Here is a 135,949-nt window from a genome sequence, read left to right as displayed (position 1 = left end):
CTAAAACACATAGTTTTTTTAATCTTTGAGGAACTGTCTTGCACAACAGTTTGTTTTTTTTATACCCATAGCACCTTTCTTACTCGATTGTCTCAGAGGAAGTCACTACAGCCCCACCCTGAATCTGAGACTGTCAATTTGTCACATGGTGCATGGGGCGATGAAGGGACGGGTCGTGTCCTGCCCTGCTGCTGACTCATGGAAATGAGGTAAAGTTGCGGCTCTGTGCTAAATTGCTGAGAGCGTTTCATACAGAACCAGCCTGACAAGTGAAGCTGCAAACAATGTGTCCACGGAAGTCCTGTCCTTGTGCAATCAAATACTTGAGCAATGCTGTTTGCCTTGTCTGATCATGTGTACAAAACTACTCAGGAGTAAAAAACTGCAGCCCGGAGACAACGGTGCTACAGCTGAGATGCTTATGAAAATAGAAGATATAGAGAACATTTTGTGTTACTTAATTAAAACGTGGTGCTGACCTTGTTGAATCTCTTGATCATCCACTTGTCCCAGTGGCTGAGCATGTCCAGCCACTTAACCTCCCTTTGTCTGAGCACCTGTGGAGGCACATCCTGAGCGCTGGAGACACACCAGAGAAAATATAGGAAAAATCATTTTAATTATTTTGCACATTAAATCAATATTAAACCAAATGAGACTGAATGAACTCTACATCTACTCTTATATTTGGGAAGGGAGATTGGTCCAGGTGAAAAAAGCTTGAATATTTTCCATGAAGTCGGTCTGAAATAAAACTCTTAATTGGATAGAAAGGCTCTTGTGTGTTGAGTGGGTGTGACAATAACAAGAAAACCTCCTAAGAGAGGCTGTTAATCTTCCCGCATGTGCCATCAGATCTGCCTGTGTGGCCATCGTTCATATGCAGTCAGTAAACTGTGCAGTGAGTCAAAAATAACAACTACTACCTTGTTTCGAGGAGACTATAAAAAGACACTAACTCAGATTGAGCCCATTTAATAGCACAGCCTGTTTAACCTCAAACATCTGCAGTGGGGATTTGACTGTCCTGTGATGTAATTTAACTTCAAAACATTTACAGGCTAGAAAAATTAGGGACTGCACATAATATTCTCCAGCAGAAACAGAAAACGTAGGCAAGTCTAACCTACGTTACGAATGAGGTCTGATGCTTTACTGAGCTATGTTATTATCTCATCAGCACAAGTCTGTAATTGTAGGGCTCCATCGTCTTCAAAGAACTTTTTCTAAACTTGGGACAGCCCTGTTACAGCTAAAAAAGAAGTTGTAGGTCACATGTTGGGGATCACTACAATATGTTATACTCCAGCTTCTACAGCCCTTAAGGCAATGATGAGTTTCTTTCCATCACTGCCAACAAGTGTAAGTTAGACCCTGCGTTTGTGACCACCTATAAACCAGTGAGCCAAAAGAGGCCCTCTGGTAACAGGGCACCAGAGCTGTGGCTCCAAGTCTGCCAAATCCTCCAGAAAACAGGAAGCTGCCAGCCAGCCAGTGCTTGGCACAACTTTCACTCACTCCTTCCACTATTTCAGTGCTGTAATGTTGGCTTTAGACCTCCAGTAAAAAGGGGAAGAAAGAAAGGCCTTCTTAGAAAAAACACTGAAAATTGCCTCAAAGGCTATGAATAACTTAATTCAAATGACAACCTAACAAACAAGACAGTGTGAACTGCTTTTTTCAGCCTTTCCCACAAAGATCTGGGTAATAAGAAACATTTACAATAGTGCTGCACAGTTTGTCGATGAATAGATTGGTCAAATAGACGGAAGTTATTCATTTAAAACTATTTTTCATAATCAATTCATAGTTTCAGTCATTTTATCAGGCTAAAATGTCAAACAGTTGCTATTTAAATGTAAATATTTGCTGCTTTTCTTTGTTAGTTATAATATATATATAGTCTCTGGGCTTTGGACTGTTAATCAGGACAAAAGAAGCAATTTGAAAGTGATACTGTGGGATCTGGGAGATTATGATGAGCATCCTTCACATTTATTTATTTATTTTCATTTTCTAGACAAAAGAATGAATCGATTACTGTTGGAAGTAATTGCCAGTTGCAGCCTTATCTATCACATTTTCTCTCTCATATATGGTTTATTTTGCTCATTTCAGTGTATAATAATACACTTTCACCAAAAGTGGACCAACAGTCATCTTCACATAAATATTACTCAATCAGTTCATAATGTCCCATACTTTCTTCTATGTACTCTTATGGTTTACAGGGTTGAATTAACTACTATTTTGCTGCATATTATCTGAACCTACTTGTTTTAATATTTGCCATACAGTGTGAGGCAAACATTGGGCATAAATAAGACATTGTGCCACGCAGCTGGTTGGGAGCTCTGTTGTGCAGAGACACCGAGACAACAACACTAACACAAGCTGTGATATGTCATCACAACTTGGATTAACTCCAACCCTGCTATCAACTTTGGCTTTACTGGATTATAAATGTACTGCCCATACTTTATGCACTGGGGGAAAAAACACAGATGAAGTCGATGGCAATGAATCACTGTAGAGTTGAAACAAACTTACGACTGCTCCGTGTACTGCTGTGCCCCTCCAATAAATCCATATTTATCGGTTTGTCTGTCGCTGGTGAAGCCGTTGATCTCAGAGTCCGATCCCAAAGAGCTTTCATCGTCAATGTGACTGCTGCTAATAGTCCGGATACTCCTTGTATCCACTGATTGACGGCCGTTCTCAATTTTGGCCATGGTAGCAAGGAGGCTAACGCGGCTGGCTAGCCAGGATAGCTAACGTCAGCGAGCTTGTTGACAGCCGAAAGTCAAAACTGCTCCTCTGCATATGTTGTCGAGTCAAACAGCATCGACGCCATGATTTCTCGACTCGAGTTAAACTTTCCAACTACTGCTACCTCTGTAAATGTTATCAAATGTTACGCGACGACTGTCTGACCACATCAAATAGGTTGTGCGTTAGCTAGCTAGGTTAACTTGAATGCTTATTCAGATTTAACATTAGCTAGCTAGGACTGGGTTGCTAGCGTAAAGTTAGCCTCGACTGCTCGTGCCAACACAACTATTTCTACAGTGACCCTACCGTCAACAAACTAACGCTATTTTATCCGCTTGCTTTTCATAGTAAACCATTAACTATGTTAGCTGGTTAACAGGCTAGTTTGTCATGTCTTCAGCTAACGCCGCCTTGGTTCGCTGCCCTGACATCCCGAGTGCGCTGGACAGATTTTGCCTCGACCAGAGACCAGTCAGCCGTCCTGGGGTGGTTTTACCGTCTTGATGTTAGTTACCCCTAGTGGCTGCCTTGGAAAGTAAATCTCATGTCTGGAAAAAATGCACCACTTGCACTTTTGTCACTCCTGCACTGCAATTCATCTTTCATCATCATATACATCAGAGCATATCTCTAAGTAAACCACCAATTTAGTCTAGACTAACTAGTCACTGTTGCATTTAGTCAGCATCACTACCCCTGATGTCATGTAGTCTCTACATCACAACATGTGGCCTGCTTTAATAAACATTAACACGTTTCTAACCTTGCAAATCACCATGAAGCAACATATGGAATAATGTGGATTTTTAATTCCTTTATTTTAAATGAATGAACATTATGGGACTTTGCATTTTTTTTTACATGTTACCAATTATTTGCATCATTATAAACGCATCACAAGCTGAAACAATAGTGTGAAGCCTGCCTGCCAGACTGTGTACAGTACAGTTCATTTACTCACATTTAAAGGTGTCTTTTGTAAGAAAAATGGATCATTGACTCTCAATCCCAACTCGTCAAAAACTGATGCTTTGGGATGGCAGCGGACCGTCCTAACCCTGAGCATCATTATTTGAAGAGTTGGGAATGAGACCCAAAAAATCACTTTTCTTAAAAATAGCACCTTTAATAAATCATGCTCTTCACACAAAACTCTCAGAAAAGCACAATATAATTATGAAAAATTGTCATTAAACTAAAACAACATGACAGGAGGGATTGACAAAACATCCACGAGTAAAATCTTTTCCTTCTTGCTGCGTGGCTCACTTCTTCCTGCCACCTCTCTCCTTCAGTGCCAAGTGAATGACAGATCCGTTGCTCATGTTGTAATAAGCCAGGGAGTTGGAATCCTTAATGAAAATGCCCTGAAAGACACAAAAATATGTTGTATTATTCAATTAGTCAAGATAAAAGGTTAAAGAAAAGTAAAAAGGTTAAAAGCGGATTAAAAGAAAAGTTTACCTCATACTGTAGCTTCTGTTTCCCTGCTGCCATGCCTGTAGCTTCATGGATTTTGACTTTAATGACAGACACCTATGGAGACATAGCATTTGCACATTGATGAGTATGTGATGGTTGCCACTATAAAAGATGGAAACAATAAGGCAACATTTGCATACCTGATCTGTGAGTGGGACAGTGAAATTCAGCACTTGGCCATTCAGCTTCCATTCAGTCTTGTCCTGCATGTTGGGGACCTGCACTTTAACTGCCACAGGACCCTGGAGAGGGAAAAAAAGAGGTTGGCTTATCCATGGAAAATAGGAACATTATGCTGTGTTTTGTAAACCTTGCCAAAAAGATTCTGCTGTACTACAAAGTTCGAATCCTGTATTTTGAATTTCGACTGCATGCAGATGATAGTAGGGCTGGGTGATATGACCTTAAAATAATACTGACACATTTTAAGGCTATATTCACGATACACAACATATATTGATATTTTGAAATCTTCTCAAAAGCGTTTTATAAATTGCTAAGACTGGGTGACAAAATCAAATATCAGAATATTTATGACCTAATACTTTAATACAAATATTGTGAAAATATTGTAGGAACAACTGTTGGTAGTTTCACAAAATATTAAATTGCCTTTTAACCCTTTTAGATCACGTCCACCAATATTGTGTTTTTGTATCAAAATCCAGTCATGATTTCTACGTTACATGTGCTTATGTAAGCTTATACCAACCACTTCCAACCAATAATATCATGCCATCCATCCATCAATTAATCATCAATTTTAATTGGTGAGTGAGTGGCATGATTACATGTCAGAAGGACCCTGTTGGGTGTTTCCAGGGGTTGGGCTTTGCAGATTACTGTACAAAAGCACAAATTATAATGTTTTAATGGATAAAAGGTTTTCTGATTATCCCTTAAATGTCACCAGGCTGCTCTTCTTGAACCCTCTGTGATTTAAGTAGTTTCCTGATGAGCAGATGGCTGTACTTGTTGCCAACTGCACAGGGCTATTGTAAATAAACCAATGACATGGCACTGCCCTAACATACCTTATTTCTACGAAGGAACTCGTCCTCTGGAATAAGGTTGTCCTCTGTCTTCATCTTCTTGTTGACTGGCTCATCCTCATGAGGTGGCGGTGGGTGGACTGGTGGTGCAGGAGCAGAGCTCGGGGGTTGTGGTACTGGAGGAGCAGGTACAAATGCTGGAAGAAGAAGCAGTAATGAAGGTTCAGTTACCAAATTAGCACATTTTTGAAATTCTGATTTCCTTAATAATGCATCTTTATTTTGAATGTCAGTGATAGGCATTTGGAAACATCTTACCAGTTGGAACGACCATTGGAGGTGGTCTGGGGGCCATAATGTGAGGCGCAGATGGCGGCATGGGGACCACATTGATGCGGGGAGCAGAAATCATGGGAGGCATTGATGTTAGAACTTGTCCTGGTGCAAGGCGCACCACAGAAGCCACAGGCGGTCTTGGAAGCACAGGTACAGCAGACAGCAGAGTGGTGCGCACTGGAGGTGCCAACTGTGTACAAAAACGACATTCATGACTTATTAGTTAAAAAAAATCATTAATCAATTTAATTAACAATTATCTGTTATTTTTAAGTAACTCACAGAGGTTGGTGGGCGAGGCACTGCTGTGACTGGAGGGCTGGGTTTGGGCAAAATGGAGGCAGATGAGGGCATGGGAGGCTGGTGATGAATTTCACTTGGCTTGCTTGGGCCAATTTTCTCCTTAGTGTCATCCTCTCCCACCAGTCCTTTGGCCTTGTGAATAGCTTCAATCTGCTCTTGCAGGGTGATGTTGGCCTGTGCCGCCTGCTGGGTACGAGCCATGCTTCCAGAGTGGCCATCCCAAGTAACCTGGTAACATAAAACTTTCAAAGATCAACACAGTGCCGACTTTTTTATTCAATTTGGGATTTCTTTTAACCCCAGTTTGTGTATAATAACCTCAAAACAGTACTCACCTTCTCTTCTGGCTTCTGAATTTCTTCTTCACCAATCTTTTTACCGATGGCCGTCTCTTCCACACCGAAGATATCGGTACGCCTCTCAGCCAGTTGTTTCAAGCTGCTCTCAATATCCAAACCAGGGGCATAGACTTCATCTTCGGTCTGCCTCTCTCTTATGCTGCGGTCTCTTTGCTCCAGCCAGCGTGGATCCAGCAGACCAATACGCATGTGCTCTTGCATCTTACTGGCTGGGATCTTCTCACCGGTAATAGGTGAGATGAGGTACTCGTCTGGAACTGAAATTGAGGGCTGAGGCTTGGAAGCTGTAATGAAAAGATAGCATGAGATTAACACATTGTACATAGTGATGGCTTGCTATGTCACTCATCTAAGGAAGCATGTGTTACCTTTGGGGTCGTAGTCTTTGCGAATAATAACCTGGTCTGGAGTTGGGGGCAGTGGAGGTGGCATAGGGTTGTCTGGAGGCAGAGGAGCCTTCATGCCATCATCGTCATCGTCAGATCCCTGAGGAAAGCAAGAGAATGATATGTGGTTCCCAGCACTCATTGTTATTTTATTTCTTTTCAAGCAGTGTTACGAAACATAAGTTGTAACAATAATGTTGGATGGAAAAAGAAAATACAACATCAAAAGGAGGGCAATAATATCCATCTGAATCAAAGTAAACACTATACAAGGCGCAGTAATTAATTACTTCATCGGTTCTTACCTCATCCATGTCCTGCAATTGTGTATCTTGATCAGGCTGTGAGGGATGGCCTTCACCGCGATCCTCCCGCTCATCATCATCATCCTCACTCTCAACTTCCATCTCCACCTCCTCACTCTCTCCATACTTCTCGTAGCGCTCTTGGATCAGGATGCGAGCGCCAAGCTCCTCCGGTGTGGTAGGTGGTGGGAAGTGGCCTGAGAAAAGAGATGCAGATAAATTATTTTAAGCTACATTTAGATAACACATTTAAAGATGATATAATTGTGATCATATTACCTTGTTCGTTGGGCTGGAAATCCACCGTCTCTACCACTACAAAGTCATGCCAGTCGATTTGAGCATATGCAACCCGCTCTTTCTCTCTTTCCTCCTCCTCCTTCTTTCTCTCACGCTCCTGGAACTTTGCCCACTCCACACGGTACCTCACCTGATGGTTGTGTAGTATAACAGCTGATTATCACGGGCAACATGTTATTAAAAGCTTACTCATAGGAACAGTCACAAGTTAAGGGGATTACCTGGTCCAAAACCTCTCTTGGATTCTCAGCCTCTCTCTTCAGCTTGGTCAGTAGGCCTTTGGGAGGGATCAGAATCTACAAGTGGAGAGACAAGATCAAGATTCTGTTTAGCGTCACAACCTAAACAAAGAGCAATATTAATATCAGAGAGGCGCCATTTGTCAGGTCACCTTAGTGTACTGCTCGACCAGTTTGGTGAAGTAGTTGAAAAGGCTGTGCTGTGGCCGCAGGAAGTCAAACTGGTAGTTCCTCTGTTCTTTCTGCATGAGCTGGGTGAGAAACTGGCGGCCATTGCGAGCAACAAACTGGGCAGTGAGTTTGACGACATCAAGATCAAACGCCGAAATTGATGGAGGATCTGCAATGAACTCAAACTCAGGAGGAGGTTCTTTGGGGACAACTGTCTCTTGAATCACCTGTGACTGCACCTATTGACAAACAGAAAATATTAGTTAGTATGAACAAATACTACCAATTATATGCAATGGGGGAAAAAATGCAAGAGCAGAATGAAATGCAAAGTCTTACTTTTTGAGGAAGCTGCTGGGACTGCTGCATCGCCTGCTGCATAACCTTAGGTATTGCTGCAGACGGTTCCTGCGCTTTGCCCTCCTTGAATTCATTGACCTTGTGGCGGTAGTAGGCATGGTAGGGATCATTAGGGTTGAGGAAATTAAACTTTGGATTGTTGATCTCATTCTGACGGATTCTGGCTTCAAACTCAGGACCATTCCTGTGAAATGACCAGAAATTAGTTAAATCACAGACATAAATAAAATCCAGTTAAGATTGCAGCTGTACAATTGACACATGTGGAGTGACCAACCTGGCAACAAAGCTGGCTGTCTTGTCAACAATGTTTCGGACCTCAGGAGGTGGATATATGATGCCAACGATGGGTTTTGTGGCGGGGGTCTCTTCTACTGGTGCATCATTCTGCTGAAAAAATTTACATTTGTTAGGTTGTAATAGTATAAATGCTAGAATTGGGTGACATATAATATATCCCAATATTTCTCACCACATACCACAATTTTGATACTGTAACAATATTGTAGCCACAAATGTCAGTTTTCCACACTTTTAGCAAACGGACCAAATCACCATTAATCCTACTATGTATTGGAGCGATGGAAAAAGTATCAGCAGCTAGCCAAGTTAACGTTGTCTCAAAACATCAAATGAATTGAATGAAATCTTACTAGCTTGTTGCTAACATTGAGAGTTAGCAACAAGCTAATATGATTTGTGCGGTTATCCAAAATAGGCAACAGCTACTGTAAAATTCACATTCATAGGAGAGACACTTCACAATAACATGAAGTGTGAGTAAGTTGTTCTTTAGTTTTATCACGGAAGCGGTACTTTAGCTACAATGCTAACATTAGCTAACCTTGTTGTTGGACTCCGGCTGGACGATTTGAACAGGCCCCGGCGGCATGGCTGTATCTTCTCTGGATAACGGGCAACTACCTGCGAACACCCAACCAACAGGAACAGTGGAAGTATTTCAAATACACTTAAAATGCCACATATTATGTTAAGAACACAATCTATAACAGCCAGAAGCCCACATTTACTGAAGTTGAACACTTACTGCGTCGCGCTTTCGTTGACCCTAATGGAGGACTATTACTTCCGAAACAAGCCGCAAAGAATTATGGGACTTGGAGTACTTCTCTCGGGGTTGCCAAGGAGACGCTTCGCCAACAAGCTGGAGCTACTCGCTGTCATTGTTGTGCCAGATCCAAAACACTATAAACTAGCTGGTTAGACATGAGTCAGTTCCTGGGCCGACAGGACTGTATCGAAAGCCTCCGGAAAGACCTCGTCGACCTTCAAGGCGCGACTCTGGACGTCTTCTCTAGAACCGGACCGGTCCGCTTCTCCTCCTGGAAGTTCCCCGATAAACTGTCCTGTCATCTGGACATGGTGGCTCTGCTGGAGCAGTATGACTTTGTGGACGGGCAGGATGCGTTCAACCAGCACTCCCATATTGTGTTACTGGAGCTGGTGATTGACAGGTAATACACAGCCTAACATGACATCACATCCACAAATACAGGCAGTGTTAAAGACTCAAACTGTTTCTTCCTCTGTCCTCTCTCTGAACAAGACTACTGCTTCTTCTACAAAGCTTCAATGCTTATATCGAGCAAATTAGGTGCAGCCACAGGAGGGAACAAACCCAGCAGAGAGGATGCCTGTCAGTTGGTCTTGTAGTCAGAAACTATTGGAGCAATTTAATTCAATTTGCCAACTTTAAGGTAGGCAAACCAGTTGGTTTAAGTGACGAAAACACAATTAAAAAGAATGCCAAAATATAATCAGAGAACTTATTCATCCAATTGCTTGTGTTTCCTCTTGCAGGGGGCCCACAAAGACATCAAGAAACAGACAAAAGCAAAGACATGTGACTGTGATGAGACAGAATCGGTGTCGTCTGTCTCACAAATGAGCTCAAGGAGTGACTTCTGCAGGAAATGCTTGTCTGCTCGTTCATCTTCGAGCTCTTTTAAGTTTTTGCCACAGAATCATGTACCCTCCAGTCCTTCTCACAACACCCCATGCCATCCTAAAGTTAAGAGCCACAATGTAGGCTGCCAGACATTTGAATCATCCCTTGTTCCCTGCGATGCATGCCATCAAACACAATCTATTTTGAGAAAAACGGGAGATGCTTTGGTGGAACTGTTTCAAAGCGAGGGCCTGCCTTCATCTCTGCAGCCACTCTTAGTAGCTGTGGAGGACAACCTTGAGCTGGGACACATGACAGCAGGTGACATCGCCCAGTGGGGCAATGAGCAGCTCAGAGACATGCGCCGGCTGGCCAAACATCTTCAAGATGTGCGGGGTACAGTGCAGCCTCTTAAAGATAGATTACAGGCAGCAGAAAGAGACCGGGACAGATTCAGGTCTCAGTTGGAAAGAGCACAGAAAGAGTTCAAGCAAGAGGTGGAAAAACACCAAGCAAACATAGTCCAGCTGGAGTTTTCACTGCGAAAAGCACAGAGATCCATGAAAGAAACAGAGCAGAGGCTACAAGAGGAGCAACAGCAACTCAAGAGAGGTGTGGAAAACTCATCAATAAACACAATAAAAACTCTTTGAAATGACATTTACTAATACATGTTTAATATAACAGAAACTCTGAGCTTGGAGGAGAGTAATTCCAGACTGGAAGAGAGAGTAGCAGCACAGCAAGATACATTACAAGCACTTGGTAAGGACAGATTTAGTTTACATTCTCGCCATCCTTCTTATATTTTGCAGAATTGTGTGAAATATCCCTGTTGTTTGTTTTTAGAATAACTGCTAAATCCTTTTATTCGCAGAAAACCAGACAGGTAAAAACAATATTTTTCAATTACAAAAGAGATATTAGAAATACTTTTAACAATACTTTGTACATCTTTTTTCTGTGACTGAAAATACATCTTTTCAATCCAGTGGATGTTCTACACCAAAGGGTATATTCTGCCTATTGGTCCTGTATTTACATAAAATGGACCTACATTTAGATAAAACCCGAAGACCATTTAATATTTCTGTTTAATTAAACTATTAAAGTATAAATTAAATCACAATTATAAATAAAACGGCAGAATGTAAAAAAGCAGAAAATAACCTTTGGTGCATATTATTCACTGCAGCGGACATGTGTATTTATAGTCACAGAAATAAATGTTGATAAAATCTTGAGTATAGTACTTCTAATATCTTGTTCTCATTTATTTTTTTTAGTTTTTTTTTAACCTTTTCTAAGAATAAGAGGATTTATCAGCTATTCTAGAAGTACTTGGTATGTCTCTTGGCTCCACTATTTTGAATTTATGTGGTCATATCTAAGAACAAGAGATATGAAGATGATATTTAAATAGAATTGTGGCTTTGGTGGTTGACCACCTGGTGACTGGGAAAAGGTTCTCAAACTTAAATGGTTAAAAATGGCTTCTCAAATATGCATGAAAAGGATGTATTTGTTATAACTAAACACATAAACTAACTTGATGTCCCATGTGATGTATCATTTCATTTCTGTGGTAGAATGTGAAAAGAATGTACTGCAGGAAAAAGTAAGGACATTAACCATGGAGGAAGAGGCCTGTCGTAATCTACAGCAAAAGATCCAGGAGTTAGAGAGTCAAATCTCTGAAACTCAACTCCGTCTTGATAAAGAGAGCTCCAAGTACCACAGTGCCTGTCGCCAGCAAGAGGTCATTGTCATGACAAACACCAAATTATTTGTTGTTTTCAGCTTGAGGACATCACCGTCTCACCCCTGTCGGCTTCTTGTTTTTGTTGTTGTGCGTCCAGTCAATGCAGGCGAAGCAGAAATCTTTGCTACAGAGAGTTGATGCTCTCGACGAGGAGTGTGAAGAGCTGCAGAGACAGTTGGGAGAGAGGGAGGAGAGACAGAGCGACCTGCACAATCAGCTGAAACAGATGTCAGAGGAGAAGGAACAGGTGCAGGCTCAGCTTGCTCAACAGCAGGTATATTTGATTTTCTTCAGTTACACAGAATTTTCATAATAAAGAAATGTATAGTAGCTGATGCTTTGATGCTTCTTTCCCACAGGACCTGTGTTTGCAGTTCCAAAAGGAGAAGCATACTCTAGAAACACACGTGGGCGAGCTAAAGAACAGTGTGTCTGAGCTGAAGGAATACGTGCAAGCCTTAAGGGAGAGGGAGAAACTGTTGGTGGCTTTCCCAGAGCTCAGCCCTCTGGCTCAGGCCCAACCACAGAGTAGGCAGTTATTAAATATTTGTCTGCTGATTATTGTCATGTATAGGTAATCAACTGACTAACAATACCTAAACCGGTGTACATAAAACTCCCTCAGTGCTGTTGACACTCCCTTAGAGCAGCCGCTACCTACTTTTTCTTTGTAACAACACATTCACCACATGTATTACTTGGAAAAATAAAGAATTGATCATGTATCCAGTGACTTATTTCCCAACGACTTCTTTCTTGTGGACTGTAGTCATGTTGTAAGTACTTACATGTTGTCCATTCCACATTTTCAAGGTACAGGGAACGTGCTCCTGGATATGGAGCAACAACTGCAGGCGAACTGCATTCGTATCCAAGTTCTGGAGCAGGAAAACACCACCCTGCACAGTAGCCTTGTGAAGCTGAGGGAAAGAGCGCAAAATAATGCAAGCAGGGTAGGACGGATTTGTAATTTTGTAAAATATGTGAATTGATGTGTGACATGTTGTTTTTGTGGATGTTATCCGGGTTATTTTATTAACTGTTGACTATGCATTTTTATCATTAGGAGGCCTCACCTCAGCAGACATGGGACCTCTCTCTGTGCAGCACACCAGCAGATAAACAACAGAATCACCTGACACAAATGCAAGAAACCGCATTGTAAGTTAGATTTGTTTAAAAAGGAACCTTTGAACATAGGTTCACTCTTAGAAATAAAATTGTTAACGAGAGCCATATCGGATTCTTTGGCCTGTCCCCCTAGGAGAACCCCTTTTTGGTTCCCAGTAGAACCTTTCATAAAGGTTCCACCTGAAACTTGTAGAACATAGAAGCCAACATAAAGTGTTATAAATAGAACCATCTGTGAAGGCTCTACCCAAAACCCTGATAAGAGGTTCTAAAGAAAACCTTTCTATGGTGTAATTGTTCCACCAAAAGCTCTCTCTGGCGGTTCTATCCAGAACCTTTCCACCTTCTTAAGATTTTACGGGGAACCCTTTTGTATTCCAAGGGTTTCATCTAGATCCCATCCAGGGGTTTCTACCGAGAACCCTTTTAAATTCCAAGGGATCATGTAGAACCTATCCAGGGGGTTCTACCTAGAACCGTTTTATATTTCAGGGGTTTATCTAGAACCCATCCAAGAGGGTTCTACCAAGAGTTCTTTTATATTTAAAGGGGTTCATTTAGAACCCAATGATTGAACAGTGAAAGCATTCACATAAATTTAAATAAGTAAAACGTTTATTTAAACATCTTGGACCAGTGATGGATAAGGAGGGGAGACTCTTTGAGAACAGGCCTACAGAACAGGAGAGGCTGTGTAGGTTCAGGGGGAACACGTTAAAAGTGACTGTAACACCAGTGGGATCAGCAACATGACAGAGAGGACACAAGCCAGGCACACTGCGCTGTCCTCAGCAGGCGAATTCATGTGATCTCCAGTAATGGTGACATAGCAGAACCTTTTTTTTTCAGGGTTCTTTAGATGCAAATGGTTCTGGTAGAACCTCAGTCTTTCAGGAAGAACCCTTTTGGAATCCTTATTTCTAAGAGCATGATAGCATGAAGCATACAGTTTTATAAATGATTGATCATCTTACACTGCTGTGTTTGCGGTATTGCTTTTTCTCTCCTTTGTGCCACAGGCAGAGCAGCAGTGCAGTACGACTGGGATACAGTAACAGATGGCGGGAAGCAAGACAGGGGGAAAGTGTTTTGGAGTCAGCTGGGTCAGAGGATCGTGTGTCCACCGCCGCTGCCTCCCCCTCTTCCCTCCGACTTCACCTTCAAACCCTCCACCTGGACTCTGGCTCTTCTGCTGCTAAAAGCCACACAAGAACACACAGTGTTTCTCTCCTCTCTCACTCCAGGAGCTCGAATCAGAGAAAAAAATGAAAGCCTAATTACGTAAAGATAAGACAGTCTTGTGGTGCAGAGAAGAAGAACACAGCTTTGTATGGGGAATCTTTTGCAACAACTATGTGGCTCATTACAGGCACATTTCCTACATTAATAAGTCATGAGGTGTCATTGTACTGCTGTTTTTGTAATTTTATGTCATTATGCACACTTAAGACAGTGGTTTGCCATTTTTGCCACATCTATCATTATGCTAACTTGAATATAAAATACAATAAACTTATTGTTATACATTGAAGAATTACTTTAATTTTGCTGCTATTAAAAAAGGGCACTGACTGCTGTTGCATATTAGGTTTCTGGATATATGATACGCTTCTCAAACAAACCTGAATAGGTAACCTTCAGAGCAGATGAGTCACATGGTTCTGAATAAATAGGCAGTTAGTACAGCCTTGAATATCTCACAAACAAATAGACAGATGTGTTGATAGCTTTAAAGTGCTATCTGACAAGCTATCTGTGCTGATAGCTTTAAAGTGCTATCTGACAAGGGTGGGGAGTTGGAGTTTCCAAGGAAACGCAACTGCTTGGAGGATTCATGCTCTGCTGAATCACCACAGACTTTTATTTCAGTCCCTCCAAGATAATCTGTCAGTAAATCCTCAATCGTGCACCAAGATCACACATACTGCAGATCATTGTGAGCTGAAGCTTTGTTTTCGTATTTAACTACACTGAATGAAGTTTTACAGTGGTAATCTGAGATGTCATGAGTTGTGTAATCTGAGTCTAATAAGGAGCCTGAGCTTGTGTCAGAGCTGTTATAGAACACATCCTTATTTGTTCTTGTATCTGTGTTTTTATAATGAGGACATGTAAGTGTAAACTGCAAAAACCTGATTAACGTCACTATTAATCATCCTCACTCCGATCTCTCACCAATACGACCTGAATGAACACCTGATCTATTATACAATTCACTTTGATGACAGCTCATGACCTGAGGGTTAATCCCTAAATTGGGTTAACTATACACAGTTGTGTCATCAAGCATGTAATCGAAGTTAGTGTTAAGATCTTTCACTTGGTGGCACGGATGCCAGATAACATTATATCAGCACTACACTTCACTATGGCATTTAAGTGGTGGTAGTCATGAGCAGCAAATATAGGCTGCACTTTTAAAACACTTATAAGCCCAGTTGTTCAGTAAATGCTTCTTATGTTCACAATCCAATAAAGACAGTTATTTAAAAAATGAACTTTTTATTATGTAATAGACGGCTGAGTAAAAGATGAGTCATGTCTATTCTAAAATTAAAATTGTGTTGAAGAGAGAATTATTGTCCTGGGTGAGACAAAATCTAAACTGTAGGAACTGGTTTAAAAAATATTCATTGAAGAAAACGTTTTAGAAAAATAGAAATGTCATGACTTGTATGAAATTTCTATCAAACATTTCTATAGCAGCAAAAGGCTACAAGGGGACTGTTGGGCTTTGGTGGAGGTATGCGCTCTACTGAGGGCCATTCTAGTATGTATTTTTTATTTCATTATATGTACAGTATGTCCAGGTTTCAATCTAAAGAAAAATTGCGAGAGTGGTTATTTTAACCCAAACCATGACCATTCGCTGACCCTAAACAAGTGATTTGTGCCTAAACCTAACCAGATCTTACCAAAGTGTTTGTTTGTTTGTTTGCTTTGTACAAAGTGCACAATAAAGAAACAACACGTCACAAGTCTTGTGAAAGTTTTGCAATCTACAGTTAGCTTCTTCTTCTTCCTGTTTTTGTGAATATTTACTGTAGATACGTAAGTGTGTCACATGTTGGTTGTTTATGACTGAGCAGAACCAAGCTAATACTGGCTGTATTCTAGTCCATATTCAACCATCTGGACTGGACAGAGACCAACACCCTGTAAACAGTCCAACTTAAAGCTAGTGTGAGGATGAGAATTTTCCTGACTAGTGTGATTCCCTGAGGTGATACCGCAGTCAGATTAGTCCACAATTTAGATTTTTGTAAATGCTGCTTCAAAACATTTATTTTGTCATTTATAACACAGTCTTTTGCATTGTATACAGACATACACGATAACAGAAGGAGAAACTTGATGTGCAAGTACAATACTATTCAGAAGTAAGAAAAGAAGTGGATCATTTATAATTGTGCTTCCTGGCACGAAAAAGACAGAGAAAGAGGTGAGAGAAAGTTTAGCTTTCCAAAAAAGAAAAAAAGCACCGCAGGATCAATATCTGCACTGGCCCTGACATCAAAAGCAGAACTGTGACACAAAATTACCAGATAATAGTTTTCAGTGTGCAAAGTTGTACAAAATTCTCCTGAACCTGACTCCTTTTTGATATTATGCCAAAATGCCTCCAACTGTACATTCTCTTCCATGTTTGTGTTTTGGTTTAATCATCAGAAAGTATGAAGTCCTGTGTAGGAGTTTTAATCTAACAGACAAATAAATGAAACAATTCAATCATAAAGACTGATTATTTTAAAGGGTTACTCCACCAATTTTACATAGGTCTTAAAATGTCTTTATAGGACTTGGGGAGTACTACCGCATACATGAAAAAAGTAGTATGATGCCTTTTGTGGCTTTAGAGATAGCTGCATGTAATCGGAGACATTTACTCCAGTGATGTCATTCAGTAGATAAGTTGCATTGTGGGTAAAATAGGTGCCAGGTTTTGAAAAGGAAGAAGACATTAGCTCTGTTTCTATTGTTTACTGTGCGTTTAAACTGTCCATAATGAGTCAAACAGTCCAGACCAGCGGACTATAGCCCACATTACCCACAATGCAACTCAGCCACTGAGTGACAATTACATGCAGCTTCCCCTGGAGCCCCAAATGGTTTTACACAACTTTTTTCACATATGCAGTAGTACTCCCCAAGACCTGTTTACACATTTGAATGTGTAAAATTGGTGGAGTTACCCTTTAACTTTGGAATTCAGTCTGCATTGACTACAACATGTTTAAGGCCATTGGTTTCTTTTGTAACACATGCAAACACAAACTGAAATGAATAAAAAAAACATCCTTTTAAATATGTTAACCTATGTTATAAAATCTAAAGCCTCATGTTCACTTATAGACATTTTTGTCTGTTAGTGTTGACTTTGGGAATGTTATCTGTATAATGTGAGTGGTCTCACATATGTGCCTTTCTCTAATCTGGGTCAGGCTGCAGACTGGCGACAGGGACTGCTGCAAATCTGCCGGGATTACAGAGGCCTCAGAGAGATGAAGCACATCCCAGGTTTAACATAACAACCGATGTCTGTCTGCCTGACAGCAATCTACCCTGTGTGAAGATTCCCATCGATCTGTGCTTTCCTTATTTGTCCAATTATCTAATCATCTCTCAGTCATATGACTATAAAGCTCAATAATCTGTGTGCTTTCATTGCTAATCTCATGACGACAGGGAAAAGGGGGGTGAGGGCTGCTGTCTAAATGTGTGTGAGAAAAGACTGCACAGGAACGAGATCGGTGACACAAAAAAGAACAGGGTCATGGGACGGGATTTAGGAGATTAAGTGAAGCACTGAATTGTTGTTGAGCCACTTAAAAAGGTGAACACAAACGCTTGATGAAGACTAATAGAGGTACATGCGAAACATATAACATAGATAGTTGACACAGAAAAATGACAGTGGCAGAAAAAGGAAACTCAGAAAGCTAATTAGATCTGTATAAAAGCAGAACAGTAATAGTGATAATAGAAAAATAAATACATATGTTAGAATATGGGGATAAATAAACCACTACACTTAGGGCAGAAGGAGAAAATGGACTAAAAAGATCCTAATGATTAGAGTCTGTTGTTCTCTTGAGAGAAGAATTTGAGAAAAAGGCAAAAATGTAAACTCACAAAAGTCTGTGCATTCCTCTATTAACTTAAAAAACATGCAACAAACAAATCTTATTTGCTCAAAATGATATATTCCAAAAAAAAGACGTGGGTTATCTTCAAATGTTGGTTTCAGCTTAGGAACTGTGCTGACATTTTAAAAAAATCATCCAATGAGTAAACTAGAAGTGCAGTTTGTCACAAAGAAAGCACCAGATATATAACCTATAACCATTTGGAATCTGACAAACTGGCAAGGTCGCAAGAAAAGAGCTGGTCTTAAAGGATATAACACAACTTTGATGCGAGGAGTTTACAGGACAGTAATAAAGCTCTCTACTGTACATTCGAGTATTACAAGATATACAAATATGCTTCACATTGAGACAGAGAGCGTGCATCCCACTCTGTGGTGTGCTTACATTTGCAGAGCAACGAGTACAGACTGTGGCAGGCCGGTCACACGCTAAAGGGAGTGAGCTACAAAGAGTACACAAGTAATAGTACAGCGTATGAGTGGCAGACAACAGATAATACCAGGCAGTAGTACTGACTATGTTTGGTCACACATCATCTCTTTCCTGTGTACTCCTCAGCTGTGAGCTCTGAGTCAGAGGAGGGGTTGATGTGGTGCGCCGAATCCATCTGTCCTTCGGGCTGGACAGACTGCACTGTCTCTACCAGGCTGCCGCTAGGTAGAACCACGTACCGGGCGGCCATGTCTTTGGGCTGCAGCTCCCGCATGCCCTCCTTACTGTGCCAGATCCCGTAGCCAAAATACACGAAGAGACCTGGGAAAGAGACAGCACCAAACATTTGTAACTGCAATGACACAAAATTAAAGTTAGGGCACACTTTACTGAGGTGAGTAGTGAGTGCCATCACGTGGGTTTACAAAGGTTTGGTTATAGTGAAATGTTGATGGCTTTCATCTTGTATTCTCCGTGGGCAAAATCAATGTGTCTGTGTTATAAAAACAGACTCTCGCAATGGCTTCAATGTTGCAATTTTTAAACCTACTATATGCTCTAAATGCTAAATTCAGCATGCTAACATGCGCACAAAGACAATGCTGACATGCTTATATTAAAGACATGTAACATTTCTGCGTTCAAATGTCTAAAAATGACTAGACCTTAAGTATATGTTGTTCAGCTGTGTACTAATATTATCCCAAACGTTTCCTACAATGTTCAAACCCAGAGAAATTCCTAATTTTACTCAGGCTAACAGTGCGTTTCATTTGGTCACCTGCAGCCATAATTTACAGGAAAATACATCAGATGATCCGTCAGAGCATGAGAAAGGAAGTTGTGATTGGACAAATAGCCTATGGGATTTTTCCATTACATTTTGGACTATAGAGTGGTGTAATGATGCCGCATTTTTGTAGGCTAACCCTGAAGTTAACGTCGCCCTGGTCCCCTGTCAAAAAGCTCATCTGATTTTTCCATTGGATTTTGGAATATCACCTGAAATAATCTCTTTATGACACAATTACTAAACACGTTTCTATAAATCGATCAAACTACAAGTTGTAAAGTTCAAATTAGAATAGTTTTGCAACTAAAGTCCACCAAAATGTGCAAAAATGCTAAGTGATTTCCAGGTTTTAGGACTACAAACTACACCACTATATTGCAGAAAATGAGCTCTGTGACAAATAGTTTACGATACTTTATGAGACACACGTTTTGTTATGAAAACCACTTTTATGATTTGTGAAGCGTAAATGAAACCAAAAATAAAAATAAAGAGGCTAACATTAGCTAAGAACGTACTACGTCACAGTCACATTACTTCAAAGTCATCACTAATAAGTGTTACCATTTTATTCTCTACACACTAAATTGGTTGTAGAATGGTTTTGCAACTAATGTGAACCCTCTACAGATGGAGTCTCCCGTCTGGCATGATGACATTCAATGTTCCCGACAACTCTGTAGTCTCATTTAGCCACTTGTTAGCAACCACCATTTTTTGAGAACTGTAAACTCTTTTAATTCAAATGCGAGGTATTAACTGACATATTTGATGTTGTAGTTAAAAATATATCTTAAGCCTGTGTTAACCACATAACTTTTTTCTGCATATAACTGAAGACCTCTTCGAAAAACCCATTGAATTCAAGATGATGGAACTGGATATACAAAAATGCTAACTCATTTCCGGGTTATAAAAACTACAAACAATGAAGACAACAACAATGTACACAAGTCACAATCATGCCAGAATGCCACCGTGAGCTAATTAGCAGTGAACACACATTACAGTGGAGGCTGATGATAGTGTCATAAGTTTTGCGGACCTTTTATTTTAGACAATCATCTGTTAATGCAATTTATCCTGAAGGGGAGCATTAATGTGTGTGCCAAAGTTCATAGTAATCCATCAAATTGTTGTAAAGTAGTTGTTGAGTAGGCTTCTACATTCTGCACCAAAATGGAGCAACAACAGACCGTCAGGCCATCGACTGACAGAAGAACAAAAGAAAGAAGCCCTCTATATATTTAAAGCTTTTTATTAAGTCAATGAAATCCAGGACTTTTGTCAATTTGGATTTACTCTCTGGTGTAATATTGATGACTTGGCTTTAACTCCACCCAAACTCTAATCTGAATGAACAAATCTCCTGTTTTTTCCTCTGGTGGCCATTATGGAAAATAAGTGGCCATTTCGTCTCCTCGTCTTCTCTAGGGAAAGGAAAAGAGCCCAGCCTGGAGCCCTGTCAAGTGTAATACTCCGTGCTGGTGCATCTTGTTAACTTGCTGCAGTCTGACAGCAGTGTTTAAATGGCTTACTGGTCCAGAGAAGCCTTAAGCTAATGCAGCTAATCATGTTTCCCCAGTGATCCCCCCCTGACTGACAGGGCAATAACGCTGTCTGACCACCATCCTCAGAGGGTTGCTGACTAAAAGGGAAAACTTTCTCTATTCCCTCAGAGTACAGAAAATGTTTCACCTGATGATGTAACACTCACGTACATTTAGTTCACTAGCAACAGGAGGCTGGTTATTATTCAAACTACTTAGTTAACTTTCATTTCACATCATGTGTGCTCTGTGGTAAGATTGTCACAATACCAGAATTTAAAACTTCAATACAAAACCAGTATAAAAAACAATACTTAATAACTCCACCCAAAATATAATTTCTTACTTTGTTTATGAACAACCTGCTATACAAGCACTGCAAGTTGTCACTGAGCACATTGGAACACATTTGCAATAATGTTAATATCTGTGCAGTCTTCAGTTGAAATTTCTTTTATAGTTTCTGTGCATGCAGATATTGTATAATTTGGAACACGTACAGTAGTTTTGAAAAGTATCCAAATATTGATACTTTACACCTTAGATTAGTCAAGTTTTTTTTCATTCAAGTTTTTCTTCAGCCACTTGTTTGCTGCCTCAGTTCTGGTGCTTTCTTACCTACAGCGATCCACACGGTGAATCGAATCCAGGTTAGAGGGCTGAGCTTCATCATGAGGAATACGTTAATTAAGATGCTGGCACCTGGAGTCAATGGAACCAAGGGTACCTATACAACAATAAAGCATTGGTCATACTTCAGTCATAGTTAATGTAGTTTTAATGACATTTGGTTTTCAATAAATGTTTCCTTTTAATTGAGGTTAATGGTTTAGCTGAGCAAATTATAACTGTGTGTTGCTGCCAGGACAGTGAATTACAAGGAGCAAGTTAATCCGCGGACCAAACTATAAGTAAAAGGTGGCAGCATTCATTCACCATATTACACACAGAGCTGGTTAATCGTTGTAATATCATTAAGGAGCTCACCTGGAATGTTTTTCTGTTGGTTTGTGGCTCATGAATCCATATGAGCGTCAGGCTGCCAACAAAAGCTAGGCTAAAAATCACCAGCAGCATTGTGAAGCTCCAGAGCGGCAGCTGCAGCTGTTTCTGTCCGAATTCTAGCACAGCACAGAGGGAGACTGAGCTCACGATCAAAGTCAGCACGCAGAAGGCCACGACCTCGCCCGGCTCACAGTCCCCCAGTAGCCTGCCCAGGTACGGTTCCCAGAAGGCCTTCAGCTGGCCAACCCCGCGCCGTTCTGCCGTCTTCTGCCTCTCCACCAACTGGAGTTTGTCAGAGAAGGACTCGTACTGCTTCAGCTCCCCGCTGTCCTCTGTTATGGTCTGGGACTCAGAGGGGGCAGGGGAAGGCTCAGCATTAGGGTTAGGAGATGTGGAAGCGGTTCCCTTGTCGCTGGGTTTGTCGGGCTGGAAACGCAGCACGATAACACTCGCTGCCACAAAGGTGTACGCTAGTAGGGTGCCGATGGACAGAAACTGAACCAAGGCCTCCAGGTCAAAGATGAGAGACATGGTGGCCATGAGGATCCCAAACACCAATATAGCGTTGACAGGGACTTTGGTGACGGGGTTGACCCGGGAGAAAAAGGAGAAGAACAACCCATCCTCCGCCATGGCGTAGACAATCCGAGGCAGGGAGAAGAGATTACAGAGCAGCACAGTGTTCATCGCTAGAAATGGGAAGAGACATCATCATCACAACACAAGTCAAAATATATGCACTGATCAAACATAATGCACAACCATACAACAGTCATTTAAAGGGACAGTTCAGGCCAAAATTAAAAACACGTTTTCCCTTTTACTTGAAGGGTTATTCATCCATCTAGATTGTTTTGATGTGAGTTGTCGAGTTTTGGAGATATCAGCGATGGAGATGTCTGCTGTCTCTTGAACATAATGGAACTAGATGGCACTAGTAATTTGAAAAAAAAAAACAGCGTCTCTGGAAGAGAAGCTTGCTAACTAAACAAGCTAACATTACAGATCACCAGAGGTAGGAAGTAAGAAGTACAAATACTTTGTTTCTGTACTTTACTTGAGTATATATTTTTCTGACAACTTTTGACCTTTACTCCCTACATTTGAACACAAATATCTTTCTACTCCTTACATTTTCAAAACAGGCTTGTTACTGTAGTTTTAATGCTTTTGAGGGGAAGTTTTGATTTTTTTATTTTGCCTTCCCAACATCACAAGGATGATTTCAACATTAGTGCATATCACAAAGTAATGTAAAAGACATAACAAGAGAGGGAGACTGGAATGGGGAGAAAAGGCGTGTTAGTGTTTCGTACCTGCAAAGACCCTGCAGCTCTCTGCCTGGATTGTCTTATTTTCTCAGTTTGTTGATGCTCGGGGCGCTTTACCAACCCAAAATCTCAGTGTTTGAAGTCCTGGGAATGAGACTCAACCATCAGCTATCTTTCTGGTGTGTTTACAGCTCAGACAAATCCTACTGAGTCTACCTTTAAGTTTAATAGTCTTTGAATTATATCAATATGATGTGAGGTTCAGTTAGCAGAAATGGCCTTCAGAGGGATACTGTTTACTTTTATACTTTAAGTACATTTTAGAGCCTATACTTTAAAACTTTTTCTGAGTGAAGAAATTGAATCAGTACTTCACCAGTATCTGTACTTCTACTTGAGTAAAGAATGTTTGTACTTTTGCCAACTCTGCAGATCAACTGAGTAGAATACCACTAATGTTCACATCCCTTGTCCATGAGTAGATGCATGCTATCTTCTGTGTGGTGATACGGTGAAGTTTGGCAGAAAGAAATTAGCTCCTACTTGAAACTTTGCACAACAACGTCTGCAGGTTGGTCTCAGATGTATGATTCGGCGCCTTGAGCACTACAAGCCGAGTGCCATCTACTCCAATTACATTTGAGCGAAGGCAGACATCTCTACAGTCGATATCTCCAAAACTCTGCATCTCACACCAAAACAATCCAGATGGATATATAGGACTGCAGGTAATATGTATTGGATTATGGGTTGAAACGTCCCCTTAAAATCGTACTTCTCAATTTAAGTTGGTAGCTCACCACAGATGGAGCCGACTGCCACGATAACTCCAGCCCAGCTGTAACCACGGCGGAAGAAAGCATCTGCCAGAGCTGAGTTGGGGTCCAGTGTATGCCAGGGTACCATGAGTGTGAGCACTGTGGAGACCAGGACGTAAGCTGTTGCTGCCAGTCCAAGAGAGATGGCCGTGGCAATGGGAACAGCTTTCTGTGGATTCTTTGCCTCCTCACTTGAGGATGCAATTACATCAAAGCCCACAAATGCGTAGAAGCACGTGGCTGAGCCCGCCAGTATTCCAGAGAGTCCGAACGGTGCAAAACCTCCTTCTTTCTGGCTCCAATTGGCTGGTTCAGCCAGCATAAAGCCAAAGACCAGGATGAAAACGATGACGGCCATACTTATAACGGAGAAGATATGGTTGAGGTAAGAGGACACTTGAACTCCGAAGGAAATGAAGAACGAGGCAACGACTAGAATCCCTGCTGCAAGGATATCTGGGTAATGGGCGAGGAAGGGCACGTTCCACTGCATAATGTGGGTCTCTGTGAAGTTCTGGATGGCGTGGTTAAAAATGGAGTCCAGATAGCCACTCCAGGCACGTGCCACAGCAGCGCCACCAATCATGTTCTCCAGAATCACATTCCAACCGATGAGAAAGGCCCAGATCTCTCCCACAGAGACGTAGGTAAACATGTAGGCAGATCCCGTTTTGGGGATGCGTGCTCCAAACTCTGCATAACAAAAGGCGGCCAGGAGTGAAGCAATACCTGCAAAAAGGAAGGATATGATGACAGCAGGCCCCACCATGTCTTTAGCCACTGTTCCTGTCAGGACATAAAGCCCGGAGCCCACCATGCCACCAACTCCCATCAGAGTCAGGTCCAGGGTGGAGAGGCAGCGTTTCAGCGACGTGGCCATCATGTCATCATCTAGTGTCTTGAGTCGGTTCAGTCTCTGACAAAGGCGCACCGCTGGGGTGCAGCCTCTCGGACAAGCTGCCATAGCTACGGAGTAAGACAGGCCAGCTGGGCAGGAAGTTGTTAAAACCGTCACACTGGATCCATTACCTGTCTATGAAGCTGACCTGCAAGACAAAGGTGTACATCAGAACAGGAACAGCTGCTGCTGGTTCATGTGGCCAGGCTTATTAAACCTGCTCCACATCCAGGAAACACAGAATGATGGTGGGACTTAAAACATTTTACACAAAGGTCTTCTTGAGGATCCAATCTATACTAAGCCAATTTGGACACAGAACAGCTTGGCCTCTATATTTAAGGACATTTTTGCTTCATCCTTGCAGTCCATGCAATGAAAGCAATGAAGACTAGCAGGGCTATATTTCTCAATTAAAGGTGCACTGTGTAGTTTTGGGGAGGAGATTTTAATCAGAAGAGAAAGATCTTCATTTATTGTTTTTTTCTGCCTAAACAAACTAAATAAACAAACTCTCTTTGTTTTCATGACTGAATAAACTGAATCAACAAGCTGACCTTAAAGGACAACACAATTTCATGCTGTTTTTCTTTGTTTATGTGTGGCGGACCCTGCCACCTTTCTAGATTCAAACACTGTCCTGGGGACCTTATTTTCCTCTGAGGGCAGCTTGTTTAATCAGTTATGGAAATCACAAATATTTCTGATATTGTATTATCACCTAATTAATATCGTGAATATTAAAATTCTGAGTTTGAATTTCTTCTCCAAAACTACATGGTGCCCCTTTAATCAATTAGCTGTTTGAGCTACAAAATGTCAGAAAATGGTGAAGAAAGCCCAAGACGACCCATGACCCATAGATATTCAGTTTACAGTCACAGAGGAGTAAAGAAACCAGAAAATATTCACACTTAAGAAGCTTGAATCAGATCATTTTCTTTCAATTAAAAAATGACTCAAAGTGATTAAACTGGTGAATGTTCAGTACTTACATTTAAATCTATTCACATAACATGAAGACATGAATATGCATGTTGTAAAGCTTTGGTGATTTTAACGTCAATAAGTTGGTTAAATATGATGTCATGATATTATTATACAGCACAAATGTTACATCAGCACTGTAGTAACATTGGCTTCTTAATTAACAGCAAAAACAGAATATTTAAATGCACTAAGTTTTGTGAAAGAAATAAAAACAGTCACATTCGTCACAGGAGTCAATAACCCTTTTAAAACATGTCTGTTAACACTATCTGTCTTATGTAGATTTTGCAGAGGCCTTGATGTGTGGCACAGGGCCGGTCCACGTCATCTTAAACGTATCCGGTGCGCTGATGTAAAAAATAAAAGCCTTCAATAAAGTCATGATGGAAGATGTTTTTGATTTGCTTGACTGCCGACAAAATATTCGATCTGTTCATCTGTGAGAAGCAGAAATCATCCTCCCGGTCCGGCCGGCGCAACATCCGACTCCTGCGCTTGCCAGGCATATGGCGACAACAGGATGCCTCCGTTACAATTACGTAACGCTTTATTCCCCTCTAGAGATAAACCCACTGCCGTCAACTACACCACACGTCCACACTATGTTCATTCCAGTGTGCATCGAAGACCACACAGCCTTCACAGCCGTGCAATAGGCGACCAGTAGGATTAGCGTCGTTTTAACGCCTGATCAATAATAGATAACAAAATGGAAACGGACGCAAAAGAGGCTCGTTAGTGCGTTACACTTCCTCTCCTGGACGATCTGGGAACGCAGAGAGACATCGCACTTTTAAATCGTGAGGCAGGTGTGATTATTTCACGGGATTCCCTTAAAAGAGAAATAACGTGTGTTATAGCGTAAGAGACATAATGATCGCTTTACCGTTGTTGTTCAGCGTCTCTCATGTGTGCTGCAGGTTAGAAGTTGCCGGGATGCATCATCGTCTGGTGATGGAGCAGAAGGTGCGCCGAGGAACACCAACATGCACCGCCTGGGCTGCTTCTTAAAGGCGCAGGCACCCTTATACGCCTGTCCAGAGGGCTTCCCCGCTGCGCCCCACCCCATAATACAGCAGATCATCTGGAGCCGGCGGTCCGCAGGGGGTCCCTAGATCCTGACTATACACTCCCTGAATACAAATGTTTGAGAATCATGCGTATTGCGTAAGATAAGTTCAGTAAGCAGCTTAAGTAAGTGAAAACAGTCAGCGTGGAAGAAGTTCTCTGAAGTAAAAATACTTTAAAGGGGCAAGAAATTCAAACTCAGAAGTTTAATATTTACAATATTAATGAGGCAATGATGTAAGCTGGGTAATATTTAGCTTTCCCTTAATTGAATCAATAAACAGTTCTCAGAGGGATATCATTTCCACAGAACAATGTTTGAAGCTAGATAGGTGGCAGGGTCCGCCAAATATAAACAAAGTAACACAGTATGAAATTGTGTTGACCTTTAAGCTCAGTTTGTTGATTCAGTGTATTCAGTCATGAAAACAAAGAGAGTTTGTTTATTCAGTTTGTTTACGCTTTAAAAAACACAGTCAATGAAGATCTTTCTCTTCTGATTAAAATCTCCTCCCCAAAACTACACAGTGCACCTTTAATTGAGAAATATAGCCCTACTAGTCTTCATTGCTTTCATTGCATGGACGGCAAGGATGAAGCAAAAATGTCCTTAAATAAAGAGGCCAAGCTGTTCTGTGTCAAAATTGGCTTAGTATAGATTGGTTCCTCAAGAAGACCTTTGTGTAAAATGTTTTAAGACAAACACCAGACCTCACCCATCATCAAGTCCCACCATCATTCTGTGTTTCCTGGATGTGGAGCAGGTTTAATAAGTCTGGCCACATGGACCTGCAACAGCTGTTCCTGAGTGCACCTTTAATAGCACACTAAAACTCTATTATAAGATAGTCATGCATTTTAAATTCTACTTGATTAAAAAGTAGCCTATTACCTCCAAATTATAGTGTCAAAGGTAACTCACTATGCAAAAGGGCCTCTTTTAGAGCATTACATTATGGAGCCTTGAAGCTCCCTAAAGAAAATATATATAGGCTATTTTGTCTTAATGACACAAGAGAGTAATTAGTTCTGGGGATGCACAATGTTTTTTTTTGTTGTTTTTTTTTTTAGCCAATTTTGATAATATCCTGCTTCTCCTGGCTGATACTGATAACACAACTGATAATTTCACATTTTTGTATTTAAAAAATAAATAAAAGGTCCTTGTCGTTTATACACACAAGGGTCTGAAAGGCTAAGATGTAAAGAGCAAAAATGAATGACTCAGTATTCCACAGTTAAGGTTTGTTGTCTTAAAACTCACAGCACATGTGTTGCAAATTACAGTCGAGTTGTCTTCCACTAAAACTGAAAACTGTCCACACTGGGGACGTGTCAGGCTTATAGTCGACACTGTGTTGCTCAGGTGCAACAGTTTGGCTTCATATTATTGGCTCCATTTATCAGTTATCATTTCATCATTACAAACAAATGTCTGACAATATAAATTTGCCAATATCCAGCTGATGATATATTGGACCGATATTTATCGTGCATCACTCATTTGTACATGTACAGTGATAAAAGAAAATGTTTTTCGGGACTACATAGGCTCCTCATAAGTTTTGTTGTGGGGATGTTCACAACTTTATCATTCTTTCAGTACATAATGACCTCAGGTCTAACCTAAGTCACCTGTGAGGGTATGTGGGACCATTAATCCACAAGAGTCGATCATATTTAATAAGATAATCATATGTGTTGTGTGTTTATTCAAAGTAACTTGTTAATTAATGTAGTTAAGTGAAAAGTTCAATATTTATCTCTGAAATGTGAAAAGTAGCATAAATTGGATACACCTAAGTACAAGTATCAAAACATTTTACTAGTTCAGTGTTTCATTTAAACAAAATTAAAACCAAGCAGTACAAATGTAACATAACAGGATAGTTTTATACTATGGGACCCAAGAGGCCAAGCGGGGATATGTGAGCACAATAAATCACAATGCTGTCAGGTGCCTGACCCCGGAGCCTTTATAGGTGAATATAAAAGTCTTACATTTGGTCAGTAGTGAGTGTTAAGAGGATTGATGAGGCATGACACCTGGACCTGGTCAGAGGGTAAGCAGTAGCATTCTAGGCCACTTACAGCATATCCATGATAAATATATTTAATAACTTATAGTCCAGCTAGGATGAAATAAATCCATCTCAGTTTAAGATCCCAGACCAGGTGTGTCTGGGATTGGTAGTGTTAAAGAAAATACCGTAATCTCTAAGGCTATGTTTTACAGATGAAGATGATAAATCGATACATATAAAGGACATTCTGCTCAGCAGCAGATTTTTTTTTTTTTGGTAACTGATGAAGCTACCCATGAACAGGTGCACATTTTATTTGGCTACATGCAGTGTTGAGCATTGGCAGCCTCCCAGTGAAATAACTTGGAACCCGGTGGTACACAAAATACTGAACTGCGGAAGATTCACATCACTGATAACAGAAGAAATTGTGTAAAATTATTCCCAAAAGACATTTTGAAAGACTTTAATAACATTTGTTTTTATGAAAACAGATTCTTTTAATGGATGTACTAATATTTAATGCTTCTCTCCATACTGAAGCCTGTAATATATCATTAGATTGTTTATTGTTGCTTATATGTTTATGCATCCTTAGTACCAACACAACTAAAACAAACTGATAAAAAAACATTATACACAATAGCTGCAAAAATGAAAACATTTTTTTTTTAGCAAATATATCCCAATACTGTTCAAATAAATAAGGCAATAACGTTTGCTCCAAAAGAAAGTCAGTAACTGGAACTGATTTTACACCTTGCTTCTGTTTCAACATTTAAAGTCAACATCCTGAGGCTGATAGTAGCTGCTCTGTTTTTCATGTTTCCAGGGGCTGACTTACATCACCAGCTGGAACAACAACACAACCCTCCAAAACAACTTTCGCCATCACAGCATGGCAAAATGGAAAGGTATAGATTTCAGCTTTAATATTGATGTCAGTGCATGCCTGCTGCTCAGAGTTGGATCTCTGTGTACACACAAAGCAATAAAATATTCCTTTTCCCCATAAAATGGTGCTGACATCTCCACAGGCATCAGGAGGCTCTTGCAGAGAAACCATCTAACATTAATCCTAACTACAACCAACTCTATGTTCTTAAGTAACACATCAACCCACTTACTTTCTGACAGAGCCTGCTCTCTCATTACTCTGCTTAAATATGCACAGTGTGTCTTCCAACGACTTCCTATTTTCACAATATGTGACACAGCATTTATGTGCTTTATAATCTATGTTGTCACAACCTGCTACTGCATTATTCCAGGACTGGAAATGTCTTACTTTATGCAAAAAAACACTGCCTTCTCCTGCAGGTTTTGATGGTGAATATCACACTCATAACAATAAGCAATAGACATTTGCGGAACATGTTGTTAAAGAGAACAATGTCACATGTTAACCAACACATTGAATCTCACAATTACAGAAATGTGAGCACACAGTCTGTGGCCATTGCATGTCTTTTTTTCTTATCTTTTGGCAAAATTTCTCAAAAGACTCCAGATTCCTTCTGTTGAAGCTTGAGTATCAATTCAAGTAGGTTCATCTGCATTGTCAGCTCCTGAATAACACATAACAGCGGAAAAAGCAATTAGTTAGGACACACATCGCCACCTGCTGGACATCTGTCTGCATCACAAGTGCATACCTTCTTTGTGTTGACACCTTTTATGGTTTTAGTATACATTAAACTACAATGAGTAGATGGATGCAGATGCTAACCTGAGGATTGGTGGTGATATAAAACCCAGGGACTCCGGCCTTCTCCAGGGTGTTCTGCTGGTCTATCACTTTTTGATCCATTTCCGCTACAATCTTCTTATCCATCATTCTTTGTTCATCTTTCACACGGATTTCCAGAGCCTGATAACAAAACACACAAATGTTAGAAAACCAAAAGGCATATGGAAATTAGAGCCCAACTGATATATAGTGTAGTACATGTAGTCCGATATAAAAACTCTTTAAAGGGAAATTAGGATACAGAAAAAGATGCTTGGGATCATTAATAATTATTGAATTCCCAGTAAAGTTTACTATTTCACTGCACCGATGTCATTATAGACATTCAAGTTAAACTTTTAAAATATCCCACCACTGTTACATATCCTTGACGTGATTGTTTGACCACATCTGAGAGATAATAGTCAAAAATGTTGATATCACACTTATCCCTACTCCCAAATTCAGGGACTGGCATCTGCCACAAAAGTCTAAATAGAGTGAGGGCTCTAATGGGAATAACCCCTTTAGCAAGAGGTATCTGCATTTCAATGTTTTACCTCTAGTTCTGCTTGTTGGTTTGTTTTGAGAAGAGCAAGGTTGTGAGACTTGCATGACTGCAGAGCATCTTTGTGTTTCCGTGTAAGATCTTGTTTCAGTCCTACACATAGAAGAAATATAAACAGTCAAGCAGCACACTGGCATTTGCAATTATAAGTTTACACTGAGGGCCTGTTCCAGGCAGCAGGTTTGGTGCTTCATATAGGTCTTGTTTTGAGGGGATATATAGTTTTACTCAGTTATTCAGGTAACAGGCATGGACTTGCTTATCTGGACAGGTTGTTACAAGTCTATGTTTACAGTTAAGCAGAGCACCAACCTTGGTGTTCACAGTGCAGCTTCTGCCTCTGGTTGTACAGATTTTTCTCTGTCAGGTGCTGAATATCCAGGAGCCCCTGCACAATTTCATACACAGTCCCATCTATGAGTGCTAAAGCCAGGTCACTCAGCGTGTTGTAGGAGAGGCGCTGCTGGAAGGAGCTGAACATGGAGAAAGACATCGTCAAAGATGCAGTTATAAAACCGCAAGTCCAGGTAAAACTGAGGCAATTAGCTTACTGGTATAACAACTTCTGTCAATTTATGTGAAGGAAGTCTTCCCTGACGGTAAGGTAACATTACCTTGGTAAATCTTTGACTAAAGTCTGTAGTTCAGATAACAGGTAGTAATGTCTCTCTTGTTGCTTTGTGGAATCACCACCACTGACTCCGGGATAACCCTCCATCTCCTTAACTGATCAAATGAGAATACCGAAACATTCAGCTAGCTAGCTACAAGTATGGGCTAGTTGAACTATTTTATAGTTAAAAGTTTCAGAAACAAGATAACGATGTTATCTAATGGAGACTAGTCTGATGTCTGTAAGTTAACAAAACACGGTTTAATTTTCTAAACCAATTTAATATGAAGAAAGTGATTATTTTTAAGCTGTCGGTTTGTTCGTTGTTTCTTAGCTTCCATTCACTCCGATGAGGACCCTAAGTAGCTGCCCGTGAGGATGCCTGTCTGTAATGACGCGTGCAGTAGCCTGATATGTTCGCCAGGTGGCGCCTTTTATCAAAGAAGAGACGCTCCAGAGGATCAGACACTTACCAGGTAAGACCATACATTTACGGGGATTACAAATTACTCATTTAATTGTTGTACGACATCGTATTTGAAAAGGCAACAGCAGCAGTTACACACAGATTGTGAGCGATGTTAAATATGAAAACATTACATCTCAAATGCTGCTGTAAATGCAATTTATCCGATCATGTTCATGTCCGAATGGACATTTCTGATGATTCATACAATTGTCCTGTTTAAGAAGAGCTGCTTTAAGACGGACATCGCCAAAACCCGGCTCATCTGTCCTCAACGTGTCCCACAGTGTTCAGCCTGCCGCACTGACTGGGATGGATGCATGCGCGTCTGTGTCGCGCGCTACTGGTGGGCTGCGCGCCGTCACGCGCTGAAGGTGGCATGAAATGAAGAAAACTCAGAGGGGAGACCACTGTTTATAAGAGCGCGTATGGGAACATAGGAGGAACTGGATTAATAGCTCACTCGACTCAAAATGGCCAGAAACACATCTCTGTATTTCAGAATTGTCGAGGGCAGGAACCTCCCCGCCAAAGACGTGTAAGTAATCTGTGAATGGCATGTGCTTCTGTGCTCAAGTGTCAGAATAGACAGACTCAACATTGTTTAAATGCATCAGGTTAGTCAGATGAAAGAAAAAGTTAAGCCTCCATTTTCCTGGTCAGGCTGCATTCCTGTGGAATAGTTGAAGGAATTATAGGTGAGAGTCAGGTGTACATGCTCAAATTGACCTCAGCGTATGTGGAGACGTAAAATGAGCAGTGTAACACATGAGCAGGTAAATTGATTGACTATGCTTAAATGTCTCATTCTTTATATTTTCTCGTCATCTTAAGCTCCGGGACCAGTGACCCATACTGCATTGTAAAAGTCGACAATGAAGTTGTGGCCAGGTGAGTTCTGTCTGATTCTTAATGAAGATATGTGCATGGAAAGCATTTTTTTTTATATCAAGCTGCAGCTAGAAGATGTCCATTGTCTGTTTTTGAATATCTTCATCCCAGGTGAGATATTTGCGTTAGTTTAGTGTGTGTGGCTGTGCTCCCGCTGCTCTGCACATGTAAACCAGGCTGGAGTGTGTATGATCAGAGTGCTGGTGCCCACGGCGTGGCCCCTCCAATGCAGAGAACCTGATACCGGTCTGGCCTTTAAAACACCCGCAGGTAACCATGGAGAGGCTGCATCAATTATTGCAGGGAGATCCTGGTGTAAGCAAGGAGAATGCTGGGAGCAGAGTACACAAGTTCAGAGGTGCCTGAGTGCAAAAGTACAGATGAGTTCATCCTCCAAATTATTCAAACACAGCAGCTACAGTACAGTTTATTTCCAGGTTGTGTTGTTTGACAGCCAGCCAGATTACTCTCCAGAAAAAACATGTTTGCTGTTGGGGTTAAATTCAGTGGCTATTGTTCCATCTGGCATCATGAGGGAAAACGGCACCATGATTCACTGCAGACACTCACACTAATTATCTTGTACTTGTGGTGTTAGTGGCCAACTGACTCCTTGAGTGTGATGTTCATGGATGATGTGGCTGTTAGATCGTGTTGGGAGATAACGATTACAGGACACTCTTAGAAATAGGAGGTTTTATCGCAATAATACAGGGTTCAGAAATTGTTCCGATTGTAGGTTATATTAAGGAGTACAATCATGTCTTTTTATGAAACACCTCTTGTTTAATTTTAAAACATAAATGACTAAAATTGACAAAATGTTCCAAATCAGGAACCACTGATCAAGGAATAGATAAACAAAACCACAAATCTGACCAGGCAGTCATTGCCTGTATTCAGGACTTGAATGTTTTCAGTACTATTTTTTTATAGACACATTCAGGCAGCATAAAAATGTATTGATGTTCTTTCCTATGTAGAGTCTGCAATAGTTTTTTAAGCAGGACATTTGAACTCAATGTAGAGCAGTGATTGCTTACCTTTGTACCATGTCATGCCATAAAATGATGCACTGCCTGTTTGTGAAGCAGCATATGTCACAAAGTTGTAAGCAGACCTACTAAAGGGGGATTTGTCAGGATGTTTTAGTTTAACATTTTCAAGGGCTAAGCAAGTGGAATTCACAAAAAAGCAAATTTTAGATAAACGTAAGAAAAAAACAATTTGATTTTGTATTTTTTACATATTACTTGAAAAGCATATGATCTGTTGTGGTGCATTGCTGGTACAGAAAGATGTTGCAGCTTTTGGTACAAAATCTCATTGTTGATTAGTTTTTTTTATAGCTTTGATACTTTCGATTACTGTCGAAAGCAGATGTCATATTGTTTGAAATGCATGGTATTGAAAAAGCACTAAAGTATCAATACTTTGGCCAACCTTTTCCTCAGGCACACTACAAAGTGGGGAAGTGAGGGATTATCCTGCTTTCACAAGTACAATCATGCCATTATTACTCTACTGGACTCTATTGTTGCATACATTCATGTGAGGTCTGGTTAAACCTCTCTTTTCAGGACCGCCACAGTATGGAAGAACCTGAATCCTTTCTGGGGTGAAGAGTACACGCTGCACCTCCCCATGGGGTTCCACTCACTCTCCTTTCATGTCATGGACGAGGACACGATTGGGTAAACTGTCATCCAAAGTTTCCTCAAAATCATTCCATCTTATTCAATCACAAGTTTTGACTGATGGAGCTTGGCAGTTGTTTTAAAGTCCTCTAAGCCAGGGGTGTTTTCTTAACTTGGCTTATGATTTGATATATTTGGGTCAAAACCTCGTGTTCACTTCAAATGTTTTGGGAAGAAAAACACCAAGCTTTGAATAAACAAACATCATGAGGCAGATGGTCGCCCAGACTGAGTGATTAAAGGTTGTTTTTTCCTCCTCTTCTCGTGACCACCAGTTCTCTAATCAGCCTGTCTTCAGATTCACCTCATTTAACTCCAGCAAGATCAAACAACTTTGATCGGATTTTCAAACGCCTCTGTCTCATAATCTCTTCTTTTTATCTGTTCCACAGCCACGATGATGTTATTGGGAAGATAACTCTGAGTAAAGATGCCATTGGATCTCAAGCTAAAGGTATGACTGAACCGATCTGCATCAGTCTGTCAGATGGTGGGTGTATGACCAAAGCTCAGAGGTTAAACATACATGGCTTCCTCTGAGCAAGTCAAAGGTCTGAGTGATTGAGGAGAGAAGCCGTTTTTAAAACTGTGGGAATGTCTCTTAGAGTTCTCTCACACATTTAATTTGTCCAGGAGCCATTTTTTGTTGTTTTGTTTTTAAAAAAAACTACAAGGTGTCGCAGTTTGAGTTTAAATGTCACAATCACAGTACATCCTCCTTTATTATAAACAGACATACGTATTTGTGTTATACGAGGATGCCCAGAAGAAATTCTTCATTAAACGCTGGCAAGCAAACCTTTCTTTTGTTAATGAAACAAGTTATTTTGAATATTCTGGATGCATATACTGAAGTTTTTTGATGCATTCATCACATTGAGTTGTTTTTTTTCACTTACTCCCCCTGCCGCAACCCAAATCTAAATCATCAATCAAGCCAACTCAACAAGTGAGTGTTATTTACTGTGCGTTCATGTGCTGTCTGAATTATCGGAAAAATTTATTTCCGAGTGGGAAAATTCCCTCTCAAGTTGGAACAACAACTCGGAATGTCTGAAACATGGTGGAAAGTAAACATTGGGTTGATGGTGAGAGACTTATACCAAACTCATGTATTGTATAGTCACTGTATCATTTCCTTTGCTCTTCCTTGTCACTCAAATACTGAAAACAGCTGTTAACATGTTGTTTAAACGCTCTGAGTGAAAAAAATGTGAATCAACTTTTGCGTTGTTTTTTTGGCGTCCACGTCGCTCCCACATTCCAACATGACACACATGAACACACTGAAGTCCGAAGAACAACTTCCCACCTTGGGAAATGGGACCAGCGGAGGAGCACGTGAACGCAGCATTAGGACTGTGTATTGTGGATATTATGGAAGTGAGCTCAAAGTCCACCCCTATAGGTGTCCATGAGGCTTAGCAACATTACTGAAAGCCACGACACAAAAGTTGAAAATCAATCTGAAGGTATACCACACTTCACCACATTTTTAACTCAAATATTGATGTCTTGTAGTTCTTTAACAAAACAAAAAAAATGGCTCCCACAATTTCATTGGCTCACATTTAATGTAATGAAATCAGCACTCACGCTGATGACTCTGCTGGAGCTCGTCTGCATAAAGGGTTTTTGGGGTTTTTTCATAAACCGTCCTATTGTGTGGAGGCCCACAGCGCTGTTAAATGAGCAGAGCAACCAAAGCATTTTAAATGGCTCCAAACCATTTATTGTCTGGCTCTCTAACAAAGCCTTTAACATTCAAGAAAGTGCTCACAGTGTTTACCTCAGCATGAACTATAGCACTTTCTGAACTGTCTTGGCCAGACACACAGCTTTTAAAATCACGGTATGTCGTGATGATGTTGCAATTTTATTGGATTGCCCAAAGTGTTTACCAGAGTATGTTTGCTGCATACTGATGCTTCTCTCCTGAGAGCCACCTGGCGTGGCCTTCACTCCTGTGATTAATTGCTACAAATGGCGGTACTGAGTCAGTTACTCCCTCACAGGAGTCTTCTCACAGTCTGGCCTTGACATCGTACCCAAGCTTGTGTCTGCTATTTCTCAAGTGATGAAAAAGAACACTTTGAATTCAACATGACTGAAATGTAATTTACATGTTGTTCAGACTACCAAGGACTGTACTGCAGGCTTTTCTTTGACTGTGCATGCCTTCACCTTGTCTTGTATTCGCAAGGATATTTGCTCAAAATTTGCTATTTTAAAATATGTAATTACCCAAACATGTAAAGATGATCATTAATTTGATTAATTAGACATATAAAATGGCCACTGCAATTTCCTAAAACCCACAGTGATGTCATCAAGTTGCCTGTTTTCCCCAACAAAACTGCAAATCCTTAAAATTCTCAGTTTATTGTTGAATAAGACAAAAATGATGCAAATGCTCTCAACAGAGGAGCTGGAACTTTAAGTGATTATGAGAAAAGTTGCAGATTATTTTTCTGTCGATCAACTAATTGATTACGTGATTCCCTAATTTTACTTGCTCAGCTCTCTTTTTGTTGGTTAAGAATAATTTTACATTGACAGTCACTAAAATGATCAGTTAATGAATTAATTTGTAAGTTTACTAAAAACAATATAATTTGCATCCCTACCATTTATTATCGTTTATAATATTTAACGCAGACATGAGTGTTTTAATTAGTGATATCTCTGTGTGCTGTGGTCAGGGTTAGACAGCTGGGTGAACCTGACGAGAATCGACCCTGATGACGAAGTCCAGGGAGAGATCCACCTGAGTCTGGAGCTGCTGAAAGATGCAGAGAAGATCAGCCTGCGGTGTAAAGTCATTGAAGCCAGGTAACATAACTGTGAGATTGAAATCCTTCAGCTGCAAGAAAATGAGCACATTTACAGATAGCTCATGACCAGGGGGGTCAGTAGACAGCATGTGCAAATATAGTTTCAAAGGCTGAGACTATCATTTATCTTAAATGTAGTTAAAGTGATTAATTGGTCATCAGTCAGAAGTTAAGTTTCTGTAGCTGAATCCTTGCAGTGCCATCACTGCTTCTGTGCTGACATCTTATCGGCATCACCCTGCAGGCGTCCACACCCCCCTTCTGAGTCATCCTGCCACTATCGCACCACTCACTGCCCCATCTGTGCGTCCCGGGCTACAGTTTCTCCCTCTCAGGCAGGGCACTAATGAGCATGTCAATCAGGGTCTGACACTGTGTGATTCAGACGTGCATCTGATGAATGTGAATTAAGTTTGAAAGGATGAGGTCAAGTAGAAAGTCTTGTTTTTTTGCTGCTGCCCCACACTAACTAATTGAATTTGCAGAACAGGTACCAGGAGCTTGTTGAGGTTTTTAGTGTATTGATCACTTCTGATGTCCTTTTGATCCGGTGATACCCGCAGAGACTTGGCTCCAAGAGACATTTCTGGAACCTCTGATCCATTTGCAAGAGTTATTTTCAACAACCACAGTGCAGAGACCTCGGTGAGCTCTACAGTATGTGTGTAAATGGACAGTATGAGTCGGTTTCAGCTGAACCTTAAAGGAACAGTTCACCCAAAAATGAAAATTAAATTATTATCTACTCAGACGTATGCAATTGAAATAGTCAGGTGAAGTTTAGTAATCCACAAAACATCTCTGGAGCTTCACAGCAACAACTGAAGGTGATGGGGACTTTATAAAGTAGAAAAACAACTGAAAACAAAAAACATAAAATGACTTCAGACAGCTCGTCCAGCGTAATCCAGGTCCCCAGATGCCCCAAGATCCTAAATTGATTAGAAAAGACGTTATTGTCATTTTTAGGTGAACTGTTCCTTTAAGTACACATTCTTCCATTGTAATTGATGGTTGTATGATGTCTCATTGTCTGTCATTTTATTTCATGTTAGTGTTGTGAAGTTTAGTGAAGAGAGATCTTGTTTTAGGGCTTCCTAACAGCCCTACCTGCTGGGTTTTAGATTATCAAGAAGACCCGTTTCCCTCACTGGGGAGAGACCCTGGAGCTGGAGCTGGACCCAGTGGAGCTGAGCGAGGAGGGTAGTGTGACTGTGGAGGTCTGGGACTGGGACATGGTGGGCAAGAATGACTTTCTGGGAAAGGTGAGGATGCCATAATTAGTACGATAATCCATATTTCATAGATTTCATGTTCTGATCGTGACAGTACAGTACATTTTCCCCATTGTAAATTCTTTAATGAGTTATTTTTCCCTCCTGGTACTGTATCCATGTTTGTTCTTTATTTCCTCAGGTGGAAATCCCTTTTGCTTGTTTGCACAAGACACCTCTGTTAGAGGGCTGGTTTCGTTTGCTGCCCTTGGGAAACAATGAGGTTGACGCTGGGTGAGGATTATGGGTGTGCTTGTTTGTTCAATGTAGTGAGTTTGTGTGTTTGTATAACTGAGTCAAGAACTTTGCTTTAAGACTCATACTGATCAACAGTATTCACACAGTGTTTTAGAATGCACTCAAGGAAAGTGTCTGTTCCTCTCCATGCCGTCTTTCAGGCTTTTCAATGAACATTCACAGGTGTAGAGCCAGGTCTCTGACAGCATCTGTTCCTTGCGATAATTTTAGAACAAAGGGAGCTGAGTGAAGCGCTAAAGGATGGCGTCAAAGTAAAGTGAATCTCAGAGGTTTATTAGGAAGTGACTCAGTTATTTAGGGGAGTAGAAGCTGGTTAGAGACCTACTTTTACCAAAGTAATGAAAGTGTTTTGGCTTTTGAAAGCAGTGTGAACAGACCTTTTTCACAGTTTTTTTTTTAACGTGAGGACTAAATAAGAGTGTCAAGATTCTGATTCTGAACCAAAAATTGATTGAAATGATCTCTCAATTTTGAAATCAAAATCGGGATCAACAATTCTCCCAATATTTTTTTTCTCTCCTCCTCCGCATATTTGTGCACACCCGAAGAACAAAAAATATCATACCAGTTGCCTTTAGCTGCGCTTCCGGGCACGTATCATGTGTACACAAAGACGATCAATTGACTGCCACCAGAGAAAGCTGTTGGGTTTATTTTCTTTTTCAGAAATCCTTTGGGAAGAGGGTTTACTTGTGACAGGTTTCAGAAAACAAACTTTGTAACAAACTGAGTTTCTATCTTTTGTTGTTTATTGTTGAATCCCAGAAGGATGTTATTTTTGGTTGTACTCAGGGATCTTTATTTTTGGTGATTAGTATTTGAACTTACCTAAACTAAAGAGGAATTAAAAAATGTAAATCACAGTTATCAGGATAAAACCATCTGTTGATTTTAACTTTTCAGTGTTTATGAAACAGTCATGTGATTCCTCTGATGATTTTAAATGACCTGTAACAGCAAACGAGACTGATATTTTTATATAGTTATTATTAATGCCTGTGCTCGGGTCCAATCACATATAAAAACACATATAAATACATTACCTCTTCAAATGCACATGCCTCCGTCATGCGCTAGCAAAGATCTTCATGACAGCAGGCGCTGGTGATGTACTGCTTTTGTAGAAAAAGGGCGGCAAGAATAAACCAAAACTGAAAGTTCATTGTATTCACTTAAACAAATCCTGATGCATAGCTGTCTGTGCTGTAAAAAAAGTTTAAATCAAAAGAATCGAATCGAATCGTGACCTTAAAATTGAAAGTCAAATCAAATTGGGAATTTTAAAAATCGTGCCCTAATTTTAAACAAATCCAAAGATAATCAAGTGTCTAACTAAGAGAAAAACAAAGTAATCCAGGGGCTTATGTTTGTTAAAAAAATGCACCTTTCCCACATAAGCATTCTGGCTGCTTTCAGATTCGCCTTTCTCCTTCCCTGCCAGCATATTTTAAATGGAGACTTACCTCATAATAAGATCAGTGTGTGCAGAAAATCTCTCTTACTCACTCTGGGGTGTTTTGCTCTGTTGCCAGTGGCAAGCTGGGGGCTCTGCGTCTGAAGGTGCGTTTGGTGGAGGATCGGATCTTGCCATCTGTGTACTATCAGCCCCTCATTCACCTTCTGGTGGAGTCTGTCATCTCCCCTACAGAGGTCAGCATCACAATTTGTCTTCAGTACTAATACTGAACCTTTCCCTTTTCTTAATCCACACTTTTTTCGACTCAGCCCGGTTCACTCAATTTGTGTGGGATCCATATGACAGAAAAACGCTTTGTCCGTGTCAGCAGCATGTTTTGGTTTGACCTCAGTCCGCTTCTCACCAGGTGGAAGACAGCAGTGCGCTGACCATGCTGGAGGAGGTGACCACGGTCGAGAGCCGGCAGGATGTAGCCATGACCCTGGTGAAGATCTACCTTGGCCAGGGCCTGGTGGTGCCATTCCTGGATTACCTTAACACCCGGGAGGTCAACCACACCAGTAAGACTAAAGGAACAATATTAGAAGTGCCAGCCAAATACACATCACATCCACAATACAAACGTCCACCCTCTGAAACTGCTGTATCTTAATCTCTTTTAACCTGATTCACCTTAATGTTTACTGTTAGTCCTGACCCCAGAAGGACAAAGCCTACAAAAAAATACATTTCCCCCCTTTTCCATCTCAATATGAAGTTTTTTGGACTGTTGGACTGTGTTGTGACTGGTTTCAGCCTGCTGTAATCAGCTTTCTGCTTGTTTGTTGAGTGACTGCACAGTACATGGTGCCGTCAGGGGCTGTTAATAAATTACATACGTGTTAATATGTAGAGTGGTCTTAAGATGTGTTTATTTATTTATTTTTGTTCACTTAGTAAATTTATGTGAAGTCAATTTGTAATGTTAATCTATCTTCATGGTGGGGATGCAGATTTTAATTCCTTTAATTGATAGTTGGCTGCCTTGACAATAGATGATCGTTCAGTCATTAGTAATATATGAAAAATCCTGTTTCCCTTAAATGTCAGTGGTTAAACTGTTAACCACTGACATGATCTATGTTCAGTGCAAAATTAGAATAGGCTGCATTAGGAGTTAAAAGAACAGATAAAGTAAACACCAAGTTACTTGAATGATCAACTCAATATCACAAAATAAAGACTTGATTTTAAATGTGGTGCTCCCCCCGTCGCTATTCAACAACAACTAACCTATACTGAGGCTACTAAACGGCTAAAATGTAATAATATCAGTTTGCATAGAAAGTCTTTACATACAATTACTTGTATTTTAATTACAGACATTTTCTCATACCAGTAATTTGTATCTTAAAAAACAAAAACAACAATAAATTGTGGTCTGAACCAAACCACAGATTTGGAGAAGTGTAATGTTGGATATACAAAGAGTCTGAATACTGTGTACTCTAGCTTGTGCTTCAGAGAGCTGACTCATGTGCTCTTGTCACATAGAGAGGCATTATTTTAATTTAACGCCTACATACATTAGCTTAAAACATGTAACAACTGTGATTACACAATACTCAGTGTGCATAAGACCTAAGTTTATCTCTATTAGTCATGTTCTTATTAGTCAGAGTTTGGGACATGCGTGTTTGTTATTGCTCTGTTCTCCAGAGACCTTCTGAGGGCTGCTTCTGTTTAACTGTGAATTGACATGAAGGTCTCTGAACACCACGTTCACGGTCTGTGTGTGGGCAGCTTAAGTCTACCAGCACTATATTTACTAGCTCAATGCCAATTATTTACTCACCCAACAGTCTTTTCATGGCTTCTCTTGTGGTCTGTGTTAGTCATGTTTTTGCCTCCGCACCACGTCCCCATTGCTAATTCACACACAGAGTTTGGCTCTGGTGGTCTTTGGGTTCTGTTAGTGTAGTTTGAGATAATAAGCATAGTGCCCAAGTCTCCATAGCAACTCCACATGATCCAAACGCTAACTGCTTGATCAGGAATAGATGCTGTGAGCAGCCAGACATTAAAGTTAGGCTCGGGGGTAAAGAAAAGGGAAATGTACTGTACACCCACTGGGCTGCATTGAAAAACCCAGCCTTCCCCCATATGTCAGCATCTTTGAATCCAAAAAATTTTACCTGGCAACCAAGGCCTGTCAGCATGGATATTTTAGTACTGCCACCTGGAAGGATACAAACATATTATATCTAACATTTCTGCCTTTAAATGCTTAAAAATGACTAAATCTGTGTTATATATTTTATTGAGTTGTGTACTTACATTATCCCACGTGTTTACAACAATTTTCAAACCCGGAGAAATCTGATTTTACTAAAATTAACAGCGTGTTTCATTTGTTCCCCTGCTATAACTTCCGGGGAAACATTATATGATATGTCGCAGAGAGAGGAAATAAGGTGGTGAACAAGACAAACAATAACGTGAATAAAACTTCAATACATTACCTTGTCCGTAAACATTTCTGCCTGAGTCACTTCAGGAAGATAGAGCAACTCCCATGATCCCACGCTACTTCACAACATCATCAAATTGTTTTCAGACCCGTAGCAGCAGTACTTGTGAAACTGAGCCTTGGGTTGCGAAAATTTCAATCAATTCTTGGCTGATAAACGAAGATCAAACAGAATAGAAAGCATGCACATCTACCAGACCAAGAGCCTGTACTGAGGGTGGAAACAGCCGAAGGATCCGCACACTGCATTAAGAGCTTTCAATTAATTTAATGAAGCCATGTGTCATTATGTGCTTGATGAGGCTCTCTATGAAAGCTTAAATGTAGCTTCATTACATTCATTGGAAACTATTAATAGGGTGGTGGGACCTTTTTCTGTTACTGCCCAAAGATAAGCATTAAACTCTGTGTCTTTTTAGGACTATTTGGGGCATTAAATGCCGTTTTCAGACAGACAACAGTAGAGAGATGACAGGAAATGAAGTCAGTGTTCTTTATATCTCATTATTTAAACTACGTGGAGAGAGCCGACTGAGATCACTTAGTAAAGTGACGCAAGTAAAGTTTATGCCAAAAATCACAAGTTTATCGGAAGGGGCTTTATAATGAGAAATCCTCCATCTTTGTTTCCTTGATTCAGATGAAGAAAAATTAAAAAAGATTGGGAGAAAACTCCTGAAGAGCAGACAGACATGTGATAGGTGTTGCATGAAAAGAGACAACAGACACATAAGTTGCTCTTTAAATTTAGCTCATATTTTCATATTTCGATATTTCTCTAAATTCTAAGCTTCTGCATCCCTGTTACAGTTTAATAAACTGTATAGTTATTGTGTTTTATGTTCAACGGACAATTTGTAAGATATGGCTGGAATTTTAGTTTTAAACATTCAAAAACAAACTAACATTATCAACAGAGTGTGAAGATACATCAGTGCTGTCGTTACATCAAAGACATGTGTACTGTGTTGCAGTGATTTCTACTGAAGTTAGCATGCAAACCAGGTAGCCCCGACCTGTCCAGTCTCCTGGTAACACTTTGTACCACAAGAGGCGATAGTCTGACAGCCCCCGAGGTTTCAACTGGGAGATAATAGCTGCAGTATGTCAGTGCGGGATTGCTACGTTTCACAAGCTCTTTTAGCTTTTAGTGTAATAGAGGAACGGTAGCTAGCTACAGCCAAGGATAGCTAGCAATGAGCAGCAGTTGTCGGTTACTTTGGTGATATGCTGCTTCCCGTATTTTTGGTACTACCTTGAATTCTCTTCCATATTTGACAAATTTCATCTTTAAATGTTATTGATTAATGTATTTCTATAAATCTTACCAATCTCTCCTCTGTTTTGCTCTCCTAGCTGATCCAAACACTTTATTTCGCTCCAACTCTCTTTCCTCCAAGGCCATGGAACAGTTCATGAAGGTGTGTTGACGCGTCTCTTTTATTTTATCAGACATTCTAAGTAATTGATTTTTCTGTCTCTGCTGTGAGTTATTATCTCTAACCTTTCAGTCATTGTCCTCCTTCCTCGTCTCTGTTACATATATGTTGAGTTAGTTTCATGTCTTCTGCTCCCCTGCTGTATCATTCTGTGTCTTGTTTACACTTTCTATGATGCAGATTTACACATTTAGAATGAAATTCTCGTTAGCACAGATGCACATGAGATGTCTTCAACATATGGTACTGTTTTGCTGTCAGGCTGTTGGCATGCTGTATTTGCATGAGGTGCTGAAGCCCATCATCAACCGCATCTTTGATGAGAAGAAGTACATCGAGCTGGACCCATGTAAGATCGACCTGAACCGCACAAGGTAAAACATAATGCCATTATTGTATTCTGACCTAATAATAGTAACAGATCTGCTTCACAGGCACTTGTCTTAAGCCACAAATGATATGAGTGGATTTCTGGTGGTAGGTTTTTGTGTGTAGTTCACAATCTGTGTGGTAAAATGGTCGAATAGTAAAAGCTGCCACAGGAGAAAAACGACTTCCTTAACGCTTCACCCTTGAGAGGAAGACATCAATGTGAGAAAAAGAAAAAAAAAAGGCTGCAAAAAGGGGGAAGGCTGTTGCTTGGCAACTGCTATGAGCCCCCTGAGATGTCTATCTCTGACATGGAGGGAGATCATCCAGGATCTGACATGCTCTACGTCTGCAGTACATCTGCCTGCCGTCACCTTATTTGTTGTCTCCACTCCCTGTGTAAATATGTCGCCAGATAATTCTGCCGTCAGTATCTCTGTTTTTCTGTCCAGTCGTTGAAATAGCATGCTCTCGCATGTAATGACATAATCAGGAACACAGAGGTTATCAGTTATATTGTAAGAGACATTGTAAATTTAATTAGCGAGCTTAACTGAGTGTGTTTTTTACATGATTCAGTCAAATATATATACATAGATTCTGGTCCTTCGTCTTATTTGAAAGACTATGTGTACTCAATAGGTGCTGACACAGGGATGATCGCTGAAATGCGAGTTATCCAGACATAAGGAAAATTGCATTTTAAGGCAAGGTGTAAATGCGTCTTCATCAGATCTGACTGACCACATCTGGTGTTAATTGGCTCGCATTGTGCATGCATATAGGTGTAAATGCAGTCTGTACATAACACACATAACAGACATAACATAACACTGATACAGATATTTGCACGTAGAACACAAATTGTTGTTTAAATTAAGAGTGACAGCAAATGAGAAAGCTAAAAGAAACACACCTCTGATTACTGAGTGTATGTGTACTGTGTGCCATGAAACACCCAGAAAATACGTTATGCAGGCTTTCTGGTTTTGGATTCTTAATCAGACTGCTTTTGTTGCCTGCCGTTGTGGTGCCTGCCTTTTTATTGTCTGTATTTTGTTTCCTTGGATTTCAACTTTATTTTATTAAAACTTGCCTTTTGGTTTTATACAAATAAAGGAAAACATTTACATACCTGTTACATTTGCTGAATTTACTGGAGGTGACAAATAATTGAAAACTTTTTGTAAACAGTGTTTTATCATGTTTATAGTTTCCTCTAACTGAACAACTCACAAAATTCTGTGATTTTTTTTTTAATGTAGTCTGGGGCTGATTTGCTGCTACCTCAAATTACTCAGGAGCAGGTTTTGCTCAGGAGGAATGATCTGATCTCAGTGAGGATAATGAGAACACATTAAATATACGAGGTTAAACACAAAGGCAAGATGAGATCATTTACTATCCAGATAACGTGTCTGAATCCAGACAGCATATTAATACAAGGTGTAAATGGGTTGAGGGACTCAATCATTTACAGTGTTTATCTTTCTCTCCGAAGACGAATTTCATTCAAGGGTGCCGTGTCAGAGCAAGAGGTGCGGGACAGCAGTGTGGAGATGCTGCAGAGCTACTTGACTAGCATCATTGAATCAATCGTGGGCTCCGTCGATCAGTGTCCTCCTGTCATGAGAGTGGCCTTCAAGCAGCTACACAAGAGAGTAGAGGAGCAATTTGCTGAACCAGAGAATGAGGTCAGTCTGGAGGAAAATGCACAGAAGAAAAACAGCTTGAAACACCATCAGTGCATTATAATGTATCTGTAGGGATGTGTATTTGACATTCAATCGTTTTACATTAACATTACATGTTATATATTCAGCTACGGCTGTGTACCTGAGAGAAAACATTCAGGCTCATTAACTTTCTTGTCAAATTGACTCCATTTGTACAGGATGTGAAGTATCTGGCCATCAGTGGATTCTTTTTCCTGCGGTTCTTTGCTCCTGCGATCCTCACACCGAAACTGTTCCAGCTGAGGGATCAGCACGCTGATACGCGTACGAGCAGAACTCTGCTGCTACTCGCCAAGGTACGATAAACAACACAGACATACACACAGACATTGCTATGAATAATTTATTCATGTCCAGACATCACAGTGCAGAAGTAAACAAGTGGATGCACTCAGTATGAGGCTACATGCTGTCTGCCAACTGTGGGGAATTTAAACAAATAAATATGAAGCAGGGTTACAACATATGATGTTTATACTATATGTACAGTCCTTTTGTAGTTTTGCAGTGAAGGCCAATACCAGCACATGTACCACTGAGTCGACTTTTTGCTTTTTCTCCTTGCTAGGTTATTACATAATGCTGGTTATTTAACAATATCTAATTAAAGATATAAGATTTCTGCATCAAAATGTCTAAAAATGACTGGACCTTTGTTATGCATTTTGTTGAGTAATGTACTTACATCCCAAGTGTTTCCAACAGTGTTCAGACCAAGAGAAATCGACAAGTTTACTCAGGGTAATGGTGTGTTTAATGTGGTCGCCTTTCCCTATTAATTATGGCGAAACATCAGATGATATGTCAGAGAGTGAGGAAGGAGAGAGGCAAACGTTACTAACTGCGACAGAATAAAGGGCTGCCCACACCAAGAACAATCACTTTAACGATAACGATGTGAGCATCCACACTGATCGACAATAGCGATCTATAAACGGCGGCACAAAGCGTGTGCTGCACACTCCAGCTGTGGCGACACTCGTCAGATAAGGAAAATGGATATTGATGACCTATTTTTCACAGCACAGAGAAACAAAAAAAAGGAGAAATGTGTCAACAAAATTCTTCAGGGACGAGAGTAGTTAGAAAAATCCAACACTATGTTACAAGAGTTGTCGTCCTTTAACAACAAATTTGAATCATACCTTGTGTGGGTCAACATCAGTGGTCCTGGCGATCGTCAAAGAGCGAATCACTCAGCCATCCACTTGAGTTACAACAACTTTTAAAACGGTATGTTTAAAGCTATTGTTATAGTTATCGTTCTCTGTGTGGATGGCCCTTAAAACTTTTATACATTACCTCATCTGTGAACATGATTTCTGTCTAAAGTCAGACAGATTTCCATCAATAATGAATTACACACAACAACTACGAACAACTCCTCCCACGCTACTCTACTTTTGTTTTTTGGTTTTGATTAAGAGACCTCTAGTGGCAGATGTATTATAATATGTGTTTGAATGAAATTTTAGTTTTATGTCAGTGAACTGTAATTGAAGAAACATAACACGGTGTTAGTGTCCTGGAGGCTGGAATTAGAGGAAGGAATTTGTGACAACTCAAGATCCTGCACAACATGACTTGGCTTGCTTCACCAACTACACCAGGAATGCAGTGGTTTTAAAGGGTCATTGTTTACTTTAAAAGTTTAAACAATGCCTCCTTCCATCATGCTCTGCTCAAACATTTCTAATGGATCAAATTACAAAAGACACCACAGACAAAACATTTCCTTGTAACAGAAGAAAGGTGTCTAGCAGGTTATAATGGAGCGTTTAAATGTAAAATGGTCACACTCGAATAAAAACAGGGGTTTCCTGGTCACGTGTTAAAAGATAAGTGAAACCTCGCTGCTCTCCCACGTGTGGCTTTGCGTTTGCTGTCCATGGTACTGAAGTGCTGTTGCCATGGGTCCTCTACAGAGAAAGGGAACATGCTATTTTTACCTCTGTGTGGCTGCGACCAGACTCAGTTCAGTTCAAAGCCCAGCTTCAGAGAGGTGTGTAGGGAGGGACTTCCTGCCTGGGCGTGGGCCGGACAAAGGGCCTCACAGCATGCTTGGCCTCAGGGACCCTTTTGATCTCCGACTTTGAGATATGCAGTCACTCACACTGAGTTCTGTCAGTAAGTGCAGGTCTGATGTGCTGGAGATGTGAGTGTTGAGTGGATTTTGTGTCTTCGTGGTCGCCAGGCTTTACAGAGTGTCGGGAACCTGGGCCTTCAGCTGGGTCACGGGAAGGAGCAGTGGATGGCGCCTCTTCATCCCATCATCCTCCGCAGTGTGGCCTCCGTCAAAGACTTCCTGGATAAGTTGATCGACATAGATCACGACATTGGTAAGACTGAGCACAGTGAACACAACCAGAGGTGGAATGTAACTTACTACATTGACTGAAGTACTGGACACAATACCAAGTATGAATTCAAGACTTGAGTATTTACAGCTTATACTGCTTGAGACCTCGACATCATGACATCCCAGAGACAAATATTTTACTTTTTACTCCTCTGCATTTGTTTGACATCTTTAATTACTTGTTACTTTTCAGATCACTATGTTTAATACCCTTCATGTTCAGAAAAAGAATGGGTTCTCCAAATGTGTTAATTTTGAATGTCTGAATAATAAACTGAAGGATGAAGTGTTCCTTCATGTATTGAGAACTTCTCCTACTTTTTGAAGGAACTGTTCGCCTAAAAATAAAAACCAGTCATGAAAAGCTGACTTTTTAGAGATACGTGGTTCTCCAAGGACAGCCACACTACATGCATATGATGATTTTATAGAATATGATGCATTGCTGTAGATTAAACTAGCCAACAATATATAAATGAGTTAGAATGAGCTCAACCTTAAAGTGATGTTCGGGTCTTTTGATGAGGGGTTGTATGAGGTACTTATCCCCAGTCAGTGTATTACCTGCAGTAGATGACTGTCAGATCTCCCCTGTGTGTAGAAGCAGCAAGTAGCATTGACAGGGAAGCAGAGCATTGTACTGCTGTACAGAGCACCGTCAGCAAGACTTATTTTAGCCGCCTCAAAGAAGGCCCTCCTAAAAATATATATAGCCGTTTAAGTGTATGCTATGTTCTGAACATTTTTGATGCTTTACATGGCAGCAGACAGCCGCTGGAAGTCCAACCCAAACATCTGATCTGCGGTGTAATACAGTGCGCGACAGGCATGGCTGCACTTGTGCGTAGGAATAAGGACAATGCACAATTGAGGGAATGTGGTGCCAAAGGAAAGGGCTTTCTGACGGCAATGTAAAGCGCCAAAATGTTTAAAATGTAGCGTACACTTAAACAGATATGCTCCACGCTGCTTATCCACACAGGGGGAGAGCTGACGGTATGAGAGCTGACATCTACTGCAGCAATACACTGACTAGGGATAAGTACCTCATACAACCCCACGTCAAAAGACCCAAACTATCCCTTTAAACATCGACAGCAGTAAAATGCAACATGTACATTAATGTGGCAGTACTATGAATCAGTGAATCATATGAACCAGTGTTGTAAAAAGTACCCAAAAGTCATACTTTAGTAAAAGTAAAAATATCATGTTACAATATTACTTTGGTAAAAGTGAAAGTTACCCATATGAATAGTACTTAAAGTATCTGATATTAAATGTACCTTAGTGACAAAAATAATTTTCTGGCAATAAATGTCCTTAAGTATTAAAAGTAAAAGTAATTATACATGCAGAATATTTATATAAATGTATATATTGTATACTATGGGTTGACTGACTAGCGGCCTGGACGATCACCAGATCTGATATTCATCAGTGTTTTTTGTAATCTCATAGCCTATAAAATGAATTAATTTAAAAATGTGGCACTGTGGCTCTGGTGCAGCATGTGATCTGCAAAGTAACTAGTGACTAAAGTTATCAAATGAATGAAGAGCAGCAAAAAGTACAATGTCTGTGGTGGAGTGGAAGTATAAAGCAGCAGAAAATGGAAATACTCAAGTAAAGTACAAATACTTAAAAATTGTACTCTGGTAAAATACTTCATGAGAGTACTTAGTTATATTCCATCACTGTATAATAGTAAAAAGACTGAATGAAGAATGAATGCATGACATTTACCTGTAGTGAAGTATTTTCACACTACTTCCACCACTGAACATATCACTAAACTTGTAATGAAAAGGAGAGGAGGTCATGCTGTTAATCAGCCACAGACCAGCTGTTAGCGTATCAGCTCCATCAGGATTAAGTGAAACAACACTATGGCTCAGTGGTGAAATATTCATAACTCACTGGAAAAGTAGAAAAGAGATGACACGGTCAGCGAGCTGGCAGGGAGCTGGAGTGAGAAGCCGCAGACGCCGCTACACGCCACACTGCTTGCACAACGTGTCTTGGCTGCTTTCTTACTGTCATGTGTCAGCGAGGCCGTTTGTTGTGAAACATCTTCCCCCTCTGATGTATCATGTTTCTGCCTCCTTCTGCACATCACACCCACTCTTTTCTCTTAAAGGCCACTTTGACATTTAATGCTCTTCGGGTGGATTTGTTGGACAGAAGAGGATGCTTGTTATGCCTCTTTGAAGCTGTCTGTCATGTGGTGATGGAGGAGGCCGAGGTGCCTTCAATAACAACGTGCTGAACATGAAGACTTGCACTGTACACGAAAAAAAAATATCTGCCTACTGCCTATTAAGTATTTTAATTACATGTAAATTTCAATCTAATTCTATTACATAAGTTCGCTGTATATCTGTCATGTTGACTTAATATGTATAAATTAAATAACTATGAGGGTGAGGAGACAGAATGACACATTTGTAATGCATTACTTTATGTGTAATAGTTGAATAATGTAGAAGTTCCTCTTAACTTTACATGTAAAAATTGTATAAACAAATACGTTTATGTTCAAGTCTGTATTATTTTACTTTAATCAGACTAAGTCATTAAATGTATTTACAATATTTACATTGACTCAACAAACGTCCCAACAAATGTGACACTTGACATTAAACTGTAAAAGTGTACATGTAACTAAAATTCTTTTCTACACATTTTCTTTTTGTGTAGTTTAACAAAACAACAGTTTATTGTCACAGCACCACCTTGTGTTTATGTGGATGAACATGCCATTACTAAGTGTTAAAACTCTTGTGACTTCCTCCTGCAGTGTCGGAGGTGCCACAGAGGGCTGTCTTCATGCCCTCAGTCACTGTTAAAGAGGGGTACCTCCACAAATACAAGGCAGAGGGACCCCAACTGCTCTCCCGCTTTGCCTTCAAGAAACGCTACTTCTGGTTGACGAGCGAGACGCTGTCCTACGCCAAGACACCTGACTGGCAGGTTGGTAATTGAACCAATAGGACAGAGCTTTATAATCCAGCCACCGTGTCAAGATGTGGCTAGTTAGTGTTTGTAAGGGGGGCATTTTCTAGTTAAAAATGCACTCATTACACTTTCAGAACAGAAATTTGAACGAAAAATGTGTATTTTGGAGATTTTCTTTCCACTGGTCTGAAAGAAGACATTTTATGTGTAGTGTAGTGTCTCACCTCAGAGGAAAAGTTCACTGTAGTCCACAACAAACTTCTGAAGCTTCATCATTAAACAGCATTGCGGCATTCTCCTTAACAACAGAAGCAGATAGGGACTTCTTTTAAAATGTAAAAAACAACCGAAAAAACCCCAAAAACAAAACATAAAATGTCTCCATACCGCTCGTCCGGCATAATCCAAGTCTGCGGCAGCTCAGAGATCCCAAACTGATTTATAAAGAGATGTTATTTACACCCTTTCTAAGCTGAAATCTTCACTATAGCTGCTAAGGTAAAAGCGTCAGTGCGCACCCTGTTTGAAATGGTTGCACCAGCTCAACTGCGCATCGAGGGTGTAAATACCATCTTTTCAAATCAATTTAGGATCTGGCGAGACTTGAAATACACATTATGAGCTGTATGGAGACATTTTATGGATTTTGGGTTGTTTTTTTTACATTTTAAAACAAGTCTCCAACTACTTCAGTTGTTCAGAAGAATGCTGCAACGCTGTTTTTCTCCAGAAATCTTTTGTGGACTTCAAAACTTCACCCAACTTTCTATCCACATGTGGGTGAAAAGATAATGACTGAATTTTTATTTTTGGGTGAACTTTAAATCTGTCTTCTATCGTGACGTGTGGATATTCATTTTTAATAAGTAATGTCTACCAGAGAAATGCGTACTTATTATCTTTTTCATAAATACAAAAATAGATGTGAAAACTAAGAATCATGTGAAAGTGACTCATCCATTATTATTAGAAGCTGATATGGCTTCTGTTGATGAATCAGCCTCTGTGTATTACCTCTGAAGGACATTTATCAACTTGGCTCATAACAAGAGGAAACATTTTAGTTGTCCCCAGCTCGCTTCATTATTTTTGTGTTGGTCTCCTTGTGAGAACATCATTAGTGTTATTAGCATGTGGTGCCCAACCCTGTGATAATGATCTCCTCTCATTCACCAGCCAGAGATTGAGAGAGGGGGGAGACTGAGAGCGGAGCAGGCTCTCTCCACCCAAGTAAAAAGCTCCTCTCTTTGAGCCAGTCTCGTCTTTGTGTGACTGGAATAAAGGCGGTGGGTAATTGAAGGCTGTGGATATTCATGCTAACATTGCAAATCAGATCGCAGACAATGTCCTGGCCCCTTTCCTCAATGTTGGAGCACTCCAGTCTCGGTGAGGCGAGCTCCCATTGGAAGTGGCTGATTTACACTTTAAAGTGGCCTTTGCTGCCATGCTGATCTCATCTTCACTTCCTCCTTGTCTTACCCTGTTCCTGCTCTCCTAATGTGTGCAGAATATTTCAGTATTAGACGCTGCTCCACTAATTTGCTCTGTGATCAAATGTCTCTTTTACTTCACTTAAACCTCCGTCTACACTGCCTCAGGCAAAAGCACGATCCATCATTAGCAGCCTGTGCCTTACTCGTGGTAATTGGTGTTGTGGTTTTGTGGCTGAATTGTTGCAGGTGCGCTCCTCGATCCCCATTCAGTGTGTGTGTGCCGTGGAGAGGGTGGATGAAAATGCCTTTCAGCAGCAGAATGTAATGCAGGTCATCACCCAGGACAACGACGGGCAGCTGCACACCATGTACATCCAGTGCAAGGTGCATGGGTACTGACACCAGCCAGTCACCAAAATCATTATTTCCTAAATCCATTACTTTGTTGACAGTTTTTAGATTAGAGTTAAGTAAGGATTCACTGAGGCCTTGTCCACATGTACACAGATATTTCTCAAAACAAAGCTTTTTCTGTGTGTTTTGACCTTTCATACTCACATAAACAGCACTTTTAGGTCACTGAAAACAGACCTTATAGATATTCAGAGTCTCTGAACATCTGGATGGGCAGAAATACAGATGTTTGGAAACTATGATGCAGGCAACCATGTTCGCTTCTTGATTTGGTCTCATCATTGTATGTAGCATCATCGGCAAATGTGAACTCGGAGTGTGTGTTACTATACAGTGGAGTGTTTGAGTTTGTACATTGACGGAATGGACGTTGTATTGTCCACATTTAGAGAGACACAAACAGGCATTGAAATACAATGACGGAAAAGAAAGACAAAAACTGCCGATGATGATGTTTGAATAAAAATAGCATTATCCAGGAGGATTCTTGGAAGAGCAGTCACGTTTAGCTGCATCATCATTTTTGTCCTATTTTCAGGAAAAATTACCAGTTGCCTTGGTAACAGCTGGTACCTGTAACTAGTGCTGGGTATTGTTAAAAAAAATTTTTAGAAATGTATGAAATCTGTTTTAACAAAAGATTACATCACACACAAACGTAGTGAGCCCCGTCTCCTGGGCATAACCTAGTGTTTGTCCTGCGTGCCTCAAGACAGACACAATTAGACCTCGGCACATCAAGCATGCTGCATACTTGAAATAACTCCTTAGGTATTGAGTATTTGAGAGAGAGAGATGTAAGAGTCTTACAGTTTGTTACCCAGCCCTACCTTTAACATATTTAATAGAAACTAAATGTAAAAGTAAGCAAGTAAGGAAAAAATAACCAAAATTTAAAAATCATTCACAGTATTTTCTGTAACTAAGCCACCAAACACAATCTTTCTCTTGTTTACACTGGCATGCACATGCCTAGTGCACGTGAATCTTAATGTCTCAATCTCAATGTGATATGTGTGTTCAGGTGTATTAGTATGGATGGAGATCATTTCTGAATTGGTGCTAAAACCCTCGTCTGAATGTAAATCGTTTATGTTTTAAAACCCTGTTTACAAAATACCCATGTACATGTGAACTTAAATTAATACCTTTTATATAACCTTCTTTCACAGAAAGAATATTCAAAAGCCTTTTGAGCTTGCTATACAACTAACTACTCTGTAAGAATTTTTCAGAACTTAGATAGCCTCGTTAAACTGATGACAGGGATGTCACGAGCCAGTACCTCATGGGTGTGCCAGTGCAACATTTATTTGGCACATTAGATAAACTTCATTCTGCTTTCTTTTGGAAAAAGTAAAATTATTGTATTTATATATTATTTCATTGATACATGAGTTTAAGAAGGAACGTTAACTTCAGGCATAAAGAAATAACAATGGTTTAATCTGACTACTTTTTGGTTACAGTATGTGGTAACTGGTGTTTTTCTGTCTGAACAGAATGTGAATGAGTTGAACCAGTGGCTGTCTGCGATCAGAAAAGCCAGCATCTGCAATGAGCGCATGCTGCCCTCTTTCCACCCGGGGGCTCATCGCAGTGGCAAGTGGACCTGCTGCCTGCAGGCGGACCGTGCTGGTAATCCTGCGTTCATCACTTCTGATGCTGCACAAATGAGGGCTGAGGATGTCACTGTTTAAACTGTTTTTAGTGTAATGTTTGAAAAATGTAGCAGAGACACACCTACATATATGTAAAATTACACACAAGATGCCTCCCAAAGGATCATCAGAAATGAACCCAGGCATAAGCAGCATTGTCCATCAGCATGCAGTCTTTCATCCAGACCACAACAGTTCTTACTTTCCTCCTGGTCCACTAACTTGTACCCGGCTTCAAACAGCGAATGAGCTCCTGGCGATTCATATTTAATGGATAAACCCCAAATTTGTAGCTGCCATGTTTCTGTTGCTTCAGTGGAGAATGAGCTCTGAGAAACATAATATGATTTTCTCTGACCAATTACATTTAGTCGCTGTCTGAAAGCCTTTCTCGAGCAACAGACTCATTTTATCAGCCACATTTATATGACGTGTTCCCTAATGTCAAGTTGAAGGATATGTTGTGTTTTCCTGTGTGTAGAGCACCATGGTTTAATAAAAGGCTGGTTCTCAGTTACAGGCTGCAGTAGAACCCACTCAGCTGTGACTCTGGGTGACTGGAGTGACCCACTGGATCCTGACGTAGAGACGCAGACCATATACAAGCAGCTTCTCCAGGGCAGAGACAAACTCAGGTCAGTTCAGAAAACAGTCTGTAAACATCTTCAATTTGGATGCAGTTCAATTACTGGACACTAGAGGTCTATGTTGCAGCACAGGAGCTCTGCTGCCGCTGCTGCTTCCTGTCAACAACCAAATGTTTGTCCCTCCTTGAAAAGACCTCCTTGCAAAGACTAAGCAGCTTCTAGAGAATAGTTTGTGATTATATGATTAATGACCTTATGATTCATGTTGAAACATCTTCCCCTTCTGATGTCTTATGTGTCACCCTCCTGCAAATCATACCTGCTTTTCTCTTAAAGGCTAGTTAGACATGTGATGCTCCTCAGGTGGATTTGTTGGGCAGAAGTGGAAGCATGTGACGTTATTCCTACTTGAAGGTGATCTTATGATGAATGTTTCTGACTGATACTGCAGGAAAAAACACCTGGAGGTGCCCGACGGTGATCAGACATCCAGCAATAAAGAAAACTCTGACATTCTCCCAGGTATGGCTGCAGCATCTAAAGTGTATTTTTTACTGTTGTTTGTGTCCTTATGTTATCATCATGATCATCTATTTTGGTTTGACAGCATTGCACACTTTCTTTTTCATAGATGGTGCAGAGTGCAACGTTCAGCTAATGAAGTCAGGTCAGAGCGTTGCAGCTCGGCTGTTGTCGGTGATAGAGGATCTGGAGCAGGCTCACGCCACTTTCCAGCGCAGAGAAAAAGAGGACGGCACTAGTGTCATTCTGAATCCCTAGACTCGACACAGACTGGGGTCCACTGACGCCCAAAAGAAGAGGGGGGGGGGGGCGCCCAGCATCCTGTACCGACACGAGCAAGCATCAGAAATCCACTGCCTTGACTGTCAGGGAGAGTAAAGTGGCCATAGGATGCGATCTCCTCCAGCCTTTAAGTATATTTCCTCCTGTAAAGAGCAGAGGGAATCCTGCCACTTTGAATATTTTTGTATTCTCCAAGTGCCACCGGCTTCAACAGCCCGGCTGGGGAGAGATTATGATACTTGACGATAAAGAGGGCCGAGGGACTTTAAAGCATGATCTGACTCGATATTTTTTATGTAGATAACAAGCAATCCCTTGCATGGCCTGCCTGCATCCACTTGTTGTGAAATGTGAAAAGAAGCTTTTATATTTTGAGATACTGTACAGGACCTCGGTCGCACATTTTTATGCAAAAAGCTTGTTGTAGTGTAATCTACAGTACCTGAATGTAAGGTGTTTTGATATTTTGCTTTTATCAACGTTTTGTTTTTTATTGAGTCAATTGATCACCATGGTTGAAAATGTAGCAGTGACATTAACATTATAGGTCAAACCACAATGAGTTTATGAAGCGCTGGTGCACATGCCACAGTATAACGCTGCCTGTACAGTAAGCAAAATGAATATGATTTTAACCGTTGCTTTGGTCCCTTTATACAAACCAATGTGCTTCTGTTTGGTGCTATGGCCAGTCAACTTAAACGTTTGGTTCTGATGTAATTTGCATATTTAAAATGCCCTTACTTACTTAATGTAGCCATTTCTAAAGTCATAAGGGTAATACTTACCTTTCCATACATATAAAAGATCAGTCTTTAATATAACAGAGACAATAGACGTTACAATGATGTGAGATATTCCTATTTGATATGTTTACATTTACTTAAGATTTTGGTGCCACTACATTGGGCTCACAGGTGTCAGGATACGTTTGAGATGCCAAATTTGTTTTTAAAAATGTTTAAAATTTCAATATCTAAACACTTGAATCACACAAGGACACACAAACTGTACACAGACATGTTGTAAAGCCATTTCCCGGTCATGATCGGTGTCTTTCCAGTAAACAGAGGTCAGTGATTGTAATGGAGATCAGATCTGTGATCTCTCATATCGCCTCTGCAGGCCGCCTTGCCTGTGGAGCTGTTTAGATTATATTCTGGTGCAGCTACTGTAGTGTCTGTCTTTCTTTTTTAGAGGAATAACTGTGGACTAGTTATGTGTGGAGTAAACATTTTCACTGCCTTAGAAGTAACACTGTCGTACACATTCCAGACATGACAATCAATAGGCTGCGTTCATATGGCGTTTTGATGTTTGCTGCACTACAACCTTTGTTTTAGTGATTTGCCACTTCAGATCTATCACACAATCTTTAAAACTAGAGTAAACATCAGATGTCGCTTGTGAATCTTGATATTCCCTGAAAGAGGGCTTTTATTTTGAAAAAGAAAGAAGGGAAAACACTACTGCCTGTACTTTATTTTGCAAACACACCATGATGGTTTGTTCCAAGTGGATTGTTACTGTGAACTAAACAACTGTATTATTCAGTAAACTCTTACAGCTCATAAGTCTAGTGTGTTCTCTTCTAGTCATTGGTGTAGTGGAACAAAGTACATTTGCGAATACTTGTACTTTACTTGAGTCTTTCCATTTGATGTTACTTTGGGGAACTACTGTCCTTTTTACTCCACTACATTTATCTGACAGCTTTAGTTAGAGTCTTTACAAATTCAAATTATTAATAAAAAATATAACCAACTAATAAATTATGATGTATTATTCTGGACAAAGCTTTCCTGCAATACGTGAGGTAGTTAAAATGTGCTCAGCCAGCTGCAACATTAGTGATGCTCAGTGATCAATAATTAAATTCCATTAATATAATATACTGTATATCATTCTGAAATAGGCCAGTATGCATAATGAGTACTTATCTTTGGTCTTTTAAAGATATAATGTAAGAATTCTGTGTTTAAATTTTTAAAAACCACCAGCAAGTGAGTTTGACCAACCAGACAGATTTCTGCACACTAGCTGCTAGTAAGCAAGCAACGCTGTGCACTGAGGGTGTGTGTGCGTGTGTGTTGGAGTTCAGGTCAACTCTCATTGCACTCAGCACTCACCAGAGACTCGGGTTCCCTCTCTTATTTTCCCCTCTCCTCTCTGTAATGTTATGTTAATGAAATAAAGTACATTTCCCCTTCAGCTCAAGTTGGCAGTCAACTTTACAAAACATAAACACCCGACAATGGAGTGCAGCGTAACTCTGGGTGTTTATTCCTCCAGAAGGTCTGCCTCTGCACCCAACACTCTCCTCCAGAGCGAGCCAGCGCTGAGCAGCTGAGCAGTGGTTCTGCCCACTACCAGACACAACCAGAGGCAGACTTGCAATTGGGCAAAGGTTGACAATTGCCTTGGGCCCCGAGCTACCAAGGGCCCCATAAAACGGCTCATAAACTTATGGTTAAGAACCTTTTCTTTTACTTTTTGTTATGTTTTTTTTTTAACCCATGTGCTAAAATGGCATCACAATATTAATCCATCAGTTTCTCGGGGCCCCCCTTCAGTCCCCACTACATTGGACTATTCCATCTTACTGCACATGTGCTTTTCCTTAAGTAATATTTTGAATGCAGGACGGTAACTTGTAAGTGTAAGAGTATTTCTGCACTAGAAGGTTTGAGTACTTCTTCCATCACTTCATTAATTCATTATGTAGAATTAAGAGCAGAAATTATTAATACTAAGTATCTAATATTCAGTCTAATGTCTATTTCTCTCCCAGTCAGTTTTAAAGTGGAAGGTCTGACTCAGTGCAGGCAGTGACATACATTCATGGTATTACAGGAAATGTCATTACGTGTCTGACAGATCCCAGAGCAGCCTCTGGTGTCATGGTTACCACACCGCCCCTTTGTTCAAATGAATAATTTAATCAAAACATCATAACCACAGACTTTACAATCCAACAGGAGTCAGATCTAATGTAAAATCATACCTCACAAACATTGTTTATGTGGCATAAGCCGTTCCTCCTCCCGGCCTTATTTAAATGCTAATGAGAGCGGTGATGCAGCAGGATGAGTCTCCCCGCTAGCTCTCTCATTAGGCATGAGAGGTGAGCAATGAGAGGAGGCAGGGCAGGAGGGTTTAGGTACCAGAACCACGAGGAGACTGACCCCTGAGCCGCTGGAAGGAAGAAGGTGTTAGTTGAAGGGGAAGCTGATCTCCCGCAGGCCCCTGGTGAAAGCTTTAGTATGCACCAACCACAGCTCTTCACCACAGCGCCGACATACAGCAGCCGGTGACAGAAAATGACCGTAAAGCAAATTTACGGCCGGTGAGGACTGTTTCCTCTGCACTCCACAGCTTCGGCAAAGCTCATTTATATCCACATAACGAGGTTGTGGAGCGCAGAGCTGCTCGGGGAGGAGGAAATGGTGGAGCTAAATGGAGGAAGGAGGGGGAGGAGAAAATGAGGAAGAGCCAAGGTGACAAAAGGTCAAACAAACTACCCCTGTCGAGGGCACATTTATTTTTCCACAAGAAACACACAAACATGCAACAAGGTCATCACAATTCAATAAAGACTGATAGATTAAGAAGCCCTTTATAGTTTAATCAATGTCTCTCGATATCTTGCTTTTAGTTGATCTCAGTTTGAACCATTTTTAAATAGCAATATGTGGACACTGCTAAAGAGAAATCAAACCACAGAAATCATGATTTGAAAATGTCAATTAAAATGGGCACTTAAAAATGCAAAACATTCAGATGTTTTACATGTCGTCAAAAGAGAGTGAGGAGAGCAGCCAAACGCTGCCTCGTCCCCCATCTGTGTAAATCAAACCTGATAGAGGAAAACACCTGTCTAACTAACTGGAGTAAGATGCAAAACCACAGTGCTAAATCACCAAGAAAGACCTGGGTGATATCTCTAAAGAAGCTATGATGTTTTCATACGCAAAAAAGCTATTGTCAATAAATTTGCTCACAGTTTGGTTAACATGCACCTCTAGGAGAACATTACTGTATCTGTAAAGGACATGAACCTAAGACTCGTTTACTAGACGCACGCTCGGCGCACATTCACACACGCTCGCACGGACAAACGAATACAAACGTACGGTATATCAACACAAAATGTTAAGGTATCGTTTAGAGAGAGAAGTACAGTTTTGCAGTTGACGATATGAGAGAGTACAAATGTAAATACTTCATACGTTAGGACAAAGTGATTTCACTCCACTTCTAATCAAATGGAAAATAGTATGGAATGAATCTTAACGAGAGTAATACAGCGATGTTATGTTATAGTTCTTTTAGAGACAATCATCATTCAAAAAAAGACATCAAAAATATATGTTTTCTAATATATAGCCCGTGAACATCCTCGGATCGCGACCCCTTTGTTTAGAAACCTGGAGGTAGGCACCCCATAAAGAAAACATCCATTGTCATTTAAAACCAAAAGAATCCGCCTTCGTGCTACACATTAAATCATGTATCAGATCTTAAAATAGTAAATTGCATAAACACCATCTCTCTCTCTTAATCAGACAAAATACCAAACCATGTTTTTTATTCATCGTTCCCATAGAAGTCTGTACACACCTGAAAAGTCTAAAGGGCCTGCGTCGTTCACACTACAAGGCCGACACATGGAAAGGAAAAGTCGAAGAAGAAGCGAACATTTGGATTTCTCTGGTTAATGAAACTTCACTCAACATGGACAAAATTCCCTGATAGATTGGAAGCATTCTTTCTTGCTGATGTTTCATAAAGGGAGTCAAAAAGGTTGCGAAGGAGAAAACTTGAGATGGAACAGGCCGAACAGTTCCACACCTGCGTCAAAATCACACCTACGAATACTTTCAGGGGTTTGTTTTAGCTCGTGAAGGTGACAGAGAGTTGGAGTTTAAACACAGAATACGGAAAAGCCCCTGAAAACCTGGTATTTCTCTCTAGCATGAAATATTTGTGATTAAATAAGCAGCAATCAAAGGTAATATTTGAGAAATTTCTAATTTTAGCCTAAGCTAGCTAGCAACCATATATGAAAAACTAGATACCAAATGCAAAGATGGCGCCTATTCAGCTGAATGAGAATTGCTCACCGGGCTCATACAGGCTTGTTTCAGCAAAATTGAAAGCAAGGCTAAGCGATGTTGCTGTATTATCCAGGTCTGAACAGTGGATTTATGCTAGCAACAAAAAATTGCTAGCTAGAGTAGCCTAGTGTCTCGCAAGATCGATCATTTTAACCCAAATTATCTTTCCCAAACCAAAAAACAAAATGTTTTTGTGCCTAAACCTAACCAGATCCTAACCACAGCGCTGTGACATTAAAAAACACATTCAGACACCGATAACACAGATGCATCACCAGAAATACGGCGCCAGAAACGCATCGCCAGCAAAATTATTTTTGGAATATGTTCAACTTTTTGGTCGCACTGCTTTTCGCATTAATGACATATGATGGCCGAACGTGCTGTTTTGTCCTAAACAGGCTTTTCCACAGGCTTTTTTTGCACAACCTGTAGCGACGAGTCTCTGTGTGACAGGGGTCTTAATTTGTACAATGAGCACAAAAAAGAAACGTACAAATCTTGCGAGAATTTCGCAAATCTACAGTTACTATCTCGCACTGACCGCTACTTAGCGTCAGACATTGACTTTTTGAGGCAAAACAGCAGACACACAAGTATATATATAAAAAAAAACCTCATGTAAAATACCAAAAAATGCTCTAACTTTGGGAAGAACTGAATTGTGTTTATGTAGGACCTAGCAAGGGTTCGGGTTAGGAAATAATTGAGTAAACAGGTTTACAGAGCCTTTTGTATTCTGTGTACTGACAATGACAACTGACTGAGGTCAATCCCACCAATCTGTAGCTCGACTTGGCTAAAACAAACTCCAAGAATGATCTGGAGCTTTTATTTAACCCAGGCGCGCTGTTTTCATCTTCAAACTGAGCACAGAGTGCTGACTGCATCCATTCCCATGTTCAGGACAAGTAGAAAAAGAGAAATGGCCCATTTGGGGGGGAAACGGTCATCTTCATGCTGCTAAAGCTCCCCCACCAATTATAGAGACACATTTACTGTATTTATTGGGGTCCCACAGAGGATCAACTACACAGATTCTACATTAAGGTCACGACAGCAGCATACGCTAAGACTACTTGTAATATAAGACGTCCATAACATGTCGTACATATTTCAACAGTCCCTGACATACTGACAAATTCATCTTTGCCAGATTTTATGTATTCGTGTTAACATGTGCCTGTGTATAGATATGTGGGCCACTCGATATCTTTATATTCTCTATATAGAAGAGTATAAAAATAAATTAAACTTACACCATCGACTCAAATTGAGCTTGAATTTAAAAGTATATCACATCTGCAAATGTATATTATATATATTTTTCAAAGCATCGCAAGCCAGTTTATAAACAACAACTTAAAAAAAGACATATTTTAAGACATTTCTCCTAAAAATTAAACAACCGATTAAACAAAACTGTTGCCTCAAAGTGCTATGGAAGACTATGATTCACTCCGAAATTAAGCTCACAGCTGGGTGCCCACACGATAAAACCTTACATCAACAACAACCCCGCTCATTAAAATTGATCAGATATATTTATGGAGAATTATGCAGCGCTGGGTTATCTTTTATCTCAGATTAAAGAAACATCACAAGATCTCCACCAAGGACCTTCAGAAAGTCTCCAGCTCACGGGCATAATATCTGAGGGGAAAGAGGGGAGCGCGGGAAAAAAAGTCCCCAGCCAACTGCAGACCAACATTAGCACGCTTCCTCCTAGAATGAAGCTCTGCTGCCGAGGAGGAAAGTGGGGGCGAGGCCATACATCAGGATCGAGTGAGCTCGCACAGGGAATGAGCCGTTTCTCTGCTCGCTATACAAACAGTGGAGCCCAATGCACTGCCTTGCAGCAAACAAGCTCACCAGAGACTTGTAGATGGCAGGCGAGCAGAAGCTGCTGCTCAGGATGCATCTCCGAGGGGAAAACTGTTGGAGTTTGAAAGAGGGACGTCCATCTGTGAAGAGCCCGTTCAGCTTTATCTCCTCAAGGACTTCCAGCCAGCATATTAAAGCCTCAGTGCACGCAATCACACACTCGCCCCTCAAGTATGGTCAGCATGATGGATCGCGCCGACGCCTGGGTCCGCTCCAACAGGGAGAAATATAATGCAGGCTTTATATTCACAGAGGTCAGCGTCATCAGTGTGTCAACAAAACAAATGAGTTTAACCTTGGAGCGTGGCAAAGGCCCGCTTCAAACCTCGCAACAAGCATCAAACTGACTGGTAAGATGCTTGTTTCATATATTTCACATCTCCTCTCATAGACAGTCTACAAGGTTAACCATACAACATACGTTTATCACCAAACACTAATATTTCATAGCCCTAGCTCTCTGGAATGCAATACAGAACACTTTCATTTACAGAACCACTGGCCTCATGTGTCAGAATCAGAAAAAATCTGAGACGCCCAGTGCAACTTTAACAGCCAAAGTCTTTTCCTTCAAATCACAAAACCAAGTTTCACCACTTGTTACAGGACATCAATATTTATTAGAGAAAAAGGGGAGAGCAAATAATGGATCTGGATAAATTCAGACTGCAAAAATTCTCTTAAATTTCTCTTCACAAAATCAAGCAACAACAGATCTATCGACACCTCGCCCTATTGCAGATAATCGCCCAGCATTCATTATGCAGCGTTAGTCCGGGCCATGCATTCTGGAGTTCAGCATTTACAAATATGCCTTTTGTATAGTCTGGGCCCCTCGCAGAGGAACAGCTTCGGTTTGAATCTAAAAGGGGTTAAACAACGTTTACCTGCAGCTATTGACATCAAGACAGAAATGTCACCTTGTCTTTACATTCTTCAACCCTCTGAGAAAATCTGGCATGAATGCAACATGCTCGAGGCATGGATCAAGAGACAGCAGGGGGAGATCTTAGGTTATACAAATCAAAGTGTTGATCATAACCGCAGCGTTTAATTAGCTTCCTTTGCTCTTGTGCCACCACTTCTGCAGGGTATTTTTGTTTGTGGGGAGTAAAGAGTTGTCAGCTGCATGTTGACCCTTCATGCAGTGTCCCTATTCTCTGGGAGAAAGCGGGGCATGGTGGGTAATGTTCCTGTGGACCAGCTCAGCTGGTCATCAGTCCTTCAGGTTGTCCTCGCCGACTCCCTGGGCCGACAGCTCTGTCAGGACGTTGTCCAGGTAGTTGGGGTCGGGGTAGCCGTGGCCCGTCAGGTTGGAGCCGAATTCTGTCTTGTGGTGAATCTCGTTCCACACCACCGTGTCCGACTCGCCCGTGGTGCTGGACGTGCCGATGGTGAAGATGAGACGTCGGTCCCAGGCCATGATCAGCAGCTTCAGGACCTGGAGATACAGCAGCAGTTTTTAACTGGTTATGAAACTGTATCGATTTAATACTGATGCCTCTATACAACCAACATGAACACACAAGACCATCAGCGAGAAGATTGGCTATTTCTGGATCGTTATTATAGTTAATCTTACGACTTATCTGGGCTGGATAAATTATAAAATTAAACAGTTTTTAATGGCGGAGTGCTGAGAATGAATAAAGAAGCTGCTCTGTAGTCTGGTGGTCCGGCACTGAAACAAGTTTACTTTGTTTCACTTTGTCAAATCAACGCTTGTTGTAGCAGCTTAATGTAAAGTACAAACAGAAAGAGCAGAAAAAAAGTTCCCCTGTGAAGAAAAGAAATTCAAGCCAGGTGCACCGGGTTTTAATGCTTGTTGGGCCTTTAGAGTGGCACCACTGTTTCCTCAGAGCGATGTCAGAGCTTACCTTCCTGCCTTTCTCATTGTCAGGGAGGTAGCAGTGTCGAGGGAACCCTCTCGCGCTGAACTTCTTCCCTGGGTTGGGGTGCTCGTTGGTCTGGTGAAAATGTCAAGAACAAGAACAAATGTTACAACTCGTTCTCTTCCAATTACAACTTAATTGTGTAGAAAATGTCAACAGCACCCGCAGGACGAGCTTTACTGTTCGTGCCGCTTACACTGGCCCTTTGTACAAATCATCTGAGAGCTGGGCTACTGTAAATATCCAATTATCTCTTTAAATATCAGATTTTACAATGCTGCTTTCAAGGCTCCATTGTGAAATGAGGATTACCGCCTCGCAGTTGTATACACAGCAGACAAGTTGTAGTTTACATCAATGTCTGTTCAGACTCATATTATAAATGTGGTAAAGACTATTATTAAAGAAATTTAATAAGAAGTATTAAGTGTAGTTCTTGGTGGAATGGAAGTTACCACTATATTTTGAAGAGAAATCCCCAGACTCCTTTATAAAATTGCATTTTTCTTTCATTGTGTAACATCGTTTCCATTCGTCCTGGCGATGTTCATGTTTATTTGTATATAAAGTGAAAACAGGAGTAGGATGTCGGATCTTACAGAACATTTCTGTTGGTTCTATACAGAATAATGAAATTAATCAGATATTCAAGCGCACCATCATCTGGATTATCTTTTCTTTTACATGTCCGGGCTTCCTCTGGTAACCCATGGTAACCCTATGTTTAATGTTACAACGCAATGAAATGTGGATAATTCCCTCAAGCAAAGTCAGCAGAAATGCACACTTACGAAAAGTGGCTGGAAAGGGACGGACAGACAACCTGAAAACATACTGCCTCTGGCCACGGCTGGTGCCAGTGCAGAGAAGGAAGCACTGGTCACCACTGAAATAACCACCTCTTACTGCACCCTCGCCAGACCCCCCCCCCCCCCCCCCCCCCCCCATTAATGAAGAAATCCTATGTAGTTACAGTTGCCTTGTTAAGACTAACGGGTTGCATAATTTCCTCATTCTCCTTATTTCTGGTGAAGTTTAAATCGTGTTGCATAGAAATAGCTGCTATTCCAAGCCTGCCTCTATTAGGAGCACTAATTAGACAGACTAAAATGTCACTTTTTTTGCACTAACTCCCCTCTTTCTTCAACAGGAAGTATATATATCCCAATGAGTCCAACCAACAAACCAATCTGAGGGCAAAAGCAGCAGAAAACTACTGAATGTATTCATGTAGAGTGATACGTAGTGTCTTTTCTTAATGGTATTAGAAGGAGAGCTAACAGAAATGTTCCCTGGCGATACTGATGCTGTGCTGACCTGAGTGGTCAGGTGACCCCCACTGTTCTCTGTCCCCAGGGACACTAATCCTGCTCCTCTGGTGGAAAAAGGTCAGTTTATTGACTCTATTAAAGCTCTTCTCAGCAGTCAGGATGAAATACGCAACCTTCTCATCTCACTGACTCAAATCCAGGCTGCAAAACATGCTCTCCCCTTTACTGCAAATGTGATGTAAAATGCCCTTCACTGGATTAATCTTAGTTGTATTTCTCCGATAAATACACTAAATGGTGAATTAATGGCTTAAAAACCTGCATATTAATAGACGATGGAGACAAATCAGACTCCTAGAAGTCTATCTCCACAGTGTGATCTCTAAGAATGCTGTTTCCTCAGTGACTTACACCTCACCCTACTGCACGAACAACCCAATGTCAAACTTAAGCAGATAAGCAGCAGTTGGAGAAAGGGCACAGATTTAGAGAGGTGAGACAGTGGATCAGGGCAACAAAAGCAGCACGGTGGATTTAGTGAAGTAGCACGGTTCTGACCTGGATCCCGGCAGGAATGTCATAGACGATGCGGATGGTCTTGGAGTCTGGGTAACCGGGCAGGCAGTGGGGGATGACGTGGTACTCCATCTTCCCAGGAGGCTGCGTGCCTGTTTTCTCCCCGTAGATGGTTTTGCATGTCGGACACTGAAGACTGCCATCCTGGTGTGAAGACAGATAAATGTAACGGCTTGATTGACACAATAAGATGATAATGGCACTTACTGCTCGTTATCTTATTGTTTTCAAAAGAGACAGTTCTAGCCAAGTATCTAGCCAAACAACAGTCTACAAAACAACAAAAATGAAAGAAATTTAGTCCGTGGTACTTAAAGAATACTTGTATTTTAAAGCTTCACTAATCAATCATTATATATTATTGAGGATTGTATTGTATAATGAAACCAACCATAATGAAATAAAACACGTAAAAGCTGGAGCGTCCAATCTTTTTGCGGCGTTTTGTGTAATCATGCTGTACGCTCGTGATGACGTCATCACGGAAGGGAGGAGCAGAGTTGGTTTGATGACACAGTTTCAATAATTTTATCGGCCATTCTGTTTTATTGACTTTCACAGGCATTTAACATAGGTTGTACAGATATTAGTGATATGAAGCATCTTAAAATAATCTAGGAAGTGAGATTAGCAAAAACACCAATCTAAGCACTGGAGATTTTCTATCTCAAAAACTAAAAAGATTTACACAGTTAAAATTACTTATAGAGTGTTAAAAATATTTTTGTTTACGTTTCCACGTGTAGAAATCTTTTGGATCGATACGTTTTGTGTGTTTTTTTAGTAATATTTGATTAAAAAAACCCCAAATTTTTATAATATTGTAAACCCACTGCACAGTAACTGTCCAGAAGCAAACCACAGCCAGACAATATTAGCAACTAGCTAACAAACCAAGTGGACGTTTATCAGGATATTTACCCCGTAGAAGTTAAACAAGAGTTAAAAGAAGAAATTCATCTGTAAATCCAAATCATTGCTAATGTTTCTCTGTATCTACTGGAAAAAATAGACAATTGTATGCTAACACATTAGCCACATCAAACTCAGAAGGTCATAATATCTCAATCCAAGTGGTCAAAAAATCTATTTGTGCTGCTTTAAAAAAAAATTCAACAGCAAAGCTTCTTTCCAAAAACAAAGGCTGTTGACAGGTTGTTTTGTGAATTATCCAGAGTAATGAGGGTTTCTTCTTTGACATTTTCAAATGTGGTCTTTCAGTGGTCTGTCCACCACAACAGGGAATGAAAACAGAAATCTTAAAACAGATCATCTGGAAGCATAAAAACAAAACACATCTATCTATGTCTGGATACCACAGTAGGATAGTAAGAAAATATGATGTATGTGTGATAGTAATGAATAAACTGATTTAATATCAAAAGACCAACTACATTTGTTCATGTAACTCTTGGGTTCTTATTAAATCTGCTTCTATTTGCCTCTTCTGCATTAACAAGCAGAACATTTGTATTTAATGCAATTAACTGAACTGAGCAGAATGTAGATGATCTTACAAAGTACTGTGCTGTCAGACTGATATAAGTGATCAGATAAGACAATATAAAATCCCCATCTGTGTAAAACAATATTGAAACCTTGTCATCTGCCAGTGCCATGTGATCCAGTCAAGCTGTAAGACATCGCAGGTTTATCATTTGAGCCCAGAGTGACATCATAACAACTCCTGGCTCACAAGCTCTTACCCACCTTATTGCCATTGTTGTACATGGCCACCAGGCACAGCAGATGGTACATGTGCCCGCACTTGCCAAGCTTGCCCACCAGCTCTGGCTTGATGCCTTTGTGCTGCAGGATGCCTTCATATCCCGATGACATGACCAGCCTCTCCATGCAGATGGTACAGTCCTGGAATAGCCAACCAAAATGCTTCATCTGCCATTCTACTGTACATGACTGCGTATTTATGACACTTTCACTTGGTGGGCTCAAAACTTTAAAAATCCTCTGTTGGTGTGCATTTTTGTATCTTTTTCTTACCTCATCTGGCAACACTTTAATCTTCTCTGTGTATCTTCGCACCACATCCTCTGGGTTTTTGCCTTAGTCATAGGACAAGTCATAAGAGAGATGTGCTGACATTAGAGAAAAACAAAACTTGCCCCTTAATTATACCCACACACCACAAGTAAATATGGAAAAAGGCAAGATGAAACCACTGGATTGTCATTCGAACACAAGAGAACAACAGCTAGATCTTGATGGATGACCACCTTTGATCGGTTCCAGCGGCCAATCTGCTCTGGGCCTCACTCTTTTCTGATAAAAGACGTGCGTGCATGTGAACGGAGTCTGTGATGTTGAGGAGGTCACCTTCAAACTAACACATAACAACCAGCCATCCCAGCGTTCTCTGATAATCCCTGTGTGCACCCAGGCTAGCATGGCTGAGAGCACACCCACAGCTTACACCCCTAATACGCTTACAGGCAACCTCTTTTCCCCTGGAGCCTTTGTTTGTTCATTTGAGGGACAGCCAGTGAACACAGGGAGGGAGCGCAGTGGAAAGAGACAGAGTGAGCAAAAAAACAATGTTAAGGTATAAAGGGCAGGGAAGACAGAGGAGGCAGGGAGCTATGAAGAGACGTAGGAGAGAAAACAGAAAAAAGGAGGAGAAAGAGAGGAGACTCAATTATGCTTTTTACGCTACTGCTATTTTGACGCCTTCATTAGTCAGATAGAAAGCCTCTCTGACCTTTTTCTGTATGGAAAGCAGAGCAGGCTAAGCTCAAAATCTCCCTGCATGAGAAAAAACACATCTCCATTCCCTCCACAGACCTCCAGTATCTCTGAATTCACACTCCGTCTGCAGACAGCACACACAGGCTGCACATTTGGCTGCTGCCTCATTCTTCAATCTACAGTGTAACACATTTTAAAAGGTCCATAATTTCCAAATGATTTCTAGGAAAGTGTAATTTGGTATTAATTACAGGGAAAAATAGAGAAATTGCTGGCATCGTTACCTTAACTTTAACCTGCTGCTAACGTCTAATTTTCCGTGTTTGGGTTGTTAGCTCAGTAGTTGTTCTTGTTGCCTCCAACAGAAACAGGGACTTTGGAAATGCTAACATGCAGATAGCACAAAGAAGCAGAATGCTGACTGAAATAGTAATACCCACAGTGAGTCAGACCAGCATTGCTGTAAACTCTTGTTTGATGAGATCATCAGAGGTTGCTGGTTGGGGAATGGGACTGGGTTTTTAGGAATTTCCATGAAATAATTGCTCCATTTAAACCCCCTAAAATATGTATTCATTTATTTTTCCTATTATTCTTCAAATACAGCATGTTGGATTGTACGCAGGCCTGTAAAAGGGTTCAAGGTTCCGTAGCAATTAATTGCATCTACAAGTGGACCAACTGAACACTGTCTCCATTTTCCATATAATTATTACCAAATTAAACGCTATAATCCGCTGCTGGAAGCTATAAATGCCTTCCTGTTAAATAAGAGGAAACTATGAAACCCATAAAAAAGAGTGTTGCTGCATCATCAGTACTGTATGTAATGGAGAGCTCTGAAGGGCTGAAGAGGACAATCACATGGCAGGGATGGAAAACCAACAGCCTCACTGATCAATTAGGACAAAACATCCCTTGGGAGGCCGGCGGTTTCCACGGCTTCCATCGACCAGCACTTATTCAAGCCCAAAGCTGTCCGACTAAAACAGAGCCCCTCTCAAACCAGCTCAGTGCAACAGTCCCTTGTTAATTACTTTCCTTACAACTGCCTCTGTCAATCTGCATGTAGTCTAATGTCTATAAAATTGTTACAGTAACATTTTCGCATTGCGTTCGCTCATAAATCTGACCTAGCAATCATCATTACATTTTATAAGAGCTTTTTGAAAAGGCACATGAACGCTTTTCTAACTACTCACCAGCGACTTTGGGTAAGGTTAGATTTATTGTTACACCCTTACGGAGCTTAAATGGGAGACATTTAAAGAACAATTATAGCCCCTTGATCACAACACAAAACAGCTTTGGTTTTGTTGACACACTAAACAACAGACTCACAGACAGCTGATACGGAACATCCTGCAAAGCTTGGCAGGACAGAGAGAGTCTGCTGACTGTCAGTGGTGGGTCTGTTTGTTTCCTCACTGCATTTCAAATGTATTCACCAACACCCTATAAAAATACATTTCCACTTCTTTGTTTTCGTATCATTTCTCCCCTCTTGTCTCCGTCTTACCTCTCCTCAGGTGCTTTTTCTTGGTTTTGCGGCGCATGCCATTGATCCCTGGCACAGGCTTCATGTCGCTCTTGTTGATGGGTGGTGGGTGCAGTATGGGCTTTGGGGCCCGAGTCAGACAAACAGGCAGACCTGCAGCGCACATCAGGATACCTGTCATACCTGATGCATATGTAGAGCACACAGACACACACAGACACACAGACACACACATAGAAGAGTGGAAAAAGCACTGATTGTGAATTTCTTTCAGTATCAACAGGTGTAGACATGCAACTTTAAACTGTAAATAGACAACTTTTTTACTTTTATTTATCATTTTGAGGTAAATGCTGATTGCATATTGTAGTAATGGCTGTAGAAAAATTGCACCATCCGGGTATAGATTGGTTCCCTATAAACCTTACTTTCATAATGCTATTTGGTTTGGCACCTGGCTGGATTTTTCCCTGAAAAAGGAAGGACGGATTACAACACAAACGCAAAGTCTGTTCCCCTGCTGATATGCGTTTCCTCTTACCACCGGGACTTGAGACAATTCAAAATCAGCATTCTTTCTACTCAATCAGTAAGTAACAAAATCTCCCTACTTATCAATATCACCACTCTTATAGTTGTTTCTTGTTTTGGACAGAAGCCAGGCTGCTAGTGGTATCCATGTTGCTAACGCTATCATTTTGTGACGGCGGCGCCAACAGTAATGCTGCTTTCCAGTTGCCATTGGAAGTCAGAATTTCCGAGCTGAAATTTCCAACTTCCAACCTCAAAGTGATGCACAAAGCCAAAAGTTAACAAACAACTTGAACTGTGCAGCCTCCTTGCACATATAAACACATGAGGTAACACACGCCATTATCCAATTTATTGAACCCTCTAAACTTTTATACTTGGGAACGTATCTCAATATTTCATTCACTAGCCTGATATAAACACTTTTGTCTACAAATCCATTCTGCCCCCTCCCGTTGGTTTCTGCCATTGTTGTGTGGTGTCAGATAACTGCTCCCTCATGAGGTCGGGGTACATTGATGTGCCCTGAGTTTACAAGCATGACGTGTGTCTTTAAGAGGCATTCCAGTGCACTTTTTCTAGTAGGAAGTCGAAATATTCAAGTATATATAATAGCACAGGGAAACCCTCGGAGAAGTTGTCAATTTCTGCTTTCACACCAAAATGTTTGCTGTTTTCTAAGCATGTGCTACACAATGAATGTTGTCTAACCTGCTAGTGCTGGGTGCACTGGTCCAGATCCAGTCAGGTTCTTCACTGGCAGGGCAGGAACCCTAAAAGAGGAAAGAAAGAAAGGACTTTCTTGACTGATGTCTTTAAAGTACCTCACGGCTAACATCCTTCATTCATTCAGGGTCACACAACCACCTCCTCTGCGTTGCTAAGAGTGCTTCATTTCATTTCATTTCATGCCAGTATTTTCTGGTTCATTTTTAAAAGGGCCCTGTGACCTCCAAAATGAACAGTAAAATTGTCATGATTGCGCAACACTGCCTATTACACAGCAGAGAATACTGAGAACAGCAGCTCGTTCTGTTCTGCACACCATGAAAAAACTCGAGTTAAAATGTCACATGTGCTCCACCACTGAGACAGAGACTACCGAAATGGGATGAGACAGCTTGACTCATGTACAAAGCACTGCAGCAGAGCCTGATTCAGGGTGACATTTGGTGAGGCTGGAGTTCATAGCGAACGCAGACGACAAAGACAGTTGACTTGCGCACTCTTCAAGATCTGTGGAGCAGAGCGGACAAAAGCGCTTGAGGCATTAATATGAGCATACAAGTCAGTGAGTCTCTTTTCAGAGGGCCGGAGCCTCGATTCAAACAGCACCCAACAACAAGGTCCACTGAGCAGCAGAGAACAAGTTTCCTTTCCTCTGGTTAAATGTTAGCCCCAGCGTGACAAACCAACTCAAGTACTGAGTCATTTGATGGAGATGCTGGGTTCATTAAAACTGCAATTACAATCAACATCTTGTGCTAAATCAGATTGGCAACTTCTTCATCTATATCTGGTCCTTACATACTGCGTCCGGTTGAAGCCACCGTGTGTGGAATTTTTAGTTATTATAGCATCTTTCAAATTGCTCTGTGAATGACTTCTCTGACATCGCCAGAAAAATTTGGGATAATGTAACACAACTAAACATAAAAGGTCTGGTCATTTTTAGACTTTTACTGCCGAATAGTGACATATTATATCTTTTAGAGCCAGATGTCTTTATCAGGAGTGAGTGGAGACCAAAACAGAGCTGAAACAGTGGGGAAACTGAACTTCAGGTGGTCAGGTGATGTAAAGTACAACCCCAATTGAACGCTAATGTGGCTTTGTGTCTGCTGAACAAGTACATAGGCAACACTTTGATAAATGCCAACATGTCCGCCATATTACAGCTGCTGTGAGTGTTGTCGTCCTTTTAGCTAACTTCCTGTCCGTTTAGCAAACCCCTCCGCTTGCACTCCTGACAACTTTCTATGACTCTGTGGTGGCATCAGCCATTTTCTATGGAGTAGTCTGCTGGAGCAGCAGCATCTCGGCAGCAGATAGGAAGAGACTTGATAAACTTATCAAGAAGGCCAGCTCCATCCTGGGATGCCCTCTTGACCCAGTGCAGGTGGTGGGAGAGAGCAGGATGATGGACAAGCTGTCATCGCTGCTGGCGAAGGAGTCCCACCCCCTGCAGGTCACTACCACTGCACTGGTCAGCTCCTCCAGCGACAGGTTGATACATCCGAAGTGTGTGACGGAGAGGTATCGCAGGTCCTTCCTTCCTGCTGCTGTCAGACTGTACAACCAGCACTGCTCCCAGTAGACCTCACATGTGCACTGTGCAATACTAAACTCTACACATATCCACACACTTTCTGGTTTGCACTAATTGGACAATTTTTTAATACCCATATTTATTATTTAATGTTTGTAAATAAAAATACCAAACTGCTTATACTTACACTGTTCATATTATAAATACTATGTCATATTGTAAATACCAAGTTCATATTGTAAATACTATGTATATACGAGTTAATTCTATTTCTTATCTCTATTATATTGTTTATTTTTTACTTTTTATTATTGTTTAAGTGTGATACTGTCCTTTGGCTGCTGTGACTAAGGAATTTCCCCATTTGCGGGACAAATAAAGGATTTCTGATTCTGATTCTGATTCTGATGACTTTTGTTTTTTTTCAAGTGTTTTTCTTCTCTTGGCCTGTTTGGTAGTATACGCTGTCAACGGGAGGGCTAGAATTGGTAGCTTCCCCCGTTCAGCCTTTGCAGGTAAACAGGAGGATCCTGCTCTCTCCACAAGCAGACAGGACCGCCTCTTTATAGAGTTCTCTGTCCTGATTGGATAAAGTGTTGCAAAATGTTCTATCCCTTTTGCGCATGAGTGGAGGGAGAGACATGGGTTATTAATCGAACACTCTATAACGGTAATTACTGTTGGATAAAGTTGATTTGTTGAAAGTCTTAAAAACCTGCATGGTCTACGAGTCCTGTGCACTGCTTTATCGCACAACACTGCCACCTACAGTCAATCATGAAGGTGTCAGTTATGTTTTTGTTGATCTCAACTGGTAGACGTGTTTATACACCAAGCTAGTGTGATAAGATGCTTCAAGGTCTAATTAAGAATGATTTATGCATATTCATGGGTAGTTGATGGATAATTAGCCTTATTTGCATAAGTAATGAATACTTTATGATTAAAATGTCTTAATAACAAAAACAAGATGCATGCTAAAACTTTAGTTATTTGTCAGGATATTCATATTTGCTTTATTAGTAACTGTGCTGTATTTGTATTCTCCGTTAAGTTTTTTTTTCTTTTGTTCTTTCTAGGTTTCATTTTTAAAAAGCCTCCTGTGGACAGCTGTTGTTAATTAGGATGTTACTTTTAAAGTGCAGCACATCTGTTGCTTGTGTATGACTGCATGTTGCAGCACCAAGGTTACCGTTATGTTTATGTCAAATAAACTAAACTAGACTTTGGTAAAATGCGGATCAATCGTTTCATAAATCTACTCAGTTCATTCCTACTATCTCCACCCCACCACACATGTGCATTACTGTCACATGCAATCGGCAGCCATGTGTACGCTGTCACTCACTGGCTTGTGATCGTTGGAGCAGTTGTGCAAAAGAAACAGCAGCACCAGTAGTGGTCAAAGCTCTACCTTCTCAAAAGTATTATGGACACCTGTGGTTGCATTCCCTAAAACTGGAACAAAGGCTATTAGCTATCTAGATAAAAAAAAAATGTAGATGAAAGTCACATGAAATTAGTCATTTCTTAGTTATCTCACAGTATCAACCACACACACACTGCACATATACTTCTGAATCTTTCTGCTCTTTGACCATGGAGCGACTGAGGTCTCTGGCTCTGCAGCTCCCGGGTGTTTCACAAATCCGCATCAAGAGACTGCTTTGATATTAGTGAGAGCCTCTGTTCCTGTGCCAGGGGAAGCCCTTTAATAAGCTGAGTGCAATCACAGAAAGGGACACGAGGCCTGGCTGAGGCTCATGTGTCTTATCGCATCTCCGGTAGGGACTCACCAGTGGAGCAGACACCAGGATCACCTGACTCCTGTTATGTACGAGGCCAATGTGAGTCCAGATAACTCAAAGTACAGCGGTGTGCAGCTGTGACAAACACCTCGTGTCAGAAAGTCGAATTCAGGGGTGTGAAACCATGACAGGTTTGACTCTGGCTGCAGGATTTAGTTTTGAGCAAAGACTACAGCGGGTGATTTCACACCTTCGACTGTAGCAGAGGAATTGATGGGAGGACTCAGCTGCTTCAGTCAGCGCTTGTAACAAAAAAAACCCCACTCGATACGTCACAGAGGTTTGCAGGCTATTCTGTCTGTTTGTTTGCACTGCTGAGGAAAATGCAGAAGGTGGAGGAATGCCAACTCACCCAGAATTCTTTTCCCATTCATGTCATGGATTTTCTCAGGAAATCAAATCATGTAAAAACTTTGCAAAATCCTACAGATGAATTCCAAATAGTTACACACTTTTGCAGTTTGGTCCTCGGAGCTAGATTACATAATTCTTGTGATTCTATGTATGTGTATTCTGGGCCTCATTTAACATTTAAGAAACCCCAAGGATAATTTGCAACTTGTATTCTTTTCAATGGTTGTTGGAAAATGTTTACAGAAATCACATTAATATCAATAAATATACACCAGCAAAGAACCTCTCCTTTAATTAATATCTACATTAGTTTTCACTTTCTTGCTGCCAAATTTTGATTCTGTGTATAATGAAAGGCTTACGTGTGAAGGATTTTGTGGCTGCTAAAAATAAAAAAAGCTAAAGGCCCTAAAGCCAGTGTTAGGTTTGTCCATTCTGGGCTATGTTAGAAACATGGCGGTGCAACATGGTGAACTCTGTGGAAGAGGACCTGCTTCCTCTGCAGATATAAAAGGCTCATTCCAAGGTGATGAAAACACAACAATTCTTAGTTTCAGTCAATCCTACACTATGAAAATATGATTATGTTCGAATTATTATTCATAATTATGATTATTATATCCCATTTCTGCCAATAGATCCCACCAAATTCATCTCACTGGACCTTTAATATATTTCTACCACATCTAGAAGTTATTTGGTCATGCATAAAAAAACCCAAAGGGCTCGCTTAATACCGCTTCGGAGCTCAAAAACACAGTTGTTATATCGCTCCTTCATCATTTAATAATAATAAAAGAAAACATTCCTGAATATCCATGACATGTTATGAACCAGGAGGGCCCGGTGAGTTGGTAACGGAATGAATCCTTAGGAAACTAGAATAGTGATCGTCTAAAGCAGAACGTGATACTCAATAAAAAGCTAATTAGGTGCTGCCCAGTGGAGGAGTTCCTCATTCATTTAAGATGCACTTAGGCCTAAATCTAATCAAAACACACCGTGAACAAGATGCCTCCCTTTATGAGTGCATGTCTAATTTAGGTTGTTCACAGAACGCTGTGAACAAACAAATCATTTTCATTAGGAGGAGAAACACCATGAGAGCCCTCCACACCATCTCATTGTGCACACTCCTATAAGCACACAGTGAAGAGGATCCGTCGAGGATCCATAACATAACATTAATTAGGAAAAGCTTTTCATCTTTATTGCTCTCCAACTCTAGCAAAGATCCCAATGTCAGCTGGAGCGCGTGCTGCATAATAAATATGCAACGTTGATGCAACAGCTGCATACTGTGTGATTCCACAACCACCAAAATAACACTCAGCCGCAGCTACTGATGATCATTATCTGCCACACTGAAAAAAACAAGCTAACACACTTTACCTACACTGGTTTATTTTTTACAAAATAGATAGATCCACATCTTGCAAGCAATTTCCCGTCACGCTGTACCTCATTATTCCTGCAAAGCTTGTGATTACCTATCTGTGCACTGCAGAAACTGCTCCTGCACCAGGCTGCACCTTTAACCAGCCGGCCAACCTGTGGCCTGTGTGCAGCTGCCACCCTTCATCTCATTCTGCCCGCTGCTAAGCCCTTTTCTCCTGACTTGTTTTTATAGAAATGTGCACCTCTGGAGGCACTGACCCTGTCTGTCCTGGCTGTGCTGTGAGCACTGGGGGTTAAGACACATGCCACCTCTTCACACTCTGCTGACAATCCCTAATGCTGGTTGACTTCAAGAGTTTAACTTGGGTTTAACTCCTCCCTCTGGCTCCTCGGTCCTCTCCTTAGGGCTGAGAGTTCAGGCTGGGCTATTTATTGATATATCGTTGATATGAGACTACATGTATTGTCTTACATTTTTGATATGGTTATATCATGATGTGACCTTTAAAAACAGGAAAAGTGAGGTCTTTTCCCGTTTTTAAAGGCTCTTTAACAGTAAACTACTTGTTCTAATTAAGGCCTTTAGCTACAGTATTTAGTCACTGTATGCACATTACTGATGATTATTTATGGGAAATCTCATTGTGTTAATATTTTGTAAGAGGACCAATAGTCATTCCTACAATTTTGTTATCCAGTCCAAACATTTTTGAAGGTGTATGAGGAGAATTTAGAATATTGAGATGTATATTGTGTTTTGCGATATAGCCTAAATGATTGTGAGATGATTTTAAAGGGGCTCTACGTAACAATTAGTAGCAGTATACATGCATTAAGCAGTTTTTTACTGGCCATAGGTCAGCGGATTGTAATGTAACGTCAAGAATGAGACCTTCCCTGTCTGTCTTTACAAGCCTGTGGACGATTTGTTGAAGTTGTTTAATGCTGCTGGCCTGTGGCTCTCTTTGTGACGGACTCGGGTCAGCAACAGTAAAGAGAAATGGAGTCCGCTAACGTAAACTAACGACCGGCTTTCAGCACAACACAGAAGATCCACAGATCTCCTTTAAGGCCTCACTCTCTATCGTTCACTCTACTGGATGTTCCTCTGGTGGCTGTAGTGAATATTACAGGTTCAAAGAATGAAAGTCAAGTGAAGTAGTATAAAGAGCGAAAAGTCTACGTAGGGAGGAGGTCAGGGTGAGTAGTAGGGTTAAATAAGACTTTCATCCAGGAGACCAGCAGTCAATGGTGAGTTATTTTAACTTAGTAATGTAGTAAAGTTATGTCAGGTATGTAACACGGGTATGTTCTTAAAGAATTTACATCAGTAACGTAGTTATTTTAACCCAACCATCATGTTTCCCTAAACCTAACCCAGTAGTTTTTCTAGCCTAAACCTAATGACTGTACAACAAAGGTCATGATGTTTTGGGAACGGCCATACTGTACATTACTCGTTTTGGGAGTCACTGGCAATCAACCTATTGTATTGTTTAGATGTGAGGATGTGTCGCACCCAGAAGCAGAAGTGCACTAAAATCCATTGTCATTACTAATTTCTATTCTAAAAAAAACAGTGTGGGAAGTATCCAGTGATCCCGAACATCAGGCTGTGTTGGCTCATGCTCATATCTTACGAGCAATGATATCTCATCATTAGTGTAATCAGGAGCAGACCTCTCGCCTTCCCACCACAACACCGCTGCTACAGTTCTCAAGCATGACAAGGAACATTCAGCGAACCAGACTGAACCTCGTCACCTCCACATTTCTTTCGCCCTGCCAACTCTAATTTATCTCTTCCTCCTGACCGGTATTCACTTCCTCGCTCTCTTCTATCAATCTTCTCTGGATGAAAACTCAACACCTAAACCTTTGACAGAGGACAGCAGTGTGTCTTTCAAACAAATTTCCTACGGAGGTACATTTCATGCCTAATGCTGTAATTTCTGACCTAAAACCAATGCAATTAAGTGATAAATCCAGCCCCTACATACCTAACCCATTAACACCACATTAATTATGCCCCCTGTCAGGTCAAGGCACAAGGGTCGCCGTCCCTCTTCTGTGTCCTGCTCATCCACCCATTCCTGGGTGGAATCTCCGGCCTGCCTGGAGGAATTAATCAGACTGAGAGAGATGTGATTCCCCAAATAGAGAGACCACATTAGTCCTAGTTAGGAAAGTGCTGACGGAGTACTAATATCTCCTCATCTGTTTATTATGCACCATAAAGACAGTGAGAGGGGGGTTGTATGGAGAGAACTCCACGAGTGCTCAATTGCATATTGATGCGGGTAGCGGGAGGCAGAGGCAAGCCCTACCCCCTGCTACACTGAGGGGGGTTACAAGCAGGGTAAAGTACCTTACAACGCACCTGAAGTTCCCTGAGAATGAACAATAACGACACCAAGAATTTCCAAAATTGCGTCAGTTCGGTGCAGATGAGCTCTCATGATTTATTCATTCATTTCAATATTAATTTTCGTCTTATGGTGAGCACCAGAGCGGAACGGTGCAGCAGCCCACTGAGGGATAATGATCTCTGCACTCGACACTCAGCCCTCCAGTCAGAACTCGAGACGAGCAGTCTTAACACAAGGAGAGTGGAAGTTGTAAACACAGCCAGCAGCAGCGTGCATATGAAAACACACACTCTTATATTTTTGTCTAAAGAAAACCGGACTTCTTCTTCCTACCTCTCAGCTTTTCGCCTGTCTACATGCGTTTAGGCTTTTGCAGAAAAGCAACACTTCACAGTTATTCTGTCGGAAGACGTACAGCACAGATCTAAAGTCAGTTACCACAGTGCATTAACACAGTGTGCACAAGAGGAAGTGGTTTGGCTGAGAAAAACGATGTGAGAAAATTCCCCAGAGGTCTTGTGAAATTCTGTCTCTGTTCATCCAGCTCAAAATGTGTCTTTTAAGCAGACCGATGATTTAATGTTAACACTTCTTATCTCTGCATGTAATCATATCATGAAAAGAAATCTCATATCGAGAGACTGCGGTTCACATTTCATTTAATTTTACCAAAATACGTCACATGGTGAAATACTTGAATAATGTATCTAGCACTTTATTCTAGTTAAACACCATGTAACCTGGGGGGTAACACTTTACTTTAGCCCGCTCTGTAAAAAATTCATAAGCAGTATATTAACATTTAATAAGTGTGTACGCTACAATGTAAACAGATAATGAATGACAGTATAGTAAAACACTGTGGTTATAAATAATGAAAATGTCTTCGTATTTTATATTATCACAACAGTGAGAAATGTTGACAAAAGCTGTTCATTATTAAACACTTCCACATCTTATATCTGCCATTACAATGTGTTACAAACCATTAATTAGATTTTTATATAGTGCTGCTTATAAATGCTAAATAGAGGGTCAAAGTAGGAAAGCTAAAGTATTATCCAGAAATACTTAAGTTTAACTTTATCTCATGTAAACTCAATTATAAATAAAGTAACATTTAAAATGTGTGAATTATTCTTTGATTTTAGCTTCTAAAATCTGCAAATTTGCTGGTCTTTTAACCTTGTAAAATTAAAGCTACTGCAAGTAACTTTTTCTTGATGTTTCTGGTGGCCCTATTGGACAAGAGGTGCTGATGGTGAAACAAGGTAAACTTTGTTTTAGTGCCGTACCACCAGACTACAGAACAAGCTTCTTACCTCAGGCTGTGTAAAAATTCAATTTTATGGCTTATCCATCCTAAATAATCAAAAACCTCACCCGCTGACAGGCATTAAATATAACTATAATAATAATGCAGAAATAGTTAATCGGCTGATGGTTCGCAATTGATAATGTACCGTATATAATACAGAGACGTCAGTGTTAAATTGAGATGGTCTAACCAGTTAAGAACTCCCTGTAGTAAGTTTATATCATTTAATTCTCACAATTTCTACGCTCAATTATTAAAAGAAAACAATTGGCAGATTGATCGATAACACCAAGGCCCAACAGTCCTCTTTAATTCAATCAAGCCTAATCCAGTATCAAACTCAATAGTCCTGTATCACTCTAAATTTTTAATCCAATCATAATTTAAGCTCACCAGATCTAGGACCTGCGTCAAATTGTACTCACTCATAGATACCCGTCACCAAAATATGTCTGATTTTTTTCATCAAGATCCACAAATTATTTACTGAGAAATTAATGAAAATGTAAGAGAAAGGGAGAAAAAAAAAACCTTTATCCAGATGGCCAATAAAAGTTAAGGGTGTGTACTCTTGGCCATCCAAGTGCATGGAAATACATTCAGAAATATGTGTGATGCTGCTGACAAACCAACAAACCAACAAACCAACTAACCAAAAAACCAACTAACCAACCAACCAACACGTACGAAAACATGACCTCCTCGGCGGAGGTAACAATCTTTAGCTGCAGCCCTACTTTTAGGTTTTACAAAAGGGTTATAAAGTGCGACACACAGGCTTTACCTGTTTCTGGCACATGCAACAGTGTAAACTGTGGGTGACCTCAATAATTCAAATTCAAATTCAAAATCTATGGCAGCCTGCACCTGTCATTCTACACGTTCACAAACCACAGGTTCTCTGTTTATAGCAGGTGACATGTAAAGGCAGCTGGTGATAAAGCGGGCTGTGTCTACCCTGTAATAAGATAAACTGATGTGTTTACACGTACCAGCAGATGGTGCCACTTATGATATTTGCGCACGTAAGACAGATGCATGAAGCAACATACACTCCCCCTCCCCAACACCACCGCCACCATCATTTACAGCCCATAACCAGTGGTTTCTTGAGACAGTAAAAAGATCAATATTTGAACTGCACGCTTCACCGTCAATGACACACGGCTCATAAACACTCATACTGTGCTGTGGTAGCTTACGCAAAGATGAAATCAATCATATACAAGAGTGCTTTTATAAATCGTGAGTATTTACATATTATTATAGTAGAAACAGAGTAATACAACAGCCACATAAACTCATGTAAATAAGCCACAGTGTGCCAAACACCTTCCTTGTACCCAACACAAGTTGTATTAGGGTGTGGGTGTGTGAACAACAGATCTGATGTTTTACATTCTGTGTGGGTTCTTCTGTTATCTGTCTGTAGCACGCTTGTGGGAATTTACGAGGGAGTTCACATTTCAGTTTGTGTGTGTGTGTGTGTGTGTGTGTGTGTGTGTGTGTGTGCGTGTGAGCTCTCATGTCCTGCTGTGTGTATGTTAACCACACTCATCCTGTATGTTGAGCCACTCGACTGGGAACCTACACACTCTGCCTCACCCCGTGCCTCTACCCCTTTGTCGCTCTCGCTCGCTCTGTCTCCGCAGAAAGCCTTTGTGCTGCCAAGAGGTGAAAAAGTCACAAATTTATCCACGACTCCGACGCGCACCTGAGCTTTCACTGAATTCTTAAAATACAGTGGGAACGTCCCTGAGTAGGTCAGTCAGTGCTGGTTTTTCTCTCTCTCGCGTATACCTTTGCAGAGACACATCATTTCCCACCTGCTCGCTGCACAAAACAAGGTCATGGCCTGCTATGATGAACAAAAAACCCATACGTTTCCTTTTGGTGACACAGAATTAGGCCAGAGAAAGTGAAAGCATGTGCGCCTGGGTGAAGGACGGTATTATTCAAACATGCAGTAAGTGTGTCTCTCCCCATGAGCGACGAGAACAAAATGGAATCAAATTAGATCAGGAGAGGGTTTATTTTAGTAAAAGAAAGCAGGATAGGGGACTGAAGTATCGGTTACAAAGCCAGACACACTTCTGTTCCTCGGCTCCTTTCGCTGAATCGCTCAGAGGTCAGAACGCTCTGCTGAAGCTCCCATTTTTCCTTGATCCATTATTCATTCTTCCCCAGTGGAGCTCTGCCTCCATGGCAAATAGGTTTCCACAGCTACACCAGAGCCAGCGTCACATGTCAGACCACACTTACACACACACACACATCTCAGATACTCCACATACGACGTCAGAATTTTTCACATCCTATGACAGCCACAGCGTAGTGTGATAGTAACAAATTAGTTCAAAGCAGAAGCAACAGAATGATCAGAAGAGCTGCAGTATTTTACGCCTATTGGGGCCAACATAAGCTCATTATGAGGCGGTAACCATGGCAAACACATATTAGAAAGAGAAAGGCTCTTCTTCCTCTGTAGAGGAGAATCAGCTGGACCCAAGGCTTTTTTCTGTTCCATTGATCAGCAAGTTAACGAGAGTAGTCATAAATGAAAATGGGAAAGAGAGAATATGACAGAGAATAATACACCAGACACATGCAGGCTCAAGCTCTGTGAAGCAGACAGGCAGAAACGGAGATTGTCTCTTTGCTTTTTATATCCTCCCATTGCCTCAGCTGAACTGTAAATTCAACTGAATCACAGCATTATGCCCGCGCCATAACAAGTAGGCTAACAGGCTGCTGTACACTCCTGAAAATCCAAATGAGAAAATAAGGGGACAGTATGATTGTGTTTGCAAACATCATTACCCTGGTGGGATGGCTCCTCTGGCAGTGCCCATGGAAATGCGCTGGGTGCCGGGCCGGTTCAGGTTGTTCTGTCCATTGATGGTGAGAGCGTGGTGGCCATGGGCGGATGAAAGAGATGGCATCACGGGGGAACAGGGGAAGTTGGCAGTGGACAGTGGCAACTGCACCTGTTCAGCTTTGGCATGCCCACCTCCCACACTTATGTTATTGTTGTTGGTGCCGGAGGAGGCGGATGTCGGGGACCAGAGGGAGGTTCCAGCAAAGGTGTTGCTCTGTCGCACCACGCTGAGGGTTCCCGCGGCGCCTGTGTTACCTGCTGTCCCTCCGTAGAGCTTACGCCGCTGAGAGGCTAGAATAGCATTCGAGGCGGCTCTCGTACTGTTGACCAGGATGCACTGCTGGCAGGAGCAGGGCTGGCCGGAGCTGGCCCCCACGGGCCAGGACTGCGACTTGGGGATGGACCCCATGATGAGCGGGTAGGCCAGGTCCATGCGTCTCCGCAGGCGTCTCTTGCGCTGGCTCTGCCTGTTGGTCTGACACATGCTGTTGAAGTCGATGAGGTAGCAGAAGCCCAGGGAGGTCAGGTCGAGCCAGGGGTGCTGCTTCTCGTAGGCGTTCTGGATGGTCACACAGATCTCCATGTCGTACGGCGTCCACGAGCCGTTGTCGTTCTCCCACTCCCACACCACGCCTTTCCCCGGGGCAGACGACGGCTCATAGAAGTTCCTCTGCACAGGTCTCATGGTGCCTAAAAGCAAAAGACGGAGGAGAGAAGGAACATGAGGACACTCATTCTGATTCTGTGTGCAAAAGCATTTATCTATATCTCGAAATCCACTTGTGTGCCTGAAGTTGGCTTTTCACTTATATTTACGGGTGTAAACTAGAGTCTGACCAATACTTGATTTTTGGGGCTGATGCTGAGACCGACTTTTGTACATAAAAACATTCCAATATAGATTTTTCAGCTGATATACACATGTTTTTGTCCATGACCCCTCAAATGTGATTATCAAACACTTATCTCTGGCACCTTTCATTAAATTATACTCTCTAAAAAGAAATATATCAGCACATATTAATATATTTGTGATCGGCCAATATCAGCTGGCAACATCAGCCAACCAATGAATCGGTCTGGCTCCAGTGTAAACCATTTCCTATGCTCAGGCACTATACACGTCTAGGTGAGCAGGTTACTCAAAGGAGAGAATAAAGTACTGATAAAAGATGTTCACTGATGATTACTGTGCAGAACATTAGACCACCAATTTCATCTGCATTGATTTTTTTTAAGTGCTGATTGTCTATGTTTTGCATCTTTGACACCTCAGAGGCATTACAGATTCAAGTCCATTAACTGCTCCACAGAAAATGTTTTTCATTTTGGAAGCCGTCATTAAAAAGTGTACTCCTGCAATTTACCATGTCGCTTCTATAAAGGTGGGGGACTTGCAAGAGACAGTGATGTAGTGAAAAATGTTTTTTTAGTCTCTAACAAGGGTCAAGCTCCATAAACTAAATCCTACATTTCCCTTAACGCAACTGGATAACTTTCATTAGGCCTCCTGTGCCGTCAGTATGCCTGAATCTTTCAAAAACCCCACACCTCCAGTTTGTAAGGCAGAATCTCTGTTAAAACTTTAAGTCTCAAGTCATTAGAGTTATTTATACAAACTCTGAAAAGCTCCTCAAGAGTGCCTCTTTAATCTATTTTAATTAACTGCTTCGTCCTAAAGGCAGAAAATGAGATGATGAGAAAAACACCAGATATTTTCTGGATATTTCACAGCTTTACAAACCCAGAACATTGCTTATAATTTGTCATCATATTTCACAGTTAATGAAGTAAATGAGTAATTGTGTAAATGATAAACAGGAAAAGCGCCGATTGATTAATGGTGACATTAGCCTGAGGCGAGATGCGGTTTGAATTTTGCTTCAGTTTCAAGCTCATCAAGTCAGCTAACAAGTGTTGAGACAGCAACTTGACCAACTGCTGGAGATGAGGTGTAACACATCAGTGTTCACTTCAGCCTGAGGCGTAGGTTGCCAACTGTAGTGTTAAGTCAGCGGCTCAAGAGTGATACAAGCATTGTAACAAGCTGAGGTGCACACGCGAGAATAAATCCTCTCAACTCTTGAAGCTCTGGCTGTGTTTTAAAACTGAGAAGCGTCCAGCTGCAGCCTTGCAGAGCGCACAAATCACAACCCTTACAAACCACTGCCCCTGCAAAACACCCCCACCTGTACACATCGCTACAACAGAAGAGGAAACCACAGAAAATCAAAAATAAATTGATGATGTTATCTTAAAGGTAGCAATTGTAGCAGCTATGAGGCAAAGAAATAATGATAACCTAGTGTATGTGTTTGAAGCACAACAATATATGACTTTCACCTCCAATAATGTGTCTAATCAAAACCAGAATGATCACCACAGTTTAAAGGTGGACACCCAAGATTCATGTCACCAATTCAGCACCGACCAAATGTGAAATATGGTCACAAGCTACTCTTCTGTTCTGAGTTATGGCATTGAATACCAGTTCACAGCACAAGGTCTTCGTGTTCACAAAACTTCTGATCACCAAAATCTAATCGATTCATCCTTCAGTCCAATAAATTCCCTCAAGGAGTTTGTTCTGATATCACTAGAGAGGGATGTACAGATGTACAGATGGACAACCTGAAAACATAATGCCTATGGCCACAGCAACCACCTGCAACATTTGAATTTAAGGGTAATAATTAAGTATGTCTTCTTTGTCTTCATCTATAACTATGAATATTAACTACAAATAAAAATGCTAAATATGTACTTATACATAAATGTTGATACTGTAAGTTAGTTCATTAAGTAGCCTGATAGTAAAATGGAATTTATGTTCCCCTGTTAAGCTGTAACGCTGTGTTTAAGGTCACTGGGTTTTATTGTGAAGGTATAAAAACAAAAAAAGTCTGTCTGTCAACTTCTAACCCCCAGCTACAATATTTATGAACATTAAAATGTAGTTTTTGACCTTTTTTGTGACCAAATCAGCCTACGAACCCTGGATGAACTATATTTGGAAGTCCAACTTCCTTCGACTTCCTTTAAGTTGGTGCTGCAGCTGCAGCTGGATGTGCTTGATTAACTTGACTTGACTACATGCATGGCCTTAACACAGACACCCACGATCCCTTCTGTCTCACTGTGCACTCTACTCTTCTGTATGGTGACAGAAAGAAGGGTGACACGAAGCCGGCAGCTTTGTACTTTGTCCCTCTGCTGATGGCCACTCAGCTCCCACCTCCATTATAACACAATTACTGTAGTCACATGGGAAATCAGGACACCTCTGCCTATCCATCTCCTCGCTGCACGTCAGCAAGGGTATCCAGGCACTCCGCCGGAGACCATCACCCCCTCCTTCCCCCACCTAATTTAACGGGTAAATGCACACTCCCCTGCCAGGGAGGACCTGGGTGATAATGGAGAGATGGTGTGCAGACGATGAATGGGTGTGGGAATGAGGAGAGGGGTTGGTGGGCAGCGGTAACCCCTCATCCGGCAGCTTGGTGCTGGCTCCAGAGAATAAAATGCATCAGCAGAATCAGCAAGTCTGACCTTGAGTCTTTGCTGCAGACTGCTGCTAAAGGACTCGGCTTGACGGCTAATTTCATTTGGAGCAGCTGAGAAACCACACACACACACACACACGCTCACGCTCACAGATGACTGCTCAGTGAGCCAGCTGCCTGTGTCTCTCACGTCTTCAGTCAGTCAGCCATGAACAACTTTCTCTGCCAGTTGTATCCGTGCCTGCTCACAGCTTGCTTGATTTCTTAAATTTTCTCTGAAAACAATAATGATTTTTCCTAAATGGATTTCAAAATAAAACAATCATTGATTTCCTCTAAGTAAGTAATTTTTCTCTGTACTTTTAGCTAAACCCTGCGATGGCGAGCCACATGTCTGAACCTTTTATCACTGTATGCTCCTCAGGGATGCATTAGGCTCAACACTTTCAGCATGGCTGCGTGTTCCTGGCCGTGATCAATAGTGGCACAGCTCTGCACTGACTTGCACAGTGGTAAGTGTAACACAAGTTTCATAAATATTTGAACATGTGGAGATGTTTTATTCCCAGGCATCAATTTAAACATCTAAACTTTGGTGAGGGGAGATAAGAAGATCTGTCTTTTGCCTTTTGTGCTGGTAATTGTTCATGAGAGCTCTGATGGAGCTCGATGCTTGAAATGTGCTCAGCTGAAAGATTTTCTATAAACAGTCCAGTGGGCTCCGAGGGATGGTTGTTTGGCAGACAGATAGATTTCTTCAGCGTAGTTAAAGTGAGCAAGGACCGTACATGGCTCAGTATTCACAGACCTGGCCTGAGTGTGTGACTCTGGTGTATTACCATTCCAGTCACAGAGCTAAGCATCAGATTTTCAGATTAATACCCATTGATCTTAGAAAAGCAGTCGTTTAACAAGACTTTGATTTCCATAACACCCATCTAAAGATCTGGATGAAAAAAAAACCATCTGTTGCACAGTAAAAAGATATTGAACTGGTTTCAATTTTTTTCAAAGAATGATGAATATTTATATTTCAGTAAATCAGAGGCTTAGCTCTGTGATTTAATGGTGACACAAAACACGGGAGGCACAAACGGGGGCTACCAATGTAAAAGAAATGGTTTTGATTAGCTTATCTTTGCATGAAGTCCAGTGGCAGGGGAAACCAGTTAGCCTGTCTGTGTCCAATGCTTAAAGGTCATATTGAAAACAATTTTATGTTGACAAATCATTTTTTAAAAATACATCTACAGAGCTTGTAGAAAGGTGCAGAATACAAAAGTCTGTTTTTACATGGCATCTGTAACGTCAGCAATCGAGAGTCTGCCAGTTTGTAGGGGAAAAAAGTAAAAATGGCCGAATTCTACAGTATGTGGCCAGTATATTGTACCACCATGATGTTAGCTAGCAAGTGCTACCAATGTTAACGTTTGCTAGCTAGTGTTAGCAACGTTGGCTAGTGCAACAAACTGGTAACAAACTGACAAACTGCAACAAACTTTAGAGGGCAGATGATTCCAACAACAGCGGCGTTGGGACATGAATGCAATGGAGGGGGCAGATTGAGACCACATTTTTTGTGGCTGAATGTTATCAATAACACCTTTAAGAAATGCATCTAAAACTACCTAATTTTTGCTCATCAACAAGTTATATCTCTCTTTGGCATTATTTCTCTATAGGCACCTTTGCCATGCCACAAGTAACTTCCCAGAAAATCAGAGATTGTCATCTTTACACTCATTTGTGTACTAAATGAGATCTAACATGTTGATAAGTGAGTTTTAATTGTTCTAGCTGGTAAGTTTCCTATCAACAGAGGTAAGGTAGCGGTTTGCCACTTGTTTCCAGCTGATGCTAAGTATTTCCAAAACGTCATACTACTGTTCATCATCCAACTTTAGAAGTTTACTTTATACAGTTTTGTTTATATTTCACCTTTGTTTTCTTTTCCGAATAACTCTGGCTAACCCTGGTGTTTCTTTTAAACCTCTTAGATTGTGTGACCGCTTGTAAGTTGCCCTGCTTGACTTCTTTTCACAAATTATCTGCATTCTCACATCTCCACAGTTAACCTCATAAGTATAACACTATTGTAACCAGTTGACACGATGGCCCAAACTATAAAAAAGAAGACCAAAGCTCTAACAAACCAGAGTTATTCTTAAAATATTTGCATTCTTCAGCAGGGACTCGACGGGTTGCTGATCAGGGGCCTTGAGAGAAAGGAGCAAAGGCCACAACAACACAGGAGTCCAGGGGCCTCATGTGAGAAGTTTTACTCAAAACATACAGCCTGAAACTCTGCTAACTGCCTCGCACTTTGCTGTAATTTACTGCTGCGTACCTACCTCAGCCAAAAAGCCAGGCTGTGCTGTTGATGTTCTCCCTGTGACCCTCTGCTCTCCATAACAGGAAACTAAGCGAGAGTGGCCACTTCCTGTCTGACCCTGTGTGCCTTCTGCAGCCATCTTTCCTGCCCTCCCTTCACTTCCCTTGTCCTCACTCCCATGACGTCCTCCAGCTGTCCTTGCCCGACAGCAGCGTGGTTCCCCTCGGGCGAGCAGTAGTCGTGTGATGTATTGCCTCTTCAGGCGTCGCAGTGGGACGTTAACCCCACTGTCAGGCAGGGCCAGGTAGGTTCAGGGTGAGCCTGGCTGCCATCTCACATAGTAGCCGGGGGCAAAACTTCCTGCAGCGTGTTGGCCATATGGGACCACGCCAGTCACTACCCTTGATAGGTTTGTTTTGGTCTGGAATTGAGGGAGGGCCTGTCTGAATCGCTCTTTTAAATGGAAGGACATGCAACATTAAATTGCAACATCCTTGAGTGCCCTCGGAGGCCTGCCGCTGGGAAAGATAGCAGATTGGCAAACTGATGCTTTGTAGTTCAATTTGGTGGAAGCTTTTATCTGAGCTGTTAACAACTGCAGTTAAAGCACATGTTGAATTTTTTTTAAAGATATAAAGGGTGGCCTGAAAACACAATTCAACCTCCAAGCAGAACTCCAGACTCTTTAATAAGTCAAGTAGGTGAGATAATGTTTTTTTGGACATTTTTATTATACAAACAACACAAACATCTCGGCTCGACTGTGCTCGTTACAGTACTTTTGCGTTACCAAAAATGGAAACCCTTTTGCAATTCCTTGCGTATGTTGCTGCTTGCAGAGGATGCACGTCTTTCATAAAATGTATTGACTCTACCATCAAAGAACAGCACATTCTATGACCCATAATCTGTAACTCTGCAGGCTTATAACATAAATGACAGATGCAATATTCTTTATCAACCTTTTGTGTTTGATGTCAAAACATAATATCGAGTTTTTTGCAGTACAGTAAACAGAAATCGATGCCTTTTAGCTGCTAACAATGAGTTGCCTTGATGAAAACAAGAACACACAGGCTTGTATAGCCTACAGTGCATCATGTTTCAACATCAACTGTGAAGTAAGAAATCTCTGGCTGTGTGTCTGTATGTGATTCACATATCTCGAGCACCATTCATCTGATATACTTCACACTTGGCAGGTTTATTGCTGAGGACCCAAAGAAGTGCAGTGTCGAATTTGGTGCAATTTTAAAAAACAGAACAAAAAAAACCTATTACCAATTAACCTGTTTACCTGTGTTGAGGCAAAACATCAACTATATCGTCTTTGTACTGTTTTCAACTAAGTATATGTCAAAAAGCTTTATGATGATAATGATCAAATTCGGTTTTATTCAGCTATGTTTTACACAGTATCCAGACTTTTTTGGAATCAGGGTTGTATTATCTTCTCTAAATAACTAATAAGAAAAATGAATAAGTGAAATTGCGGCTTTGCCATTGAGGGACCAAATCCACTCCTCTAGGAGCTCATCTCGGGGGTTAACCTGCTTCAATCCACACAGTGAGCAGTAAATCCCATCCAAACCTGTCACTGAAGTTATTGATGTTTGTGTTCCTCACACACTAACACCTCTGTGGGCACACAGGAAAAGTGTGAGGAAAACACCCTTCATGGAAACTGCTGGTGATGCGTACCTGATGTGTTACCACAGGTAATATCTGAACAGCTGCTGCAAAATGCACAAGATTCAGGCTTTGTTGTCACGGAAACACTAGGGATGCAATCCATCCCGGGGGCTGGGAGTAGTGAGAGGAGGACGGGGGGGTTGCCCATATGTATGTGAACGTTCCTACTACTCCTTTCCCTGAGCACAGCGCCAACAGAGTCAACTCCTCCTCCACTCACTCATCTCATCTGCTGCTGACGCCAGCTTTCCCCGCTCTCCACCGTCTCTCTTGGCTCCTCACCAACACTGTCCCGCTGAGCCATTCTTCACATTTTCCACTCTGTCACTCATTGGACCCCGTCCTGCTCTCACACAACACTCAACTCTTGGACTGAGAGTGGAAATCTGTGTCATTGAATTAGAGCCCACATCACCTTGTAGTTAATGCTCCTCCTCATGCTGCTGCTGCTGCTGCTGCAGCTGTGAGAGGAGAGGCAGACGAGAAGCTCCTGGATCAAGCTCTATAATATATCCTTATAATTGACAAGCCTCATCAATTTTCCCTGGGGCTGAGTTGAGCCTGTTAAAACATAGTGCTGCATTTTTCCTTTTAACTACAGAAGGAGGGAGGCCAGTAACAGGTCCAGCATCATACGGCTCAATGCTGTCTGAGAGGTATTTAAAGCTTGCTAATTTATGATGTCTGCTGGAGAAGAGGCAGACCTCTGACAGAGAGGAGATGCTGTATATACAGAAGAGAAAACTCAAGGTCCCATATTATAGAAGGTGAGAATTTCATGTCTTTTTAAAGTTTAAAACAGGTCCAGGGGCTATATAAATACTGTGAGAGTATCAAATCCATGGAGTAATGCACAGAGCCTGATTTAAAAAAACAAACAGGCAGTTAGGACTTCTTTAAGCTTGTGATGTCACAACTACACAGTCACCTACCTCAGCCCCGCCCCCAGCACGGCATTGTTTTCAAAGACACAAACAGCTGATGCTGAGGAGGGAACACAGTGGGCGGTGCCCTCTCAGGCCTGTGCAAGTTGACCAACCACAGCAGACTGAGAACGTGGGAGGGCTTTCTTAAAGAGACCGATACTAACTTACTAACGGACGACATTGGGATGCAACATTTGAAATAAGTCAAAAGTAAAATAAGTTAGCTACCACGATTGTTTCATGCTCTTTATAAAGAAAAGGGCCGTATCACACTGAAACAACAGAGAGTTCTCATAACCCTCAGTTATAAGTATGACTCCGTAAAACCTCCATTTTTGAGGACCATGTAGCCCCAACACTTCACCCTACCCCTCTATTCCAACAAGAATGGGGACACCCATACCCTTAATCTATTTCTAAAGGGTACTATATGTAAGAATTAGCTACCTCTCAAATTCAAACTCCAAACAAATGGGGGCAGCATATAGCTGCAGTTAGTTAGTTAGCTCATTTAGCAGTGCAGCTAGTGATCTGGACTGTAAGCTTGGAACACCAGGGGAGTTTTGATGTTGTTTCCACAGCGTGCGGAGGAGCTTTGGACTGGGGAGTTAGCCGGTTAGCATGCTAACTTCAGTCAACATTTCTGCAACACAATAGACATCTTTGACATAACATCATAACTGATGTTTCTGACATCTTTTCCATAAATGTACCTAATGTTTGAACGTTTTAAAGTAAAATTCTTACATATTGCACCTTAAATTGCCCCAATTTTATGAAGGTGCAAAATTACTTCATTGTGAACAGGTACTGGTGACATGCAGTATTTTGTATTCTGCCATTTGTGTTTTGGAGGTATACTTTTCCTTTTCTCATGGACATTCAGTCAAACATACAGGTTTGTTTCCAGGAAAGCTGCAATGCAAACTCACTGTGTAAGATCAGTAAAACTGAGACCATCTCTAGGAAATTTGGAGTGACGAATGAGAGGAAACAACACAAAATGTAATTGCACAAGGAGAGATTCATCACAGCAGAGACAGAAATGTCAATTTTCTACTTGAGTTCCAGCCACAGAGATGCAGCTTATCACGTGTGTGAAACACAAAAACCCCCCTGTCAGTGGTTTTTGGTTATTTGAACAACAATGCAGAGAAATCCAAGGCATTGTTCTCGCCCTTCTCTCACTTTTATTTTACCAGAAAACCTTTTATGTTGTTGTTGACTTGTCCCCGTTCTCTTTCAGACTACATAAAGCAGAAAGGTTTCTTCTCCAAAAGGTTTTGTTGCTGCTGTAGCTTCAGCAGCGTCGAGCCGCTTGGTTTGAAACACAAGGTTCTTTTTTTTATTTTTCAGTCAGTGGAAGCTGTTCTTCATTTCATTGAACAGTAAATCAGCTTTCGTTCAAACAAAAGGCCTACAGAGCTAGAAGCAGCACCATCAGTGTGCAGACACAGAACATGAATTATCGTCATACAGCCTTGGTAATATCCTACATATGAATAGTGAACACATGATGAATATGCTAATAAACTCTACAGTATGGTGGAAATAAAATAATTGAAGCGCGTTTGATGTTTTCACATAAACCCCAGAGCACAGCTCGGGAAAAAGGACTTTCATCTCCCAAAAAGGCCTTCACAAACAATAAACCCAGGCTGGCTATTAGAGATGATGAAGAGACAGAACACTGCAGAGTGGTTAAAAATGCATCACAGGCTGAGAGAAAACATCTGGCTCAAACAGATCTGATACTACAGAATGTGAATATGATAACAAGTGAACTTTTCATTTAGACGAATGTGCCACTGAGGCTTTAGATGTTAAAACCCTCCTGCTCAAAAGGCGTTGTCATACCTGTACATCAAAGTCGGAGAGATCTGTAAGAGCATTATCTGCTCATTAACGAATACCCAGAGATCACAGACCATAATAATGAGTATGACAGTCTGGCATTAAGCTGCTTTAACGGTATTATATGTTACAATATCGCCGCTCTCACAAACTCACACATTTAAGCTCATTTTCTTTACTGGAATGACACTTTCGTTTTCCCAGAATGCAGTTCTTTATAATGAGTTACAGTAGTGAATAGCAACTCGGATTCCCTTAAGCGTCCCATTCTCTTTGTCGGCGATCGTGATGGATGAACAAAAGCCGGGGAGATGCCGCTGGTTGGGAGGCAGGGGGAGAAAGAGGGAGACACTGATGGAGGATGAGAAGGAGAAGAGAGCATGAAAGGAAGGTGGAGTGAAAGAAAAAGGGGATTTGAAAGGAGGAAAGCAGGAAGAGGAAAGATGATGAAGGGCCAGACAAAGGAGACGAGGAAGAAAAAGGGGAAGGAATGTAAGGAGGGAGGGAGGGGATACTAAAGGAGGCATGTGATGAGGGGAGATTTTCTGCCAAATAACAATAAAAAAAGAGGATGTCTCACTTCTGCTCGGGCTTAGAAAGTGAACACTGCAGTAAAACAGGCCCCACTGATACAGTTCTGCTGCCAGGAAAGACAAAGTGGCGAGGAAAAGTGGCTTAACTCCCACTGCAAACGTCCTCATCCTCAGCCCCTTCAACACTCCAAACTCTCCCACACCCCCGGCCTGGGGAGCCGGCCAGTTACCGTGCGCTTGTGCAGAGTTTGCAGTTACTGTAGTGGGGTAACAAAAAAAAAAAGACAGAGTGGCTAAAAAAATCTTGAGAAAATGAAGTTACAGTCCTGTCCACCTGCCAGCTCCGGTACTGCAGTGAAGCAACAGACCCTGAAACAACCTTCTGACTCGCTGGATGTCGTGACCGTCCTCAGCTGAGCAGCTTCAGCTCTGCCAAGGATGCTCACTGACTCACATGGTGTGTGTGTGTGTGTGTGTGTGTGTACAACTACCAGTTCATGGGCAAGCGACTGTGTATCTGTGTACATGTGAACAAGAACTGCAACAATGAGTTGATTAATCTGTTATTTTATTGAAAGCAAAATTAGTATTAATCACTGAAGTCATTTTTCAAGCAAAACCGTCAAACATTTGCTGGTTCCAACTTCTTAAACATGGCAATTTGCTGCTTTTTTTTGTCATTTATTATGGTAAATGACAACCTAATCACCAGAATAAATGTTAGCCAAGTACATTTCTGCAAAAACACAGACAAGTTAAAACTGAATGTTTCTTTATGTTGCAACTTTCAGGTTGTTCAGGTGGAATTTTTCAAATTTCTCCTTTGTCACAGCGCTATGCTTATGCTGTCTTTTGGATTTGACACCACAAAAACGTCTAGAAATGCCTCCAGGTGTCCTTAAAAATATCATCTGGTGTGACTCGAACTCCCGTTGTCCGTTTGGCAGCCTTGTTGGCTTGCAAACAGCACCACCTTCCTCTCCACCTCCTGCTGCGAGGGGACTAATAAGCATATAATGTGAACGTGATATACCACATTTGGTACACATGTCAACCTTGGATGTTACTGTATTTTGCAATAAAGTTAATTGGTAACATAATATCCTGGTGGCTGGGATGTAAATGACCAAATGTCTTTGGGTTTTCAGCTGTTGTGTTGAGCATTTTTCACAGTTCTTTTTCTACATTTTATTGACTAAACGATTAATTGTGCAAATAATTGCCAGATTAATCGTTAACGCCAGAATCGGTGCGCACCGAAGAGGTGAGCGTGCCTGAATGTGCGGTGCGAGCATATGTGTGTGTCACTGCACAGTCCATCTCGTCCAATTCACACCACTTCAGCCTCATCAGGTCCAGCAGGAACCTCGTTAGCGTGTCAGCGCCGCGCTGTCACGTCACAAGGACAAGGGAGTAGGAGGCACAGCTCCAGGTTATACAACACACACACACACACACACACACACACACACACACACACACACACACACACACACACACACACACACACACACACACACACACACACACACACACACACACACACACACACACACACACACACACACACACACACACACACACAGAGAAACCTGCAGCCTTGGCTACGCATGACAACAGGCCAGTACTGCCAAGGAGCAGTGTCAGGGTTACAGTAAAACAGGCTTCTTGTTAGCAGAGAGGAGTCACTTTAACACACATGGAAAACAAAATCCCTCCACGTGATCGTTAAAAGTAAAGACAGCAGGTCCTGCACACAAAACTGAAACAATGACAACTTCTTTGGTCGACGCAGCTTTTGTCAACATTTCGGTTTCCTTCTGACGTATAACATTCTCTAATTTTCTGGGATTATCCCTCGTGAACTCCAGAGGCTTTTTATTTCATCACAACATATCTTCTCATCCCTGACAGCTGCCAACCAATGACTTCTTATTCCTGGGTGCTACAGAGCTTCTATATTCTGGCACCAGGCCAGTTTGAACTCAGTGCTGCCAAGTGATACTGCACAACATATTAAACATCAAATGGTAAAACGTGTTTCACCAATGTGAAAAATTCGGACATCAGATGCCTGTAACATGTATGACATCGACAATCATCAAATGTAAAGATTTTTATAAAAAGTAGAAATAATTTCAAATTCTGTGAAGAGTAAATACAAGGTCATACGAGGTTGGTTGGCAATGTGAAGTTGTGTCTATGGGCTCTGGTACACTGAGATAAGCATTTTTCACACTTTTTTGACATTCTATAGGAAAAATAACTTAATATATTAATTGATAATGAAAATAGTCATTAGTTGCAGCTCTAATATGCAGTAACTTAATGGAGAATGTTTGTGAACGTACTATGATTTTATGACCACACTTTTATTGTGCATTACAGCAAACAGAATTCAGCTGAAATGAGTTATATGGAGCTGAGGTTTCTAGGGTGAAAAAGCTATTTGGACCTTACCGTAGATACCGGTGAGAGACGTTATTCACCATGAATCACTTGTTTTAAGAATCTGACCTCGTACACATTCAATTTCAAATGTAGTGTCAGTTTGGACTGTTTTCATTTTGATAGAATTTTCAATGTCAATGTCAGGTTTTGTTTTCACCTTCCAGAGCAAGAGATGATTGAAAATGTCGGCCTAAAAAGTCATTTTACAAAACAGGAATGTCTCATCTTTTGGAATGTGTGTGTGTGTGTGTGTAGCTTTGTATAAAATTCTACACTAAAAAAATTATCTCTCAGTTACAATGATTTATATAACATAAGTACTGTATTTTCTCTTTTTCTTTTTCTTTCATTTTGCTCAATCATTACTGTCAGTCATTGTTGTTAATTGTTGTTCTAAGTCATTGCTGTTGCAGTCACGGTTTGTGATGGCTGATTTTCTGACCGTTTTATTGTTAGTCTCTATGCCTGTTTTTAACTGTTGCATTATGTTTTATTCTCAAAAGCCTGCAAATTAGCTACAGCTAGAGGCCCTATATACATTGCATCTGTTGCATTTTATTAAGTTGTAACAGTGCCCACATGTAACGTCCCTGTCAAATGAACCAATAAAATAAACTCGCCTTCTGCAAGCAGACAACATCGTTTAAAGGAACACCTGGTGGATGAAAAACCTGCTGTCGGCTGGAGGTTCTGCAGGTCTGTCTGGAACCAGAAAATATGACCCTTGGACACATTAATGAGGGTTTAGGGTCGTTATATCATGAAGATGAGAGAAATCTTCATGATATCACGAGAGATGGAGAAACTGTATCAAACAAATCAGTAAATAATGTTTTCATCTCTTGTAATATCTAACAGTGGCACACAGATCATTGCTTTGTACATCAGTTTGATTATTTCATGCAGTGTGATTTCAGAGCTGCAACAATTAGATGATAAATCAATCAGTTGATTAAAAGAAAATTGGTCCACAACTATTTTGAAAATCTATTAATTTTTTCAGCCATTTTTCAGGAGCGAAAAAGTCAAACATTTGCTGGTTCCAGCTTCTAAAATGTGAGCATTTGCTGCTTTTCTTTGTCATTTATGACAGTAAATGAAGAGTCTTGACAAAAGCCATGCAGCTTGAAGACGTCACTCTGGATTCTAGAAAAAATTGTGATGAGCATTTTTCACAAATTGACATTTTTTAGACTATAATAACTTATCGTATAAATAATTATAATTTGCAGCCCTACAGTAGGTGATTTATGCATGCATTTGCCATATCATGGTATACATCAACATCAGAAAGTATACAATATAGATAAAAATGTATTGTGTGGTGACATTAATGTGATATCAATAGGAATATTGTGATGTTTCCAAATCACTCAGAACACATCATTTAGCCCTACAGCTGACCTTGCACCGCTTCTCCCTCTATTCAATACAAGTAAAAGTGACACACACACACACACACACACACACACACACACACACACACACACACACACACACACACACACACACACACACACACACACACACACACACAAACCCACCACCCAACATGGTGCGGTGCTCAACTGTGACAACATGATATTTCATGTCAGCCGTCACGACAGACTGTACATCAGTGAAACCATTTTGCCCGCTCAGCAGAAAGCTGATTGATGGCCCAACCACGTCACATGAGAAATAGCTCACACGGCTCTCCATCAGATGACCTCTGCCACACTGTACATGCAACACTTAACTGCTACATGACTGGATCTGGTATCAATCACAGTCTATGAGGTGTGTGCAGACTGCAGCGTCACTGAATACAATCTGAACTTCGCAAACTAGGGCAGCAAAAAGGTCAAGTTCTAGAAGAAGAGGAAGTTTTCCACATGATCACCACCTCATCTCTTACTGTGGTGAATGTTTCAGACGTCATACATGTCTGACTCATTTCCACTGAACCTGTGGGTGGTTGTGTTCACATTACATACTTATCATATACAGTATGAATCATTCACAATATGTGGATTGAACTTTTGAGAATCTTCTGAGAAAGGTCATTATCGGCTGCCATGTACACGCAGAAATCTATATATAGAAAGTACTTTGAGTAAAAGTACTCATACCACAAGTCACAATCCTTTGTCCTTCACAAAGAAATCCACAGTCCAGCAGCATTAAACAACAAATCACCAGGCTTGTACAGACAACTGAGAGAGACGGGAAAGGTCTCATGTTTCACGTGGCCAATAAGAGATTAATACATGTAAACCTGCTACAAATTGATAAACAAGAGGCCCTTAAAGTGATGAATGTAAGTATGAAATATTAAAGTGCAGGGCAGTAAAATGTCCCATGTGACTGTTTTATATGATATCATTACATTATTATTAGGCGATATCATCCCGATATATCAAAAAAACAAAGTAAAGATGACTTGAGCAATGTCCTTTAATAACAAATGTGACGTATACAGCATTTAATATTTGTATACGATTTGTTTTGACTTTATTGGACTACATGTACAACTGCAAAACAAGACAGCACCAGTAGACCGTAGCAATCCCTCCCTCTCTCCGGCTGAACAGCAGGACTACCAGGGCACCTTTCCTTGCATTTGGTTTGTACATACAAACAGCCAGATTAAGCGGGTTGTGAGCCGTAGTTTCCCCACCAGTAAACATACCGACGGCTGGCTGTCGCAGCTGCAAGTATCTGTACTTCTACTTGTGTATATTTCTGCTGCCTCTGGATATATAGTAAAGTAAAAAGTACCATATTTCCCTCTGAGATTTGGTGGAGTACTGAAGTAGCCATGAAAACAAAGAAAAGTGAAGTAGAAGTGCTCAGATTTGTAGTTAAGTAGAGTACTTGAGTAAAGAGTACTTTTTACACTTCACCACTGACAAACAAGGATACTTAAGTTCTGACAAATGATATAATAACATCAAAGCTGTTCCCGGGAAGCACCAAGAGGGAAAAGACTGCTCGGAATATTACATTTGACAAATAAAGGGAGGCTGAGTCATTGAGATGAACAGCGTGCAGTAAATGACTTTGCTGAGACAGGCTTTTATAAACTCGCTTCATGGCTGTCAGACGCGGTCAGGTCTTATCAGAGGAAACGTCTGGTTACATTACAGCGAATTGTCACCGCGCCAGACTACAGTGGTCAGCTCTGATCAGCAGTACAGTAGACATGGTGTGAGAGAGGTCAGAGGCCATGTGACTGCCCTGCAGGGAGGAAACGCTTGTGTCCATTTTGTCCATTTCTTAATAGATTTACCAAACACAATGTCTCCTTAACTGTGTTCTACTTTCCAAAGGAGTTTTTAATATCATGCCCAGACCTTTTCCCTGCTGAATCACAAGTGTAATCACATCTCCTCTGTGTTCACACCACAAAATTAATGGAGAGACGTTCATTTTTTTAGTATTAATAGCTCCCCTTAATAGCTCAATTATTTTTAATGCCATATTTGCACAATGTTCACTTCCTAAATCTGACTATTAGGTCTATTAAGAGGAACAGAGAATATTCAGGCAACCAGCTCGTCGAGGCTAAGTGTCAGAGGCTTGAATAAAATCAGGGTCGTGTCCTGGTTGGAAAGTTGCTGTTGGATCGCTAAAAGCTTTTAGCGAGCTTAAACTGAACATGAGTCCAATGGGCTTTATTGAGACTGCAGAGGTGTAACGGTGCTACATGGACTCTGAGGTCAAAGCTTATAGGAGAATTCATTTTCACAAATCCACTTTTTCAAAAGTCATCAGATCTGCGGCGGCGAAGCAGGAACAGAAAGCTGCTGATACGTGAATGATATTGTTATGGGAGACTGTGTATTGAAAGTATGATCCCACTGTATCATAATGAAAGGTTGTTTACAGGGTTATGTCAGTTCAGGCAGATGACTTCATGTTCTCCGGGCTCTAATAGCTGCTAGAAACAGATAATTTATACAGAATAATTCAATTATGACTTTATGGGAAGGCTTAATTAGAACAGATGAGGGTCAGCTTTGAAATTCAATTTATGTTGCACTGATAGGGGCTGAGATTATTGGGCTTTAAGTGATACACACGTGTAGTTATTTGGCATGTGAAAATATCAGCAGCCGAAATGTCCAGCAGCATATAAATGCGTTGAGTGTTGGGCTATTTTGGCTATTTTTAAAAAAATTGTTTACCATGCCAATGTTTTGTATTTTTTGTGGCATACTGTATCAGCATATTGGACCCAAAACACACAGGTCCCATCCCAATTTTCAATGCTGAAGGAGTTCATCTCATCAGCGTCAGTGAGCCAATAAGTACTGTATGCAGCATGCTTGCTGTGCCAAGATCTAATAGTGCTGGTGATTGGCTGTCTCCAGGCATGCAGGAAAAAACACTAGGTTACACCCAGAGACGAGACTCACCTCGAGTATGTGTCATGTTATCTTTTGTTAAAACGGATCTCATAAAATTGGCACGTCAAGAAGTAGCGTTCAGGAACCAGTACTGAAGTCAAGGTATCGGTACCATTATAGAATTTTTTCTAACAATATCAAGCACTAATCTTGCATACTATACACGTGCTTAAATGTTTTTGTTTTTTTTAAATAAAATGTATTTTAGTTTAAACCAGCAATTTTGATGGAACCATCAACCATTTGTCTTGAACCAGTCACATGATCTGATCACGGCTTAAATATAAACTTGTATTAAGCAAAAGTTTGGTTCTGCCTCCGCTGTGAGGACATGTGCAAGATTCAAAAGCTGCATACACCAGCAACAGCCCTGAGCTCTGGTTTGACAGCAGTACAACACGGTCTGAAGTGTTGAAGGCGAGGCAGACGTCCCTGGGCCAGTCTAATAAACAGAAAACAACAATTGATGGTGCAACAAGTGCTGCAGCCGAAGCCAGCAGAATCACAGAAAGCTCTGCTCATCAACAAATGAAGGATACGACTGCAAACAACAAGAAAATATGTTTCAAACCAGAGTGGCAGCAGTTCATCTGGGCAGCCAGTTATACAAATCAGTTAATCTTCTTGTTGATGGTTATGTTGGTCATATAGAGGCACTGGTATCAGTTAAAGGTTTCTTGCAGTACGTTGAAGTAGTTTGCTCCACAGCTTTGTATCTCAGTTTTTATAGTTCGCTCATGACTCCCTGAATACTGGCTTTAGTAAGGCCACACATTATCTAACATAATTCATTTCAACTCATTCTACGCTTTTTTTATCGTCTTTTTTCACAATCTGAAGAATGAAACGCCGGTTTTCTTTGTTTTTGACACTTTAATATTGGAAAAAAGATATATATGCGTATGTACTTCAGATAATGCCTTATTTGCCTTTTTCTCAGACGATTCTGTCTTGTGGAGTTGTTTTCTGGAATAATGAATCTGCTCCGGTGTCAAGTTCCCTGATGAAATTATCACTGCTTGCGTGATGCTTTTTTAAAAAAAATCAGTTGATTTAGTATCAGTCTTAACCAACAGGTATTTCAGGTCAAGTACAATGTTGAAGTGATTTCATTCCTTTCGTATATTGACAAATGTCTCTGATTGAATGCATCCTTATAAAGGGACAGGGCAGTGTAGAAGCAATTACCATTGAAGTCTGATAAAAAATCACCTTGAGGCTAAAGTAATATAAATTCTGCAGGCTCTCATTAATAATGTCAGAAGAAGTGATGGTGTGTGAGCAGCTCTTTTGAGGAGCAACAATGGAGGTTTGGAGGAGTTTCTGCCAGAAGCGCATGGCAAATATTCATCTCACAGCTTGCTGCAGGATGTTCCTCACACTCACCAGTCAAAGGACTTGGACTCTGACCAGGAGCCATGATTTAGAAGCACTTACAGGTGACACGGAGAGAGGAGGAAAGCAGGGTGAGCAGGAGAGAGAGAGACTCATATTGATATTCTGCTGAGCGCCCGGGCTGCAAACAATCAAAATAAGTGATTGTTTTCTGTGTGTGAATGTGAGGGAATGTGAACCTGTTACGTGCATGCATGTGCTCGTCCCACTCCTTGTCGCAGTAATTCCTCCTCTCATTTCCATTAGACCGAAACCAGCGACTGTGCATTCAGCACGCAGGCGACGCCAGACAAAACCTTGTGAACAAACAACGCCTGCAACCAACCATGATCATTACTACATGTCAGGATATTGCAACACTATTGGCTCTACAACTGCTGTTACTGTTGGACCATTTACTGAATTACAGTGCAGTTGAGAGACAATTATTTTTTCAATTAATTTAGTAATTGTCTAAACGATTTTCTGGATTCAAATGTCAGAAACGGGGAAAAAAAGGAACTATTTGAAGTTTTGAGAGCACAGGGTCCTTAAATGGCTCCATTTTGGACACACATTTCAGAAACGACGATATACTAACAAGTGAACCGATGAATGTCTGGCAGTGTAACTAAGACTTCCATTTAAAATTGTTGTTGTTCAGCTAATCCTCTCAGCGCTAACTGTTATGAGACTACTACAACAGTCTACAGCTATGCTGACGGCTGCAGGTGGTGCTTTAAGCTAATGGCTAATGTCAGAATGCTAACATGCATAATCTTTACTAGCTTCACCATCTTGGTGGTAGCATGCAAACATTTGATAATTAGCACTTTTTATAATTTTATCTGGATGAAAAGTCAGGGGATTGTTGTCACTAGAGCAACGCTGCTAGATAAAAAACTGTGGCTCAATAAGAATTAGTTAAAGTTTTCTCTCATGTTAGTACTGAGTTGCACTTCAAGTTGGAAATAACCTTCCTTGTTTCATTTGATAAGTTTTTTATATATATTTTATTGTTTTTTTTAAACTTACCAGTTCATGTCAAGGATTTTCTTGAGAAAATGATGTAAAAACTGATGAACTTATTAAATTCATGGGACCTTGCACAATCCCATAGCTGAATTTTGAAAGTTTGGACCATATTTTGTATGGGTTTTCTTGGCCTCATCAATTGCTTATTTTTCACTGGTTTGGGTTGAAATTTGTCCTTAATGTTTTTTATATATGTAATGAATATTAACACTTTAACAGATAAAAGTTTCAAGTAAATTTAAATGATCCTTTTTGGGAAATTATACAGTCAAAATATCTTAAGAAGTGTTTTTTTTTCCAGAGATCTGAGGCACTTAATTTTTTATACAAGACCTAGTAATTTCTAGTTGGAATAGAACTATTATTAATACTGCAAAAAATCTACTTTTGTTTGCAAGAAAGCGAAAGGTGGAGATGATTACTAGTGGAGATGATTTTGAAAATAGAACATTTTTCGTTCATGGAAAAAATGATAAATTGTTATCAATTTGTTTCCTCTGATAATTCAACAACAATTTATATAAACACTCTACATTATTCTTAGGGTTTCTTGGATGTTGAGGAGAAAGCTCAACCCACTCCGGTAAAAAATAAGAGGCTTAGAATTGGTGAAGATTCCAGTACACATACACAGAATCACAAAAATGATTCAATTTAGCTCTGAGGGCCAAATTTCAAAAATTCATAACTAAAAAAGTCTTTGGAGTAGTCCCATGGATTTTTACATCTTTACTTCCTTTTAGGAAAATCCACGACATGAACTGGGAGTGCCTCTGTGAGTTGGTAATGGATATGTAGAATAAATAAAGTCCTATTTTAGACAGAGACTGTCAGTGTAATCTGTGAAGAAACATACTGTATACAATGAGAAGATATTGACAGAATTTACACTGTGGCAGCGTCTTGGTTGTTACTACAGTGTTCGAGTAGCGAGTAACTCCTGCCTGTGTGTTCAGACTTAAAAAGATCATTTTTGGCCATTACAGTGGCTCACACAGGAACAATGACGACTGTCTTACCACTAAGATGCTTTTGAGAAAACCATCCCGGTTTCGGCTTTAGCGATTTGTCATGCCGCCGCTGTGCCGAAGTGAGCTAAGGGTGCATTTTTTGCGAAGTGAGTGGAAATACAGAGACCGAAACAAAAAGTCCCACTCTGTGTTTCTGCCTTCACCGAGACTGATCAAGGGAGCTCTGAACTTGGCTCGCTGCAACCGCTGGCAGCTCGAGTTGCGTCAGTGCAGCTCTGGTCTCAGTCAGACGAAGCTTTCTGTAAATGTTCGACCCCGCACTCCTGTAGATCAAAGACAGTCATGTGTTACAGCAGCAGCACTCTGTCCCTGTTCAATATAACAACTACCTGACATCTGCTTTGTGTACAGAAGAGCTCCGGCCCTATAAAGCTATGTAACATTGTTCTTTCCCACATAATACAGGTCAACATTCACTTTATTTATCACGTTTTGTAACAGCGCTATTGACTCGAGTGGCCATGACATTTTTCTGAATAAAATCCTGGATGGCACAACACACTTCGACAACAGATCTGTCAACAAATGTAACCAGGAGATGGATGATAGTTTACCCAAACAGTTTAGAGATGATGCTTTACTCCTATCTTCACAGAAGCCAGCTGATGGGCTGAGGCAGACAACAGCTTACGATCTGAGTGACCTCCCAGACTGGCCTGATAAGCAAGCGGTGCAGAGAGCAGCTTTAAAGCTGCTTCCCCGATAAAAGAGTAAGATATCCACTTTAGAAGTTAAAAGTGGTGACTCGCTGGATTAAAAGCAGATCTGGAGAGACGTCTCTGCTCCCAACGCCGGAGGCTGCCAGAAGCTGCACGGACGGCTGTGTAATAAGGATGTGGACGGGCGGACCAAAGTACTGCAACCCTGCAAGGAAGGTCACTCTTAAGAGGGAATAGCAGCCTGAGTGATGTTTTACAGGGATGAAACAAAATATTTATAAGTGTAGTGCTGAAAGTATTATTCGAATAACTAATGCTACTTTAATTTTCTTTATTGAATATCTTTGGAAATGTTTGGGACAAAACAAATAATTTAAAGACTTCAACTTCAGCTCTGGAATATTGTGGTGTGGGGCATTTTTCTACATTTTCGGATATTTTACCACTCACTACCTCAAATAAAGGTAAAATGCTTTATTTTGCTGCTGCTTGCATTTTAGCTCGAGATATCAGTCATTGCTTTAGTAAAAGGAGTAAAACGTCTTCAGAACATGAGAAATTTTCATTTTTTCTTAATTTCCTACATTTCATGTCAATATAGATAAATCCAGCAGCCAATTTGTGTGTTATGCCATCAAGTGTCACCACCATTACTGCCGGGCAACTCAGTGTCTGCAGCTGCCTGCTGACAGTGACAGCAGTGTGAGTATTTTGATAGAAAACATTAGACAGTGGCCTCGAGTTACTGATTGAGGTACCTTATATTGGTGATTTCAACATTATTCAGATTTTACATATGAGACATTGGAGATGACAATAGCCCCAATAGATAATGCAGAAGTAGAGATAAACTCCACCACATTTCAAGTGATGAAATATATTAAAGGAGATCATATTAAGCTAATTTACAGATTCATACTTTATTTTCAAAAACACATTATTTTTCTCATATGGTGCATCGCTGCAGCATCCCTTTACACACTGTGTCTTGAATGCTCTGTTTTAGCTACGACACCTCGCCTCTCTTCAATCTTTGGTGAGAGTTGCACATGCACATTACTGAATGGTCAGGATGCAGCCAATCAGAGGCAGAGTAGGGCGGGTCATGCCGAGCAAGGTAGTGTGATCCAAAATAACGCCATTACAGCTGGTAACCATGGCTGCAGTACAGCCATATATACTTTATAATATATATGTTACGCCTGTTACATAGTGATGCACATAAGTTACGGAAGTAAAGGCTCGACTCCAAACCAGGTGATTCAGGCAGTGCAGGAAAACTCCCTTTGGCATGGACTCTGGCCTTTTTCACTTTGCAGACCTTTTACGTGCACAAAAATGCTACAAAACACAATAAAGGAAAGGCAAAAACCCAAAAACCATAATATGATCTCATACTAGGCAGCTAGCATAATTGATTGAGAGCTGCATTTAATCATTACAGGCAAGTTACAAAAAATACTAGAATTGCAATCAGTAGAGTGCATACCTCTGCCAAGGCCCAACAGTCCCCTTTTGTATTTCCTCATATACACCAGCCACCTAAACACTTGACTTTTTTGCATCAAGATGCATGCATTACTCCCTGAGAAATTAACGAAAACAGTGAAAAACATCCTCGAGTAAAAGGAGTAAAATGTGCTTCACAACTTTAGAAATGCTCAGATTTGCTTGATATATATTTTGTGTCAGTAAAAACAAAGAATCTTGGTTATAGTTTCTTGTGTTGGCTGCTTATCAGACCATATACAGTAAATGGCCTGTGACAGACATACAGTATGCCTCTTGTGTTTTCTTATAATGTACATAAGGTTCAAAATCTTTATTCAATATTCAGTGTTCTGCAGATCTGATTGTATTGTTTTTAAATAATTTGACTCTCTAAATCTTCTGTTGATAATACTGCAGTAACATAACAATTCCCCTCAAGCGATCAATAAAGTACATCTATCCATCTTGTTACATTCTCTAAACAAAATATTAAGTCAGATACAAAACGGCCGGATTAAGTCTTAATTAAAACAAGCACACCTTGAGGCCCTGGGTGGGGAAGTGTACAGCAACAAGACAAAAGCTGTGTGTGTGTGTGTGTGTGTCTGTGAGAGAGAGAGAGAGAGAGAGAGAGAGAGAGAGAGAGAGAGAGAGAGAGAGAGAGAGAGAGAGAGAGAGCAGGGGAATGTGCACAGCTGAGGGTCTTTTCACTGTTATTATCCCTCCCTCGTCCTCCACCCTGACTGTCACTTTCCATCAGGAAAGCGCTCCACCCTCTCCCTCTGTTCCTCTTCTCTCCTCACCTCCATCAGCTGCCCACCCCCACCTCTTCCCCAACTCTTCCCTCTCCACAGCGCCGCTCCAGTCCCTTTCCTGCCGACATCCAAGTGGAATTCAGCCAGCTGCTTTGGGCTATAATGGACCCCTGTGTACAGTCACACCTTAGCACTGCGTTGGCTAAGCACCAGTTTGATTAAAGACCTTCACTGATTAATTACGCTAATTACAAAAGGCTTTGAAAGAAAAAGAATTTGGTCATTATGTCACGTCTGTTTATCTTTAGTCCAGACTGAGAATGTTGTCTGGAGGTGACTTTCTGCAGAGAGAAGAGCTGCATAGATTAGATTAGTTGATAAGTTCGAAAAAAAAATTAATCATCTTCTGTTTCGACAATCGATTTATCATTTCAGTCAATTTTCAAGCAAAAATGTCAAACGTTTGCTTATTCCAGCTACTTCAAATGTAAGGATTTGCTGTTTTTTGTTTGTCATTTATGGCAGTAAATGAGGAGTAAATGCTGATTGGACAAAAAGGCAATCTGAAGACGTCACTTTGGGCTCAGGGAAAGTTTTGTAGCCAGTGGCTGATTGTCATCGACTATTGAGCAACAGGGTTGTCATTTTTGGAATGTGGGGTGAAAAGTTAATATTCGAGCGGTAATAGCCTGTTTGAAATGTACAGTCTGTAAGTGCATTAGGCTGTTTGTTGTAGTTTACGATCCAGCAGAGGGAGCTCTAAAACTTCACCATCAGCTTGACTTATGGCTCTTTACCCATCAGTAAACTAAGCTAACGATAATGTAATGTTGTTTCAGAGGACAACAGCGAGCAGAGTCATCCTGAGCAGACAGTAAAGACACCAAAACATCTGAGAAGCCGTGTGGAAGTATTTAGGGTACCACACCGTAAATGGCAAAGTCACAAACAATAATAAGGCTGTTTGTTGACTTTGTGAGAAGCAGCTGTCTTACTGTTAAACAACAACAAATGTGCTAGCTTACCACTCACCTGAGGGAGCAACAACAGACGAGTGTAGCAGCGCAAAGTGTACAACCACGTTTGACTGCATATTATTTGGCTAACCTTGTTTTCAAGCTTCTGAGGCCAAACCAAGCCCCCAGGAAGAGTGCCAGGCTCTGAAGCCAACTTTCTTAGTGGTCAAACTGTGTAATTACAACCCCACGTGAAGGACTGGGGCCCAAAAATACTTTAAGTAAGCTTATATTGTGAAAGAAGCAGCTGTAAAATGGCGGATACATTTTTTGGGCGTCACAAAATTAGTCGTTTCACTCTCATAATTTGAGCCATTCGGTCCAATGACATTTGGAAAGTGTGAAAGAGACGCCAAACCGGAAATTAGCCAGCACGGTTGGTGGAAGTCTGTAGTGCACACTATGGGCTCCACAACATGGAAGATCTGAGTAATTTTATACCCGGGATGTCGAGCATTTTTGGCTTCATGCACCAATGAGAAGCTTTCATAGGAATAAATAGGGCTTTGGCTCCGCCGCTGCAACCAGATTTAAGTTGCTGCATCAATGGTCCGAACACAGCTAAGTTATGGACATGTGGTGGGGAGACTGCGACCCTTTAAAACTCCCCATGGGGATGCATGCTGAACGCTCACTGGGTGAGACAGTTGTAGGTTGCCGTCAGAGCGCCGGTGGCAAACACAGTCATGTTAGGTTTTGTTTATCAGTGACTACAGTGGTGTGCTTAATTAGCAACTCCTGCCTTATAGTGCTGTCATGGTACGGTAATGTCTATTTTTGATAGAATAACTTGAAAAAATGTGGTCTTTGATACAAAGTTTTATTAAAAAGACAAATATATGTTTTTGGTGTTTTTTTTGGGGGGGGGGGGGGGGGGGGTGTCGTATTTTTCGTGCGTATGTAACTTTATACATATAAGTATGCAAATGTCTGTATATGGGTGCATATATGTACCGTATATACTACCCTTTCTCCTGTCCATACAGCAGTTATAGAGAATGACACATGATTGTGAAGCTGTATCTTCTGATGCTAAAATTGAAATAAAAACACTGTGGCATAGAAGACAAATATAACAAGGCTTGTGTTCTGTGTGTTAAGCACAACAGGAAGTTAATTTACTCCTGGCCATGTTGGCACTACAGCTTGTATGTATTACATCACTGTCAGAGAGAAGAGTGCAAAAATGCAGCTGGTACTGGAGCATTGACACTGTGAGAAATGAGTAATGAAACCATTTCAAAATATTCAGTATCGATACTTATTTGTATTTCAGTGTTTTTGACAACACTACCGTCTTACGGCAACTCTGAGGGGACACACAACGTCAAATACAGAAACACATTGTAACCCCCCCACCCCCAACAACGTCATCATCCATTGCACTGTGGCCATGTGCCAATTCAGTAGACCTCACACAACCCTATTGATGAGCAATACTCACAAATGATTCATTGTGACAATAATTGGCAGACTACGTGATAATGAGAAGAATTGTTGGTGTCAGCCCTACTACAGAGTATTATACAGTATACTGTACATGGTCCGTCTTTAGATCTACAATCCGTTTGACCAAAACAACCCCACATTGTGTAAAACATAAGAAAACACTTTGACACATTGAAATATAAAAGCTCCTGAGTGCCGGCTTCTGTCTCGTCTCTATTACTGCTTCTTTCTTGACATTTCTATTCTAAATTCAGGAATTTAGTGTCTTTGGGCTCCACTCTTTGCTCACTCTGCTTTCTTCTGACGCAAGTGGGATTTCACAGTCAGAGCTGATGCATACAGCACCTGACCTTTAGCGCGTACATGGCGGGAATCCTTTTTACAGCTTCCTCCCACAGACCACCAGAACAGTTCCCACACACATTTACTACATACTGAAGTACATGAAAGACAAACAAAACCTAAAGCGCTGCCCTCCTCGGCAATCTGCAGCATTACATATGCTCTGCAAGTTTACAGGCAGCATCCAGACCACAACCGCAGCCTCTGCTGTTTGTCAGCTTAACACAAAACAGACATGAGAACACGACCATCTCTTCTTTGTCTACTGGCGTTTTTTTCACTGTAAATCATTGTGGAGGGCTGTTAGCTGAGGGAAATAAGCCAGAGGGGAGGAGGTTCTCACGCCTGTGGAACCAAAACAAACAAGGGCCCACACCGGCAACACAGCAGCCAACAGCCACTGATAGGGGTTATCTCTGCAGTCACACATGGACCATCTCACAACAGTGAGCACCAAACAGCTGTAATGGCCTTTACGACAACAGACACACTAAAGCACAGACTCACACATTCATTGTACACTGCACACTGTCTGTGTTGAACTGACATTTTGTTTTGTTGCTGAAAATGTAAACTATAATGATTCTTTAAGTATTTATATTTTGTTTTTCAGACATTTGTGAAAATGGCATCTATGGTTCAACTCTTTGGGTTGAGGTTTTGATTGGCAGAGATTGGCTGACTTCTTGTAAAAGAGATTTTAATCTCAATGTGATTTATGAGCCAAATTAAAGTTGTATTTATATATCTGCGGGCCAGCGTTGCTAGGCGACATGCAGTCAACTTCTGTGGTGCACGAAAACACGCCGCAGCACTGTATAGGTTACACACAGCGATTTCTCAACAAACCCAATTGGCTACCAACACAAAACTGATATTGTTTTACACTCAAGGGCCATAAAAACACAACTCCTGACATATTATCACCCTTTAAAAGATATAATATCTAACATTTTTGCATTAAAATGTCTAAAAACAACAAGACATTTGTTATATTTTTTGTTGAGGTGTGTTCCAACCCAAAGAAATTCATACGTATACTTCCGGGAAGACTGCCTGAGTCATGCAGAAAGATTTTAATGAGCAATGGTGAAGAAAAAAGATGTTACTAAGCAACGACTAACAATGTCTGTTTAAAGGTCTAGTGTGTCTGCAAATATGGAATATAATATTCATGTTCTCATTGTTCTCATTAGTGTTTAATCACCTGAAAATAATACAAATTTAAATTAAAATTTTCATGTCAATAAAGCAGTTCTGTGTTGTTTTTGTCCAAGTGGTGTTGCCGTATCCATATGTCCAAGAAAGCAAGCAGCCACTCACATTGGGCAGTGACAAGGGCTCTTCCACTGAGTCCGCCATGTTCCACCACCATGTTTCTACAGTAGCCCAGAAAAGACAAACCAAACACTGGCTCCAGAGGGACTTGTGGTTTTTTTTTCGCTTTGTAGATGCCACTAAATCATACACACTGTACCTTTAATTGTGAGAACTGAAGTCATATTGTTGGAACACACAGGGATATACACTGACACAACATTTTGTTTTAAAATGCTGTTATATAAAAACACGTGTCATGGTTGAAGATGTGACTGAACAAGTGAGAAACTCAGATTGAAAATACTGTCCAATTTAATCAATTCAGTGATATATTTACGTTCCTTTCACCTTGTGAGTCAATGTCATTTTTCTGTTGCCGTGTTGTGTGTTTTGATCTGTTTACTGTGCTTTAATGATCGCCTGCCATACAGTAAGTTTCTCTTGCAGTAAAATGACATCACAGCAGTAACCAGCCTGACCCGTCTTCATTGAATAATAATAATGTTTTGGATGCTGATGTTACATCTATGAGCAATCATCACTGACTTATCCATCTTTCATGAACGTGAACTTGCTCTTGTCTTTGCTTTGTGCCATCCCTCCATCATTTGACAAAACACAGAAAAAGCAAATGCTTAAAAGCCAGGCAGCAGAAGCAATAGCTGCAGTGTGAAATCCATCAGACAGGCCATAAGTGTTGGTATATGATGAAGATGGCAGATAAGCCCATGTGTTTTGCTATGGGAGTGGGTGTAGTGAAAGGGGATCAGTCCACAGCAGTGTTTAGAGGTTCAAAAGCCCCTCTGGGGAGGAGAACGGATCGATCCGCCTTGGCCTGGAGCCAATCCTCTCCCTGCCCTCGGCCAGATATTCATCCACACTATATATAAGCCTCTAAGCCTTGAGTGATACTGTATATACAAAGCACTGGGGTTCAGGATTTCACCACAGACTGGTGTTCTTCTCCTGTATTTTTGTTACGGACTCCACGCCCTGTGTTTTCCAATGCCAACTAAATACAGATGTGTTTAGGCTGCTCTCCACAGAGAGGGGCCCTGCCGTTTTCATCTGTGGTGTGTGCCTTGTCGTCATCCATGCTCTGATTAGAGGGAGCCATGGAGATAAACTATGGCTGCTGTCTCATTAGTCCGAGTAACTCTGCCCACAGGAGCTCCTCCCAAACCCACAGGAGAGCAGGGCACCCCCACATGGCCTGCAGGAACAGGACACAAACACCACAGCTGCCACCGCTGGCAGAGTGCACCATCGCACACACGTCAGCAAACTCACACACACACACACACACACACACACACACACACACACACACACACACACACACACACACATGGGACAAAGCACACTCAACTCTCCTCCCAGCTCTTGGCAAAAACCAGCATCAGAGGACGATCACTGGCTCCGCGACAAAATGGGGTTTCCCCACAGGGACACTCCATAAGCCTGCAGCAGAGCGAGTAGCTGCGGGTGACCCGCTGAGCTACAAATATAGCAAACATCTGATGTGAAACAGATGCATCAAAATCCACAATAACACAAGCTCACCAAGGTCCTTGGTGCGGTACAACAACATCACTACAGCCTTGAAGCTAAGGCTCATGGGAGCTCAGATCGATGGCCGTGGCCTGGCAGAGGTTTGCCCACGTTTGGGGACAGGAACAGAGCACCCAGAGGAGGAGGAGGAAGGAGGAGGCAGAGGAGGCAGCGGGTGTCCATCAGGCCCGGCCGTGACAGGTTTATCCCAGCCGAGGGGGAAGGTAACACACCGAACGGCACAATGAGGACCGATAAACGTCAGGCCTAGCCGCCGCGCCGTGGTAATGGCTGACAAACGGCTCAGTGGCTCATCTCGCAGCCAGTCAACCTGAGACACATGTGCTGCTCAGTGTTCTGTTCTATCAGAGGGGATAACACCAACAAGAAGAAGCTCCTTACACTACAACCCTCCTGACAGTCAGGCAGAAACACTGCCGCTCATATTCAGCAGTTCAAACATGAAGAAATACAATACAAGGAACACAAAGAGTAAAGGGAGCCTAATATATCAAGTGCTATATATACACTACATGCTGTAAGTAGCAAATACTTCTCATATGGGGCTTCAGATCTTATACATGCCTTCAGAGCCTTCACAAATGCTTTTAACTTTCTTTATGTGGCCCTTCTGTTCAGAAATATTATAGGGTTTGAAGAATACCTGCTACTTGTTGGTGTCTGTGTGTTGTTTTTCTGATGATGTAATAAATAAAGTGTATTTAAATATTCCTCTATATGGCTCAACAGTGTGTAATAAAGCGTGTTTACTGTATATATGAAGCATTAATGAAACAAGTGATGTCAGAGCAGGAATAATAACATGTTATTTATCCATAAAACATCTTTCCTTTATCATTTTTTTTTTATTCTATTGATTTTTATTTTCAAAGGGTAAAGTATATGCAGCTTCGACCGGTGCCACATACCACAGAATTTATAGCCTGAGCTAGCTTTGCTACGCCCGTCTGTAGATGGGTTTCTATAAAAACACACATGCAGTGTAACAAGAGAGCACAAACACGAGTGACAAGAGCTGCAAGTATATGAGATTTTCACGGTAGGATGGTTATTATTATATTGATTTCTTCACAGTCTGTTGGTAATTTTACTTAATTAAAATGTTTTCAACTAAAATTCTTACATATTGCACCTTTTACAGAAATGAAAAAAGACTATTTACTTTAATTTCACAAAATATAGTGTCCTGGCAGATATTAGCCTTGATAGAAACTTAAAATATATATTTCACCAATATGGTAGAATTCAATACCATAAATACACAAATGTACACGGTGCAATCACCATCAATTTTCATACCATGGTATATCTTTAAACAGGTATACTGCTGCAACCCACAACCACAACTCATTACAGTTGTGTGTACTTTTGCAGTTTTGACCCTTTAATACATGTTGAATACTTTAGAAATCAGTTAGAAATAAATAAATGCATTTAAACAGAGTTAAAAGCTTATTGTTTTTATTTCCTCTCGATAAAACTATACTCATGTAAATCTTTACTTCTTTAATTTCCCATTGTTTCTCATAAATGACTTGTTTGCCTGTGGTGGGAGCATTTTAAATCTGATTTAAAGAGGAAAGAAGGTCAGGAGCCTCCTGATTTTACAGACAAGCTCTCCTCATGTGGCTCAAGGGTGTCCTGCAAATATAAATCTTAAATAACTATGGAAGAAATTGATTCCAAATTTACTTGGCGACCCAAATAATATATTCGCAGTCTCTGGGAATGACTGATTCAGAGAAACATTTCATTACATTTGGACAGTTTTTTACATAATCAAGCAGTTATTAGACTGACAGTTGGTCCGAGGAGCTTTCTGAATTTGAGCTATACTCTGTTTACTCAGTATCCTTAATAACACTGCCAACTCAATCCACATAGCTTGATGCATATGCATATGAATCACTGCAAATGAATCAAAGGTGACATAATGCAGCTGATGCACAGCGAGGTCACCTTCTGTACACCCCCCTGTGTATTTGCTTGTTCCTCTTATGATGCTCTGATGTTACATAAAACCTTCAAGCAAGAGACTTAAAGTGAGGTTTTTACTCTTCGTGCTCTGCCTCATCAAAGAGGTGATGAAACATTGCTTTTTATTGCAGACATGACCTGTCCCCCGAGCGTCTAACACAGAATTCCCTTGACTTATAATTGCCTCTAACACAGTGATATGTAGCTGAATCAGACGTGAAGAATAACTCAGGCAGCTGAAATCTGACCAAGGCTGGTTTTTAACAGATGCCTAAAACCTCCCCCACATCTCCGCTTCAAACACAGGGACAGCAGGAAGGTGAATCCACACACAGAGACAAACAGAGAGAAAACATCTGGACATGTTTAAAGAGGTAGCAGAATCACTTACAACTAAACAAAGACTGTTTGGAGTGGATTTTACTTCATCTAAAGCAAAGTCTACTGCTATTACCGTTACTAGGGATTGATCACTACTGATTTTTCAGATACAGATTATTAGTAATCAAGATAGATACAGATAACTGGTACTTGGAACCGCTGTAAAAATAAAAATCTCAGTGTCCAAATTTTGAAATAACCAGAATAACAATTACTTGCGACGGTTTAACAAATCAGATCTTGTAGGCAGGACAATGCGTGAGACCAGAGTTCAAACTACAGACTGGGCATGGGATGATATGAACTGCGACTGGTGATATTGTCCAAAACTCTATAATCACTTGTTTGGAAACAAACAAATCACAGCATCACAGATAGGACAGGAGATGGGTAGTAGCCTCTTCTCACTGTTGTTTTGTAGTTTGGAATCCATAGTTTTTACATCCGATTTAACTTACAATGTTCAGCCTGTCACCAAGCCTTCAGCCGTGGTGACAGGCTGAGGCAATTCAAAACAAAATCAAGAAACCAATATACGTCTGTATGTCAGCGAGCTGGACGGCTTTTTAAAGTCGTTCATGTGAGATTATTCATGATTATCCTGAAAATTCTCCCCGACCAACTTACTGTGAGTGTTTTCTTTTGTGATAGCTGGAAGGCTGTTACTTGTGATGTGTCACCAATCAGATAGTGTTGTGGGCGGGACGTTGAGTGAGACACGGTTTGGTGACATCAGCCAGAGAAAGGATGTCGCATCAGAGACAAAGTATTGCATTTTTAAATGTATTTATTTTATGGCCAATCGGACACAAAAAACACTGATACCTATAATCTGGAAAATGCTGAATATCAGCCCCGATAATCAGTCATCTGATAATCAGTCTATCCCTAATCATTACTCTGACTATACTACTAGGGACGCCTGATATATATCAGACCGATAAATTATCAGCCCAATACTGGGATATTGGTATTATTGACTATTTCTCGGTATTGGTGAAATTCTAGCAGATAAATAGAGCCAATAATATGAAGCCACATAGCTGTCTTTGAGTTGACAAAGCAGCATTTACAAACTCTGATAGAGTAGGTGAGAAGAAGAAGAAGAAGAAGAAGAAGAAGAAGAAGAAGATCCCCATCACACATCCCTATACTCTACTGTGAGCATGTCATGATGTAATCGATCTCTCAGTGTCCATAACACTGGTCTTGTGCTTTCTTACAGAACACAACTAAAACATAAAACTGAGGAGAAACTTTTTATTTGACCGCTCAGTATTCAGGCATAGTGAGACATTGATTCAATCTCTAATATATAACCAGATTATTCCATATAGTGTGTATTCTTTCCATCGTGTGGAGTTAAGTAGACTGAGATAACGTGGCAGAAACCATGAGCACTGTCTCTTAAACAGTGACTGCGTACAACATCACCAACCGCTCCTGTGATTGTCGTTCCTCCAAAGCAATGACAACACATTTTAATATCACAACAGGCTGAGGAGCGTGAGGAGCGTCACACTGAGCCTCGGCACTCATCTGCCTGATGAACGCTCGGCCCCCTCGAACATGGTGACCTTTGGCAAGGTCGTGGCATTCCAGCAGCCGCATAAAGACACTCATGAATGAATACATTACTGCTCATCTGGCTGCTTTGTGTCCTGTTTGTTGCGTCGCCCCGAAGCTCAACCTGTGGCTCGTCAACACGAGTCCCAAAGCGGACGGGACATTCAGGACTCCCCTTCCCTTGAAGTTACATAACATGTGTGTAGCAACCACATCAAGCTCTAATGTAATGGGTCCCTGTGTGGTAATATGATATGATAATAATATGTGCATCATTTGTGGTGAGGGCAGCCAATCATAATTCTTTTATCTACCTATTTCAGACATTAGTATTGATGTATAGATAGCTGGTGTGTTTACGTCCACACTACCTGTTCTTTAGTTGACACCCCCACCTGTGACACGAAACCTTCACGTCTCTTACCTGTGTCCTGTCGGAACTGGTGCATGGACTGCAGGTCGATGATGTAAGGAGAGAGCTGGCCATCCACCTGCCCCAGCACCACACTTCCCCGGGCGTCCCCCTTCAGTACATTCTCAATATGGTGGCAAACAGCTGCGGTGTAGGGCCTCCAGCGCCCGTGTTCGTTCAGCCACTCCCAGACCACCACCCGGGCCAGGTTCTGAGGAGGGTACCCCAGCCCGTTGACGGGCACCAGCAGCCCTGATCCTGGACGAGCCATCTTCCTCTGTGGTGTCTGCGCTCGGGGCTCGAACAGCTCTGCAACCCTGCCAGTCAACTGGCACACTGGAACATTTTCATCAGCGGTGAAGAGAAAAAGCTAGACTCAGCGATAAGTGTGGGGGTTCTCAATTATCTCATGCTGCTCTCAAGCACGCAGCTCTGCTGGAGTCATCATCTACAGGTGACTGTTTGTGCTTTGATCAGCCAAAAGCAGCCCCTGTCCTCTCGAGTGTTGTCGTGTTTGAAGTGGCAGATGATGGTGGTGGTGGTGATGATGAGATTTGCAGCCGTAGCAGTCTCAGTCCTTCACGGCGGCGGCAGGTAGACAGGAGACACTCTCTGCACAAAAGACCAGGAGAAGAAAAGGACACACTGGTAAACAAATGATGTGACGTCTCCCAGGAGTTATTACTCAACAGTCTGTTTCAAAGGAGATGACACAAACCAGCTCTGTGCTGGAGTCCCATTAGTGGCCTGCAGCTCCTGGCAGTGCTGTTTACTTATAAAGTGTAGTGAGAGGAGAAAATGCACAGGAGCCTGTGAGCTGTTTCAGAAGCAGACTAACTGTGATTGTCATCATGTTTGTGTGGTAGGGACAGAGCAGCAGCCAGATGCTATCATAATCCTAGCAGACACCATATCACTCAGCCGTTTCCACATACAAAGCTGTTCAGGTGCAGTGGAGGCAGAGCAGGGGACGCTGTCTCTGTTGCTTCTGTGATGTGTAAACAGAATTAAATCTCCAGGGCTCCTTCTCAGTGTGTCTTGCAGCATGCATGGATTGATACAGACCTGTAGGCTGCAGTTGTGGAGCCACACATCTGTCAGGTGGAGGCTGCATCTCACGGGCTCCGGCCGAAAATCAGATTGCAAATAAGAAAGAAAAAAAATAAACGAGGTGCAAAATCTCGTAACGCACCTGCCTCTTCACATCTGTGATTTCTCCTCTCCTTCACACTGAAATCTTCCTTCGAACCCTCCTCCTCCTCCCGCAGCTCCGCTAATCCAACGCTCCCGCACGAAAAAACCCACCGAGACGTCGTTTTATCCTCGTGAATGTGCCACAGACTACAGCAGCTTGTTGGTCCGCTGTGTTAAAGTGAATGCATGCCCCAGTTGCACGGCTGTCAGTGTGTGAGCCGCACACACATCCCGCTGTACACGCGCATTTCTGCCTCGAACGCCGAACGCCGCGCGTTCACATAGTAAACACGCATTTTCTCGCCGCCCGCAAATTACGCACAAATGTCCAGGCGCACCTGTGTGGTCAGCCGTTGAAAATCATCCAAAGTGTCAATGACAGCAAAACAAAAACACACAGAACTTCCGGTATCTGGTTTCAAAATAAAACCCCTGCTGATACAGACAGAATAAAGTGAGGGATGTTAGATGAAGATGAACTCCTCTCAGGCATTTTGGCAAAGATGATCAGATGGAGATATTTTATTTTTTACAGAACAAATGTTAGCATCTGATAAAACATTCAGGGAGACACGTGACATCCACCTGATACAACAACAACATACTGTCACCCTCAGTTAGAACAGGGACCATGGATGCACTTCACAGAGCCCACAGCTCAGGCTCCTGGGGTCCTGAATGTATGCTATCAACAGACCATGGGTACATCCAGTGGTGGAAGTACATTTACTCAAATACTGTGCTTAAGAACAATTTTGAGGTACTTGTACCTGTGTATTCCACTCTACTGCATTTTGGAGGCATATTACTGGCCAATTTATCTTTCCTGTTCAAAAGGTTCGACAGTAAAGTCCCTCTCCATCACATTAAAATAGTGAAATACTGATAGCCACATAAAAAAAGTCTATCAGAACAGTAACTCCAGTCCTCCTTTCTCGATGAAGCAATACACAAGACAAGTACATTAGATCTGACAGTAAACCACAAGTCAGCTGTACACAGAGGGCACGTCTGTGTAAAATGAACCAGAAATCAACACTGTAGTCATACAGTTAGCTCTAACCTTCATATTTGTCTCTATTGATTATCTGTTTGTAACATGAACCTGGTTTGATGAACATGTGGATCCTTGTTTGAATAACTGAAAGAAACGAGAGGGGTGATAATTACAAGTCTCAAAATATTAGAACTATTCACAGAACTATGTGAAAAGTAAAAAAATATCATACGATATTGATATTTTGCAGAAGCATTGCTATGATTCGTACATTGCAGTTATTCATGGACAATGTTGACCTCACTGAGTTCATCATGATATCTGATGAAGTATCTGAAGCTACAAGAAAGCTAGATGATAAAAGGACGTTACAGATCTGATCACAACACTGCAGAACATCTAAGCAGTTGAAAAACTTGCTGAAGCTTATTTTGCTGGTGTTCTAGTTCACGGTGCGTCTGCTTGATGAGCTCAGTACTGTTGGTTCCTGTCAGTAAAGATCAAATAGGTCACATCAGTAGTACTGACTTTGGATTGTAACCAATTAGTCTTGCTCGTATGATTTCCAAAGTGACTGTGAGAAATGTGATAAACAGAATTGCATATTCACAGATTCTTGCTTTAAAGCAAGATATTTTTTGAGAGTTTTACAGTTGGTATGCCTTTAGACGCCTTGAAAACTTTTTTTTAATAAAAAAGAGTACACGTTCGAAGAGAATCTTCATATCAAATCAAAAGTGGTGGCTGTGTTGGCATCACATGATGCAGGCTGGATAGCAGCAATGATGCATGTTTACTCACATCATTAACTGAGTGACACAGGGTGAGATATTATTGAATTCATGTTTAACTTCTATATGGATGACAGGACAGTCTTAAAAACTCCCATATGATCAGTGTTTTGTACGCAGATGATTTGGTTAGATTATTTTCCTGGTGTGCTGTTCCTTCTCTTACTTTTTTGACTCCTTGTTCATTTTAAAGTAAGCAAAGAGGTCAAATGTCTGAATCAACATTTTATAGATGATTTCAGTGATGATTGTTGATGCTGTTGCACTAATGTAACATGTTTAACTGACGTCTGGGTCTGCCTGTTGCTGCAGTCTGTCACATGTAGATCTTGCTAAATAAGACAACAGTACCATCTGCTGCCAAATTAATGTAACTGCAAAAAACAAGGACTTTCTGGCTATAATCAGCAGAATGGACTCTTGGTTTTCAGGCTAGATATATAGAGGGTTTTATAGAAGTGGGGCCTTTCCCCCCCTCTGGATAGTTACTCCTAAAACGTCAAGTTCCTACACTGATACGTGACACTGATAGTGCCACAGTGTCAGCTGCAGCTCAATCTGTTGACACCTCCTGTGTGGATGGTGTAGCTTCTCTCCAAACTCAGGTGGTTCCATAATTAAACAAACAGGTTCCAATTAATTTATTATGAAATCAGCATTAAAGGTACACTACTATAACTTTGGGTATATAGTCATGTATCCTGCTCTGTAAACATATGGCTTTAAAGTACATCTTAAACTCACGTTAGCTCTTGCAAAAACTGTTATTTCTGGTATCAAGACTTCTGTCTCTGTCACTGACCACCAAAATTTGCATAGTGCACCTTTAAAACCTGACAAAAATATTATTTCATTGTTGAATCTGGATCTCTACACGGTCATTTTCATTCTATTAAAGATCCAGCTCTTCGTTTAGTCTACAGGTTTTTATGCGGTTCTCTCTGTCGCTCCAGACATGTACCAACATCACACACATGTGCATATTTACTGAAACAAATCCTTCGTGTGCACACTGCCATCCAATCCACAACATTTCATCTCTTCTGGAAATGAAACCATGTTAAAAACTTACCTGTACTACATGAATGTAGACAACAAGGATCTTGGCATTGATGACGAAATATTTATCCATTCTGTTGATCATCACAGCTCTAAAAACAGCTTGTAGAAAAATGATTAATAGAAACATTTATACATGAACTTTAGATAGACAGATAAAACTATTAATGATATTGTCAATGAGTCATTAACTTTTTTAAAAGGTAAAAAGTTCATTTCACTGCAGTCTGACTGACTTGACGTGTGGAGAGTAAAGTATAGCAGAACTGTGAAGAATAACGTTGTTTTTTCAAAGGAATTCTCCAAGTTATGCTTTTAATTTGGCTACATTAGTCAGGTTCACGTTGCACATAACAGATGCAAAATCAAACAAACCTCCCTCATTTTAAGTAGGTTGGTTACTTTGGAGCAAGAATCTGGGAGACCATATTTATCCAACTCAAAAGCTTGCAATTATTTGGAGAACATCACCATCGTGTGGCCTGTTGATGTTAGTAAAATACAGGAAACTCAGCTCCCTGTAAACATGAGGTTGTGTTCAGCTTTGTGGAAGCTGCTGTGGAATCCAGTTTGCCAGAGTGTTGTCCTCAAGAGTTGTTATGAACACAATCTACTTAAAACAGCCCAAACTAATTTGTTTCTACATTGTGGAGTTCAGTATAAAATCATAAAGCTGTGATTCCAGTGCTGTACTCCAACTAGTACTCAGTCACACTAACCCTCCCAGTGTGACCTCTGAAGGTGATTTAAATACACCATACTATTTTTTGTGACTACTGCAATACCAGCAACACCTAGTGGGCTATTCAATACACATCATGGGCTTGCATGATCTTGCATGTGTTTGTGTCTGTATTGCTTATTGGGTAATTTGTCATATCAAATTCACAAAAACTACTCACATTTTAGGTTAAGCCTATACAAGTCCTTCCACAAGTGGCAAAGTATATGTATAGTCCAGTACAGTATAGGTAAAACTGATGATGATGATGACTGAAAACATTAAACTTAATTTATCCTAAATACAATACATAAAAAACATGGTGTTAGGAGGGTATAAACCATGTGTTTGTCTTTGTTTTTTTCATTTATACAAAAATTAATCTCTTTCAGGAATCGTAGGTGTCAATCAACATCATATCTTATAATAAAAAAACATTTTTTGTTTTTACTAACCGGCCCACCTGCACACACAATAAATACGAATCAGTGGAAAATGTTTAATAGTGAGTAAAATACATTGAAATCCTTTAAAAATCAAGCAACTCCTTGTTCAAGTCCATGTGAATACGTAACAGAATATAACTGTTATTTGTGCTTTTTTTCAATCAAAATTGAATGTTTTGATTTTTACAACATAGCTTTTATACAAATATACATACAGTAGTGATATACATGATCACAGACTCCTGGTGTTATTAGATCCTGCATCATTCACGGGTCATCGATGGCTCGACCTTAAAACGATCGTGAATGATATCATAAACATCATTAAGAAGAGACCAGATGGAACCAATTTATCTGTCGGTCAAACAAGAACTGCTGGCAGCCGTCCGTCAGGTGAAGTGACAGTGCAGCTGGACAGCTCACAGAACAACATATATGAAGAGAGCCATGATGGCGGCACTGATCAGCCCAGAGATAGGAACTGTGACAAACCAAGCGATGAAGATGTTCCTGAACAGACGCCAGTCAACTGACTTCCTGGAGCGCAGCCAGCCTACAGCCACCACAGATCCTACCTGTCATCACATGATCAAAACAAAGGTTGAATATTACATTTCACAGCAGCAAACAAGTATGACGTTTCTGCAAAGCGTGTTTGCATCTACAATACATGTCATATCATGTTCACATAACATGTTTATGACCTGACTTTGTTATCAGGAGGTGGAGGCGATATTGGTGGAGTTGGCTAGGCGAGAAGGCTGCCAAGCCAGTGACCACAGTTCTGGATAGTTTTGAAGAAAGTTTTTTCAACATTTGTAAGCATGACACCACTGGATATTTTAAGGAGTCCTTGCCGTGTTTGTGCCAACAGAACCTGGTGTTTTAAACAAGACCTAGGGACATGTCAGGCTGTGTTTGTGGCGAATGAAGCAGGTATTTTAAAACATGATGTTTTCCCCAACCTTAATCAAGTGTTTTCTGTGGCTAAACCTAACCAGAGGATAAGCACAGCGTTATCACCACATAAAATTTAACCTATAGAATCGTAAAATTTCAACATATCTGTGGTTTGCTGTAACATATGTTGCCAAAATGTATTCTGGCAACTGGGCTGAGTGCAGTAATGGCGTCTTGAACAGTTAGTACATTTGAATCCCTTGCAGTCTTTCCCATGTCAACATGGCAGCCTGGTAAGAAACTTTCTCATATTACAGCTTAAAAGTACATTAAAATATGTTTTTGAAAACATTTCAAGAAGAAACGAAGTAGGCTGTGCAGTAACAGAATCTTAATTCATATTAGATCAGCACTGCCTAATTTTAGAGTTTGATCTGAGATACATGAGCATCTATTTCAAAGGACCCAAAATGGTGGCCGACTTGTCATAAACTTTCTAGTTTTAGGGTGAAATACTCCACTAAAATATGTTTCTGAAAACATTTTAAAAGATTATCAACAGAAAGTTAAAGAATATTAGTTTTGATGTTTTATGAAAGGCTTCTATGTATTGTTTTGCAGAGACATTGACTGAAGTTAGCATGTTAACCAGCTAGCCTCGGTGGTCTAAGGCTCCTGTGCTAAACACTCCCCCATTGCTTGGAACTCATAGTCTGGTTATACTCGAGTCAGCTAATAGGACCACTAGCTACACAGCTAACTGAGCTAACTAGGCAACAGCAGCTGCAATTTGCCGCAGTTAGCAGTTAGCAGTTAGCAGTTAGCAGTTAGCTTTTTGTTTTGAGTATGAACTCAACGGGTGGCCAATTCTTACATACCGCTTCTTTAAGTAAGAAATAGCCTAGGCTTTGCAGTAACATAATGTAATTTGACAGTTTGATGTGAGTTTTGTTAGAAGGGTTTGTTCAGATGGCACTTTCTTTTTCCCTTTTCACAACTTTACTGAGTTAATGACATGCACATTTGTTGTGGTCTCTGCTGGTGCTCTAGTGTGATATGTAGCGCCAGTGAATGTCGTATATTTCACCTTTAATCAACAGATGTGAACATTAGCTTCATGACTATACAATTTTTTATTACACTGATTCAACTTTTGAAGATCATATTCATTCATTTGCGTTGAGGTTTGTTTCCTTACCTTGCAGTGGGTGGTGCTGACAGGAAGACCAATATTAGATGCCACAACAACTGTGAGTGCTGAAGCTAGCTCAATGCTGAATCCACTAAATTGAAAGAAAATGTGTTGGTACACTTTGACAATAATATATCAGAATTTTAGTTGTTGTAGGATATAAGTGTGTGTCATACCTGGAGGGTGTAATGGGTGTAAGGTCTTTGCCCATGGTCTGGATCACTCTTCGTCCCCAGACCCAGAGTCCAGCACAGATGCCCACTCCGCCATAGAGAAGCAACCAAATGGGCGTTGGTGAGTTGGACGCCACAGAGCCGCTCTCGTACAGAAGCCACAGAGCCACCAGTGGACCAATCGCATTGCTAGTGATGACAATGTCTTCTGTAAGTTCTCTGAATGAGCAGCACATACACAAATCCCTGAGGAGAAAGCCACTCTTGCCTACCTGACATCGTTCCCTCCGTGAGCGAAGGAACCAAAGCACGCCGTGAGTATCTGCAGGAACTGGAAAAGCGAGGAAACGGCTGGTTGGTCGACCTCCAGCTCGTCCTCCTCCAGAGCGGGGTCTGGGCCAGCTTCCTGAGTCACACTCCCATCCTGGACTGTGCTCCCGCTGGTCACCGCTGAGCTGTAGCTGCTGTAGCTGTCCACCCTGGACCTTCTCTGCAGCCCAACCTCCAGGTCTTTGTATTTAGGATCTCCTTGGATACCATAAATGGCCATGGTGTAGGAGGTGTAGCTGTTGTTCCTCCTGATGGGTCGCTCCTCTGTGTCACTGTCACCGATGCAGTCGCCGACCTTCGCCATGTGAAGCTTGTGTAGGAGATCTTTGTAAAGGCCAGAGTCTTTGTGGATGGTGTGGGAGCGTCCACTGTGAGGATCAGTGATCATCATAGCACCAACAGCGCCATTCAGACCTGTGAAATAAAATGTTTATGTTCATATGTTCATTCTAATGCAATTAGTGAGGTATATCTCCATGAATGCAGCCACTTGAGGAAATACATTCGAAATTTCAACGTCAGATGAAGCATGAATTGGGTAATTTATTCCAATCCATTCATTTCTCACCATTCCCTATATCCAGGTCTTTGGTTTCCATGTCATTGTTGTCCAAATCAGCTTCCTCTGAGCCTCCAAGTTTGAAGGCCACCTTCTCACTTTCTGCTGGAGGAGCCTGGGGTCGAGGGTCGTGAGGTGGGGGCTGCTCTGCTGACGGAGGTTTGCTGGAGTTGTTCTCCATTAGTGGAGTTTCACACGGAGCAGGAGCTGTATCTCCTGAAGTACATTACAGTGTTCAACTGAGATCAAGTGTCACATTGTAGGCAAAAAGTTTAAGTCCAAAATTTGCTATCGAACCAAGGAAAAAATTAAAAACTGACCCTATTTTCATTATTGTCCTTACCGAAGTTAATTTAACGCCACTTCAGCCACATTGACTCGATGTTTTAATACTGACCCATGTGCATAAAACAGTTTTTCATTCAAAATGCATTTGGTGAATGGAAGTCTGTGTGATTTACTCACGTTTGATTTTCTTCCTGAGCCGTGGACAGACAACGAACCAAACGAACAAAGCTGTGACGAGGGCACAGCCCAGCGCAATGCACAGTGTACCCCACCACGGCACTCTGTCAAAGCCCAGCACTGTGCACACAAGACATGAGAGAGAGCTCCGTCTCAGATAAAGAGTAACAGGAACTTTACGCTTTTGTTTCATTCATTAACAACTGATGCTGCTTCTTTGAAAATAGTGACAACAGAAACTGTTAGCATTAAAAAGCGGGTTGTAAAAAATACCCAAATGTCATACTTGAGTAAAAGTTAAGATATTGCGTTAAAATATTACTTTGGTTAAAGTGAAGGTTGGTCATACAAATAGTACTTAGTAAAGTAAAAGTAAATTATACATACGGTTTATATTTCATGTCGACTGATTATCAGCCTAGACAATTATTGGGTCTCATCTTCAGCATTTTTCTGATCATTGGGATCAATGTTTTTTTTTTTTTTATCCTATCGTGAATAAAATTAATTAAAGGAACAGTTCACCCAAAAATGAAAATTCAGTCATTATCTACTTAGCCCCACGCTGATGGAAAGTCAGGTAAAATTTGTGGTAACAAAGCATTCTCCTAAACAACTGAAGTAGATGGGGACTTGTTTTAAAAAGTAAAAATATTATTACAAGTAATTAAATACAATGGCTCCGTCGGCTCACCTGGTGTAAATCAAGTCTCCACAAGCCTCAAAATTGCAAATTGATTTGAAAAGATGTCATTTAGACACTTTTTAAAGACAAAAACTTCACCGTGGCTGCTAAGCTAACAGTGTTACCGCGCACTGCATCTGACATGGGTGCACGAGCTCTACCAGGTGTTAAGAGTGTAAATAACATCTTTTCAAATCAATTTGGGATCCTGGGGCTTCCAGCGACTTGGATTATGTTGGTCAGGCTTTATGGAGCCATTTTATTTTTTCCAGTTATTTTTCTTCATTTTAAAACAAGGCCCCATCTGATTTGGTTGTTTAAGAGACCGTGCAACTTTGTCTTGCTGTGGAGCTCCAGAAATGTTCTGTGGACTATGAAACTTCACCTAACTTTCCATCAGCATGGGGGTGAGTAGATAATGACTGAATTTTCATTTTTGGGTGACCTGTTCCTGTTGCACTACTTCGGATCTGATGCAGTATGTAATCTATGAAGTAACTAGCAACTACAGTTATCAAATAAATGTAGTGGAGTGGAAGTATTAAGTAGCACAAAATGGAAATACCTCAACGTTGGACTTAAGCATAGTACTTAAGTAAATGTACTTTTGTACACCTAAACAGTCTGACACATTTTAGGAGCATGACCCATATTACATTTTGCAACAGTTCCAAGAAGTTAAACATGATAATTTATTCCAGAGTATCCACACCTCTTCTATCTCATGAGCTGTTGCCATGTGACATGTCAAAACTGGACAACATGTCTCCATGGTCTGCTCCAGTGTTTCGGTTTGTCAGACGGCAGTATCAGCAAGAGAACACACTCAACCAGTTAGATAGTGAGGAAGAGACCAGCCTTGCAGCCAAGTGATAGTATACTGAGAGCACACTCACACTTCTAGTTATTCCACCTTTCTTTAAAGACTAAACTGCTGTTACTGTTAAATGGCAGGTTAGTATGACAATATTGACTTTTCCCTATTACGACTTACCTGTTTGCTCTTGTAGACAACAGCAGGTTAACAACAAATAAAAAACCATGTGGTGAAAGCAGCGACTTTCATCAGCAACATGGCTGAGAAGCCACACAAACACTCTTCCATACACAGCTGACGTGTGTAGGCAGAAAATATTGTTCTTTCTGTGTCTGTGTCATGAAATAAAGTGTTGGCTGGAACATGTGTGTGCAGTATCATTGTGAGAAGTGCACTCTGCATAGCAGGAGTTATGGTGTGTTATATTCCTTGACCACACACCGGCCTGCAGCCTTCAGTGAAGGGCCCAGGCCAGTTGACTTCTTGATAAGTTCAATCCTGCAAATGAAACAAAAAGGAGTGGAAATTGTCCTTTTAATAGTTGTATCATTCTTAAATTCCCATTCAACTGCTTTTTCTTTATACTTGTTGGTTTAAGTCTTCTGCAGTCCTGTCTTAATATGTGTCTGGGGGGGTTTTCACTGGTGTTATCTTTAAAGGAACAGTTTAGCAGACGGATGACGGAAATTAGGAAAAATTTCATGTAAAAAAAAAAATCTGATTATGCATGTTTTGGTCATTCCTGAGATCATTATGTCCTCTGTGTCTCCAATGAAACTTTATTCAGACCTCACCTCGCTCCCGGCTTTTCAACAGCTGCTGTGCTAGAGCAGTGTGGTGAGGGAGAGTCAAAACAATCATGGGTGGATGTATGGACACGGTACTCACGTGGTGCTCCTGTAAACATGATGGAGAAGAGGTTGATGCCCATAGTGATCGCATAGAAGACAGGAAGAGCTCTGAGGCCGTTGGGGACGGGGTCAGCCTGTGGAGATGAGTGTGTGAGACATGTCTATGTCATATATAAACCTACTTAGCTAGCTAGCTAGCTGGTTAGCATGCTTCTGCAAGCAACTTCTGTAGACGTCACATTACATAAACATCTTTGCATATTGCAACACTGTTGTTCCTCCACATTCTGCAGATAATAGTAATTTCTGAACGTTTTAAATTCTGGCCATATCTGACACATGACCTCTTTTAGACTTTTTGATAATAGTACCAATACATTGTCATTAAAAGGGGCGATATGTAGTTTTGGAGAAGAAATTCAAACTCAGAATTTTAACATTCAGAATATTAATGAGGTAATAATACAAACTCAGAAATATTATGTTTTTCCATAACTCAATAAACAAGCTGGTCTCAGATGAAAAAAAGGTCCCCAGAAGACTGTTAGGAGGGTGGCAGGGTCTGCCAAATGTAAACAAAAGGTCAGTTTGTTTAATCAGTTTATTCAGTCATGAAAACAAAGAGAGTTTGTTTATTAAGTTTGTTTAAGAAAAAAACAAATCAGTCAGTGAAGATCCTTCTCTTCTGATTAAAATGTCTTCTACAAAACTACATAGTGCACCTTTAATTTAGCCTATACTTTAAATACAGGACTTTAACTTGTAATGGAGTATTTTATATTGTGATACTGGTACTTCTGAGGACTTTATTTACCATTAGTTACTTAAAATTACACTCACAATCAACCATGTCCACTAGTTAGTTTAAGGATTAGACTCACCTTGTTCAGAATGAATTTGCGGACAGAATAGAAGAGGACTCCTGACATGATGCCTGACAGCACAGGTGACAGGAACCAGGAGGCCACTTTGGAGATCAAAAGACATTTGAAAGAACATTGATTAATACGTTTTTAGCAATTATGTTTTTGTTAAAGCAAATACTTTTGAAACGTTGCGGATAACAACATCTATTCACCAATGCGCAGAATCTCAATCCATTTGACCCCTTGGTGACCTCTGGCTACCATGGAGAATCCAATTGTGGCTCCAACAATGCAGTGGGTTCCAGAGATGGGGAGCTTCAGGAATGATGCAGCCAGCTGCCACACAGCAGAGCCTGTGGGACAAAAACATGAGCGAGGCCTCTTCTCATAATCTGAAAACTCACTCGTCAAATATCTTCTTTACTTTGTCTTTATTGCACCTTTTAAGCAGCTCTGTGTAACATATGTGAATGCTTACCGAACATTGCACTTATGGACCCTGCCATCAGGACGTGTTCGGAGCCGTTGTACATCCGGACGTCAATGATCCCCTGCCGGATGGTCTCGCTGACTTTGGCCCCCAGCAGCACCGAGCCCACCGTCTCAAAGATAGTGGCCAGGATGCAGGCCTGACGCAAGGTGACCACTCCGGAGCCCACTGCAGTACCAAAGGAGTTGGCCACATCGTTGGCTCCCACAGAGAAAGCCAGGACGAAGGCGATGACGAAGCCCAACACCAGCAGCCACGTGTAGCCTGACATGTCAGTCTGAGAGGCCACAGCCATGGTGGTGACAGCAGCCAGGCTTGCTAGAGTACTTGTATCCATCATTATTTAATGAAAACAATAAAAAAAAAGCTAATATATTGTGGTCTGACAGCGACTTATGAGGTAATATGTTTTTATAAATAAATTTCTACAACAGAATGGATGAAAGAACCTCTCGGCTCAGTTCTAAAGGTGCAACTGGGAAGAAGTCAGAATGTTTTGTGAGCTTGGTATGCAGAGTTCATCTGTAGGCTTCACCATTAAATGACAGGGTTTAGAAGCAGGAGAGACACCCATTGTGACAGCGATGATACTCACTGCAAAAACACAAACACATGACTTAGTGGTTAATATTCCTCATTTACAGGGTCAAAAACAAAGGTTAAGTTACATATTAACAAGCCCAGAACCAAACAGCATCATTTTGTTCTGTGGGGAATGATTTACAGCATGCTGTGGCAAGGGGAAGTGGTTTTATAACAAAGTGCTTTATATCAGTAATAAGTCATTATGTGGCAAGCCACATTAAAGTCTGACATACAATTGCTGTAACATAAAATTACTGTAGAGTTATATGTCTGAGTAGGAGGCTGCGGGGAGCTCGGTTAATTACCTCTGCCAGAGGGGTTATGTTTTCATTTTACGTGTACGTGTGTTGGCTGGTCGGTTTTTACAGCAGGATTACACAAAAAGTGCTGGACGGATTTCCAGAGACTTGGATAGATGATGGGTCTCGGCCCAGGAGAGAACCCATTAACTTCTGGAGCGGACCCAGGAATTTTTCTCACTTTCTTTAATAGTTAAAAAGTTTTAAAAGTGGTGTTCATCTGTGAAGACTGTCTTGCTGAGCAAAACTTGTGTTTGTCACAGATTCTTATTTTTTGCAGTAATCAAAAATCCAATTCAAAAATTCCATTCGCTTTTTGTCAAGGGTGACGCTAACTTCCAGAATGGCCTTCAAAAGTACTTCATTCGCACCACTCAGTACTGCGAGATAGGACGTTTTTCAACATTTGTGTTAATTAATCAGGATCCTGGTGAAAAAAATCAGGTGTATTTACAGTAGGTGGCTGGTTTATATGAGTGAGGACAAACATGTGGATAAAGGGGACTGTTGAAAAAAAAAACCAAGAAGAATAACTTCATAAATGATGCAATGTGCAGGTTATATAAGCATCAATCACCCCCAGATAAATAATACTGTGTTGACAAAGTAAATTGTTTTAAATAAAAAAAAAAGTTTTATGTGGTTTGCTGTTTTTGTATCATTATTGTATTATCACTGTCTTCTTTATGTACTGACTGTTTTTATTGGCTTTGTAAAGTTTTCTTGGGTGACTTGAAAAGCGCTTATAAATAAAATATATTATTATTATTGTTATTAAACATGTCGGTCTGTTAGTACAACAGTGACTTTGCCCTTTACACAGTGTTTAGTCTCCTGGGGTGTTATAATAGGATTTGATCTTGGACCAATAATAGCTGAGAATTCTGTCTGTGTAATGAAATCTTGGGGACCTGTGTAAAAAATGTCCTTGCAGCACTTTGTCTCAAACATTCATCAACAATCATTGCAGCAGCCAAAGTCTGTAAAAATGTCGGTTGCGTAGTAAAACCACAAATAAATCCACTTAAAACTTCAAAACAAGACTTTAGAGCTGCTGGATAACTGGCCCATTCATTCAGGACATTATCATTCTGAACAAACTCACCATCAGTATAGAAAACAGAGGCATGTTAATCTCCTTAGCTGCTATTGCATAATTCAAATGGCGACGAAGACGAAGACAAAACAGAAGAAAAATGAGAATAAGGAGAGAAAAGCAGGTGGGATATACTCACAGGTGAGACCGGAGTGGAGGTTTGGATCCAGCTGTGTGTGTGAGGTGAGATCAGCCTGTGTCAGCTCGGTGAGAGGATGTCAGTGTGTGTGTGTGTGTCAAGGTCCAGCAGTGTGTGTGATGTTTGACAGACCGGTGCTGCACGCTGCTTTATATGCGAGCAGCTCTCAGTACACGCCTCTCCAGTCATGAGACCTCTGCTGTCTCAAGTTAATGTGTAGCTGCTTGTTGGCACGGAGGAATAATTACAGTTGTGTTCATTTCAACCTGAAATCCCCAAATGATGTTTTCCCCTCACCACCGCGGAGACACAGAAATGTCCTTTGTTTCTGCCTAAATATATCCTGCTCATGGTGCTGAGGGAGGGGAGAAAACATTTTGGGCTACGGTGTGTTTATGGTAATCAGGGTTTGTTGTTTATTATGTAATCGGAGTAATGTTCCCATAATATTCCTCGAAACTATCTATAGGCCCAGTGTTGCTTCTTTCGTGGAAGTACAAATAGGAAACACGTGCTTAATGAGCTGATTGTTATTTAATGAAGTGACCACAGGTGATAACAACATGGCCTCCGCTCTGGTGCCACCTACCGGCCAAACTTCGTGTTTTTAATTCCAATTAAAAGAGCAGTTCACCCAAAAATGATCTGACTCCACTGCATTTATTTGACTTTATTAAAATGTAGTTACTAGTAACTTTACAGATAGCAGAGCCAAAGCTAAAGTAGCATATTTTTAAAGGAAAAGTACACCAAAGTTAAAATGCAGCCCCATGCCGATGGAAAGTCAGGCAGGTTTCGTTGTTCACAAAACATTTCTGGAGCTTCACAGCAAAACAGTGTTGCAGCATCTTTTTTGAAACAACTGACCTATCTGGGGACTTGTTCTAAAACATAAAAAAAATTAAAATAGAAATAAACATAAAATGGCTCTGTCAGCCTAACCCAAGTGTCTGGAAGTCCCAAGGGCCCAAATTAATTTGAAAACATGTTATTTACATCCTCATGGTTGAACTTGTGCACCCACCTCAGATGTGGTGCACACTAACGCTTTTAGCTTGGTAGCTACAGTCAAGATCTGGGCTGAAGAAGGGTGTAAATAATGTCTTTTCAAATCAATGTGAGATCTCGGGCTTCCAGAGACTTGGATTACGCTGCATGACCTGTATGGAGCCATTTTATGGTTGTTGTTCTTTTTATTGTTTATTGTTTATTTACGCATTAAAACAAGTCCCGAGCTACTTCAGTTGTTGTTTTGCTGTCAAGCTCCAAAAATATTTTGTGGATTGTGAAACTTCCCCTCACTTTCCATCAGCATGGGGGCGAGAAGATAATGACTCAGTTTTCATTTTTGGGTGACTATATCCTTTGAAGCGCTAAAGCTACTGTGTATTTAAGGGGTGCAAAAACAACACACAATTCTGAGTAACAGCTTTACATTTACAAGCAAATTCCACTGGCTGACAATTTCAGAGCCTTCTGTGTTGTTTAGCAGAATATTGCAGCACTGTTTTGCTGTGAAACTCCAGATGTAACTGTGGACTGATGAGAAAATGACTGATCGTTTAACATTATAAAAACCTCTTTCCTTTTATAGACTTTTAAAGAAAGTCTTGTTTCTTTCCCTGAGTCTCTTTCTCCTCGTCCATCTCTTGCCACAAGAGTGTTTAAGAATTCCCTCCACAGAAATATGCATTCTGCTACAATATGACCAAACTGAACTAAAGTTTAGTGGATGTGAGATCACCTGTTGTGTGCACAGCCTAGGAAGCAGGTGTACCTAAGCAAAACGCGAAGCAACAGTCACATACTACAGGATGTTACTCATCAACCTGTTATAAGTACTCACTTTACTGAGAAACTCCTCCCGACTGACAGGCCGCTTTCACTGTCAGCAGAATTGACTCTTTTTCCGAGATGCTACATTGCCTCCAAATCTGCTGATGAGTTCCTCTTCATTACTCATTTATTAAGTGTCTGCTGGATGATGTCGTTTGGATCGTGTGGAACATTTTGACCTTTCCAGAGCATGTGACAGGTCCAAATCTCTGTGACTCACACTGCTTGAGAAACGAAATGTGAAAGTGGCAGAGAATCTGCACCATTTCTGAGTTGTTTGTATGTGCTCGTCAGAAAAAAGGGGGCAGCGAGCACATCCTGTGTCATATTAAACAAGTGTTCTATCAGTTGATGTTGGTAAGCTGAATTTCTTGTCAAGCTTTCTTCAGCTCAGATCAGCTACACTGACATCCAGAGAGTAAGAAATTTGTGGCCAAACATTAACTTGTGAAGGACGGTGCCAAAACATATACTGTACAAACCACAGACATTATTACCTTTACTGAAACCTCCACTTACAGGGAGCTCAATTAGACTTTTAAATAAGCCAGATACCGGATATTAAAACCAAATCCTAATTCAATTCCCAATTCAGTATTCACTAATGTATCAGCTATGCATACCCTCTGTTGCCCAAGAGTGGTCAATGTAAGTGTCATCAAACAACTGACTTCACATGTCTTCATGGTGCAACTTAGGTTAGGT

General features: G+C 40.9%; 8 protein-coding genes across 9 annotated transcripts in view; 2 read left to right on the top strand and 6 right to left on the bottom strand.

Moving 5' to 3' along the window:
* LOC140995828 (TBC1 domain family member 10A-like) overlaps positions 1–3,242 on the bottom strand; it is a 12,669-nt gene extending 9,427 nt beyond the window's left edge. The window contains exons 1-2 of the mRNA XM_073465949.1: positions 2,551–3,242; positions 480–579 (exon numbers count right to left, since the gene is read on the bottom strand). Coding sequence (XP_073322050.1) covers positions 480–579; positions 2,551–2,732 — 282 coding nt within the window. The 5' untranslated portion in view covers positions 2,733–3,242. The remainder of the gene's footprint in view (positions 1–479; positions 580–2,550) is intronic.
* Positions 3,243–3,566: 324 nt separating this feature from the next.
* On the bottom strand, positions 3,567–9,100 carry sf3a1 (splicing factor 3a, subunit 1). Of its 2 annotated transcripts, none has more exons than XM_073466631.1 (16): positions 9,054–9,100; positions 8,850–8,929; positions 8,283–8,395; positions 7,985–8,189; positions 7,627–7,884; positions 7,457–7,531; positions 7,215–7,365; positions 6,936–7,132; positions 6,613–6,730; positions 6,221–6,528; positions 5,865–6,113; positions 5,565–5,772; positions 5,289–5,443; positions 4,395–4,496; positions 4,237–4,308; positions 3,567–4,139 (listed from the first exon to the last, which is right to left on the bottom strand). In XM_073466631.1, exons 2-16 carry the CDS (start codon positions 8,895–8,897, stop codon positions 4,038–4,040), a joined length of 2,361 nt encoding a protein of 786 aa, XP_073322732.1. In that variant the 5' UTR covers positions 8,898–8,929; positions 9,054–9,100; the 3' UTR covers positions 3,567–4,037. The 2 variants fall into 2 exon arrangements, with proteins under 2 accessions (XP_073322732.1, XP_073322733.1); XM_073466632.1 differs by having other exon boundaries at positions 3,942–4,139; positions 8,283–8,392; positions 9,054–9,097.
* A 132-nt stretch (positions 9,101–9,232) lies between these two features.
* ccdc157 (coiled-coil domain containing 157) lies at positions 9,233–9,484 on the top strand. The gene has a single exon (XM_073465448.1). The coding sequence runs from the start codon at positions 9,233–9,235 to the stop codon at positions 9,482–9,484; it is 252 nt and encodes an 83-aa protein (XP_073321549.1).
* A 9,005-nt stretch (positions 9,485–18,489) lies between these two features.
* On the bottom strand, positions 18,490–24,790 carry slc7a4 (solute carrier family 7 member 4). The gene is made up of 4 exons (XM_073465456.1): positions 23,809–24,790; positions 21,720–22,426; positions 21,351–21,459; positions 18,490–18,710 (listed from the first exon to the last, which is right to left on the bottom strand). The coding sequence occupies exons 1-4, from the start codon at positions 24,788–24,790 to the stop codon at positions 18,490–18,492; spliced, it is 2,019 nt and encodes a 672-aa protein (XP_073321557.1).
* A 4,466-nt stretch (positions 24,791–29,256) lies between these two features.
* Positions 29,257–32,057, bottom strand: dgcr6 (DiGeorge syndrome critical region gene 6). The gene is made up of 5 exons (XM_073466484.1): positions 31,718–32,057; positions 31,416–31,576; positions 31,096–31,196; positions 30,536–30,676; positions 29,257–30,374 (listed from the first exon to the last, which is right to left on the bottom strand). Exons 1-5 carry the CDS (start codon positions 31,819–31,821, stop codon positions 30,303–30,305), a joined length of 579 nt encoding a protein of 192 aa, XP_073322585.1. The 5' UTR covers positions 31,822–32,057; the 3' UTR covers positions 29,257–30,302.
* A 507-nt stretch (positions 32,058–32,564) lies between these two features.
* rasal1a (RAS protein activator like 1a (GAP1 like)) lies at positions 32,565–58,392 on the top strand. The gene is made up of 21 exons (XM_073466706.1): positions 32,565–32,720; positions 33,017–33,073; positions 34,654–34,767; positions 35,163–35,224; positions 37,473–37,602; positions 38,168–38,249; positions 38,729–38,869; positions 39,021–39,112; positions 40,669–40,786; positions 40,960–41,113; positions 44,419–44,483; positions 44,763–44,875; positions 46,372–46,564; positions 46,765–46,902; positions 48,801–48,945; positions 51,766–51,938; positions 53,603–53,740; positions 55,273–55,408; positions 55,946–56,066; positions 56,470–56,540; positions 56,650–58,392. The coding sequence occupies exons 1-21, from the start codon at positions 32,656–32,658 to the stop codon at positions 56,796–56,798; spliced, it is 2,457 nt and encodes an 818-aa protein (XP_073322807.1). The 5' UTR covers positions 32,565–32,655; the 3' UTR covers positions 56,799–58,392.
* A 6,028-nt stretch (positions 58,393–64,420) lies between these two features.
* dtx1 (deltex 1, E3 ubiquitin ligase) lies at positions 64,421–120,087 on the bottom strand. The gene is made up of 10 exons (XM_073466986.1): positions 119,819–120,087; positions 118,766–119,365; positions 84,631–85,378; positions 73,006–73,067; positions 71,785–71,946; positions 69,564–69,625; positions 69,273–69,431; positions 67,545–67,706; positions 65,701–65,790; positions 64,421–65,264 (listed from the first exon to the last, which is right to left on the bottom strand). Exons 2-10 carry the CDS (start codon positions 119,022–119,024, stop codon positions 65,040–65,042), a joined length of 1,929 nt encoding a protein of 642 aa, XP_073323087.1. The 5' UTR covers positions 119,025–119,365; positions 119,819–120,087; the 3' UTR covers positions 64,421–65,039.
* A 3,913-nt stretch (positions 120,088–124,000) lies between these two features.
* slc20a1a (solute carrier family 20 member 1a) lies at positions 124,001–133,533 on the bottom strand. The gene is made up of 11 exons (XM_073465297.1): positions 133,409–133,533; positions 131,278–131,883; positions 131,012–131,152; positions 130,815–130,900; positions 129,971–130,067; positions 127,581–127,700; positions 127,125–127,331; positions 126,499–126,970; positions 126,230–126,415; positions 126,060–126,144; positions 124,001–124,536 (listed from the first exon to the last, which is right to left on the bottom strand). The coding sequence occupies exons 2-11, from the start codon at positions 131,627–131,629 to the stop codon at positions 124,381–124,383; spliced, it is 1,902 nt and encodes a 633-aa protein (XP_073321398.1). The 5' UTR covers positions 131,630–131,883; positions 133,409–133,533; the 3' UTR covers positions 124,001–124,380.
* Positions 133,534–135,949: the final 2,416 nt, after the last annotated feature.

The sequence above is a fragment of the Pagrus major genome, chromosome 5 (assembly GCF_040436345.1).
Source record: "Pagrus major chromosome 5, Pma_NU_1.0".
NCBI classification, from domain to species: Eukaryota; Metazoa; Chordata; class Actinopteri; order Spariformes; family Sparidae; genus Pagrus; species Pagrus major.
This window is presented reverse-complemented; position numbering and strand designations above follow the sequence as displayed.

What these genes read in the sequence shown, in the direction of transcription:
- sf3a1 (XM_073466631.1), bottom strand. Translation starts at nt 8,897, where the DNA reads ATGCCGCCGGGGCCTGTTCAAATCGTCCAGCCGGAGTCCAACAACAAG. An exon ending in AGCCGGAGTCCAACAACAAG is followed by an intron (nt 8,396 to 8,849) that starts GTTAGCTAATGT and finishes AAATTTTTTCAG; the next exon opens with CAGAATGATGCACCAGTAGA. An exon ending in TTCAGAAGCCAGAAGAGAAG is followed by an intron (nt 6,114 to 6,220) that starts GTGAGTACTGTT and finishes TTATGTTACCAG; the next exon opens with GTTACTTGGGATGGCCACTC.
- ccdc157 (XM_073465448.1), top strand. Translation starts at nt 9,233, where the DNA reads ATGAGTCAGTTCCTGGGCCGACAGGACTGTATCGAAAGCCTCCGGAAA.
- slc7a4 (XM_073465456.1), bottom strand. Translation starts at nt 24,790, where the DNA reads ATGGCAGCTTGTCCGAGAGGCTGCACCCCAGCGGTGCGCCTTTGTCAG. An exon ending in GGCAGTCGGCTCCATCTGTG is followed by an intron (nt 22,427 to 23,808) that starts GTGAGCTACCAA and finishes TCCCATTTCTAG; the next exon opens with CGATGAACACTGTGCTGCTC. An exon ending in CACCGTGTGGATCGCTGTAG is followed by an intron (nt 18,711 to 21,350) that starts GTAAGAAAGCAC and finishes TCTCTTTCCCAG; the next exon opens with GTCTCTTCGTGTATTTTGGC.
- dgcr6 (XM_073466484.1), bottom strand. Translation starts at nt 31,821, where the DNA reads ATGGAGGGTTATCCCGGAGTCAGTGGTGGTGATTCCACAAAGCAACAA. An exon ending in GCTGCACTGTGAACACCAAG is followed by an intron (nt 31,197 to 31,415) that starts GTTGGTGCTCTG and finishes TTCTATGTGTAG; the next exon opens with GACTGAAACAAGATCTTACA. An exon ending in ATATCACCACCAATCCTCAG is followed by an intron (nt 30,375 to 30,535) that starts GTTAGCATCTGC and finishes TGTGTTATTCAG; the next exon opens with GAGCTGACAATGCAGATGAA.
- rasal1a (XM_073466706.1), top strand. Translation starts at nt 32,656, where the DNA reads ATGGCCAGAAACACATCTCTGTATTTCAGAATTGTCGAGGGCAGGAAC. An exon ending in CATTGGATCTCAAGCTAAAG is followed by an intron (nt 35,225 to 37,472) that starts GTATGACTGAAC and finishes TGCTGTGGTCAG; the next exon opens with GGTTAGACAGCTGGGTGAAC. An exon ending in TGTAAAGTCATTGAAGCCAG is followed by an intron (nt 37,603 to 38,167) that starts GTAACATAACTG and finishes TGATACCCGCAG; the next exon opens with AGACTTGGCTCCAAGAGACA.
- dtx1 (XM_073466986.1), bottom strand. Translation starts at nt 119,024, where the DNA reads ATGGCTCGTCCAGGATCAGGGCTGCTGGTGCCCGTCAACGGGCTGGGG. An exon ending in CCAGTTCCGACAGGACACAG is followed by an intron (nt 85,379 to 118,765) that starts GTAAGAGACGTG and finishes TTTTGCTTTTAG; the next exon opens with GCACCATGAGACCTGTGCAG. An exon ending in TTAAAGTGTTGCCAGATGAG is followed by an intron (nt 69,432 to 69,563) that starts GTAAGAAAAAGA and finishes TGGCTATTCCAG; the next exon opens with GACTGTACCATCTGCATGGA.
- slc20a1a (XM_073465297.1), bottom strand. Translation starts at nt 131,629, where the DNA reads ATGATGGATACAAGTACTCTAGCAAGCCTGGCTGCTGTCACCACCATG. An exon ending in CATGTTTACAGGAGCACCAC is followed by an intron (nt 127,701 to 129,970) that starts GTGAGTACCGTG and finishes TTGTGTGCACAG; the next exon opens with TGCTGGGCTTTGACAGAGTG. An exon ending in ACACCCATTACACCCTCCAG is followed by an intron (nt 126,145 to 126,229) that starts GTATGACACACA and finishes CTTTCAATTTAG; the next exon opens with TGGATTCAGCATTGAGCTAG.